The sequence below is a fragment of the Argopecten irradians genome, chromosome 5, assembly GCF_041381155.1.
Source record: "Argopecten irradians isolate NY chromosome 5, Ai_NY, whole genome shotgun sequence".
Classification (NCBI taxonomy): Eukaryota; Metazoa; Mollusca; class Bivalvia; order Pectinida; family Pectinidae; genus Argopecten; species Argopecten irradians.
In genome coordinates this window covers 46,217,752-46,361,930 of record NC_091138.1, presented here as the reverse complement: position 1 = coordinate 46,361,930, position 144,179 = coordinate 46,217,752, and the positions used below count along the sequence as shown (strand labels likewise).

The following is a 144,179-nucleotide window of genomic DNA, read 5'->3' as shown; positions in this document are numbered from 1 at the left end:
ATTTACAAACAGATAGAATGGTCAGTTAGATAAAAGTATTTCCTCTCGACATGTATTGTTAATCATTTACATGTTTACTGTTATCGCACATTTATTCCTAGAACGAATATACGAACCCGGCCTACCATACCTTTCGGTCTAAAGACGACATCAATTTCTGTCTAAAAGTCTTTTGAGCTACAATATTGCAGCTAGTTTATTCCATGTAAACACATCAGGGGTACTGACGTAACGTAAACACATCGACTGATCTCAAATAAACATTCGTAACATATAAAAGAATTCCACAGAAGTGGATGTGTCGCCTGCAAAGCAGTTTAAAACATCACAAAAAATAGTTATTTACAGTTGGAAATATTGTAAATATCTAAGTGAAGTTATCAAGTCCCGTAATTCTTACAAATATTGACTGTTTTGACCAGTATCCAACCCATCTGTGATCTCATGGATGTAAAGCAATATACATAATTTGGTTGAAATCGGATGATAAATACAAGTTATTGAGTAGAAACCAAGAAATTATTTGTTTTGATGACTTTAAGATTTCGTTACTCTTGCAAATATTGACGGATTATGACTAGCATCAAACCCATCGTAAATATCAAGCAATATACAGCATTTGGTTTAAATCGGATAATAAATATTAAAGTTATCGCACGGAAACCAAGAACTTATCTGTTTTGACCATTTTAAAATCCTGTAACTCTCGCAAATATTGACGGATTCTGACAAGTATCGACGCCATACGATATCTCATTGATATAAAGAAAAGTTTGGTTGAAATCGGATAATAAATACTAAAGTTATAGAACGAAAACCATGGGTTTATCTGTTTTGACGATTTCAAAGTCCCGTAACTTTTACAAATATTGACGGATTTTTACCAGTATCAAACCCATCCGATATCTAATTGATACAAAGCAATTTGCAAAGTTTGGTTGAAATCGAACAATAAATACTAAAGTTATCGAGCGAAAACCAAAGATTTATCTGTTTTGACAATTTCAAAGTCCCGTAACTCTTACAAATGTTGACGGATTTTGACCACTTTCAAAGTCATCTAAGATCTCATTGATATAAGCAGAATACCAGGTATGGTTGAAATCCGACAATAAATACTAACGCTATCGCACGGAAACCGTTTTCCGAACGCCACCGACGCTGACATAGTGATACCTATGTGCGTTGCAGGAGGCGACACAAAAAGGATGTTTGAAATGAAACATTACAACAAGCTCAATAGGCCTATTTATCTATTATGGCCTGGTTGAGAGGGCACTATTGCCTCATAGTATTGTCGAGGGATGAAATAGTGCCCGAGACGAAGGCGAGGGCACTATCCCATCATGAGACAATACTATGAGGCAATAGTGCCCTCTCAACCAGGCCATAATGAGTTTAGTACATCACCCTGACATGAGACCGTTTTCCATGTCATCGCAAACTTTGAGAAGCACGTCAAGCGATAGACCTACCTCGCAACGCTATCTTCATTTCCACACCACGTTGTTACATTAAAAGTACAATATATAAATTGTGGCAAAGATATGGGATTCTATAAAAACGGGATTCAGCTTCATGAAAATTAAAAGTAGATCAATATAGAACATTAGTGAACAGTCTTCTGTAGAAAAGCAAGATTTGCTTCCATCCCCGCACACAACAGCCTGTCCGCCATCTTGTCGTCTTGGTCGAAGCGCAACGTTATAATATCGTTATGTAATGATGACGTCACAATACATTCACATTCAATTTCGCGCCACTTCAATAGTGCCCGCTTGTCCGGGCACTATTGCAAATAGTATCCATGTGTGTAGCCAATCAGAATCCAGTATTCTGTCACGTGATGTACTAAGTATATATATAGCATGTGTTGCCAAAAATATTGTTCATTGTTTCACTGACCATTACATAAAGCAGGGTTATGGTATAGCACTTTCCAAGAGATGATAAATGCTACAGCTTCTGTTATTCACGCTCTAATCGGGTTGTAGGAGTTATCTCCACTTTGCCATATTTTGTGGTTGTAGTTATTGATCTTCGTATGTTGTTGTCTTCTGCGTTAAATCACACGAGCTATAAGATGGTTTATAGTAGAGACTACTTATTCTGGTAAACACAAAAACCAAATCCCACAAAGGATGTTATATAAAGGCTGAAACTTATCAATTCGCTTCTATAAACACATAAAACCTGGCTGAAATTCCTACCACATAACTCAGTTACTCAGCATGTGTCAACACAGCAATTCGTTTCCTTCTATAGAGCATACATATCGTACCTTTTACATTTTTGTTACGAAAATAAACGATATTTTTCCACCGAGAACATCGAAAAGTCTGAATATTTTCAAAATAAACATAATTATTTGATATTTCATAAAAAAGACATGTCTTGTACATACCTTACGCGATATTTCCGTCGAAACATTGATAAGTCCAGTATTGAGACATGCGCCAGGTCTGACCAATTAGCTAACCTTAATGTACCACAAACATAGCTGTGTTTACAAGTTAGAGTAAAGCAAGCAAAAGCATTCAACGAAGACAAGCGGATTAAGCCAGATCTCATGTTCTATAATTAACATTGATTTTCCTTTAGACGAAATATCGATTTCTTTTCGAAAATTTCCATTAGAATGAAGTTCCATTGCAATGATATTTATACTAGTTGATGCCGCGACATAATGAGTTTGCGGTAGAAGCAAATGATGATGGCATAACTGAAAACGTCTACAAAGAAACTTCAGACATACTGTTTGTATCTTGAAATTGATTTTGTCATTGAAATACAACTGCTCATTGGTTAATAATTCAGCGACCGATAATGAAAGAGAAAACGCCAGCCATCTATTGATACGTTCGTTTTTATAGTGGTAAATGTTGCTATTGCATGTCTGGTAAACACAGTTAGAGTGATGATGTGTTTATGTAGTTGCTCAAGACATTTTGTACGACGATACAATGGTCCCTGTCTACAGCTTGGCAAGTACTTATAAGACATGTGACCGCTTCACTTTACAAAATCAGTGTAGTGAAGACCGATTGAACGCAATCAATTTAAAAAGTAGAAGGGGCTGACCGCAGTCCTTTACAAAAGGTGTAGTAGCACACTCGTTTACAAATAAAATATTGGGAATTGCACGCAATCCTTTACAAAAAAACGCAGTTTCGTTAATAGTAAGGGTTGCACTGACCGCTCCTTTTTAAAGTGTAGTAGGACTGACCGCTCCTTTTACAAATCAGTTTGCAGGAGGACTGACGCAGCTCCTTTACAAATCAGTGTGATGTAGGACAAGGGGAATGCACGCATTCGTTTAAAATCAGGGGTTGCACGCAGTCGTATATTGATGGACTGACCGCTCCTTTACAAATGTGTAAGGATGCACGCTCCTTAAAATGTAAATCAAATTGTAGTAAGGACTGACCGCTCCTTTACAAATCACATGTAATAGGACTTTACAAATCAGTGTAGTAGGACTGACCGCTCTTTACAAAATCAGTGTAGTAGGGGATGACCGCTCCAAATCAGTAATGTAGGACTGACCGCTCCTACAACGTCAGTGTAGGGGACTGACGCAGTCGTTTACAAATATTAGTAGGGTTACTGACCGCTCCTTTACAAATCAGTGTAGTAGGACTGACCGCTCCGCTCGTTTACAAATAAGTGTTTAAAATTAGACTTTGACTGACCGCTCCTTTACAAATCATTAGTCTAGGACTGACCGCTCCTTTACAAATAGTGTATTTTCCGACTGACCGCTCCTTTACAAAAAGTGTTATATACTGACGCTCCTTTTACACGCCGATCCTTTACAATCAGTGTGTGTTGACCGCTCCTTTCAAATCAGTTTTCTACTGAACTTTACCGCTCCTTTACAAATCAGTTTAGTAGGACTGACCGCACCTTTACATAATCAGCTCCGCTTTACAAATTGCTCCTTTACAGTGTAAAGGATGACATTTTACAAATCAGAATTTGACTGACGCTCCTTTTTAAATCAGTGTAAAGGAGTAGGACTGACACTGCTCCTTTACAAATCAAGTGTAGTAGGACTGACCGCTCCTTTTACAAATCAGTTAAGGGTTGACCGCTCCTTTACAAATCAAATATTAGGACTGACCAATAGCTCCTTTACAAATCAGTGTAGTAGGACTGACCGCTCCTTTACAAATCAGTGTAGTAGGACTGACCGCTCCTTTACAAATCAGTGTAGTAGGACTGACCGCTCCTTTACAAATCAGTGTAGTAGGACTGACCGCTCCTTTACAAATCAGTGTAGTAGGACTGACCGCTCTCAATATGATAAGGACGAACTCCTCCTTTACAAATCAGTGTAGTAGGACTGACCGCTCCTTTACAAATCAGTATAGTAATGACTGACCGCTCCTTTACAAATCAGTGTAGTAGGACTGACCGCTCCTTTACAAATACAGGACTGACAGTGTAACAAATCAGTGTAGTAGGACTGACCGCTCCTTTACAAATCAGTGTAGTAGGACTGACCGCTCCTTTACAAATCAGTGTAGTAGGACTGACCGCTCCTTTACAAATCAGTGTAGTAGGACTGACCGCTCCTTTACAAATCAGTGTAGTAGGACTGACCGCTCCTTTACAAATCAGTGTACCGCTCCTTTACAAATCAGTGTAGTAGGACTGACCGCTCCTTTACAAATCAGTGTAGTAGGACTGACCGCTCCTTTACAAATCAGTATAGTAGGACTGACCGCTCCTTTACAAATCAGTGTAGTAGGACTGACCGCTCCTTTACAAATCAGTGTAGTAGGACTGACCGCTCCTTTACAAATCAGTGTATAGGACTGACCGCTCCTTTACAAATCAGTGTAGTAGGACTGACCGCTCCTTTACAAATCATCAGTGTATAGGACTGACTGACGCTCCTTTACAAATCAGTGTAGTAGGACTGACCGCTCCTTTACAAATCAGTGTAGTAGGACTGACCGCTCCTTTACAAATCAGTGTAGTAGGACTGACCGCTCCTTTACAAATCAGTGTTTTAGGACTGTCGCACCTCTTACTAATCAGTGTAGTAGGTCTGACACGGCCTCCTTGACAAATCAGTATAGTAAGACTGACCGCTCCTTTTACAAATCATATAGTAGGGGGGGGGGGGGGGGACTTTGACCGCTCCTTTACAATTCAGTGTAGTAGGACTGACCGCTCCAGGACAAATCAGTGTAGTAGGACTGACCGCTCCTTACAATTCAGTGTATTGGGACTGACCACTCCTTTACAAATCTGTGTGAATAGGACTTGACCACCGCCCCGCTCCTCCTTTACAAATCAGTTTTTTTTAGTAGGATGACTTCGACTGCTCCCCGGCCTCCTTTACAAAAATCACAGTATTTAGTAGTAGGGAACTGACCGGCCTTCTTTACAAAACACGGTTTGTAGTTTATAATTTATTTTTTTTTTTTTAAAACTGACCGCTCTTGTCTTTACAAATCAGGTATATTAAGGACTGACTGCCGCCTCCTTTACCAAAATCACTGTTTTATTAGGACTGACCACTCCTTTACAAATCAAGTTTGTAGAGTTAGGACTGACCGCCCCTTCTTTACCCATCAGGTTTATTAGGGACTGACCCGCTCCTTTTATCTAATTAGTTGTAATAAGATCGACCGCTTCTTGCCTTTCTTTACAAATAAGTTGTAGTTGGACTGCCCTGACCGCGCCCCGCTCTCAGTCTCTCCTAGGACAAATCAGTCCTTTGTAAACAGATTTGTAGTAGGATCCTGACCCGCTTACTTTACAAATCAGTGTATGTAGTTAGGATCTGTACCGCTCACCTCAAAATCAGTGTAGTAGGACCTGGTGGACCCGCCCGTCTCCCCCCTCCCGCAGCACTCACCGCTCCTTTACAAATCAGTTGTATAGTAGGACTGAGGACTGTAGGACTGACCGCACCTGTTACAAAATTCAGTGTAGTAAAGGACTGCCCGCTCCTTTACAAATCAATCAGTGTATAGTAGGACTATGACCGATCCTTTACAAATCAGTGTACTGTGTGTAGTAGGACTGACGCTCCTTTACAAATCAGTGTAGTAGGACTGACCGCTCCTTTACAAATCAGTGTAGTAGGACTGACCGCTCCTTTACAAATCAGTGTAGTAGGACTGACCGCTCCTTTACAAATCAGTGTAGTAGGACTGACCGCTCCTTTACAAATCAGTGTAGTAGGACTGACCGCTCCTTTACAAATCAGTATAGTAGGACTGACCGCTCCTTTACAAATCAGTGTAGTAGGACTGACCGCTCCTTTACAAATCAGTGTAGTAGGACTGACCGCTCCTTTACAAATCAGTGTATAGGACTGACCGCTCCTTTACAAATCAGTGTAGTAGGACTGACCGCTCCTTTACAAATCAGTATAGTAGGACTGACCGCTCCTTTACAAATCAGTATAGTAGGACTGACCGCTCCTTTACAAATCAGTGTAGTAGGACTGACCGCTTCTTACAAATCAGTAGTAGTAGGACTGACCGCTCCTTTACAAATCAGTGTAGTAGGACTGACCGCTCCTTTTACAAATCAGTGTAGTAGGACTGACCGCTCCTTTACAAATCAGTGTAGTAGGACTGACCGCTCCTTTACAAATCAGTGTAGTAGGACTGACCGCTCCTTTACAAATCAGTGTAGTAGGACTGACCGCTCCTTTACAAATCAGTGTAGTAGGACTGACCGCTCCTTTACAAATCAGTGTAGTAGGACTGACCGCTCCTTTACAAATCAGTGTAGTAGGACTGACCGCTCCTTTACAAATCAGTGTTAGTAGGACTGACCGCTCCTTTACAAATCAGTGTAGTAGGACTGACCGCTCCTTTACAAATCAGTGTAGTAGGACTGACCGCTCCTTTACAAATCAGTATAGTAGGACTGACCGCTCCTTTACAAATCAGTGTAGTAGGACTGACCGCTCCTTTACAAATCAGTGTAGTAGGACTGACCGCTCCTTTACAAATCAGTGTAGTAGGACTGACCGCTCCTTTACAAATCAGTGTAGTAGGACTGACCGCTCCTTTACAAATCAGTGTAGTAGGACTGACCGCTCCTTTACAAATCAGTGTAGTAGGACTGACCGCTCCTTTACAAATCAGTGTAGTAGGACTGACCGCTCCTTTACAAAACAGTGTATAGGACTGACCGCTCCTTTACAAATCAGTGTAGTAGGACTGACTTAGCTCCTTTACAAATCAGTGTAGTAGGACTGACCGCTCCTTTACAAATCAGTTTAGTAGGACTGACCGCTCCTTTACAAATCAGTATAGTAGGACTGACCGCTCCTTTACAAATCAGTGTAGTAGGACTGACCGCTCCTTTACAAATCAGTGTATTAGGACTGACCGCTCCTTTACAAATCAGTGTATTAGGACTGACCGCTCCTTTACAAATCAGTGTAGTAGGACTGACCGCTCCTTTACAAATCAGTGTAGTAGGACTGACCGCTCCTTTACAAATCAGTGTAGTAGGACTGACCGCTCCTTTACAAATCAGTGTAGTAGGACTGACCGCTCCTTTACAAATCAGTGTAGTAGGACTGACCGCTCCTTTACAAATCAGTGTAGTAGGACTGACCGCTCCTTTACAAATCAGTATTAGTAGGACTGACCGCTCCTTTACAAATCAGTGTAGTAGGACTGACCGCTCCTTTACAAATCAGTATAGTAGGACTGACCGCTCCTTTACAAATCAGTGTAGTAGGACTGACCGCTCCTTTACAAGTCAGTGCGTAGTAGGACTGACCGCTCCTTTACAAGGCAGTGTAGTAAGGACTGACCGCTCCTTTACAAATCAGTGTATTAGGACTGACCGCTCCTTTACAAATTAGTATAGTAGGACTGACCGCTCCTTTACAACAAATCAGTGTATTAGGACTGACCGCTCCTTTACAAATCAGTATAGTAGGTAAGACTGACCGCTCCTTTACAAATCAGTGTAGTTAGGACTGACCGCTCCTTTACAAATCAGTATAGTAGACTGACCGCTCCTTTACAAGGTCAGTATAGTAGGACTGACCGCTCCTTTACAAATCAGTGTAGTAGGGACTGACCGCTCCTTTACAAATCAGAATATAGGACTTTTTACAAATCAGTATAGTAAAGACTGACCGCTCCTTATAGACAATCAGGTAGTAGGACTGACCGCTCCTTTACAAATCAGTGTAGTAGGACTGACCGCTCCTTTACAAATCAGTGTAATTAGTAGTACTGACCCGCACCTGCTCCTTTACAAAAATCAGTGTAGTAGGACTGACCGCTCCTTTACAAATCAGTTACACAAATCGTATAGTAAGACTGACCGCTCCCTTTATCAGTATAGTAGGGACTGACCGCTCCTTTACAAATCAGTGTAGTAGGACTGACCGCTCCTTTACAAATCAGTATAGTAGTAGGACTGACCGCTCCTTTACTTTAGTGATGTTCTAAATATAGCCTGATTTTGAATTTTCAACGCCAGGCACTCCAAGGCGTTGGACTTAACACAGCTTTGCCATGGCTAGGCAGTGCCATTTACATAACATTTATATCAAAGTGATCTATGGAAAAGTGAAAGCAGGGAATCCATTTTTGCTATGTTTCGGAGGTGAAAACAGATTGTCGAAATTTCGCGACATTGGAAGTATTTCAATTTATATCGTTGAAATACTAAACGATATCCGATTGTTAAGCAGGTACAATAAGGGCGCTGTACCCACACTCGAGCCAATGTCACATAAGTTGTTTTTTGTTGTTGTTTTTTTTTTTTTTTTTTTGTTAATCACCAAGGAGTTGATGAAATTGTTTTTGTTATACAGGACTAAGCACATAATATCACACTGCTGTAAGGGCGATTTCAATAGTTCTACACAAAAGCTGCTTTACTTTACTGACAAGGGCCAGGGTTCGGCATACAAAACGTTCGACCACAATGTGTAATGGCGGAGAGCGAGCGAGTTTAAACATTTCACATACATTTCACTACAGTGGGCTTTTCTAGCATATCGCATAAAAACCAACTAATCTGACGTCCATTAGAACTAGTTTGTTTCTGAGCATATATGTATGAAAAAAAATGTATGAGAAAATTTTAATGTACATGTACTCTTAAACTAAATTATTCCTTTAAAAAATTAATTGCGTCCTAATTCTATGTCCTATATGGAATGGAGTACTGATTGTGCATGCACCAAAAGCAAAATAAATTATTATTTTATATTATTTTGTGTTAATTAGACATATACATGATTGTTAAAATTATAAGTATCGTTTATTCTCTGTCGGTGGTGGAGCATCTTTAAATGTAAAAGTAAATTGAGAAAAGTTACCATTTCAACATTAATGATTAATATTTTAATTAACACGAACCTAATTAATATTTACAGCAAAAAAGTAGCTCGATACAGCTAAAAATACTAGCGCAGTGATGAAATTTAAGTAAAAAATGGTAAAACTTTGGCTCTGTATGTACTAAAAGCGAAAAAGGCACATTTTCATAATGACCACCAAATGGGTCATTTCTTAAAATCCCCGTATAAAAGATCTACTAGGAATAGAAATTGTTTTTGACAAACTTTTCAACTAGCTATAGATATGGATGAATTATATTTGAAAATCTCACAACTTCTTTGATCTTTATGTCGAAACGAGACTTCAACGGGACTGAAAACCTCAGAGGTGTGCATCCTTAACTCAAATTATGTCTAATCGCGACTTAATTCACGTTCTTCTTGGTGGTTTTCCCAATTATGATTTAACTTAATTATGGAGTAGAGGAATTTAGAATAAAATCCATAGTTATTATATCTAAAATTCTTCAATAATGTGGTATTTAGTGTATTGGCCACTTAGAGTTGCCATTCAAGTTTAAATATATGTTATATGAACTTTCATTGTATATTTAAACTTGATTGGGAACTATACGAGGCCATTACAATAAATATATACATGTATATATTTAATGCCGTATTTATGCGTTTGCTAGGATATACGTACCCGGCCTACTATACCTTTCTGCCGGGTACGAATTGGTCCCTGTGTGTCGTAGTGGAGCACTGCCTCCGAAAATCACTCAGGCACAGTTTTCTATACTTTTTTGTATGTTTCCAATTATTTTATGCGTATACATGCATTTACATATTATTTTTGTCCAAAACAAACATAACTACCATCCTTAATATCTACAAGACGTCAAATTCACAATTTGTGGACTTGCCGTATAAATTCCCTTCAGAAAGACCTTTATGTGGTTCAGTTTTATTGCCTAGTAGGTAAGCGATATCAAACAAGTACGATAAAAATACAAACAAACGTTTTATAATGATTTGCATGATCATTACTTTGCTCCATTCGCAATAATAGGCACAAATTGTAGCTCTAAAGACGACACTATATTCTGTAAAAAAAAGTCTTTTGAGCTACAATATTGCAGCTAGTGAAGTGTATAAAATACTGTTAGTGTACACTCTATGAACTATGATGATAATGTAGAATGAGGAGCGTAACTTGTCAGTTTTGAGTGATAGAATATTTCACCTTATGGTTCTTTTTAGGGTAGACTGAAGTTGGTTATGTTAAACGGAACTCGTTCCATTTTACTTAAATGGAACTCGTTCCATTTTACTTAAAGTGAACAGTCGGGCAAGGATGGTTAAAGTCGGTAAAAATGGTGTGAATGTATCCAGTATAATATCTTATGAAATAGAAAAATAAAATCTCTCGTCAGAATCTGTCTGCGCACGAAGAAATTAATTTAAAGTATAGGAATCCTAAAATGTCCTCCCGGCTGACTATGTTCCGTGGTTACCACGCAGCCTCGCTTTCAATGCTTTCAACTTTTCTTTCTTTTAATGGTCAGAACTGGGAAACATAAGCAGAACTTGACCGTCGTATTAATATATGAGAACTTTTGGAAGGCCAATGAACGCATTTAGACTGGTATTCTTTGCCCGACTATCACTTTAAACGGAACTCGGAAATGGGACTTGATCGAAAACTAAATTAAAGTGGATTTACCACTATAGTAACCCATGGAAAAAAGGACAACAGCCATTTGTCACCTATTCAAAACTCACGGAATGAATTTCTTCAATCTAATTAAAATTAGACTTGTAATTCCGCTCCCAATAAGATACTCTACGTTACGCAACGTAGAGTATCGTAGTGGAAGCGGAATTACAAGTCTAATTTTAATTAGATTGGAATTTCTTTAATCTAAAAAAATTCTTAAACGGAACTTCCGAGTTCCGTTTTATTTAAAAAGAACTCGGAAATGGGAGTTGATAGAAAACTTAATTAACGTGGATTAATCACTAGTAACCCATGAAAAAAAGGCACAAGTGGTACATCTAATGAAATCCCACCTATGGCAGATCCACGTGATGGTAGTATTGTGTAAAACGATTTTGAAAAAGCCGAGCTTCTGAACAATTATTTTTCTTCTATGATGGTGGTAATGCTAGAGTTCCTTCCCTTGATTCTAGAACAAATTCTTCCCTGGATAGTATTGAACTAAACTTTAGAGAAATAAAAGATGTTTTGGAAGTATTGAAATTAGGAAAGGCACCAGGAATATGTGGTATTAGTCATCACATGCTACGTTACACTGCAAATACTACATATATGTAAACCTCTTCAAATATTATCTAATATGTCTCTGAATCCATGTACTTACCGGTACCCCACCCTGTGGAAACAAGCCATAGTTATGCCGTTATTTAAAAAAGCCGTAGGTAAAGTATTTGAACGAGTAATTGTTAAACATATTCACAACTATTTTCTTGAAAACTCGCTTCTCTATTCAAGGCAATCTGGGTTTATGTCTAGTCATTCTACTGTACATCAAGTAATTGAAATTTATCATAATATCTGTTTAAATTTGGAAGAGAAAAAGCATACATGTATAGTCTTTTGTGACATGTCCAAGGCTTTTGACAGAATTTGGCATCAGGGTCTATTCGATAAGCTAAAATCATATGGTATTGTAGGAAATTTTCATAAAAGGATAATTAATTTTCTTAAGGACCATCAACAGAATTTTTTTATTGGAGAATCGTTTTCTAATAGTCAATCTGAAAATTTGATAAGTATAGCCAGACTTTTTTTGCAGATGACACATCTTTGATTTATGGTTCCAATTCATGCAACATGTACTGAATCATGACCTTCAATTTATAAATGAATGGTCAAAGAAATGATTAGTCACATTTTATTCAAACAAAACTGACGTTCTGTTTATTTCAAATATTTCAAAAAATAACGATATTGAGTTATTGTTTGATAACAGTGTTCTAACTTTTTCTGATAATCATAGACATTTAGGGGTAACTTTAAGCGCCAATGCTAAATGGGGTGATCATGTTGAAAATATTTGTAACAGTGCGTCTAAAAGAATAAATGCTTTAAGACAATTAAAATTTCTATTGAATAGGAAAACCCTTAGTAAAATTTATACCAGTTTCATTTTACCTATGTTTGAGTATGCTTGTGAACTCTGGAGTGGCTTAGCTAATACTCATATTGACAGCCGCAAGGGTGGTTATTGGTTGCCGTATATGCCAGTAGACAATCGTTGTATTTTGAAACCGGGTTGGATATGTTAAAAGTCAGAAGAGAACGAAGAAATCTTCCTTTATTTTATAAAAAGCACAATAAAATGACGCCACCATATCTTAATGCATTGCTACTAAGCTTAGTAGGTGATAGAAACCCATACCCTCTAAGAAATAATAATAACTATACAATACACAATTATAGTCTTGCTAGTACTAGGTCCTCGTTTATACCGGCAACCACAGTAAATTGGAACAATCTTTCTGAACCAATAAGGCAACAAACTACAGTTAGCAAATTTAAAGCTGCTATCACTCCTGAACGCCATATGCCGCCATGTTTTTTTCAACTACGGACCACGTCATCTGAATATTCTACTAAATAAACTTAGACACAATTGTAGCCATCTTAATTGTGATTTGTATCGTGTTAATCTTGTTGATTCTCCTTCCCTTCTTGTGCCTGTGGCTACCACAGTGAAAACGCTTATCATTATTTTTTCTAATGTCCGCTATATAGAAATATAAGAAATGAAATGCTAACCAAGTTGATTCCATATAACCCTTTATCCCTAAATCTAATTTTGTCTGGAAATGTGGTTTGCCAATTATTGCAAATAAACATATTTTTGAAATTGTTCAGACATTTATCCGTGCCAGTGACCGTTTCTAAATTCACTTCTGCGTGAACAGGTTAACTGAACCTCGTCGAAATATCTCCCTTATCTTTACTACTCCCTCTTGTTATGTATGTCCTGATTATTTTAGTTTTCTGGTTCAAAAGATTGAATTTTAGTTAAATTGAATTTAATTTTCTTGTGTGGCACATAGATATGATACCTAGAATGAACTGGAGTGAACAGTGGATGGATCTACGGAATGTGTTTTATGGACAATTGATCTGACGATGGAAAATGACTGTGTAGTTAGTACGTGCCATGCAATAGCTACAGTGGTTATATAATCAGTGTGTACTGTAACTTTATACTTCTACAAATTAGTTTGGTTATGTCTTAATCTTTTCTTTCTGTTTTCCTACTTCTTACTTTCGCTATATCTTTTGTTTTCTACCTCTCTCTATATATTTTTTGATTACAATATAATATTTCATGTGTATGTCGCTTTCACCAATTTTGTTATATGATAGTTGTGGAGAGGACTTTTATAAGTTGTCATAATTTGTGTCCAATCCGTTTTTTATAAGCAAAAAAATATGTTTAAATCAATGAAAAAAGACAACAGGCAGCATTTGTCATCTGTTCAAAACTTTTGATTTGGATTTCTTTAATCTAAAAAAAAAAGATCCTTAAACGGAACTCGGAACTGGAGTTCCGTTTTATTTATCGAAAACTTATTAAAGAAAAAAGACAACAGGTAACATTTCTCATATGTCTAAAGCACACTGACTGATTTTGTCTAAAATGATAGAAAATGTTTTACTAAACCGGAATTCGGAAATTGGAGTCCATTGAAAACGTATTTAAACTGACTATATCACAAATTATCTATGTCGTTTGAAATGTATGGGTAGTTTGTGTTACTTCTATTGCTCTTCATATTTGAAAGAAAGAAAGAAAGAAAGAAAGAAAGAAAGAAAGAAAGAAAGAAAGAAAGAAAGAAAGAAAGAAAGAAAGAAGTAATACTAAATCAAACAAAAACATGCACATATCACCATAGCAATGCGTGCTTTCTATAGAGAGACTTTAACTATTGAGCTTGGCGAGTGTTGCATGTAGACGTAGTAAAATATAATATGGAGTTGTTTGGAAAGCTTTTCTGCGATAAACCTAAAACCTAAAAGCAGAAACATATTTGTACAAACGTTTCCATTATTTCGTCGTGTTAACCTTTTTCCAGTCGATAACATTCAGTATGTACATTACAATATACTTCGTTGTGTTTTTGCTAAAAGCTCCATGTATAAAAATGTATCCAAGTATATGTATACAAATGTACAATGTATGTTGTATGTAGCACTGGGTCAAAATTCAGTGGTACATTGTTTAACAGAGATTTAGATAGTATTACCACGTACAGTGTATACACATTGTAACTTACACAATGTAGAATCTACAAATTATGTAGATCTATGTCTCTGTTTTTACATGTAATTTGCAATTATTATTTTCTGGTAGTTTGCTTGTATTACATGTACATGTAGTTACTAGTGTTTTTTCACATGTATAAACAGAAACATATATACATATGTATACATGTTTCTGGCATAAATAAGCGAAATAATTTGATAAATATTTATCGAAATATCATACCAAGGATTTATAAGTCCTTGGTCATATTGATATTTTTGTAAAAGTTATTTTTTACAGTTAAATGTCTATGGCATCAAGGACGTATATCTCACTTATAAATCCTTGATGGCATGCATATATATATATGTGCCTTATTTTTGTTACTGTATATATATTGTACATATCTACTGTGGTGGGTTATGTTAGAGTTATCCCTCTTTACCGGAACGTTAACACTCTCGCTGATTGAATCCCCCGCCTGTACATGTATTCAAGGTGTACTTGTACACAACTTTGTCGCTATTGGCTGTCAGAACCTTTCCGTAACAGGTTTGCCCAGTTTTCATTTCAGAGAATTATAACCTTTGCTTGATTTATCGTTATATCATGAAAAGACTTATAATTTTTACACATAGCTAGTATCCTACTGCTGTAGTGGAAAAGATGGGCCCTTTCACCTTCTGACTTCCTTCTCCGCTACTGCAAGGTCCCTGCACAGGGCCTCGTTCCTATTATAATCCTAATGATTTTACATACATTACACAGGACCTCGTTCCTAATGATATAGATAAGGTTTTAAGATAGGTCACGTCATTTTTACGTTTATACGTATAAATTTACAGTTTTGCTGTAGTCCCACTATGTAACCTTAATACCAAACGCAGTTAGCAGTCATTCAGACTATAAATTCAGTCGCTTATTATGACGTCATTACCATTGTGACGTCACAATTGCCTTGCCAGCGATCACGGAAAACGGCTGTCAAAATGGCCTTTCCATCCTTGACTATAACGAATGATAAATACATTATAAATGCAAAATACCGTGGTATTTCAAAATAAAATTGTAACCAAATGTAGATATAAGCATTGGCATTCATGCCAACTGGGCACAGGTAATTCAACATGATGCGCTATTGTGCTTCATGGAATTTTCCTCTGTCCAGTTGGCATTCATAATGGCTATGAATGCCAATTGAAAAAGGTTCAATGCTTAAATACATTACAAATGTGTAATGTACGTACAAACAATGTATGTAAATAGACATGACCTACCTTTTATGTCATCATTAGGAACGAGGCCATGTGGTCCATCTATAAAGACTTAGGAAACCAATCAAGTACGACCCACCATTGATTATCATTATGTTTTACCAAAAATTAAAAAAAAAAAAAAAAAAAAAACACAATAAGATGATATCTTTTCCACTATAGCAGCTATAATACACTGTGACACTGTGGCTCTGACCCCCGCGGGGCAGGAGCTCGAGGGGCAGGACACAATAGGGGACTACGGTAAGTCCTTTAAATCCCTACTAGTCATATAGTCTGCACGGATTTTAAGCAAATTTGGCCAGAAACATTGTCTGGGAATAGGGAACAGAGTTTGTAAATTTATAAATTTTGGGTCTGACCCCCTGGAGCAGAAAAAGTTGGGGCCCAATAGGGAAATTAGAGGTAAATCTTTAAATTCCTTCGATAAAGAAATAATTAAAGTGTATTTAGAACATTTCTTGCCATCACAAACCCTACAGGCCTCTTGTTTCAGTATTAACTCTTTGATATTAACAGGCCCTATGGGCCTCTTGTTTCAGTATTAACTATTTGATATTAATATTAGTTATTGCTCATTGCAATAGTATTGCTTTTTGACCCTTGGAACAGTATTGCTTTTTGACCCTTGAAACACCATAATTTGTGTGAATATTTAATTAAGTTTAATGAAACTTTGTATGTTGATTAACATAGATGTATCAATAAGAACTGGGACGAGTTTGAAAATTAGACATTTTCGACATTGAATTGTAGACTCATTGCCTTTAGACACTGTAAACGGTTGAACACAATATTTTATTTGAGTAAATTCACTGATCTTATGAAAAGAGTTATGGCCCTTTGTTTTGATAGTATTATTTGGCTTTAGAAAATTTTGTAGTTACATGAAAATCTTTTTACATATTTGTTTCATTATCAGATGACCTTTTGATATGATGGGCTGCTTGATTTTGTTTTTAAATAAAAAATGTGTTTTTCCTGTTTCTTAAAGGCACAATATCCGTATCTTTCTTATTTTTTTCGTGATTGAGAAGAATGTAGAAAAAATCCTGTTGTAATTCATGCAGAGACAGGACTAAATTGAAGTCAAGATGAGCAATTATGATTCGGAATATTTTGAAAAAATATCAAATAAATATAAAACATCGCTAGGTAGGTCCCACTTAGTCAAACAAACCGAAGTTAGCCGATATTGAAACAAACCGAAGTTAGCCGATATAGTAACGTCGTTGCCGAGGTGTCATGTGACTACTGTAATTACGTAACGTCTGTCTGAACTCTTCCGAAAACGGGTCATGAACTTTATGACTTCCGTTCGGCAATAATCATACCTTCTATGGCGACCAATTTAAAATGAAAGCATGTTTGTTTACATATATTGACTTTCAACAACTGCTGTACCAATGTTATTTAAAAAAGTTTTAAAACAGAAATATTCTTTAATATATCTGAATTTCAACTTAATCTACAAATACTAACAATATCTGAGTCAAATTTAACTTGAACTTTTAGGTCATTTGACCCAAAGGATCACGATGACCCATTGTCATCATGCACCGTCCATCGTCAAGCGCTGTCCGCCGTGCGTAAACTTTTCATTCAAACGACTTCTTCTCAATAACGGAAAGGCCTAGGGTACTGATATTTTGGTCAGTAGCATGCTGGGATGAAGGGCTATGAAGTTTGTTCAAATGAATGACCTTGACCTTCATTCAAGGTCACAGGGATCAAATAGGCTAAAATATTTACCGTAAATGACTTCTTCTCAAGAACCAGAAGGCCAAGGGTACTGATATTGGTTCTGTAGCATGCTGGAATGAAGGGCTACCAAGTTTGTTCAAATGAATTACGTTGATCTTCATTCAAGGTCACAGGGGTCAAATAGTCAAAAATCTTTCAACAACTTCTTCTCAAGAACCAGAAGACCCAGGGTACTGATATTGAGCCTGTAGCATGCTGGGATGAAGGGCTACCAAGTTTGTTCAAATGAATGACCTTTAACTTCATTCAAGGTCACAGGGGTCAAATAGGCTAAAATCTTTCAACGACTTCTTTTCAAGAACCAGAAGGCCCAGGTTACTGATATTAGGCCTGTAGCATGCTGGGATGAAGGGTTACCAAGTTTGTTCGAATGAACGACCTTTACCTTCATTCAAGGTCACAGGGGTCAAGAAGGCTTAAATCTTCAAACAACTTCTTTTCAAGAACCAGAAGGCCCAGGGTACTGATATTAGGACTGTAGCATGCTGGGATAAAGGGCTACCAAGTTTATTCAAATGAATGACCTTGAACTTAATTCAAGGTCACTGGAGTCTAATAGGCTAAAATCATTTAAACAACTTCTTGTGAATAACTAAGAGGCCTAGAGACTTGAGATTGGGCCACTGACATGTTTGTAATGAAGGGCTATGAAGTTTGTTCAAATGAATAGCCTTGACCTTAATTCAAGGTCACAGGTGTCAAATAGGTTAAAATCATTTAAACAACTTCTTGAGAATAACTCAGAGGCCTAGAGACCTGATATTAGGCCCCTGACATGTTTGGATGAAGGACTATAAAGTTTGTTCAAATGAATGACCTTGATTTTCATTCAAGGTCATAGGGGTCAAATAGGCTAAAATCTTTAAACAACTTCTTCTCAAGAACCAGATGGCCCAGGCCACTGATATCAAGCCTGTAGCATGCTGGAAAGAAGGGCAACCACGTTTGTTCAAATGAATGACCTTGACCTTCATCCAAGGTCACAGGGGTCAAATAGGCTAAAATCTGGAAATAACTTTTTGTGAATAACTAAGAGAACTAAGAGACCTGATATTGGGCCTGTGACATGCTGGGATGAAGGGCTACCATATTTGTTTTTTAAAAAAATGACCTTGATCTTCATTCAAGATCACAGGGGTCAAAATGGCTAAAATCTTTAAATGACTATGTTGTATTGTGCCAATAGTCAGATGACCGTTAAGGCCCATGGGGCCTCTTGTTGTTGATAGTTACGTATAGTGTGGCTTTAAATATTGGTTCTCTTTAGATTGAAAGCTAATCTGAAAATCTCTACGATACTAGCATTACATCAGGATTATATGAATTCAGCTTTACTTAGTTGTGCTTTAAATTCATGAAAAACATTTTAGCAATTTGGGATTTAAGTGTTGATAATTTGCGTGAAAGTCTTGTTTGTTTATCAGAGCTGTGTTATCTGTTCCAGAACTTTCTTGGATATGTCAACAAACTGCACATTTGTACCATCGACTCCAAAGGACGAAGAACCCATATGTAAACTCGGCATTATCGCTGATGTCCAATATGCAGACCTTGAGGACCGCTACAATTTCACGAAAACACGCCTAAGATTTTATCGCAAGGCGTTGGTTCTGTTAAAGAGGGCAGTCAAAGCCTGGACCGATGAAAAGGTCGAATGTGTCCTTCAACTTGGTGACATTATCGATGGATTCAACAAAGCAGAGAATGCTTCCTCCAGCGCCCTAGCAACTGTCAATGAGGTATTTAAACTGTTTCCGGGCCCGATATATCACACGTGGGGGAATCATGAACTTTATAACTTCACACAAGAAGAACTCAAGAAATCTGTTTTGTTCAGTGGCAACCTACTCAAAGCCTCGTGTCCAAAAGGAAAATCATATTACTCCATTCATATACACCGGAAGTTGAAAGTTTTTGTGTTAAATTGTTACGAAATAAGCATGCTTGGATTACCAGAAGATTCGACACAGTATACACAAGCAGAAACATTACTAAAAGTGAGAAATCCAAACAAAGATCTCAACTCCCCAGAAGGACTGACAGGAACAGAACGACGATTTGTCAAGTTCAATGGAAGCCCGTCTACTTCACAACTACAGTGGTTAGAAGAGAATCTGCAGGAGGCCAGCTATAGCAAAACAAATGTCATCATTATGGGTATAAAGTTAATGGCAATTTTACACAACCTGACGATGAATTAGAATTCCCGTGTCTCTTTAGTTCACAATTTTACACAACCGGACGATGAATTAGAATTCCCGTGTATCTTTAGTTCACAATTTTACACAACCGGACGATGAATTAGAATTCCCGTGTATCTTTAGTTCACAATTTTACACAACCGGACGATGAATTAGCATTTCCATGTATCTTTAGTTCACAATTTTACACAACCTGACGATGAATTAGAATTCCCGTGTCTCTTTAGTTCACAATTTTACACAACCTGACGATGAATTAGAATTCCCGTGTCTCTTTAGTTCACAATTTTACACAACCTGACGATGAATTAGAATTCCCGTGTCTCTTTAGTTCACAATTTTACACAACCTGACGATGAATTAGAATTCCCGTGTATCTTTAGTTCACAATTTTACACAACCTGACGATGAATTAGAATTCCCGTGTCTCTTTAGTTCACAATTTTACACAACCTGACGATGAATTAGAATTCTCGTGTATGTTTAGTTCACAATTTTACACAACCTGACGATGAATTAGAGTTCCCGTGTATGTTTAGTTCACAATTTTACACAACCTGACGATGAATTAGAATTCTCGTGTATGTTTAGTTCATAATTTTACACAACCTGACGATGAATTAGAATTCCCGCATATATCTTTAGTTCACAATTTTACACAATCAGTATCATCTTTGTGTTAAATGTCTAGGTCATGTAATACTGTAAGTTTTGAAAATGAAAACAGTGGAATTTTTATTTAAAGTAGCATCCTCCATACTCTAGGTGTTCCGATCACATTACGATCTCTACACCCGTGGACTATCTCATAGTAAAATTGGTGGCAACAGAATAGAACAGGTAATTTAGTCCTTTGATGCACATCAAAGGAGCCATATAGTCTTCAAGGGAAATCTTTGCAGGAAATCTTTGCAGGCCTGTGATTGGTTCAGCTGTTTTTCACTGAGCTGCCACCAATTTTACTATGACATAGTCCAGGGGTGTAGAGATTGTAAGTGATCGGAACCCCTGGAGTATGGAGGATGGTGTTGCAGTAAATAATCACATTCAAAGATAATTACATTTTTTTCTAGGTCATTTAGCTGTACATGAGGATAGTGCTGATCCATTGTGTCTGTGCTATGGTTATGAAGACATCGTGCAGATACTGTCGACTTATAGTGAATGCGTACTGTGTTACCTGGCTGGCCATGATCACGAGGGAGGAAGTTGTGTTGACAGTTCAGGTATATTACACGTGACATTTCCGGGAACCGTGGAGAGCTCGGAGCCGGACGCTTATGCTACTGCCTATCTCTATAGAGACAGATTTGTTATACATGGTAAAGGCAGTTATCCTTCCTTCCAAACTAAACTCAGATACTCAATCGAGGATTCTTAAAACTTATATTTCGTTGAAGTTTAATAATATGAAAGACAATCAGAATTGTGCTTCCTTTCTAAAAATACAATGTACAGATGTATAGGATAAACAGGTATCACATACTCTTCTGCAGGTGTTTATGTCACCTGAGATGAAGTCCCAAGTGACCTATATTCTGTAATCGCATTTTGTTCATCTTCATCCTTTGTGCCTCGTGTGTCCGTAAACAATTTACATTTTCGACTTCTTCTCCAAAACTGCTGCAGCAAATTCAAGTGAAACTTTGCACAAACAGTTTAAGTCATAATGTTAATTAAGGTTTTGAGATTTTATGGCCCCACACCCCATGGCGCTTGTGGGAGGAACCAAAAGGAAAAAGTATTAACAAAAATTTCAAAAATCATTTCTCAACTTGCAAATGTGTTAAAATCAGAAGCTCTTTATAGTTAAGGCCCTTTGCAAAAATTGTGAATTTCGTGGTCCTGTGCTTTTAGATTTTCCCTTGAAGATGGGGGGCAAATTTACTATAGTTTATGAAAAACATATTTTTGATCATTATTTGCTTAACATTGAGTCAACCTTGGTTAGAATTATTAGCCTAAGATTATATTTTAACATTATGTCCACATTGATCCTGGCTGACCCTGTGGAGCCAGAGGGGTGGGGCCAAATATGGGTCAAAATGGCAGATATTTCAAAAACCTTCTGAATTCACATTCAGGCCAATGGTTCTCTTAAGTTTAACATTATAAATAATATAGTTCTTAGTCTTAGTACAAGGCAACATAATCTCTGAAGTTATAAATGGTAACATAGTCTCTATTAATTTTTTGTCTAAATTAAATAGGGTAACACATTCTCTATTGATACTTTGTCTAAGTTATACAGGGTAACACATTCTCTATTGATACTTTGTCTTAGTTATACATTGATACTTTGTCTAAGTTATACAGGGTAACACATTCTCTATTGATACTTTGTCTAAGTTATACAGGGTAACACATTCCTCTATTGATACTTTGTCTAGTTATACAGGGTAACAATTCTCTATGATACTTTGTCTAAGTTATACAGGGTAACACATTCTCTATTGATACTTTGTCTAAGTTATACAGGGTAACATTCTCTATTGATACTTTGTCTAAGTTATACAGGGTAACACATTCTCTATTGATACTTTGTCTAAGTTATACAGGGTAACACATTCTCTATTGATACTTTGTCTAAGTTATACAGGGTAACACATTCTCTATTGATACTTTGTCTAAGTTATACAGGGTAACACATTCTCTATTGATACTTTGTCCAAGTTATACAGGGTAACACATTCTCTATTGATACTTTGTCCAAGTTATACACAGCGACATTTTCTCTATTGATACTTTGTCTAAGTTATACAGGGTAACATATTCTCTATTGATACTTTGTCTAAGTTATACAGGGTAACACATTCTCTATTGATACTTTGTCTAAGTTATACAGGGTAACACATTCTCTATTGATACTTTGTCTAAGTTATACAGGGTAACACATTCTCTATTGATACTTTGTCTAAGTTATACAGGGTAACACATTCTCTATTGATACTTTGTCTAAGTTATACAGGGTAACACATTCTCTATTGATACTTTGTCTAAGTTATACAGGGTAACACATTCTCTATTGATACTTTGTCTAAGTTATACAGGGTAACACATTCTCTATTGATACTTTGTCTAAGTTATACAGGGTAACACATTCTCTATTGATACTTTGTCTAAGTTATACAGGGTAACACATTCTCTATTGATACTTTGTCTAAGTTATACAGGGTAACACATTCTCTATTGATTCTTTGTCTAAGTTATACAGGGTAACATATTCTCTATTGATACTTTGTCTAAGTTATACACAGCGTAACATATTTCTCTATTGATACTTTGTCTAAGTTATACAGGGTAACACATTCTCTATTGATACTTTGTCTAAGTTATACAGGGTAACATATTCTCTATTGATACTTTGTCTTAGTTATACAGGGTAACACATTCTCTATTGATACTTTGTCTAAGTTATACAGGGTAACACATTCTCTATTGATACTTTGTCTAAGTTATACAGGGTAACATATTCTCTATTGATACTTTGTCTAAGTTATACAGGGTAACACATTCTCTATTGATACTTTGTCTAAGTTATACAGGGTAACACATTCTCTATTGATACTTTGTCTAAGTTATACAGGGTAACACATTCTCTATTGATACTTTGTCTAAGTTATACAGGGTAACACATTCTCTATTGATACTTTGTCTAAGTTATACAGGGTAAACACATTCTCTATTGATACTTTGTCTAAGTTATACAGGGTAACACATTCTCTATTGATACTTTGTCTAAGTTATACAGGGTAACACATTCTCTATTGATACTTTGTCTAAGTTTTACAGGGTAACACATTCTCTATTGATACTTTGTCTAAGTTAACCATGACTAACATCACTAACAGTATGTTAACACAGGTTAACTCTATTGATACTTTGTCTAAGTTATATACAGGGTAACACATTCTCTATTGATACTTTGTCTAAGTTATACAGGGTAACATCATTCTCTATTGATACTTTGACTAAGTTATACAGTAACACATGTCTATATCGGTGGTAACCATGACTACATCACCAACAGTATCTTATACTGGTGGTAACCATGGCTACACCACCAACAGTATGTTATACCGGTGGTAACCATGACTACATCACTAACAGTATGATTATACCAGTGGTAACCATGACTACACCACCAACAGTATGTTATACCGGTGGTAACCATGACTACACCACCAACAGTATGTTATACGTGGTAACCATGACTACACCACCAACAGTATGATTATACCAGGTGGTAACCATGACTACACCACCAACAGTATGTTATACCGGTGGTAACCATGACTACATCACCAACAGTATCTTATACTGGTGGTAACCATGGCTACACCACCAACAGTATGTTATACCGGTGGTAACCATGACTACATCACTAACAGTATGTTATACCAGTGGTAACCATGACTACATCAACCAACAGTATGATATACCAACATGTGGTGTAAAACCATGACTACATGACCACATACCATATCAGTATGTTATACCGGTGGTAACCATGACTACACCACCAACAGTATGTTATACCGGTGGTAACCATGACTACACCACCAACAGTATGTTATACCGGTGGTAACCATGACTACATCACCAACAGTATGTTATACCAGTGGTAACCATGACTACATCACCAACAGTATGTTATACTGTTGGTAACTATGACTACATCACCAACAGTATGTTAACCGGTGGTAACTATGACTACATCACCAACAGTGTGATTATACTGTTGGTAACCATGACTATATCACCAACAGTATGTGATATACTGTTGGTAACCATGACTACATCACCAACAGTGTGATATACTGTTGGTAACTATGACTATATCACCAACAGTATGATATACTGTTGGTAACCATGACTACATCACCAACAGTGTGATACTACTGTTGGTAACTATGACTACATCACCAACAGTAGTTATACTGACTGTTGGTAACTATGACTACATCACCAACAGTGTGATATACTGTTGGTAAACTATGACTACATCACCAACAGTGTGATATACTGTTGGTAACTATGACTATATCACCAACAGTGTGATATACTGTTGGTAACTATGACTACATCACCAACAGTGTGATATACTGTTGGTAACTATGACTACATCACCAACAGTGTGTTTATACTGATGTTGGTAACTATGACTATATCACCAACAGTGTGATATACTGTTGGTAACTATGACTACATCACCAACAGTGTGATATACTGTTTGGTAACTATGACTATATCACCAACAGTGTGATATACTGTTGGTAACTATGACTACATCACCAACAGTGTGATATACTGTTGGTAACTATGACTACATCACCAACAGTATGTTATACTGGTAATATGCTGCCGTGTTCCAAACAATATTTTACCTCTGATTTTATTACTACTTTTTCTTAAATATTTTCATTGATATACCGGTAAAATTTGATTTTGTAATGATCATGTGATATTTTACTGTTTTAGATCTGTTTCATGTTTTATTTCTTGTTTCTTTGATGTGTATTTTTGCAGACCCGTATCCCTAAAATATTATTAAATTTTTGTAAGCTAATCAAGTCTTACATCGTTACTCAAAAAATTGTTATTATATGTATTACCTGATTTATATTTTGATTTTTAAGGTGTTTCGTAGTAAATGTTATGATGTCGGTGTTTTTAAAAAAATATCCCTTTGCTGCATATCTCGATCATTTTAGTGTAAATGACATTACTACATTTCTTTGTCAATAAATTAGAATGATGACGTCCACAACATTTCTTTGTCAATAAATTAGAATGATGATGTCCACAACGTTTCTTACTGCGTGTACTGGATGGACTTGGGTCCGATTTCCTCAATATTCCTAAATTTTAAGGAAATTCTTCGTTCAAAATTCCTTATTCCGTCTTTGCATATTACATAGTTAGCTCCCTTTCGGGTAGGTATTCATTGTTACGTCATTATTTTGTGAGCGCAACTCCGAAAAAGTATGACGTTACACACTTAAAAACATGACGTAACAATCGTTACCTACCCGCAAGGGCAGATTACTCTATAATATGCAAATACAGAATAGGAAAGCATAACAGAAGTTAAGGAGAAAACGTCAGTTAGGTAAAATTCCGTAAAATTCAGAAATGTTGATGAAACTGAGATCTGTCCACATATTGTGATATAAATACGTGTCTTTCAGATGTTTTGTAAAATATTTCATTTAAATTATAATATAAATAAACGTTGTTTTAAGTTGACTTTGTTGTCATGTTTTAGCTTACTTTAAGAGAGACTTAGTACAATAGGGTGCCTTACATATGCTATGATTATTAAATGTAGATCTACAGCTGTACAATGTATGATTGGAATGGTTATAATAAGTTCAATTTAAATACAATATTAATTTACAATGTTAATATTTAATTAACCATATATATAATCAAAAATCAGGGATGGAATTTGTTTACAAAGATCTGTAAAAAAAAAACAAAAAAAAAACGAAAATGAATATGTGTAATTTTATTAAAGGGACAACTCAGTCTAAGAGTAACATAACAAGTTCTAATAGAATTTAGATACCATGTAGTTGGTTTTACTGTGATATGCTAGGAAAGCCCACTGTAGTTAAATGTATCGCTTACTGTCCGCCATTACACATAGTGGTCGGATGCCTTGTATGCCAAACCCTGACCCTTGCCAATGTAGTAAAGAAATTTTTGTCTATAACTACTCAAATCACTCTTACAGTAGTGTATTTACTTTATAAGATGCATGTTCTTGTCTAACGATAATTTCATCAACTCCTCAGTGGTAATGCATTGCATTTGTTTAACGTCGTGTGTGACTTTGGCTCGGGGATGGGTACAGCGTACATGTCCTTGTACCTACTTAGTCCTATTGATCAACAGAGTGATGTTTCATAAGGAATGTATACCGAATAGGAACAATAAGAACAATATATTAATGTCATATTTTGCTTCATGATAATGTAACAGAATTAACCTCACTGAATTGTCCCTTTAAATACACTCCTACATTTGAAAATAGTTAGATACAGTAGGATTATATGTAAAGCTATACACCAATACAAGTTTGTTTGTTTGTTTGTTTGTTATTTTGTTATTATTTTAACGTTTAACAGCCAGGGTCATGTAAGGACGACTCCCATGTATGCAGTGTGTAGCGTATGTGTGGTGCGAGGTACGTGTTTTGGGAGACTGCGGTATATTCCTGTTGTGTCTTCTTGTATAGTGGAACTGTTGCCCTTTTTATAGTGCTATATCACTGGAGCATGCCGCCGAAGACACCAAGCAACACACCCCACCCGGTCACATTATACTGACAACGGGCGAACCAGTCGTCCCACACCCTGTATGCTGAGCGCTAAGCAGGAGCAGAAACAGCACTTTTATAGACTTTGGTGTGTCTCGGCCAGAGGACAGAACCCAGAGCTTTCCTCACAGGGGCCAACGCTCAACTCAAGACCAAAAGTGAAGCGGTGCCAAGGGAGGCATTAGGAAAGATAAAGTCAGTTAGGAAGAAGAGAAAAGATAATGTCCTAAATTTAGTCGCCTTTTACGATCATGCGATAGGGGCAGCAGGTACAATTCTAAAGCCCCATTTGCAGGGCCGACCAATAAAAGGAAATGCACTGTCGGCTTTGAATTCTGGTTTTGGACAAACCAGGCAAAAGAACTTATTTCCACGCTTTCAAAAATCATATCAAAACATAAATTTGAAGAAAAAAATGGCCATACCAGACCATGGTATACTTGAAATGTTTAAACTTTATATGTATGCACAAAATACAGAGTAGTAGTTATCTAAGGAAAACTTTGCCTGTAACTCGATGTCCCTCTGCCGTCAGTAAAAAATAATGAAGGAGATTTGCTTGTTCGTCTTGCGTGAAATGCTGTTCGTCTTGCGTTAAATGCTGTTCGTCTTGCGTTAAATGCTGTTCGTCTTGCGTTAAATGCTGTTCGTCTTGCGTTAAAACGACAAACGTTCATGATAACGTTAAAAGGAAAACAGTGGAAGCGCAAAACTATCGTCAGAACAACATGTAAAGCATCACTTGTCCGCTAAATTTGCATATATCATTAGGCCTTTTTTGCCTAATATATAGTCTATATATTAGACAATTTTTTAAAGCCTAATTATATAGGCAGGTTTAACGGACTACAGCATCACTGGTTCCTTCACTCTAAAAGTTATTAATTACATTGTACTGTCATAGTCAGATAATATATATCAACTGTAACGCATATATGTATCACAAAGAAATTTTGTGATAAAAAGCGAAGTGCTAAAATTGACTTTGAACAGTTCAAAACACGTTTACTCATAAGACTCTTTGTTAAATATATTTCTAAGACATCACAATAGCTAGTATTCTTATTGTTAATATTATCAATGTATATAATTAGAGTCCAGAAGTCCAGCTTTACTGTACATGTCAACATTGATCAATTCTTTGTCGTATTGGTAGAACAACTCAGCTAACCTGTCCATTATGTTACGTAAAAGGATTTTCATATAAGTCCACCGGTCATCTTCTAATTGCCTCAGTCTAATTTAACACCTATAGATAAGCGACATCTGTCAATTACAATTCTATTATTTCATTGTTTGTATATGTATTTAACCATGCTATGTTTTATTTCATGTCAGTTAGGTCCCATACTTTGTACGGAACACATCGGGTACATTCTGGACATTCCAGAATAGCCCTCCGTCAAGTCCAACGTATCGTTATTAAATTCATAAAGTTAAAATTCAACATTCTCTTACGTCATCTTTACATCGTGATAAAACGCACGGAAGTTCCCTATGTTATATGTACTGGGAAATTACAAGATCGCGTAAGTAAACACGTTATACCAAGGCCAGGTTCGGTCGTTTCACTTCAAAAACTATTCGAATTCAATTTTATAAACTGATCAAAAAGGATGTTTTATATTCAAATGATAATCTAGAACTCAATTACTGTCTGAAATTCATTTTCCATTATGGGTGCCGCATTAGCAGTTTTTACTGCTTTTCTATAGTTACTGACTGATTTTGTCGTTTTACCGACAAGTAAACAGGATCGTCAATATGAAGCAAAACAAACGAGATCGTCAATAATGAAGTAAATACATTAAATCATTGTTACTATTCGCTATACTCTGCAGATAATCAACACACATAAGAATGAATGACAATAAATTTACTATACTCCGTACACACAATAAAATTTTAGCAACTGTTACTACAATAAGAATTTTAGCTATACTCTGCACACCACAATAAGAATGTTAGCTATGCTCCGTAACACCACAATAAGAATTTTACCTAAACACCGTTCACCACAATAAGAATTTTAGCTATACTCCGTACACCACAATAAGAATTTTAGCTATACTCCGTACACCCGTAACACAAATAAGAATTTTAGCTATACTCCGTACACCACAATTAAGAATTTTAGCTATACTCCGTACACCACAATAAGAATTTTAGCTATACTCCGTACACCACAATAAGAATTTTAGCTATACTCCGTACACCACAATAAGAATTTTAGCTATACTCCGTACACCACAATAAGAATTTTAGCTATACTCCGTACACCACAATAAGAATTTTAGCTATACTCCGTACACCACAATAAGAATTTTAGCTATACTCCGTACACCACAATAAGAATTTTAGCTATACTCCGTACACCACAATAAGAATTTTAGCTATACTCCGTACACCACAATAAGAATTTTAGCTATACTCCGTACACCACAATAAGAATTTTAGCTATACTCCGTACACCACAATAAGAATTTTAGCTATACTCCGTACACCACAATAAGAATTTTAGCTATACTCCGTACACCACAATAAGAATTTTAGCTATACTCCGTACACCACAATAAGAATTTTAGCTATACTCCCGTACACCACAATAAGAATTTTAGCTATACTCCGTACACCACAATAAGAATTTTAGCTATACTCCGTACACCACAATAAGAATTTTAGCTATACTCCGTACACCACAATAAGAATTTTAGCTATACTCCGTACACCACAATAAGAATTTTAGCTATACTCCGTACACCACAATAAGAATTTTAGCTATACTCCGTACACCACAATAAGAATTTTAGCTATACTCCGTACACCACAATAAGAATTTTAGCTATACTCGTACACCACAATAAGAATTTTAGCTATACTCCGTACACCACAATAAGAATTTTAGCTATACTCCGTACACCACGATAGCTATAAGAATTTTAGCTATACTCCGTACCACAATCGTACACCACAATAAGAATTTTAGCTATACTCCGTACACCACAATAAGAATTTTAGCTATACCTCGTACACCACAATAAAGAATTTTAGCTATACTCCGTACACCACAATAAGAATTTTAGCTATACTCCGTACACACAATAAGAATTTTTAGCTATACTCCGTACACCACAATAAGAATTTTAGCTATACTCCGTACACCACAATAAGAATTTTAGCTATACTCCGTACACCACAATAAGAATTTTAGCTATACTCCGTACACCACAATAAGAATTTTAGCTATACTCCGTACACCACAATAAGAATTTTAGCTATACTCCGTACACCACAATAAGAATTTTAGCTATACTCCGTACACCACAATAAGAATTTTAGCTATACTCCGTACACCACAATAAGAATTTTAGCTATACTCTGCACACCACAATAAGAATTTTAGCTATACTCCACCACAATAAACATTTTAGCTAAGACACCACAATTTTAGCTATACTCCGTACACCACAATAAGAATTTTAGCTATACTCCGTACACCACAATAAGAATTTTAGCTATACTCCGTACACCACAATAAGAATTTTAGCTATACTCCGTACACCACAATAAGAATTTTAGCTATACTCCGTACACCACAATAAGAATTTTAGCTATACTCGTACACCACAATAAGAATTTTAGCTATACTCCGTACACCACAATAAGAATTTTAGCTATACTCCGTACACCACAATAAGAATTTTAGCTATACTCCGTACACCACAATAAGAATTTTAGCTATACTCCGTACACCACAATAAGAATTTTAGCTATACTCCGTACACCACAATAAGAATTTTAGCTATACTCCGTACACCACAATAAGAATTTTAGCTATACTCTGTTCACATCGCGAGCTACACGCCGTACATTTAGAAATCATTGAAGAGACCCGTGTTACCAACCTTTTGCATTAATGAATATATATATGTATATCGCTTTATGTAAGAAAGGTGATTTGGATTAAAGCGATAAAATCATTTCAAATTAAACAAAAATATGCGAGTTATCTAGCTTTTTAGCAGGTACACACAGGAAATTTAATCGAGACTCATTAAAATTTCATGTTTTACATTCAAATATTTTCTAAAACGACGAGCCCAGGTTAGAGTCTACATAATTGTGCCGTATAATTAAAAACATCCCCTGTCATGCTGTATTTTTGAGCGGTCGCTACGAGTATAACTATTTATAGACGGTGTGTAATAATACTGTGCACGGTGCGATCACAAATTCAATTACATCATACGAGTTGTCTCCCTTTAATTGCAATGGCTTGTGAAATAGTTTTCAGTGACGTGGGTTGGGTGACGTGGCCATTGGAATTTATTGGTTTTCCAGGTATATATTAAACCTTGACTTATAAACACGACTTTCCAGTTTCGGTTTTCTGTATTTATATCGTCCATAAGGCTATCGATAGGTCAGGGATTTAAATCTGGTGAGTGAATACTGTTATCATAGCATTCCCGCTATATGTTTTAATTCTGATAATTACAACTTGGCTGTCTAAATCATCTCTATAACTGTTCTTTTTGGTGTAAAAATGAGCGGGTCGGTGTTGTTTGTATATATAATATAGTTAAATATGGTCTCTGTCACTGATCAGCTGACGGATCAGAGTCATAGATTTCCACGCCGGAGACCCGGGTTCGATTCCTTGTCGGGCACTCGACAGAAATCGTGTTTTCCGTTCTTATACATTGATACATGTATTTGGACAGTAAGACTGGTAAGAGAAGGTAACGTTTTCCACGTATGAAGACATATGTTGTTATATAAACGATTCGTTTATGATTTATAACATTACTAAAATATTAATCTAAAAAAAAATCAATGGTTTATGATTTAAAACATATTTTTACCGAGATGAAATCTAATACGATATTTATTTTTCAGAAATCATGAATCCTAAAAGTGACCCATTTTGTAGTTTCGGCATCATAGCCGATGTCCAGTACGCTGATGTAGACGAGAGGTACAATTTCCATAAGACTCGACTCCGAAATTACAGGAAATCCCTGGTTTTACTGGAGCGTGCAGTCTCCAACTGGACATCAGAAGGAGTGGACTCTGTTTTACAGCTTGGAGACCTCATAGATGGACTCAACACGAAACACAACGCTTCCGAAAGTGCATTAGCTGCAGTTGTTGATGTTTTGAATATATTTCCAGGCCCGGTTTACCACACGTGGGGAAATCATGAACTATATAACTTCAAACAGGAACTACTCAGGACATCCGAACTCTTCAGTGGTAATTTGCCTCAATGCGCATGTCCGGAAGGGGAAACCTATTATTCATTTAACATTCACCGGAAGTTGAAAGTTGCAGTGTTGAATTGTTATGAAATAAGTATGTTGGGACTAACGAACGACTCTTCTGAGTACAAAATAGCGGAAGGCATACTTTCAGAAAATAATCCTAACCAGAGTTGGAATAACCCGGATGGTCTCCATGGAACAAATCGTCGGTTCGTCAAACTTAATGGAATGGTGTCAGATTCTCAGCTGAAGTGGCTTAAAGAAGTGTTGCAGCAAGCTGTGAATAGACTGGAAAACGTCATCGTAATGGGTAAGGTCTTTTCTCCATTATAACGACATAAATAGCTCTAATTTTCGCATATACAGTGTACATTAACGGCAGGAAACATAACACATGTCCTTATGAAAATTAACATTTACTTTATTTTAATCAAATTGTTCAGAAGGCGGTGATAAGTGTAGTACATTTAATTATATATAAGATATATTAGCGGTAAGCCAATAACTTACTTAATAAGCGACTCTACACAATTAAAAGCCTTGCTTTACTTTCCCATTTTAAAAATTAAAAGGAGTTTTGAAAAGGTAGTGGGCGTTTACCGCTTATAAATAAGAATTACATGTACATTATTTTAGCTGAAATGGGACATTGTCTCATAACAAACTACATGGCACTACTATCGCGCGATTTCTGACGTTTTGTTTTGTTATCTTGTAGGTCATGTCCCTGTTTGTGAGCACAGTACAGGAAACATGTTTTTATGCCTTAACCACTCAGAAATCATGGAAGTCCTCACTACATACAGCTCTTGTGTAATGTGCTATTTTGCTGGTCACTTTCACGAAGGCGGAAGTTGTGTTGACAGCTCAGGTATATTACACGTGACATTTCCGGGAACCGTGGAGAGCTCGGAGCCGGACGCTTATGCTACTGCCTATCTCTATAGAGACAGATTCGTTATACATGGAAAGGGCAGTTATCCTTCCTTCCAAACTAAACTCAGATACTCAATCGAGGATTCTTAAAGATGTAGGAAGTAACTATACCTCTACAAGATTTTGTGTAGCGATCGCGATATTGGACAGGGTCGACCATCGGTGACCAGGTAGCGGTAGAGCATTCGGCTAGTATTCGGAGGTTCCAGGTTCGACTCCCTGTTTGACCGCTTCATTTCCCCCTCTCTTGTAACACATGTATAGACAATGATAATTAGATCGATCCTTGCAGATGGAAAGTAATATGAAATAAAAAAACTCCGCATGCTTTAGTGCTTTAAGCATATTTTTTACCTGAAGCAGTTAATAGTTGAGTCGGTTTTATTAAAGGGGCAATTCAGTATAAGAGTATATTAAAATGCACATATATCGGAGGCAAACCAGTTGAAATGAAAGTGAGATCAGTTGCTTTTACTGTGAAACGCCAGAATACTCCACTGTGATAAAATAATATGATGCACAATGTGGTCGGACGTCTTGTATGCCGAACTCTAACCCTTCCTTGTGGAGTAAAGCAACTTTAAACTAGAACTACTCATATCGCTCTTACAGTTTTGTGTTTACCTACCGTATTGTATAAATGATTATATCTAAAAACAAATTCATCAATTCTTCGGTTGTTATGTATTACATATGTTGAAATTAAGTGTTATTGGGGTATGAGCACAGCGTTACATAAGGTATTGAGCTATATATTATGTTTGGAATTTCAACTGTTTCGATTAAAATACTTCACAATGTAAAAAGGCGGGCGGGATACTCGCTACAGCAAGAGACTGACAAATGAGAGCAGACATCCAGCAGAGTATGGGTTTCTCAGCAGAGATGGCTTCAACACCACTCCGCCCCGATGTTGTGTTATGGTCCCGCAGCTCTAAGCAGGTAGTCTTGGTGGAACTAACAGTACCATGGGAAGACAGGACGGAGGAGGCCAACGAACGGAAGCAGCAGAAATACCAGCAGCTGGCGGAAGAATGCCAACATCGAGAATGGAAGAGACATGGTGCCTACCGATAGAGGTCGGATGCAGGGGTTTCCAAGGCCAATCATTTTGGAGATCCCTATGCCTATTAGGGGTAACCGGAGCAGACAGGAGGAACCTGATAGAAGCCGTTAGCAGGCAGGCAAAGGTTGCTTCCAGTTGTATCTGGAGGAAGAGGGAGGAGAAGTGGATTAGTCACCAGCAACAGTGCCAGCCACAGGGTGACGACTGGCAGAAAGACAGACATCGCTGCCCTTGGCGATGAACAGGCAGAAATAAGACAACTACCCGCAATAACATCAAGCGGATGCGATAGCCGAGCTGTCCCTGGTTGGGCTTAATCAAACCAGCCGGCGCTCCTCTGGAGGACGTCGTGGAAAGCGCCGAAACGCCTAAGGAAGGAGGATCCACCTGATAAGGGGACTGGCCAGCATTGGAGTCATCCGATGTATTTGAGGTATATGAAAAGAAATGTAGAAAAATACATTGGTGCCATATTTGCTTCATTATTATGTAACAGAATAACAGGTGCGCGTTTGACCCATCTCCTGTAGTTGCGTGCGCATCTACTGACTTCCGCTATTGACAGTTCGCCAAGTGTGACCCTAGCGATATACCACACTTCTTCCGGTTTCAAGTGTGACCCCCACAATATACAGACTCCATCCGTTTTCAAGTGTGACCCATACAATATAAAGACTCCATCCGTTTCCAAGTGTGACCCACACAATATACAGACTCCATACGTTTGCATGTATATTTGTGACCTCCACAATACAGACTCCTCCCCTTTTTAAGTGTGAACCTAGAAATGTGTAGAATCCACTCGTTTTCATGTGTGACCCCCGCAATATACAGACTGAAATGACGTCAAAATATGATATCCCACGTTACTCATTTCAGCGGGAGGATTGCAAAGAGTTACGTTCAATAGAGATACTAGTCTCGCATTTCCCAGACTCTCTCCTCTAAATGAGAGTCTGGTCTGGTTCGTATAATTTCCGTTTTGTGATTTCAAATCGAGGCTTACCAAAAAATTGGTAAAGCTTTTTCATTTGCCGATAGATACACACCCACAAATGTGACGAATACAAATTTTGAAAAAAAACGTTCTTAGCCATTCTTAAACAACGAAAAACTGATTTTCAGATAAAAAAAATACAAATCACTTTTCTTCAGGATAGTGTTCTGCCGCCGTCAATGTTTGTTTACCCTATCAGCGCGCCCTCTACCGGTTGCAAAATTCAAACACGAACCGGACTAGATTCTCGTTTAGCTGCGAGTGTCTGGGGAATGTGAGACTATGGAGATACCAGTCCCGCACAAACTTTATCGCGAATCTGTAATCTGTAGTCGTAGATTCCTCCAATTTTTGGAGAACCGTAGATGAATCAACGTAGAGGGTTGATGGGATTCACTGCAGGCTTCTTCCGGTTTCAAGTGTGACCCCCACAATATACAGACTCCATCCGTTTTCAAGTGTGACCCACACAATATACAGACTCCATCCGTTTTCAAGTGTGACCCACACAATATACAGACTCCATACGTTTGCATGTACATTTGTGACCTCCACAATACAGACTCCTCCCTTTTTTAAGTGTGAACCTAGAAATGAGTAGAATCCACTCGTTTTCATGTGTGACCCCCGCAATATACAGACTGAAATGACGTCAAAATATGATATCCCACGTTACTCATTTCAGCGGGAGGATTGCAAAGAGTTACGTTCAATAGAGATACTAGTCTCGCATTTCCCAGACTCTCTCCGCTAAATGAGAGTCTGGTCTGGTTCGTATAATTTCCGTTTTGTGATTTCAAATCGAGGCTTACCAAAAAATTGATAAAGCTTTTCATTTGCCGATAGATACACACCCACAAATGTGACGAATACAAATTTTGAAAAAAAACGTTCTTAGCCATTCTTAAACAACGAAAAACTGATTTTCAGATAAAAAAAATACAAATCACTTTTCTTCAGGATAGTGTTCTGCCGCCGTCAATGTTTGTTTACCCTATCAGCGCGCCCTCTACCGGTTGCAAAATTCAAACACGAACCGGACTAGATTCTCGTTTAGCTGCGAGTGTCTGGGGAATGTGAGACTATGGAGATACCAGTCCCGCACAAACTTTATCGCGAATCTGTAATCTGTAGTCGTAGATTCCTCCAATTTTTGGAGAACCGTAGATGAATCAACGTAGAGGGTTGATGGGATTCACTGCAGGATTCTTCCAGAAAGGTTGATGAGCACGTATACACAATTATCTGGTATGGATGATGGGCTAAAATTGACTTTTGGTATAAAACTTCGTAATAACCTACATTTGGCTGGATATGACCACAATGTAAGACTGTTTTCTCTATTATCACGTGCATCAGGACAGGAGATACATACGTCGTCCGTTAAATCGAAGAATACTGTACACTACATATATATATATACATGTAACAACACCAAACAGTTCTTGACTTTACACCGGAAAATCCAGGAGTGAAGGGTCATCGTCTAAACACTGGACGACACGGTTTCTGATTAGGCAGCTCTACGCATAACACAGTCTTTTTCCTATAGCTTCAATCATAGGATACGCATGTCCAGTACTGTACAGTCTAAGATGAGTTGTGTCATGACGTCGTTGGATCCCAGCATACACGAAAGTACCGTCTTGTCGGCTATAGATCTGCCCAGTGTTGTGACTAATAGAATCTTACATGGATCTGTAAAGTGGACAGGGATATCTAAACCCGAGTGAAAGATTTTGGCCGGTCAACCCGAGGCTTGCCGAGGGTTGACGGTCAATATCTTTCACGAGGGTTGATATATCCCTGTCCACTTCACAGACCCATGTTTGATTCTTTTTCTCCCAAACTCAGTAGAAAAAATGACGTCGTTATGCGTCAAAATTGATGACGTCATCTACAATGCGCGCCGCAGTTACGCCCCATGTATTGATGACGTCACGTTATTGTCTAGTGCGTGTGGGCTGTCTTACACCCCCCTGTGTAAGATAGAGATATCTTTTCCCTAGCAACCGCAGGATATCCCTGTGAAGTATGGGAGAAATAAATATCCAGGAACCTCTCATGAATATGCATCGAGGCGGCAAATTTGAAAAGGAAGTGAGGACGGTCCTCGACGTCGGTATTACACAGTGGACAGGTTCCCGCGACTTCATGTTGGTTATATTTGGCACGGTCTGCCTGGAGCGTGTATTATCCTGTCAGTAGCTTAGCCTTCACCATCGCTTTGTTGACACAGACTGAATTATGGCCGGCACTCTCCCATATTAAGTGAGTCCTGAGCTTGTATATCAACGATACATTGGCCTTCAGGTAACACAAAGATGGTCTCTGATTAGCTTCTTCCATCAGACTATCAATCCAAAATCGAGACACAACATCCTTCACAGACCCCTTCCATGATTTTTTGTGGGGGGGGGGGACTTTCCAGGACGTTTCACACAGTATCAGGCTTGTAACTAAGAAGAATGCTGTAAGCCCAGGTGAACCAACCGTGAAAGCTACTGTCCCTGATTGCTACTTGCCTTTCTCCTATCCAACAGATTGTGACGATGGATCTTCCATTGCTGCTCGTAGAGTGTTCAGTACTCTCTGGTGTAGCAGTGCCTCGAGAGGCAACTGGCCTGATAGAAGATATACTCCTGTATCGGCCGTTCTGTCGGGAAGATGTTGTAGACGTTTCAGCGTTCTCTTGTGATACTGGGAGATGTGATTGATATCCTTACTCCTCAGGCGCGCTACATCCAGGCCGTAGAGTAGTCTGGGGGTCGCATTCCAGCATGTGCATCGAAACCGTTCGGTTAAGCCCGCTAAGACGTAGAATCCCTAGCCCATCAATGCATATGTTGTGCGACTTGCTGACTGTATTCTTTCGTTGGCCACTTTGTCCAACCGAACTTCGAGTAGTTGTCACGAGTAATTACCAAGTGTGTCACCGATGATGAGGAAAGAATCTTTTTACTGTTTATGGAGCAGTCCAAATCTAGTGATTTTGCATTGATGGCCAGTACAATGGATTTCGCCTCGTTGATCTGATAACGTTTCTTATTAGCGTAAAATTCTTGTACGTTTAGCATCTCTGAGGGATTCCTAGATGCGAGACAAACGTCGTCCGCTGTCGTTGGACTGCCGCAGTATATCGTGCCAAGATTGACACCGATGTTATGCTCTTCTAACGCTAGTACGAGTTGATTTATGAAAGCTTTTTAGGCAGTAGGTGACCATATGCCTCCCTGTCAGACACGTTGGAGTTCATGGATAGAACGAGACAATATTCCACTCCAGAAAACCTGTGCTGTCAAGCTATCTTCTCATAAACATCGATCCATGACTGGCCCGTCAATCCAGTCTGATGAAACTTCCTAGAAAGCGAATCTTGCCAGACGACATCGAAGACTTCGCGCGCATCCAGAAAGGCGAGAAACAATGGTTCACCGGTATCCTTGGCCTCTGCCATTAGTTCGGTAACAATATGGGCTCCCGAGGTTGCTGATATACCTTTCGTGAAACCAGTCTTTAGCTTTGATTGCACCGACAGAACGTGTTCTTGATGCTTCAAATGGGCCTTTTCTGTGACCTTTTCAATGATGCTGGAAATTGTTATCCTTCAATAGACATTAGGGTTGTTTTGGGGTTTTCCATTCTTATTGCATAATGGGTTTACTTTCCCGGTCTTGAAACCGTTTGGAATACAAGCATGGATAAAAATGACATTCAGTAGGTGCGTCAGCAGCCAGATTATAGAATCTCCATCATGTTTGTTGGTTCAGCCGTGACACCTGACTGATCCGCAGCCTTGTTAACTTCCTGTTCGGGTATCTCCTCGTATGCCGAGTCTTGGATAATGTCCAATCGGATTTTACCACCTTAGTTTTGCCAACACGTTTTTCCCTTTGACACAGTCGGATGCCGTCATTTCCAAGATCTCACAAAGTTCAATGACAAAGTATCTAGTAGATACGGTGTTGGTTCTGCTGGCATCTCGAGAAGCCTTATCCTTTCGGAGATAAAGTGTTGCTACTTCCCAATATCTAGTTTCTTACATCTGATTTTCTGTTAGTAAGGTCCTTGGGGTGGTTGTACCGTCGGGGCATACTGAACTTTTATAGATGAGGTTACTGGACTATGCGTTGATAAGTTTAAGGCTTCCCTCTCCAATGTGTCAGGTCGCACAAGATGTTCACATTACTAGACATTATGTAGTCAATTTGTGACGAACAATGTCCGTGATGATGATGGAATGTATTCTTCGTAGGCATATGCGGTGGAATCTCAGTCCGCAATCCTTCATGGACGAGCGGAGACGCCTGTCCCTAAGCACCGGCTTGTCTCTGGTGAGTGAGGCATTCATTTCTCCCATACTTTACAGGGATATCCCGTGGTTGTTATGGAATAGATAACTCTGTCTTTTACCGGGGTAGGGAAAAGACAGCTCACTGCGCTAGACAGTGACGTCATCAATGCATGCGGGCGACAGCGACGTTCATGTTGACTGAATTTTCACCATTTCTCGTTAAAGTATGGGAGTAAAAGAATCTTACATGAGCCAGTCAGGTGGACAGGGATGTTTTCAACCTTTCGTGAAATTTTTGTCCATCAATCTCAGCAAGCCTCTGGTTGATTTGCCGATATCCTTTAACTCGGTATGAGATATCCCTGTTCACTTGACAGGATCTCATTGTAAGTTTTTTTACGTTGTCAAGCGTCAGAATTTTCAAAACATGTTCATTTACTGGCTGGGTTGCTTGTTTTGTTGCAAGAGACTCGTGGACACATTGACGGGCCGAGGGCCTGGCTGTTGGTGCGTTTTATGGCGATTCATTTACGTTGTCGCTCTTAGATGGAGTGTGGTTTTGTGGAAATGGCGGAGTAGCCTGGGGTACGTGAACTAAACACATTAGGTTAATATTTATTACTGTACATTTTCAGTTCATAGCGCATATATCTTTTAAACACGCTTCTCTAGATTATTTTGATTGTTCATTATAACTTTGCCCATCCGACGATTTTCACATGTGAATCACGACGTAAATGTGATAATGAGTCTCAAAGGAATGAATCTCTACATTTTATGATTGAACATGCATTTGATACGTACTTGTATTCAATTCTAATATACATTTGTATTTGTTTAGTTTTTTTTATATCTTTTTAACATTTGTTTGTAATTATTTGAATGCAAAATTATACTAAACCCGCGAGAAATACCTACAATTGTACTTATTTTTTTCAAAACATCGTCTGATTTTAGTTTGTGTCCACATGTTGATTTTGTTTGTTTGATTTAATTAACGTCCTATTAACAGCAATGGTCATGTAAGGACGGCCTCCGATGTATGCGGTGTGTTGCATATATATTGCGCGAGGTGCGTGTTTTGGGAGACTGTGGTATACTATATCACTTAAACATGCCACCGAAGATACCAGGCGAACACATCCCACCCGGTCACATTATACTGACAACGGGTGAACCAGTCGTCCCATTCCCGTCATGCTGAGCGCTAAGCAGGAACAGAAACTACCACTTTTATAAACTTTGGTGTGTCTCGGCCAGGGGACAGAACCCAGAGTCTACCTAACAGGAGCGAGCGCTCAACCAAAGGCAAAAAGTGATGTGGTATCAAGAGAGAAGTGATGAAGAATAAAGTAATTTAGGAAGAAAGAACAGATAAGATTCAAAATTTAGTCGCCTTTTACGATCATGCAATAGAGGCAGCACGCACAATTCTAACGACCTACCTGCAGGGCATCCATATGTTGAATACGTGTATAGATAGACTTATGGGAAATAGTTATACTCGGGGGAAAATACGGAAGTCATTTAAATGTAAAAAAAATACCTATACAAAAGTATATTATAGTTAATCGGCACAGTATTTTTAGTATATTATTTATCTAATTATGATATCATATTTTTTAGATAAAGATTTGTCAAATATCTGGCTTATGAAGGTGAAAATCGTGGTAACTACAGCAAAATGCTTGAAAAATTGAAAAAAAAATATCATGAACTTTGGCCCATAATTGCAGCCGGTGTACGAGTTCACTTCAACATTTTTTCCACCGCCTTGCAGTATTCAAATCCTTAATTTCAGCTTTTTCAAAATGAAAGCAATTAAAATTTATTGTTGAAGCGGCTTTAAGGTAATACTGGTTTATGAATACTATTCCAAGATCATTCTTGTTTTAATTTTAAATACATGATTTTTAATTTGTCAGCGTGTCATATTGTAAGCTTTGACTATTCAAAAATAACACTATGGTGATATGATTGACATGCATAATTGATTACTAAACATCAATATATACTACAACGCTTGTGCTATTTATAGACATACCCAGATCATGTTACGCCGTGTATACGCTGTGTAGTAGAGTCACCTTCCGTTCTACAACGTGAACCTTTATTTATATAGCGTCCAGTGATACAGTAGATGGTGAAACCTAAATCCTGATAAATAATCAACAATAAAAAACAGCGATTCTGTCGACAAGTTCAAAGAGTCAAGTTCTTCAGAGAAAATGTGAACAGCGCGGCGACAATGTACGTATGATCTACAATGTAGATTGTTTGTGGATAAGCACGACTCAGCGACAGGTAGGGACAAGTTCAGCGTGTTGGACTAGTTCTATTTATAGACTCTTAGAACAGACTTTCCCCTCTGTGAGCTACATTACATAACAGTGAAATATTATCATCTGGCTGTATCGTTTGATTAAAAAAAGTGTGCAAGTACAACGTATCATAAGTACTTATGTATATGTATACAATTATCCATCGTCGATACTCAAGGGGTTCCGATCACTTACGATCTCTACACCCACAGACGATCTCATAGTAAACCTGAAGCCAACTTCAAAGCTACATAGTAAACCACAGTTCTACGACTCTTTTGATCTTTATGAAAGGACCGAATTACCTGTTCTGTTCCGTTGCCTCCAGTTTTACTATGCAATAGTCAAGGGGTATAGAGATCGTAAGTGATCGGAACCTCTGGAGTATCGAGGATGACATTTATCTGAAGCGTTTGTTTTTCTTTTACCAAAATGAGCCCAATCGGCTTTCGTACTACGACAGTAATGTCAGAAAAATGCCAGTCTATTCTGTGAAAAAACGGTAATATTTCCTAGTATTTATGTACCGTCATCATATTGAATCGGGTTAAATGCAGTTACCCTAATCCGGTTCCCCCTGTGAGTTGTCCGCCACATTTGTCCTCATGCTTAGCGCCAATGGGGACAACCTACGTCATCGGAAGTGATATAGTACACACAAAATATAAAAACGCTCGCTTCAAGATAAAAATTTGCTGAAATCAAGACATAAAAGCAATACATCTTCTAAACATCTCATGCTTCAAAGACATTATATTGTTAGAGACTCTATGAAGTTATTAACAATATCTTCAAATTAACTCAGACGATGCAAACACATCGCTACATCTTTTCGACAGCTGTCCCCTTCCTCTAAATCGGAGATATCTAATAGTAGGACCAACAGGCGGATTGTTATATTACATTATTATATGTATATCAATTATTTACAGTTATTCCAATTTAGGCAATATTACGTTATATAAGACTGGCAAAATCTGGCTTGGAAATGACGTTTCCGTCTACCGAGCTTATACGTAATAATGCGATGTCGCGTATTGATTGTGACGTCATGATTACTGATGACGTCACAATATTGTAGTACGATATTTATGATATGACCGTTAATGGCTGAACGCCCGGTAACTTATGGGTCTAATTATAACGTATATGTTATAGTTACTACGGCTTTATTGTAATGTGCCGCCTTTCTACCGAACACTACTGGTGTTATTTTCTGATGTGTTGATCCCATTATTAAAAAAAAACATAAAAATATACACACATCACTGTCGTATTTTGCATTCACAGATATCGTCAGGAGAATGGATTGTAACGGAAACACAGAATCGATCCCGGGAAAGGAAGTGGTATGCAAAATAGGGATAATTGCAGACGTTCAATATGCTGATATTGATGATAAGTATAACTTCCGGAAAACAAGACTGAGATTTTACCGAAAGGCCTTGACCTTATTACAGCGGGCCGTCACAGACTGGAGCGCTGAAAAGGTCGATTGCGTCCTTCAACTTGGTGACGTCATAGATGGCTTTAACAAAGATGAAAACACTTCAAAAAGTGCACTCGCTACTATTTTTGAGGTACTTAGAGGGTTTCCGGGTCCGGTATACCACACATGGGGAAACCATGAACTTTACAACTTCACACAAGAGGAACTTAAGCGCTCCGCATTATTCAGTGGCATCATGCCCGAATGCGAATGTCCAAAGGGGAAATCTTATTATTCATTTCACCTCCACCGGAAGTTAAAAGTTGTCGTGCTCAACTGTTATGAAATAAGCATGCTCGGGTTACCGGAAGACTCGGCCGAGTACAAACAAGCCGAGGCGATGATAAAGGGAAATAACTCTAACGAAAATTTGAACAGTCCAGATGGCCTTCGCGGAACATGTCGTCGGTTTGTCAAGTTAAATGGCGCATTATCGGCATCACAACTGAAGTGGCTGACGGAACACCTTCGGGAGGCCGAATCAGCTAAAGAGAATGTCATTATAGTGGGTAAGTGATGCGTGACACACTTCTTCATATCAGGAAAAATCGCATCTGATGTTTATCAAATTTGTTTGTCGGGCGATTGTTGGCCAAAGAATTCGGTACTTTGTAAGTAGTGGCTATTCTACATAATTATGTACACTAACTTATCTTGTGTTTTCATGTCTAGAAAAAGTAAATAATTGACATGTAAACACTAGAAATTGTCATTGGAAAATTTGACAGGCTTTTCACCAAACAAGAAATTTCGGTCAAGGTCATTCATATCAACAAACTTGGTAGTTCGTTATCACAACGTGCTACAGTTCCAATTTCAGGGCTCTAGGCCTTTCAGAACTTGGCAAGAAGTAGTTTAAAGATTTTGTAATTTTCCCCTGTGACCTTGAATGTAGGTCAAGGTCATGCATATTAACAAACTTGGTAGTCATTTATGTCGGCATGCTACAGGCATAATATTAGGTATCTAAGCCTTCTATAACTTCACAAGAATTCATTTGAAGATTTTAGGATTTTTGGCCCATGTGACCTCGAATGAAGTACATTTTGGAACTGATCGGGTCAGAAGATGACAGACAGACAGCCATTTTATATTTTGACGATTGAAGTTTGTTATCGGAATTTCTTAATTAATGTACTTAAGGGATCTCAACTTCCATATGTAAGTTAACCTTTATGCCTATTTGTGTATATTTCATTTTGGAAACGATCAGACAGGCAACCATCTTGGATTTTGATATTAAGTTTTTTTCCCCGCTAAGTTGTAGTTTCCCAGTGTTTACCAAAAGGGAAAGAAGGGGAAAGTAGGGTTAAAGATCGCTCCTTTCTTAGCTTACACAGATCATTCAATGATGGGCGCCAAGATCCTTCTGAGATCTCTTGTTCAACGGTACACTTAGATTCACGTACAAAAGATATGATTTATATTGTTAAGATAAAGCAAGTGATGATTCTTTATTTCAATAACCTATGAAATGTTATCCACTGAGAAGTCACTTTGATTGACATTTGATATTTCAGGCCATTGTCCTATATATAAGCAGAGTGCAAACAGCATGGACCTTTTATTAAACTGCACCGACGCAATGACTGTCGTAACCGAATTCGGGGAGTGCGTCGTTTGTTACTTGGCCGGACATGATCACGAGGGCGGAAGTAGTGTTGATTCTTCCGGTATACTTCATGTGACGTTTCCGGGAACTGTAGAAAGTATGGAAACCGATTCGTATGCAACAGCACACCTTTACAACGATAAACTTATCATTCTTGGCAAGGGAAGTTATTCTACTTATAAAACTGCTTTACGATATCCGCTTGATTGAGTTCATCATGCACCTTAGTTTATATATTTCTACAAAAGGCTTATTGTGATTACATTGAGAGCAGATGAAGAAACTCATCCTACAAACTCTATTTTGGATAAAAAATATTGTATGTCGTATTGAGATGTTTTGATAATCTATAAATAAACATGTTGAAATCGATTACAGTGATCTCTAATTAAATTATATATGAAATTATTTTTTTTCTAATCTATGAAATGGACAAGACATATACGTGCAGTGTATCTACAAACTAAACAAGACACAACACACATGTACCAATGCATGGTATATACAATATGGTGAAGACATATCACAAAATAATAATATGTACATGTTTGTACATTTGTATACATGTATATGGGGATTGAGTGGATGGGGGTTTCCTGTCCTATAAATTAGCTTTGCTTAGCTACATGTATAAAGCTATATACATGTAGATAGAGCATTGCACACATGCATAATATTTAACCCTATGAAACATTGAAATGTATATATACGCGCTTTATTTTCCTGTTTTAGTAAAGGTACAGGTAACATGCATAATTTGTTCCATAAACGTGCAAGTCCCTGACTCTTACAAACTTTTGATTTGTCAACAATTATTCTGTTGATGGTATTGATACTTTTGTGTCGAAGTATTAGAAAAAGTACTAGGTACATTCATAAATTAGTTGCCATGGAAACTAGCAAATTACTGCAGTGTGCACACGTATGAAGAGTACTGCATAATTGATTATGTCCATATGTAAACCTATTCATCTGAACATCATGATTTCGAATAGGTAAGAAATGATATAGAATATTATACATGTAATGTTGAAAATTATTGACTTTCAAAAAAAATCATCTAAAATAATAAGACCCGTGCATAAATATAAAATATTAAATGTTTTTAACAGTTAATGAGACAAACACAACTTTGTACAACATAATAAAATATATTTTTCCATGTTTCATTCGACTGGAGACCCACATAAATGTTTCTACATGTATAAGCAGAAAAAATGCATTTTTGTGTAGGCTCGCTTTCGGTTGCCATGGTAACATTTTAGTCCAAAACATAAATGATTTGTCATCAAATTGACCATGTTCTCTTCAAAAATAAATATGCATTTTGAAAGGTAACCAAAATTATGATATAAAACATTTTTGCTACAGCGAAAGCAAGACAGATTATAACGCTAAATCAAAAAATTTTCAAAAATCATTGGTTTCGAATATTTCTTCGTAACCATGGTAACAACCAAAACTAAATTGAAAATGTGCCATCCAATGGAACTTCCATCTTTTATTTAATAATATACTTGATTATTAAGTTGTTAAATGAACATTTAAATCACTTCCAACGGCTTAAGAACTTTAAATGTAAGAAACTTTAACATTTTTATGAAAGTCCCAAATTCCTGTTACTATGGTAACGTCATTAACGCAAAAAAAACATATTTTTTCATACAAAAACTGTAAAGGGTGTGATCTGCAGTTTCTAAATATACATGGGTTGATTACCAAAATTGTTGATGCATGTTATATACATGGTATATATATTATTGTACAATCAATAGAATATCCAGAATTTGCTTTTTTGTGTATTATTGTATTCTGTCTCCGTATCTTGTTTTTTTATGTTAGTTGTTAACTTCCGGTTTCCGAGAGAATAAAGAAAAGTTGAAGACAAGAAGGTGTTTGGATTTCTCTTCATAATATCCCTTTACATCCTCTCACATCGCCAAGCCAGTACATGCAAAAGGGTGAAAAATCACTTTGAAACAAAACATTGGGTTTTCATAAGTTCCACAAAAAATTCTTGGGAGTTAAGGGTGTACTCCTCTGAGAAGTCAAAATTTTCTTGTATTAATTTATTTTCAAGTAGGCCTTCATTAAAAAATACACCAGTTATGATTAATAGGAGTCATATTTTTTTCTGAAAATAACAACATATGCTACCCCTACCCCTTAATTTTGAACTCCAAAATGCACCATTTTCAGCCATTTTTGTCAAATTTAACCCTTTATAGAAAAAGTTCTGGTATTAAACTTTTGTTAATAGTTTGCATATCAATAGGGAAATGGTTGTTCTTTCTAAATCAGGCAGAAAAATGGGGGGTCCGTGTGCTTACTTTTTTGCCCCATTTAAATATTTGTTATTTTTCAATATTTTTGACTAAAAAATAAAAGTGCTCAAATCACCATTAAATGTAGAAATAAAGTGACAAAAGTGTACCATTTCACACATTAATTTTCAATATTTTACCTAACATGAACCCAGTGAAGATTTACAGCAAAAATTAACTTGATACAGCTGAAAATGCTGATGCAGTGATGATTTAAGTAAAAACTATTTTGGTAAAAAATGGGAAAACGGTGGCTCTACTCAAAGCCAAAAAAGACACAATTTCAAAATGGCCGCCAAATGGGCCATTTCTTAAAATCGCTGTGTAAAAAAATCTACTCAAAATAGAAATGTAAATTTTTTTGACAAAATTTGCTACAGACCACATGCTACAGATATTGATAAATCGTATTTGAAAATCTCATAACGTTTTTGATCTATGTCGAAACGAGACTTCAACGGGACTGAAACCACAGAAGAATACATCCTTAAGGGGTTAAAGGAACGTCGCAAAGCGTCAAAATTGATGACGTCGCATGTAAAGATGACGTCACGTCATTGTCTAGTGTGTGTGAGCTGACTTTTCCGTACCCCGGTAAAAGACAGTTATCTTTTAACTAGAAACCGCGGGATAACCCTGTCAAGGATGGAAGAAAACCCTGTCAAGTACACAGGGATCTGAGAATTAGTTACAGATTATATAATCATGGACCCACCAGAGTGCCCTAAGACCATTTTTAGACGTTTTAGAGCTCTAGGTAATAAAAGCGATAAAAATCATGCTATACATGGTTCTATATACGAGAAGGGTGGAAAGCTAACAACATCTTTTTGTGTACACGCTGCACCTGATTAAATGAGACAAACAAAACAAACACGCGAACAAACAAATGAACAGACAGATGGAGAATGTGCAGGCAGACACGCACAGTTTGAACAAGATGACAAACGAACATGCTGAAAAAGGTGAAATTGAGATTATCGATGAAATTTTGTTTCTTATGCAGCAATGGTTAAAGAGACATAACTTTGACCGGGTCTGGCACAAAGGTCTTTTTGTAAAATTACAATCATATGGTATTTCAGGTGTCTTGTTATGGTCGGAAAATTATCTTAGAAATTGACAACAAAAAGTATTTACTAATGATTCATTTTCTGAAATCGATAGGATTATTGCTGGAGTCCCCCAAGGTTCAATACTTGGTCCTCTTCTTTTGTTATCTTTATAAACGATATTGCTGATGAGCTTGAATCTTACGGACGATACAGCTCTATTGAAATCTTCATTTTCACGCAGATGGCTTGAAAATGTACTTATTATCGAATAAGAAAAGATAAATAGGTGGGCAAAAAGATGGCTTGTACTTTTTCCCAACAAATCGTCCCTCACCCTCACCGACCAATTTATCTTAGCTACAGAAATTGTTTTTTTCACACCAGATTGACGCACAAATGTAGTACTCTAAATGACGATCTTTTCCGTTCAAATATAGTCGAAAATTCTCGTTGTACAAACTGTGGAAACCATTTTGAAAATGTTTACATTATTTCTTAGAATGTCCGAATTATTTAGCTGCCCGTACAAAGTTAATCAGTGAAATTAATGAGCAAAATCTGGAAATACACTTCAATTTGCTGGGTTTCTTTTGGCGATAAAAATTTGCCTTTGGAGGTAATTTTTTTTTAAATTATACACTTATATATTAGGTCCACTGGAAGATTATGAACATACATATAAACTTTAAACATACAACAGCTTTTACTACAGAATAATTATAGCATTTAACAGAAATATATATTAGAGAGATTGGCAACTCCGCAATTTTTACGATCGACAGATGTACATTTTGTACCTCTGTATGTGCTTAGAGGTTTTTAGTTAACCTCTTAAAGATGCTCCACCGCCGACAGACTCTAAATGATACTCATCATTTGAACAACAACTGGTTTTTAATCGTGTATACATATGTCTAATTAATACAAAAAATATATAATTCAATTTTGCTTGTTACGAGCATTTTCATTGGCTTAAAAGTTTACTTTATTAGCCCATAAAGGAAAAAATGGCGTCGCCGTTTATAACGTTGCTTCTGATTGGCTGAGATGACGGCGTGATAATTTCATAGACAAAAGAGTCCCAAAATGAATTTTAAATGTTGAAGAGATTATCTTTAGTAAATTGAATTATAAGGATTAATTTGAATAGATTTGTTTTGTTATGGAGATATAACATAAAAATCTGAGTGTACTCTCATCATAAACCGCTTCGCGGTTTATTTAGAGTACACTCAGATTTTTGTGTTATATCTCCATAACATAAAAAATATATTCAAGTTAATCCTTATATAAAATAATTTATTTTGCTTTTGGTGCATGCGCAGTCAGAACTTCATTCTATATAGAACATAAGTGCCACGGAATTTTTTCGGGATGCAATTAATTATTTCTAATATTTTTATCTTGAAGTAAGATTAGAAGATCAAACTTTTCAGTGGTGGTAATGCTGTAAAGGAAAAAATGGCGTCGCCGTTTGTAACGTTGCTTCTGATTGGTTGAGATGACGGCGTAATGATTTCATAGACAAAAGAGTCCCAAAATTCTAATTATTAATTGTGTACGTACTGTGTAGTTTCTAATGCAGACTCTAAAGTCTATGAAATGTATCATTATCTAGAGAAAAACAACAAAAATTATTCTTAGAATTAATTCTCATAATTGCCATATATGCAAAATAATAGGCGAACGGTGATGTATCACTCTTTAACCTACGTTATAAGGGAGATAAGCCTTAACATATTTTGTCACTCAGGTCAGTGTCAAACTTTTGGACGTGTCTATTATGTTAGGGGGGGCGCCGGTAATGGGAGTGTTGTTTAATAATTATCTTTCGGCATCGCTGGTGTTAAAAGTGACCAGTTCGTACTCAACACAAATTCTGATATCACTGTCTTTTCCATATCAATGAATCGTTGAATACAAAGTACATTATGTACTAACTTAGGTATTTTCGACTAACCTGCTCTACCTACTATACAGCACAGAATAGACACGCCCGCTAAAGTTTTGCCACTGGGCTTGTCACACTCACACCGTAAACTAGCCTAGAGCAGTTTATTCGAGAACAGGTAAAATGGTGGTGTTACGGCTGGCACCGATATTGCTTCTAACTGTCTTACTATGGGACATAGAGGCTAAACACATGAAGAATTTCGATAAGAACAATCTGGGACGTATGAAATTAGTAGATTTCAAAGTTTTGCGTCGTGAAGCGAAAGAAAGGGCACATGGTACTAAAAAGTTTATGGTAAGTTGACCTCGATCGCTGTGTTTACCTGTACAGTACCTGTGTAATGTATATTTACAGGTGTTGGATGAGCTGTCTCGTAGTAAATGCTGTCAAATGTTTCATCATTTATGTTACCATTTTTAACTTACCTGTAACTTTTTGTAAAATCACAGTAAAATGAAGTTTGACTGCTATTTACCTGTTGACGTAGAAATCTATGTTATAAAAGGGACAATTCATGAACACTCAGGCTAATATTTTTACATAGCCAAGAAGCAAAATATGGCATAAATGTATTGTTCTACATTTCTAATGAAACATATTACATAAAATATTGACAAATTCCACGTCATTGTTTAGTATTTCAATTGATACCGTTGTAATTATAAATCGTTGATCAATACGATTAAGCAGGTACAACATGTATATGTACCCATATCCGAGCTAAGTCACGCATGTTAAACAAATGAACTACATAAACATTGTGGAGGTGATAAAATGAATTTTATGCAAGACAATTAACCTAATAAGGTAAACACACTACTGTCAGAGCGATTTGAGCAGTTCTAGACAAAAGTAACATTATACTCAACGAGCAAGGGACAGGTTTCGGCATACAAGATATGTTCGACCACAATGTGTTATGGCCGACAGCGAGCGAATATGAACATTTCACATGCATTTCACCACCATGGGCTTTTCTGGCATATCACAGTAAAACCGACTATCTAATTTCCATTAAAACTGGGCTTTTTCTCGATATATGTACAAATTTTAATGTTCTCTTAGACTGAATTGTCCCTTTAAGCTCCCTTATAAAATTATCGGGTGTTTTTTTTTTAGAATTTTTAGGTCTTCTCAATAACTGAAAGGCCAAGAATACTGATATTTGGCCTGTAGCATGCTGTGATGTAATTAATGTTGGATCTCGATATTGAGAAAGTTCTGATGGGCAATACCGAACACGACGTAATGATAAAAAATGTCTTGTCGTGCTATACCTCCAACATTGTTGGAGTAGCTGTGATGAAGTTTGTTTAGATAAATGACCTTGACCTTCTTTTAAGGTCATAGGGTGAAAATCACTAAAATCTTTTAAACAACTTCTTGTGAACAACTAAGATATCTAGAGACATGATGTTGGCCCTGTGACATGCTGGGATGAAGGTGACTAAGTTTGTTAAAAAATAATGAATAACCTTGACCATCATTCAAGGTCACAGGGGTTCAATAGGCAAAAAGTGTTTAAACAACTTCTTGTGAATAACTAAGATGCCTAGAGACCTGATATTGGCCTGTGACATGCTGGGACGAAGAGTTACCAAGATTGTTCAAAAGAATGACCTTGAACTTCATTCAAGGTCACAGGGATCAAATAGGCTTCTTTAAACGACTTGCTGTGTATTCTATATGATGTATTGTCTAATTAACACTCAGAAGACCATTAAGGCCCATTTGGCCTCTTGTATAATTTCCTGTCCCTATTCAAGAAACCGTGCAAAAACAGAACACTGATACGCTCAAGTAGGAGTGTAGCGTACACTACATCAGACTATCGATATATTGCGATTGTATGCCTTTCTACGCATTCAATTGATGGCAATTTCAAATTTCAGAAAGTTGATAACAATCGCCGATAGTTACTGCCAAACTATCGACTGTTTCAAAGTCAGTTAACAGACTACCAGTCACGATAAAATGTCACTTTTAATTTTCCATGGATGCTATTCAATCAAAAAGAAAACACCAACAACGTTCTTTTATAATGGATAGCACTCATGTTGCATTGTAGTTCCTTATGGTGTGGAGATTCAAAGTTCTAGTTCTACAAATGGTGGGACTGACCCCCGGGGATCTGAGGGGCGGGGCAAAAAGTGGTCAATTTGTAATTGCTCTTTCCATTTCGACTTTTTCTCTGAAACCAACAGCATTGCATAAAACTAATATTTTATGTATTGGTAGCATCCTTATGGGATAGGGATACAATTTTACAAATGGTGGGCCTGATAGGTGGGACCAAATAAACAATTAAATGATTACTGGGTATTATTTGACGCTTCTGTTTAATATTTAATGTTTTCATTTTTACAGCACAGGAAACACAGCGCGCGTGCTGTTTTGATCGACCAGGAGGATGTATTACAGAAGAAACACATGGAATTTTCACACGTCAAAAGTAAGGCTAATCAAGGGATCTTAAATTAGATGTATATAGATTATTTATGTTATAAGGTCACTTGACCATATAGGTCATGGTGACCTATTGCGATAGCCTTTTGTCTGTCGTCGTCCGTCGTGCGTTAACTTTTTGTTGTGAACACGATAACTTGAGTAAATGTGAACCGAGATTGATGAAACTTTGTATGTAGCATAATATTAACAAGATCTCGGACGAGTTTTAGTTTCAGGGTTGCTGGGTCAAGTTCAAGGTCACTGCTACTATTTTTAGAAAATCCCTATCAGCACTCTAGCAGCTTCATTCCTTGAGTGATTTTGATCACACTTCACACATAGACAAAGGATCATAATATCTCGGACAAGTTTGAGTGTGAAGATTGCCAGACTAAGGTCAAGGTCACTGTTACTATTTTTAGATAATTTCTTTGTCAACACTCTAGCAGCTTCATTCCATGAGTGATTTTGATCAAACTGCACACAAATACAAAGGACTGAAAAAGTTTGAGTTTCAAGGTTGCAGGGTCAAGGTCAAGGTCACCATTACTATTTTTTTGAAATCCTTTTCAGTGATCTAGTGGCTTCATTCCTTGAGTGATTTTGATCAAACTTCACACAAATTTAAAGGACCATAATATTTTTGTCAAGATACAGTTTCAGGATTGCCAGGTCAAGGTCAAGGTCACTGTTGCTATTTTTAGGTCACCTGACCATACGTCATAGTGACCTACTGCAATAGCCTATTGTCCATCGTGCTTTAACTTTACTTTGTGAACATGATGACTTGAGTAAATGTTAACCGAGGTTGATGAAACTTTGTATGTAGCCTTATATCAACAAGATTTCGTACGAGTTCAAAAATGGGAATTATTCGACAGTAACATACAAGTTATTGCCCTTTGTTCTAATTTTATCATTGTGCTTGTGAACAAGATAACTTTGGTAAATGTGAACTGATTTTGATGAAACTCTGTATGTAGCCTTATATCAACAAGATCTAGGATGAGTTTGAAAAAGGGAATTTTTCGACGGTAACTATATTATAGAGTTCATGTCCTTTGTAATAATGCTATTATTGGACCTTGTGTTCTAAAGATATTGTGGTGCTTTATCAGAATTGTGAATTTTATAACCCTTGGCCTCTTTGTTTGCCCCTGGGGAGGAGGCTAAGTTTGCTATAGTTTATATTGAATACTTCTTGGGTATATTTTGTTTATTTTCTACTGGAAATTGTTCAAACTTTTGATTCACATTATAACCACATGAGGACATTTTGCTATTATGTCATTTTGACCCTGTCTCATCCCCAAAGGCTAAGGGGTGGAGCCCAGTAGGGTCCAAATGGCTTACATTTCAGGGCTTTTTTTCAACATGATTTGGGGCCGAAAATCGGCCCCATTCCCATGGCAAAACCACTAAATTTTTCCCAATTCAATCCTTAAATTTCCCAAAATCAAAATTTCTTGAAAACTATCCAAAAGTATTGCATGAACTTAGTTGGTTAAAACTTAAGTATTTGTGAAATGGCTTCAGAAAAGTACATAAACTACATTGGAAATAAAAAAAAAACCTTCTTTGTTATGCTCTATTTTGTATTTTATAATTTTCCCCAAATCCTGGTTTTGTCGCACATTTTCCCAAATTCAAAGCCACAGGCCCCATTCCCAAAGCAGTGAGAAAAAGCCCTGCATTTTTAGGTCACCTGACTATAGGATGATAAAATTAGAAAGAAAAATAACAACCATATGCATATGTCATTTATGATAAATTGTTCCAGTAAGCAAATTCATCCAATACCTGATCATTGCATACAGAGTTTCATCAACATCAGTTCATATTTACTTCAGCTTCTGTGTTGAATACAGGAGGGAAAAAATTAACACACCATGTGTTAAAGTCCCTCATAGCTATTATGTTGGCCCTTACATGACAAATTACTATTGAATGTCAGGTGACCGTTAAGGCCCATGGGCCTCTTGTTATGTAATATTAGATTGACCTGTAACAGATGTAATAAATCTGACCTATATTATATCTAACAGTTGATGTAAATTTGAACTGTATTATATATCTAACCTGTGACCTATATTATTATTATATATATATGTAACATGTGTTTTATTACATATATTTTATAAATAAATGGGTTTTTTTCAAAAATAAAGCAATTGGAAAAACAATCTAACATGTGATAAATGTGACCTATATTATATCTAACATTTGATAAATTTGACCTATATCATATCTAGCATGTGATAAATTTGACCTATATCATATCTAGCATGTGATAAATTTGACCTATATTATATCTAGCATGTGATAAATGTGACCTATATCATATCTAGCATGTGATAAATGTGACCTATATCATATCTAACATATTTTGAACTTTATTATATCTAACATGCAATAAATCTGACTTATATCTAACATGTTATAAATGTGGCCTATATTATATCTAATATTTGATAGATTTGACCTATATTATATGTAACATGTGAAAAATTTGACATCTATTATATCTAACATGTGATAAATGTGACCTATATAATGATTAACAGGGTCAGAGTGCACCACTGAATGTGACTACCACGAGGTTTGTGTCCGTCACAAGGCAACTGGAAACACCAAATGCATCCACAAGAAATTCCTTAAAGCCAGGTAAGTGTTAATAACACAAATTGTTATATGACTGTGAATTTGGTCGTTTTCTGATTGGTCTAGACCTCTTGCAATTGGACAGGTCTTGAAAAAAATTCAATGTCAATTTGAGACATTCAAGGTCACACAGGTCAAATTGACTAAAATCTTTAAACATCTTCTTGTGAATAACTAAGAGGCCTGGTATTGGAATTGTAGCATGTTGGAATGAAGGACTACCATGTACCGTATTTTCCCTATTAAGAGCGCCTCCTCTAATAAGGGCGCCCCCACGTTTTTTGCTGAAAAAAAAAAAACTAATTTCATACAATTTTTGTGGCAGATTGTGATGATTTGTCATTGTAGACACTAATAAAATACTGTTTCACATCAATCTGATGCTTAACAGATATCCGATCAGCTATAAATTTATTGCACTGGGCAACTTAGGACATCTTTGCCAAGTGTTTACACATAGAAACAGCGAGAACGCCATGTTCAAAACAAAACGTGTCACTTGAATGCCCCACACACATGTATGGATGAAGACTAACTGGCAACAACATTTTGGCGATGTCTATACAGGTTTTATGAATACTTACTGTATATCTATGATAAAGGTTCCTAAATAACAGGAATGTTATCATTTCTAATCATTTTATTGTGTGCTCTTGTCAGTATTTCCCATCTGCCACAAAACGAAAGTAGCGATCAAAAGCACCGTCCGCTATTTTGTGTACGCATGGTAAATAAACAGACTAGCATGAAATGCCAAAATTCCGTGAAACAGACATATTTAACCAATGTTTAATACTTCTGGTGCATACATTTCTTCATAATTATGTAATTTCAATACTTACTTGACTTCAAAACGTAATTTGGTTATAGTAAGTTTCAGCAAAATACGAAACTAAAAGCAAGATGACTATAGTCTGTTTCTGAAAAAAAAAATCTAAAAATGGTCTCAAATAACGGCGCCCCCCTAAGCCATTCACCTGCGCCTGGCGCCCTCATTAGGGAAAATACAGTATATTGAAATTAATGACCTTGACCTTCATTCAAGGTCAATTCATCAAATATATCAGAAACTTCTCTTCTTCTATTAAAAATTTCTTTGTATGCCTTAATTGTTTGCCACTGCTATATTCTTATAGGTGTTTTATTGTGACAATAGTCAGATGACCATTAATGCCCATGGACATCTTGTTATTTGAATCATCGAGTGGCTTTTACCTATGATTCTTTTACAAGTGGACCATGTGGATATACATTAAAAACATTGACTCATAAAACTTGTACTCATACATGGGTTTGTTAGTAGCGTTATATACAGTGAAGAAATCCGGGACCTAGCCAAAAAGTTTGATATGGCGAGAAAGGATAACATGTATATGGTTTGGGCCTTTATTGGCCCAAAAATTCATGAAATTTTTAACTTAATGTTATGAAATTAAGCTGTTGTATCTGAAATTTTTAGTACATCCTTAATTTATTTAAGATGGTGGTTTTCTATCATTACCGCTCTTGTTGCCATGGTAAACATTTGAAATATTAAGCAAATGTGGAAAATTGGTCATTTTTCGCCTATATTTTGGTAGTTTTTCTCTGTGCAACAATTAATGGAGTCCAATCTTGAACAAACATAACATTTACTGATCAGAATATGAAGGCACCGAAGATACATCTTCAGGAGAAATATAGATTTGTTCTTTGATTACTAGATGAAAAACATAGCAAAAATAGGCACAAGAACAACAACAATTCCACCCCGGTGATCGGGTGGTGTAGTGGTTAATCCGCTCGCCTTTCACCTAGCCGGCCGGGGTTCGATCCCTGGCATGGACGTGAAAAGGTTAGGGGTCACCTGCCCGATCACGTGGGTTTTCTCCGGGCACTCCAGTTTCCTCCCACATATATTTAAGACCCTTCACGCGCTTGCATCCGGGCCATCAAGAGTGATTTACATAAGTTGTATAACTTATTTCTAAATCGATTTAAAATAAATAAAGTTTATACTTATACAACAAAGTTTTCACATTAGCTTAATTTATGCATATTTTGGATGGTTATCATGGCAACTAATAACTGCAGTGATAATCAGTCATTTACAGATTTGAACATTTGACAGATTTGGGTTCCTAAAGGGCCCAAAAACCATACATAGTCCTTTGATCCATCGGAGTTTGAATCACAGAGTTTAAATAACTGCATTTATCAATCAAACGTGAAAATGAAAAAGAAATTAAATTGCCATAAAGAAGTTTGGGATTTAAAGACTCTATCACTTTTGTGGGTAACTTAAACTTATATACAAACAGGACTAGGTTAACAAATATCACATTTACATTTCAGTAGGTAATATATACTGTAGTGTGTTCAGCAGCGCGTATATCTAGTTATCTTAGGTACCGTCTTGTTATCTTAGGTACCGTATTCTACTCTACGAGTGCCCAACTCACTTAAAATTAAAGGATATTGAAGGTAGAGCTGTCAATGATATAATTTTTGTATTTTAATATATCGAAAAGAAATTATCACCATTAAGATCCACCATCCCACATAACTGTACTGTAGACTTGTTGTTGTAGACGTGTTGTTTAAATCCGGAACGGTCCTTTTGTGTATTACCAGGATTTGTTACCAGTTAATAAACAAAAACTTTTTCTGAGTAAAATTTTTGTATTTCATATAATGTGTGGTAATTGTGAATTATTCATAGAGTTTTAATGATCAGGCACCTTACAAAATATATCGTACTGTTTGTAATTGGCAGGTCATCAACTACATTTTGGTCATTGTATCTATTTTGAAAAATATGAATCATTATTGTATAGGAAAAACAGAATGGTCAATATATATCAATATTGTTTATAACGAAGACAGCTCTAATTGAGGGACCCCTGTACTGCTTAATGGAATTCAATTTTGACATAAAAACCGTTCATATACAAAGTATTATATAAGCTATGATCCAAAAGGAGTTAATTATATATAATGTATTTAAGTTTTTATTTTGCATCTAATTAATAGATTTGAATATTTGTAAGTTTAACTTGTTATAGGGACGGGGTCATTGGTATTTGGTATATATATCTTTCCAGGATGGTCCTCTATGTATATTACACCTTTATATTTAGATAAGCTCTATGAATATTGACCCTTGTCATGAATCTGCCTGAGGCTAAGCGAAGTCTACGTAGAATATGCATGGCTATGACTAGACAGTGTAGAATTTATCGCTCACCGCGCTTGGTGACAAATCAGTTATGGTGGGAGAATAGGTTCATCATTATATTGAATGTTGTGGGCCTTTAGTGTGTATATATGTACCAGGTACATGTATACACCACCTTATTTTATTGTGCATGGCATTTATATCCACACAAACATCTAAAATGACCTGATATATGTGTAGCAGATGTGGGTGCCCTATGTGGGGTGCCCTATAATGGTGTGTCTGTCTGTGTGTGTGTGTCTGTGTGTGTGTCTGTCTGTCTGTCTGTCTGTCTGTCCTTGTTTAAAGTCATCTGAAAAGAAGGACATTCAGTTGGGGCAACCAATGGGGAAATATAGAGGTTAAATGTTTTATGTTTATTAGTCATCAAACAAAATTTAAAAGGAAACATTCTTGGGGAAAGGGGAGATATGTTTGTATAAACCTAGAATCCTGTGTCAGGAGGGGTGGGGCATGAATGACCTCTGACCCCTTGTGTCAAGAGGGGTGTGGCACGACCTCTGACCCCTGTGTCAGGAGGGGGGAGGGGCAGGAACGACCTCTGACCCCCTGTGTTAGGAGGGGCAGGGCATGACCTCTGACCCCCTGTGTCAGGAGGGGGGGGACCTCGAGCGGGGGGGGGGGAACGACCTCTGACCCCCTGTGTCTGGATGGGCGGGGCATGGCATCTGACCCCTGTGGAAGGAGGGGTGGGGTATGAAAGAAAATTAAATGTAATTCCTTAAAATCCTTGAGGTAATTAGCCAGATGAGTGTGCAGGCCATGTGTTGTCACGCAAGTTTAACCAATTTCTTTGTATATTTCAGTCATCGTTTATCCAAGTTTAACATGCATCACAAAAGGGGAAAGAAACAGCACCATCGTCTGATGAAAGAGTTTCATGGTCATTCTAAGAAGTTTAATCCTCTCGAGACTAGTGTTAACGAGTTGAATGAGCGGCCTATCAATGTCAGACACAAACAAATCATGGCCAGTCAAAAAGTAAGTATTCAAGCTTTGTATTAGCTTGCCTCTCAAATCATATGACATCTAATGATAAATATGAAAGCTAGGTCTAAAGGGATCTTACTAAAATTTCATTTGTAGGTTCTTCTTTGTCATTAATTTATATATAGCATGTAAAGGTCAAACAATAGGACTGATAAGCAGCCATCTTGGATGTTGTTACTTTCTCAGAAAGTATTGAGGTCTAGCTTCTTCAAATTATGATTGTATAGAGAAAAGAAGAGAAAAGCATTGTCAGTTATAGATAACTCTTTGGTAGGCGTGTTCAAGACAGGGATTATAGAAGCTTGTATACTTCAATTATTACATATATTACCGTGCAATAAAATTTTGTTATTTCTGGATGTCAAAAATGTATTTCAAACCTCAAAAAGTGTAAAATGGTAAAAAATTATACACAATATATATGTATATCCCAAGAGAAATTTCACAGATGATCCGGGCGAGATTTGACAATCTGATCCAGATTTGTCCCCGGCTGGTCACAGAAGAGTACTTTGAATTTTTTTTTTTATTATTGAAACTAAAATTTAGTAAAAAAAATCGTCAATTTGGATATTTCCATATCAATGATTCTTCTCTGAAACTAAGCATGGGATAGCAGTCATATTGCATTTTTAGTATCCTTATTTTTATATTTATGGGGTGGGGAATATTGTTCAAAAGATGGGTGCGGTATATCGTTTATGCTCTGTTGGCAGTGAAATATCTTTAATGTCATACTGACATCATTCTAGTTTAAATGTCTTTAAGCCAGGTTTTATGTGGCATAATTAACAATAAGTTCCTAACTTTTAGCCTAGAAGAAAAATAATATTGTCCAAAATTGTTCTATTTATACTGGTACGAAGAAATAGGCGGTGGTCAGCGGTAGGGTTAATATGTCTTAATTTAGCAAATTCATTTTGTGTTTTGGTGATTTCGCTGCTTCACTCAGTAAGTATATGTTATATGTTGTCCTATATAATGCAGCAATTAAACATTAAAAGATAATTTACTGATTACATATATTTTTTCAGAAGAATAGAAATGACCTGATATCAAGACACAGACTCATTGAAAACATGGACGCCGTTGATGTGAGTAAATGTTGCCTCAAGTTAAGGATAATTCTAGGAGTTTAGTTTTGACAGAACAAAACAAAGTCACATGAAGATGTTTGTAGGAGTACAGTGTTTACAGAACAAAGCATATCGTTACCTGAAGTTGAGGATATCTGTTGGAATTTTGTTAGAACAATATATTACTTGTTAGAACTGCAGACCTATCATTATTTAGAATTCAGTGCAGATATTGTCCATGTTAGAACTGTCTATCATTATGTAGAATTCAGTATACAGATATTGTCTATGTTAGAACTGTCTATCATTATTTATAATTCAGTATACAGATATTGTCCATGTAAGAACTGTCTATCATTATTTAGAATACAGTACAGATATTGTCCATGCTGGTCCGATAAGAATGAAATAGATGGCTTTCCTATCAAATTTATACTTTGAATTTCAATGCTGATTTGATTGTTACAGGAACTGATGCACATGGGTGAAGGGAGGAAGTCTGAAATGGAAAGAAAATATCCTGGTGAGGAATGGATTTTGATTTGGCTTTGTGATTTTGAGTAAATTTGTTACATTAAATATAATGTTACTAGCATGGTTCATTATAAATATACTAATGGTGCTTATCACATAACAAAAATGTCGTCTCTAAATGTGGAAATGTATGCGAGTGTACGCTAATTACGTGAACGACTTTTTGATGCGAAAATAAATGGAGAGTGTAATTGTTCTACTGTGTGCCACGTGATATATAGCATCGATTATTTGGGGGTCTATGTTAAATTTTACATATTTATTCAAAATTTCATAAAAACTTACTTATGAAAGATCCATACTTTTAATTTCCTTCTGGTTATAAATGTATGATTATTGATCATATCATATTAATTTGAAGTCAGAAACACTTAATTTTATGTGCCTTATTCTGATAGGAGTCCCCTGGCTGACCTCCAGGGGCCAAAGGAGTGGGGCCGAAAAGGGTCAAAATGGCTAAAATTTCAAAAACATTCTGAATTCACAGATGTAATGGAATCAAATAGTCTTCAATCACTGACAGATTTTAAGAGCCTTTTACATGTCCTTGTTTCATTCTGTATCTGAACTCGGGTGACCATTAAGGCCCATGGACCTTGTGTTTATTTTGCAGAATGCTCCAGAAAAGTTGAAGATTTGAGACGACGATTGAATGAATGGTTTGTGGTGTTGCATGAACAGAAGAAAGAACACAGGAACAAGAAATACATGAAAAAACACCCATTAATGAAAAAACCCAAGCATTACGGAGATTTCAGAGCTTGTAAGTAAATCATAAATGAAAGCATACTTTTTTTGACTTAAGGCTGCACCGAATATTGTTCGAATGCACCGTTTGCTTGGACCTCCTCAGGTCAATAAGTGCATTCGGAACTGCACATGAAAACATTTCCGTGACAAAGATTATGAAGAATAACCATCTATATGTTATATAACCGCCTAATTATATGATACATTTAACTTTATAATCAGCATAGTTAAGTCAATAAACGGCGAGTTTGTCGAGATTGTACTTAGTTTGGTTTGCCGAAAGTTTGATACCAGGTGAAAATCAAAGTTTACGCTGTAGATGTAGCCTTGACTAATGTTGTCAGATCTTTGACTTTGTCCAACCTAATATAACATCAAGCTTACATCTCTTGCGAAGCAAATTACATAACCAATATAAGTCACACTACAGTCTATGGATGGATACAATATACGTGTATGCATTCTCGTACTGAATAAAATGAGATTTCACAACAATTAAGCGATTAAATTCCTCAAATCATAATGTTAACATTTTCTGTTCAGCTCCGTTGAACTGTGAATATTTCAAGCTTGTAATCTACATGTTATAAGGAAGATACATAATTAAGTCACAATATTCCAATTTGCCGAGTCTTCCAATAGGCATTCATAACCCTTATGAATGCCAACTGAACAGAGGCAAATTTTGCTAGCGCTTCGTGAATTTGCCTCTTTTCAGATGGCATGTATATAGGCTATGAATGCAAACTATATAGGCTATGAATGCCAATTAAAAGACGTACAATGCTTCATGCTTAGATCTAAAATATGTATATATTGATTTGCAGTTGGACAGTGTAAATGCTCATCCTCGGTGATGTGGGAGCGACGTAGCCTTGACAAAAACGAGGACCGATTCCTGGACAGGTCTGAGCTAGCCATTATAGAGGACATCCATCAGGAGCAGTGTATTACTCCTCTCCTGGAGTCGTGTGACACAGACAAAGACAAGCTGCTGTCGAAAAAAGAATGGTGCTGCTGCTTCACAGATACTGGTAGGTATACAGGATTAATCAGCTCACCAAAAATTGACAAAGAGAGCTTATCCGATGCCATGGCGTCCGTCTGCCCGTCAACCATCAACTTCTTCTTCATAATAGCTGCTTAGAATTTAACATAATTTAACTGGTAGCATTCTTGAGGAGTTTTTACTGAAAATAGTTCAAATTGAATGGCTGTATTTTCAATGATTTTGTAATTTAAATTCCAGATAACCGACAGATTGCCTGTGGGTTAAACTTTGATGTATTCCTAAAAGTACACATTATTATGTAGTATATACTATATACTCTATATACTGATAACGACATGTGAGCCTATAAGTGATTTCATTTCCAGGAGTATAGGTTGTAAAACTACCATCAGTATAAAGTGGACTCACGATATCCGGAGGCCGATAGTCCCGAAAACTCACAATCCGGACGGAAATGTCAGGGATCGGATTTCCGTAATGTTATTTATATATACACTAACTAGTCTGAAAATTCGGATTCCGAATCCGGAACTCAATTTTGGGAACATCATGTAATTTTCATTAATAAATTTCCGCAATAATCCGTACAACTTTCTGTCGCCATGTGCTGAGAAAATACAAGGCCAGCAACAGTCATGTTTAAAAATACACACTACCACTTGAACATGTGTTTTTTGTCATAACAACGGCTGCCAGAAAGCAAAGACTTGTGGAAATGTTCAATAAAAACACAAAATAACAATTGTATTAGTTCATAAAGTGTTCACAACTATTTGTTATCATAGTTTTTTTATGCCAAGAACATAGATACTGATCCTTGGTTAGGCATTTTGAAACATATGGTAATTTGCCGTACGACAGATCAAGAGTGGGATACGTAACTATATGCATACATAGTACACAATTAACAATGGCTTTGGTTTCGTATTTAAAAAAAAGAAATATGTTTATTCAATATTCTTAATGTAATAATATGAAAAAATCACCTATAAAACATAACAAACGCAGTATTATTTAAAAGCCTATCATCGATTACAAGGTCAAGGGGGGTAACTCATACATGACAATTTATTTAACTAATAAAACGGAATTATATGGATGGTTTAGGCTGCGAACGAAGGTGTCTTGATTATCGAGGGTCCACTGTAGTAGTTGTTTGATGATAGTTTAAAATGCAGAATATTAGCTTGTGTGAAAATACTTTGGTATAGTAAGAGGGTATCTCAGGTAATCACCTGCTATTTTGTGTCTATTTAAAATAATTTAAAACGGTGTAGCCCGCATGTTGTTTAAATTCAGTAATAATTTCCACAGATAGCCTCCTTTACACATCAAACAAAAATAAATGATTTCACAATACTTTTGACTTTTCCTTCTCCTCCTGACGTATGTCCTAACAGGACGTTAAACCAGCCCCAAATTAAAGTGAATAGTCGGGCAATGAAAACCAGTCCAAATGTGTTCGTTCACCTTCCAAAAGTCCTTATATATCAAAACGACAGCCAAGTTCTGATTACGTTTTTAAGTTTTGACCATTGAAATTATGGAAAAGCTCTGTAAATTTAGCACAGTTCTAAAAATAAATTCTGAAAGCGAGGCTGCTTGGGAATGTCAACACAGACATAGCCAGCCGGAAGGAGGTTTAGGTATTCCTATAATATAAATTATTTTCTTCGCATGTAGGGCAATTTTGATGGGAAGTTTTATTTTTCTATTTCATAAGAAATAATACTGGATATATCAACAACATTTTTACTGACTTTAGTCTTCCTTTGCCCAACTATTCACTTTAATTTCTCTGTTCAAATACCTAAGAGAACCTAAAGAAAAAACACCAACCAACCACCAATACCTCAAACATACAACCTGTATGTGGAGAAAATGTGCTAGATTGTGATGTTCATCCACACAAACTCCTGTCAAACACTTTGACGAAGGCCGCACCTTCACTTAAAACCTTATTTTATTGGAAACTGAATTCCTATAATTATTAATATTATAGACCATTGAAATCACCTTTCTTCCATGGTATCTGTTTTTCTTGCTACCACTGTTGCTACGAAGGTACTGCAGGAATCTTTCTCAAATTTCATATGCAGGTTCCCTTAGGGCCTTCATTGCACATATAGCATTTTGGGTCCAATTGGTCAACAAGATGGCTGCAAGGTAGCCGCAAAGAAGAACAAATATTTAATTTACTGAAATTAGAAAACTCTTAAGATTAATGCTATTACAGTGTAGTAAATAAACTCTGTATTTACTTTCAGAGGCTCCTTGTTTCAAACATTTAGAAAGCTTCAAAGAGGGAACAGACAGTCAAGGTAAGAGCCTAGTATTAAACTTATCTGTCGATATAATAATCAAGGTGAGTAACTGGATTGGCCTGATAAAACGATCCAATTTCTGGATTAACAGATTTGTGAAATAGCCGTTGAAGTTATGCAGCTGGCATTAGTCTAAATTGAAAGACAGATAATTATTCTCCGCTTTCCCCGAAAGGGAGGATATTAATTTGGGTTTGTCTGTCTGTCCGGCCATCTGTCTGTCTGTAACACTTCGTTACCTTGCAATTACTGTTTAGGGCTCCACCAAGTTCGATCGCGATTGTCGATGGCCCTTATTTAACAGAGTTATGGCCCTTTGAATTACAAACAACATCATTTTGTGCCATTTCCGTGCAATAAGTGTAACAAATGTAAACCGATTTTCTTCAAATTTAGTAACAAGGTTAAATGTTTTAAGGACTCAGCAAAGTTTGATCGCCACTTGCAACAGACCTTATTTAGCAGAGTTATGGCCCTTTGATTTATTTTTTTATGTTTTGACCAAAGTTAAACCTAACCTCAATAGTGTTTACCTACAATATGTCCTGAAAGCGAGGGATGGAAATTCAACGAATTTGCTTGTTTATCTTTAATTTGGTAATATAATTCACCGTAGGACATAATGTAGAAGTGTTGTTATACAAAGCCCAGACTTTACATTGATGTTGATAATTATTTTATTTTGTTTGACTAACTGAAGGTTTACTGTAATAATCCTAATTGGATATACAGTAGTCTTGGAATGAAGCCCATTTAACTGTTGTTAATGGTATTAGTATTTCTGTCCAAAGGCTACAGGCCTGCCTGTACAGCTGAGGGATTCTATGAGAAGACCCAATGTGACAAAACTGGAACGTTCTGCTGGTGCTCAGACCTTGATGGAAACCAAATTGCCAATACAAAGACTTCGGGCGCCCCCCACTGTGGTAAGTTCTGAGACCAGGGATTTGCTTATCAACTATTATGGTAATATGGTTAGTTGCTTGGGTGTATAATATCATGTCCCAGAGAAAACCATTAACTTTTGTACTTGTCTTATGATTCTCTAACTACCCAGAGATGGAAGACAAGAATGTCAGCTGCTTGAATAAGATATTAAAAATACAAATGGTAGTGTAATTTGTCTGATATCTATCTATTTAGGCTTAATTGTTATGCAAAATACATAAATATTTAATCGAAGTTAAATATGTTTATTTGAAATAGAATGTGATGCAAAAAATGAGTGTAAACATTGAAAAATGTTTTCATTGCATTTTGTTTGTCTTCTTTTACAGAGAGATTTGATACCACTGGCAGACAGATCCAAGTTTGAAAAATAGAAATTGCTTTGTTTGTAGCTCCACCGATTAATAGAACAAAATAAAATAGAAAAGTATTTTAAGAATGTTTTTGATACAACTGTACTGTAATTTTTGGATGTTTTTAAAGAATTAAGTATTTTAAGTTATATGTGCCATAACTCGGTGAAAATTTTGACATGTTAATTTTTTCTTCATCAATCTATTATCAAGAACCATATAGGTTTGATAAATTAAGCTGTGAAAATTATTCAGATGGCTTCAGATACCTTATAAATTTTATTAACAACACAAAAATTGTGTACTGTAAAATTGTTGTTTCAATGCCTTTCGCATGTTTAGATAGAAAAAATTCTGCAGAAATCACTTTAAAATTATTAATAACACTGTAAAAATGTGAATTGAAATTGTAGACCACAATTTGGCTTCATGGTCTGAGCGTAGGTACTCCTGTCATGAATAATTGAAAGTACTGTAATTCTCAAAATGTCGGTAACTTTTGGTGGTGAATAACCTATTAAAAGTTTATCTTGATTCGTGAGTGTGAAAAATATGGCACACATAACTTAAATGGAGAAATATAGTTTGATTTCTGGAGTGATCATTCTTGTCCGAATTCTGGTGTACACCTGAAGAGATTACTAGTCTTCCATTGATGTTTGTATTGTGCAGTGATTTGATTTATTCTATTGAGTTTTTTTTTGGTCATGAGAAAGTCTGTCAACATACAAAGGGAGGCAATTACAGCAATTTTTATATCTACATGTGATTATACCATAACCTAATTAAAACATTATTTTGTATAATTTTTGCCAATAAAAACATATTTATTTTTGCAAAGTTACATTCCAAAATTGTCAATTCTGTGATGTTATTTTAACACTGTCAGTAAATTCTTATTCATAGTTAACAAATACTTTGTATTAGGTTATATAACAGATGTATTTATGTGAGTATTATTCATGGTTAGACTTTGAAGATAATGGTTTTCAAATGCATTTTTTCATGCTCTTCTTTTGATTCTTTTGGAAGAATCCTACATTGTATGTATGCATAATTAACATTGGAATCTCTATCAAATAGACAAAATATAAATTTCAAAAAGAAAAATTCTTCAGTATAATTTATCAGCTGTATGGATATTGATTATATTTTTTTACTTGTAGATCAAGCTTATCTTTTAATAAAATCATGCAGTGGAATGAATTCTCTTCTTTTTTGTTGGGCCTTGGCTGACAGACATTTTGTAAGATTTTGACAAATTATTGAAGATTGTAATCACTATTTCTCAGAAAGTATTGAAGGGATCATAATTTCACATGCACCCGGTAGGCTCTCCATGGACCCTAGTTGTGCATATTGCATTTTTGGACCAATCTACTTGACAAGATGGCTGACAAAACAGACAGCCATCTTGAATTTTGATATTTGAAATTTTTTACAACTATATCTCAGGCACCAAAGGGATCTGTATCAAATGTCTTAAATAGGTTCCCATAGGACTTTAGTTGTGCATATTGCATTTACGACTGATCCGGTCAGGTAGCCATCTTGGATATTGATGGTTGGAGTGAGTTGGAGCCACATACCATGGGGCCTTGCTGTTCAATTTAGAACTAATCGGACAACCAACAGCTGACAGGCCTCCATCTTGGATTTTGTTTCAGCTATTTCTCAAAAAGCGTGCTGAAGGAATCTCACTGAAATGTCATATTTTGGTTCTTCATTGTCCCTTATAGATCGTTAATCACATTTTTTAATGAACATAAATCAACATGACTCAAAAAGGCAGCCATCTTGGATTTTGTTACTTTCTCAGATTTTTTTTTTTTTTTTTTTTTTTTTTTTTGTTATTTCTTATTGGTCTCAAGTTCTGCATATCATTTGGAAGAAGAAATCCAAACACAGCAGGATTTGTTGTTTCCTGAGTTCAACTCGTTTGGCACCTGTCTGGACCTTTTAGGAATGGTAGGATAGAGATGAATGTGGACAAGCCAGCAGAATGTATAGAGGATATTCCTTCTCGCTTGATAAATACCAGTTATATTTCATAGAGTAAGGTGGAAAGTTGGATGTTTTACAAGTACACATTGTAAGAGGCAATTATCATAAACAAAGGGGTCATAAGATATCAGTTTTACAGATACTGTATAAGTTTTGTTAAGTGGGGTTTGATGGACATCTCAGGAAGTACATCAATATGCCTAGCCTAAAATTGATAAAAATAATTATTTTGAGCCTAAATTTCAAACGGGTTTAACTCGAGCAAAGGATTCATTGACGTTTTATGAATAGAATGTTTTATTGGGATCAGTGAATATCTGTGAGTAAAAGTACATCTGACTCCTGACCTATAACATGACCCCTTAACTATCCTATGTAATCCTCCAGTAAGTACATCTGACCTCTAACCTATAACATGACCCCTTAACTATCATATGTAATCCTCAAGTAAGTACATCTGACCTCTGACCTATAACATGACCCCATAACTATCATATGTAATCCTCCAGTAAGTACATCTGACCTCTGACCTATAACATGACTCCTTAACTATCCTATGTAATCCTCCAGTAATTACATCTGACCCCTGACCTATAACATGACCCCATAACTATCATATGTAAATCTCCAATAAGTACATCTGACCCCTGACCTATAACATGACCCCTTAACTATCCTATGTAATCATCCAGTAAGTACATCTGACCCCTGACCTATAACATGACCCCTTAACTATCCTATGTAATCCTCCAGTAAGTACATCTGACCTCTAACCTATAACATGACCCCTTAACTCTCCTATGTAATCCTCCAGTAAGTACATCTGACCCCTGACCTATAACATGACCCCTTAACTATCCTATGTAATCCTCCAGTAAGTACATCTGACCACTAACCTATAACATGACCCCTTAACTATCCTATGTAATCCTTCAGTAAGTACATCTGATCCCTGATCTATAACATGACCCCTTAACTATCCTATGTAATCCTCCAGTAAGTACATCTAACCCCTGATCTATAACATGACCCCATAACTATCCTATGTAAATCTCCAATAAGTACATCTGACCTCTGACCTGTAACATGTCCAATAAGTACATCTGACCTCTGACCTATAACATGACCCCATAACTATTCTATGTAATCCTCCAGTAAGTACATCTGACCCCTGACCTATAACATTACCCCTTAACTATCCTATGTAATCCTCCAATAAGTACATCTGACCTCTAACGTATAACATGACCCCTTAACTATCCTATGTAATCCTCCAGTAAGTACATCTGACCCCTGACCTATAACATTACCCCTTAACTATCCTATGTAATCCTCCAATAAGTACATCTGACCTCTAACGTATAACATGACCCCTTAACTATCCTGTGTAATCCTCCAGTAAGTACATCTGACCTCTAACCTATAACATGACCCCTTAACTATCCTATGTAATCCTCCAGTAAGTACATCTGGCCTCTAACCTATAACATGACCCCTTAACTCTCCTATGTAATCCTCCAGTAAGTACATCTGACCCCTGACCTATAACATGACCCCTTAACTATCCTATGTAATCCTCCAGTAAGTACATCTGACCCCTGACCTATAACATGACTCATTAAGAAATAGCTACATGTAGGACATCATCAATGTTACACTCCTCTAACATGGCCTACATCACGTGCAATGAAGGTATCAAAATGACATATATACTGTAAAACATGGTATTAAAGTCCTACATACATTGTACATACTCTTTTCGTAGACATATCCAAATAAATTTTATTAAAATGTGTCTTTTTGCATTACAAACACACAAATTAATCAAGAGGCATCAGCAAAGACCTCTAATACTATTTACAAAGATCAAGGATCCCTAATTATCAATTGATAAATATCATTAATACATACATGTTGTTTCTATTACATCATATCTCATATTCTTATTGATTATAAGACAATGCTCTCATAAATCGGGTTATACATTTATGTTTGTTTGTAAAATATGTACATTACATGAAAGAATAATGTAAATAATTACAATTATAAACTGAGCAAAATCATTCATATGCAATAATATCTATTTTTTTTCCTTTACAAAGTTTCTTTATATTGCAAATCATTAAACACGCATCGTGATTTATAGGAAAGGCACAGGAGATCCCGCGTACTGCTGGAAAGGCACGGGAGAACCCGCGTAATGCTGGAAAGGCACGGGAGATCCCGCGCAATGCCAGGGAGGCACGTGATTGTGGAGAGGGGTGTGGAAGAACCCCCGCAATGCTGGAAAGGTACGAGTGATCCCACACAATGCCAGAGAGGCACGTGAAACTGGAGACGGTTAAGGGAGATCCCGCGCAATGCCAGAGAGGCACGTGAGAGTGGAGAGGGGTACGGGAGATCCCGCGCAATGCTGGAAAGATACGTGAGATCCCGCGCAATGCTGGAAAGGTACAAGAGATCCCGCACAATGCCAGAGAGGCAGTGAGAGTGGGGAGGGGTGTGGGAGATCCCGCGCAATGCCGGAAAGCTACGGGGGAACTGAGATGAGTGGGCGGCAAAAAGACGTCTGTGTTGTAAGCATTAGACCTTGGTGTCATCCCGGCATTTGTGTTGTAGGCATTAGACCTTGGTGTCATCCCAGTATTTGTGTTGTAAGCATTAGACCTTGGTGTCCTCCTGGTCTACTGTTATTATGCTGCCAAAAAAGAGATACAATTACATTAATTTTACACTGTACATGACATATAGCAACATATGATGTCAGTAAAAGTGATACAGTATATTCTTCTGTGGCCTTCGCAACACACTGCCAAATGAACTGCAAAGTCACTGAAGCTACAATGTAGGTTGAATTTGTCGTTGTCATATACTGTATATTCATCCTCATCTAACGCTAATTCAAAGCACTTTAAAGTTAATTATGATAACGATATTTTAGAAAGTTTCAAGAAATTTTGCAAATATATTGAATAAACGGGTCAGTAATATAGTGAAGGCTAATTACAACCAAAATTACTCGGAACGTAAGCAATTCCCTCTTCAAACTTACCCCTGATCCCTATTTTCTTTCTGTACCGCTCTCCTAGTACATGCGCCCGGCATGTCCAGCTTGCTGCATCCCCTCAAAGCCTCGCTGTGGTCCACCTCTGCCATGCATCCCTTCGTAGCCGCCGTATTGAATACCATCGGGTCCATACATTCCTTCGTATCCGGGTGGCATCTCATATCCGGGCGGAATCTCGTATCCGGGTGGAATCTCATATCCGGGTGGAATCTCATATCCTGGTGGAATCTCGTATCCGGGCGGAATCTCATATCCAGGCGCCATGTCGTAAGGTGTTCGTCCTCCTTGGTACATTTCTGGAATTGGCATTTTCTCAAATCCCGGAGGAGTTGGGTAGAACTTGGCCCAGTCAGGCAGTCCATGATGAGGATATTCCGGGAATCTTAATCTTATTTGGCGAAAGTAGGGCAAGTCCGCCAACTTGTGTCCTCTTGACATATTTGGCCACACCGCGTAAATTTTATTCTTTTTCCCTTTATCCTTCTTGTCTTTTTTCTTCGATTTTTTGCCTACTTTTTCGGCAGTTTTCTTTTCTTCGCATCGACTTTCCGGTAACTGTTCCATGCCGTCTTGCTGTTTGCCAGACTGCGTTTGGTGCTTCTCTTGTTGTGACTTTATGAACTGCTTGTAGAACTCCTCCTCATCGATACTGTGTTCTGTAGAGGCTTCCGAGTTATCGTAATCTGGCACTACACTGTTTTCCGCAGCACGTGAATGCAGTTCGTTGCTAATGTCCTTTTCATTCTTTTGTCTATTCTTCTTATCCGTTTTGCTTCCAGTTGAACTTTTAATTTTTGTGACTTTCTCAAGCGACTCGGAGTCTGAAGTATTAACACTTCCAATAGGCGCCAAAGATTTTCGGCGATGAAGAGTGGCGTCTGATTCTGTTGAGATCTTGCTCAGACTCTTTGCTTGCTGTAGGTGTGGGTTGGTATTCTGATGGTCCCGAACCAAACCACTTGCCTGTTCAATATCGTCATGTCTCCTTGTTGTGCTAAACTCGCTTCCTACTATTCCCGGGATCTTGGCGGCTTTTGTGAATGGATCCTTTTTAAGAAGTCCCGTATCCAATGTAGATGTCGGTTCATCATGATCATGTCTCCTAGTTGTGCTAAACTCACTTCCTACTATTCCCGGGATCTTGGCGGCTTTTGTGAATGGATCCTTTTTAAGAAGACCCGTATCCAATGTAGATGTCGGTTCATCATGATCATGTCTCCTAGTTGTGCTAAACTCACTTCCTACTATTCCCGGGATCTTGGCGGCTTTTGTGAATGGATCCTTTTTAAGAAGTTCCGCATCCAGTCCCGCATCCAAGGTAGACCTCGGTTCATCATGATCATGTCTCCTAGTTGCGCTAAACTCACTTCCTACTATTCCCGGGATCTTGGCGGCTTTTGTGAATGGATCAGTTGTTGGTAGTTTTGGTTGATCTTGGTCATGCCTCTTCGTCTTACTGAGACCATTTCCAGATATTCCTGGGATTTTTGCTGCTTTAGAAAATGGATCTCTTCTCGGGATTTCAAAATCTACGGCACTTTTTTGTAGCCTGTGGTCTTGTCTCTTGGTCTTAGAGAGACTACCCCCAGGTATTCCTGGCATATTCTTAGTCTTGTTAAACTCTGCACTTTTGAGTGGTGCCAATGCTGTTCTGCGTGTCAGGGAACCTTCTGTTGACAATGGGTTCAGTCCTCCTGTTTTAACTCTATCCAATGAACGTCCAAGGTGAGGTATTCCTCCTCCGTTTGTATCCCCCCTATGTGACGAGAGGGAGAGTAACGACATATTTGGTGTAAAATTATAGATAAATCATTTGCACGCTGCTAATAGCTTGGTTGCGAAGGATAAATCACGTGTAGGTGATTGTGTATCACGTGTAGGTGATTGTGACGTCACAGTGATTATGATATCATCAGTGTAGTTTGTCGGTCCGGCCCGAAGTATCCCGAACAAAACCATTGACGACATATTTTTAAGATGCTCCACCGCCGACAGAGCATAAGCGATACTCGTCATTTGAACAATAATTGGTGTTTAATCCTGACTTTATATACATATGTCTAATTAACACAAACAATAATATAAGCTAGTTTATTGTTTTCTTTTGGTGCATGCGCAACAGTACTTCATTTCAAATATAGCACATAGTACCACTGATTTTTTTTTTCGGGGCGCAATTGATTATTTTTCAAATATTTTTGCATTGAAGTAAAATTAGAAGCTCAAACTTTTAAATGGTAGCAATGGTGTAAAGTAAGTAACTTTTGTAACTGAAAAAATACTGATTTTTCTGCCCTGTTTTTGGCAGAGAAAAATACCATTTGTCAGCGGTGGAGTATAGATTTTATTAATTCAATTTATTTGGTCGAGATCGTAAAAATCCTTTCCAGATTTTAATTTCTATTTACCACTATAAACGTTTTGATTGTCCTTTACGTCTATCATCTATCAATTTACCATCTTCCATTGTGCGTAGGACCAAAGAAGCGATACCGATGTGTGTAAGTAAAATACCAAATATTACTTGGGGCCGCGGTAATTGGTGGTTACGATTCCCATGACCGGGGCAGTTGACAGGTACTGGCCGCTGGGCTGATTTTTTTCCTGATATCTCTGCTTTCCAGCTTCACTTATAAACCTTGCACGACATTAAAAACTGACAATGCAGGTTAAAAAACATGCATCTGTGATAAAAAGAAATACTACAGAATCCCTAGAACGGAACTAACGATAGCATACAGACTCATCACGGCAGAGAGTTTTAGCTGTACTTATAGCGCAACCATCTTAGCCAACGTCAGCAATGATAGAATCGCTGAATCGCTGAAATGACATCTTTGGTAAGCTTCTGGGCTTGTTTGATGTACGTTGGTATAGTACTAATGCGCGTACTATTTGTTTAAAACTTCCGGTTGCGTTAAAAGGTGTCTATATTTGACACTTGGTAATCGTTCGTTAGTTCCTGTAATATTGATTTTGTACATATACGGTACATCATGGTGACCCTATTGGGTGTTAAAAATAACCTCTCCATTTAAAATGTTAGTGGTTGTTTAACAGTTCATACTACCACTACACAGTTCAGTTGACTAACTCACTAGTAGAACGTTGGGCGAAATTTGGTTGGGTGGTTGACCCACAATTTGTTCAGTCTGGATTTGAAGCAATTAAGCGTTGGTGATGTAACCACTTCCTCTGAGAGCGAGTTCCATGTCTTAATTACTCGATTACTGAAGAAATTTCCGGTTGAGTTTAGCCTAAATCGTTTTTTGAAGAGTTTTTTCGAGTGTCCTCTAGTTGCTATACCCGTTAGTTCTCTGAACATAGTTGTTTGATCCAGAATGTCTATTTTGTTTAAAATCTTGTAGACTTGAATCACGTCTGCCCTGTTTCTTCTATATTCTAAACTTGGTAGCCCGAGTTTCTTGATACGCTCTGAATACGATAAGTTTGGAATTGATGGTATCCTTTTAGTTGCCCTTCGTTGTACGTTTTCCAGTGTAATTTTATCACGTGTCAACATTGGTGACCAGATTGTGGTTGCGTACTCCAAATGGGGACGAATTAAAGTTTTGTATAGAGTAATAAACATGGTCGGACTCATATAGGTGAAGGTGCGGAACACTATTCCCAACATCCTACTCGCTTTTAAGGCTGCTGCATTACATTGTGCTGTGAATTTGAGTTGGTTGTCTATAGTGACTCCAAGATCAATATCGTTAACGTAAATTAGGAATAGGATTGGTCCCAGCACACTCCCTTGTGGTACGCCACTGGTGACGGGTAGTTCTGTTGATAGTTGACCATTGACTGTGACACTCTGAACGTTGTTGGCCAGGAATGCAGTTATCCAACTTAGAATTTTCCCTCCAATACTGTAGCTTCTCAATTTGTGGATAAGAAATCTGTGTGAACCACATACATACTACCATGTTGAGTATGATTTTTATCGGTTTTTTTTTTTTTTATCTAGACCTCAAAAACCTCTAAAATGAGCTTAGTGCACTCTGGTGGGTCCATGATTATATAATCTATAACTCAGATCTCTGCGGTCTAAAGCTATTATTCCGTTATAACTTTTACATCAACTTTATATAATAATCTGCAAGCGCCTGTGGTATAAAGCTTTTTCCGTTATACTTTTTTTTACACCTCTGGGCCGTTTTCGTTTATTCTGAACAACCGGTTCGACCGTTTGTTAAAGTCATTGATTCGAGTATAAATCCTGACGGACCTGCATTTTTTTATACAGGCCTGTGAGGAATTGTCAAAGCTCGTCTGAAAACAAACTAATTTCACTAGGTCCGTCTTTAACCATCTAGACATGTAGGTCCAACCAGTCAAACCGCAAACGACCTAGTTTACCTGTCATAATCACGTGATACGGAAAGAAAATTTATCACGTGATTCAAAACATGGCGGACGAAACCGACGATAAACAACACAGCGGCTCAGAAGAAGCGGAGGAAAGTGAAGAAGATGGAATCACGTTTGTCGAGGGCCGGGTAGATATATCGGGAACTTTTCCATATTGCACTTTAAAGACGAGACAGTGTTAATGTTTTAAGTAGCCTCGGGCACCAAGCTAAGGCTTGTCAACTTTCTGTTTGTCTTATCACAGGAGCTGTAAAAAAAATCCATCCTTACGTTAGCTAAGCTAGATTATAATTTCATTTCAAAATAATTTATTAAATCAAGATTGAATTTTGGATCGGACAGCTGGCAAGTCCTATATATGCCCTCTCCACGTGATTACATGCATGTATTATATATACAATTTATATATTTTATGTCAAATCTTTAAAAGCATATTTGCACTGGACTGGATCTATAGAATAACATTCAATCATTTTTAGAATTCACACAAATCGTACATATAACTGAAAATACTTTTACATTTACATTTATAATAGAAGAAATTACCTATTACCTATATATAAGTTGTCCCTTGTACGTGAACCTCAATTTAATAACATAAGACGAATCGTTGTAGCATGGTATGTTTACCCTGTGGTAACGTCTGATTTAATTTAATTAAATTGTTCAGAAGGTGATGATAAATGAAGCACTAAAGAAAGAGATACAAAAGCTTGAGACACAGGAAAACATCAATTTTAATGAATTTATATTTAATGTTAAGAAAAATGATTTAAGAGATAAAATTACATAAGGTATTTAATGGTTCAAGAATAAAATGGGCAGAAGAGGGGAGAAAAACCTAGTTGATTTTTTGAGTTTGGAAAATATAAACAATACCCATACCTGTCAACTTTCAGGAATTGCAATGCGGGAGAAATCAGGGCTTTTTCTAGATGTTACTTATTCCTTTACACTTCCACTATCTTCACGTCCTTCAATTATATAGGACTTCAATTTTACTGATTGTAAGATAGATAAGACAACATACGATGCAATATGGGGGTTTCGAGATCCCAAAACGACGTGAGTAAAGTAACTATTTACAGTCAATTAGTCCCACCTTCCGGTGGTTATGACGTCGTTATTTAACGTGAGATTCGTGACGTCATAATCACCGGAAGGTAGGACTAATCGACGGTAAATTGTACTTTACACACGTCGTTTTGGGATCTCGAAACCCCGTATTACTGTATTTTTTTTTTACCTGTTTCAGCTGGCGTTTATAGGACATGATGCAACAGAAATCCCACAAAGGCTAATTGATGAGTATGCTAACATCACCCGCAGACTAGATCTGAGTTTCAACTGTCTACAGTAAGATTCTCTAGCAAATTGATTAACACACGTTTATCATTGTATTGATAGATTTAAGATCATTGAGAAAAAAACCTGTTGTTATGCATTCTTTTGATTCAATTTGATTGGTGATTGGGTTTATTCTGAACAACCGGTTCGACCGTTTGTTAAAGTCATTGATTCGAGTATAAATCCTGACGGACCTGCATTTTTTTATACAGGCCTGTGAGGAATTGTCAAAGCTCGTCTGAAAACAAACTAATTTCACTAGGTCCGTCTTTAACCATCTAGACATGTAGGTCCAACCAGTCAAACCGCAAACGACCTAGTTTACCTGTCATAATCACGTGATACGGAAAGAAAATTTATCACGTGATTCAAAACATGGCGGACGAAACCGACGATAAACAACACAGCGGCTCAGAAGAAGCGGAGGAAAGTGAAGAAGATGGAATCACGTTTGTCGAGGGCCGGGTAGATATATCGGGAACTTTTCCATATTGCACTTTAAAGACGAGACAGTGTTAATGTTTTAAGTAGCCTCGGGCACCAAGCTAAGGCTTGTCAACTTTCTGTTTGTCTTATCACAGGAGCTGTAAAAAAAATCCATCCTTACGTTAGCTAAGCTAGATTATAATTTCATTTCAAAATAATTTATTAAATCAAGATTGAATTTTGGATCGGACAGCTGGCAAGTCCTATATATGCCCTCTCCACGTGATTACATGCATGTATTATATATACAATTTATATATTTTATGTCAAATCTTTAAAAGCATATTTGCACTGGACTGGATCTATAGAATAACATTCAATCATTTTTAGAATTCACACAAATCGTACATATAACTGAAAATACTTTTACATTTACATTTATAATAGAAGAAATTACCTATTACCTATATATAAGTTGTCCCTTGTACGTGAACCTCAATTTAATAACATAAGACGAATCGTTGTAGCATGGTATGTTTACCCTGTGGTAACGTCTGATTTAATTTAATTAAATTGTTCAGAAGGTGATGATAAATGAAGCACTAAAGAAAGAGATACAAAAGCTTGAGACACAGGAAAACATCAATTTTAATGAATTTATATTTAATGTTAAGAAAAATGATTTAAAGAGATAAAATTACATAAGGTATTTAATGGTTCAAGAATAAAATGGGCAGAAGAGGGGAGAAAACCTAGTTGATTTTTTGAGTTTGGAAAATATAAACAATACCCATACCTGTCAACTTTCAGGAATTGCAATGCGGGAGAAATCAGGGCTTTTTCTAGATGTTACTTATTCCTTTACACTTCCACTATCTTCACGTCCTTCAATTATATAGGACTTCAATTTTACTGATTGTAAGATAGATAAGACAACATACGATGCAATATGGGGGTTTCGAGATCCCAAAACGACGTGAGTAAAGTACTATTTACAGTCAATTAGTCCCACCTTCCGGTGGTTATGACGTCGTTATTTAACGTGAGATTCGTGACGTCATAATCACCGGAAGGTAGGACTAATCGACGGTAAATTGTACTTTACACACGTCGTTTTGGGATCTCGAAACCCCGTATTACTGTATTTTTTTTTTACCTGTTTCAGCTGGCGTTTATAGGACATGATGCAACAGAAATCCCACAAAGGCTAATTGATGAGTATGCTAACATCACCCGCAGACTAGATCTGAGTTTCAACTGTCTACAGTAAGATTCTCTAGCAAATTGATTAACACACGTTTATCATTGTATTGATAGATTTAAGATCATTGAGAAAAAACCTGTTGTTATGCATTCTTTTGATTCAATTTGATTGGTGATTTTAGTTTATGTATACGATCAAGTAAACTCACTGTACATATGTTTAAAGTGTATTTCATAAAATGATATTCGGCTATTAATTAGGCCATAGTGTATCAATGTCTTATGGTAATTCATATTTGAAATTGAATTGGATATCTTATCTCAATGACATTTTGTTTTTATCTAGATCGTTGGATGGACTAGAACATTTTGTGAATTTGGAGGAACTGATACTGGACAATAATTATTTTGATGACCATTTAACGTTTCCTAAGCTGAACAATTTACACACACTTACAGTGAATAAGAATAAAGTATCCTTTGTAGAGAATACACACCTGCATCAAAACTAGGGGTATACTCCAATCTTTGTAGAGAATACACACCTGCATCAAAACTAGGGGTATACTCCAATCCTACTGGTGATATGCTCCAAACTCACTGGGGGTATACTCCAAACTCACTGGTGGTATACTCCAAACCCACTGGAAGTATACTCAAAACATTTTCTTACGGGGTCAGTTCTCTGGACAGAACCTTTTCTTATGGACGACAGTTCTCTGGACAGAACCTTTTCTTATGGACGTCACTTCTCTGGACAGAACCTTTTCTTATGGGCTTAGTTCTTTGGACAGAACCTTTTCTTATGGACATCAGTTCTCTGGACAGAACCTTTTCTTATGGGGGGGGGGAGGGGGTAAAAAGCTAGTTCTGGTGAGTTTTTAATTGATGAGGCTGATTTAATTTTTATTTCCTTAAGATTTCCCTCAGATTAGTACTTTAAGCAACTTACTACAAAATCTGGTCGCCAACCTTCCAGCTCTGAGGTATCTTAGTATGTTGGGAAACATAGCATGTCCTAACCAGTTATCAGACCATGAAAAAGATGAGGAGGACTACAGAAGATACAGGTATGTCTAATACACTTCTCACCTGTATACAAGTACATCTAATACACTTCTCATATGTATACAGGTACATCTTATACACTTCTCACCTGTATACAGGTTCATCTAATACACTTCTCACCTGTAAACAAGTACGTTTAATACGCTTCTCACCTGTAAACAAGTACGTCTAATACACTTCTCACCTGTATACAGGTACGCTTAATACACTTCTAACCTGTATACAGGTACGTCTAATACTCTTCTCACCTGTATTCAAGTACAACTTACACACTTCTCACCTGTAAACAAGTACGTCTAATACACTTCTCACCTGTATACAGGTATGTCTAATACATTTCTCACCTGTATACAAGTACGTCTAATACACTTCTCACCTGTATACAAGTACGTCTAATGCACTTCTCACCTGTATAAAGGTAAGTCTTCTACACTTCGCACCTGTCTACAGGTATGTCTTATACATTTCTCACCTGTATACAAGTATGTCTAACATACTTCTCACCTGTATACAGGTACATCTAATACACTTCTCACCTGTATACAGGTACGTCTAATACACTTCTCACCTGTATACAGGTACATCTTATACACCTCTCACCTGTATACAGATACATCTAATATACTTCTCACCTGTATAGAGGTACGTCTTATATACTTCTCACCTGTACTTCATTACCTGGTGTAACAGGACTGGACATTTATACAGGTACATCTATTATACACTTCTCATATCTACTCAAGAGTTTACGATCACTGTCCTTATATCCACCTCAATATTCCAGGGTTTACTATCACTGTCGTTATATCCACCTCAATATTCCAGGGTTTACTATCACTGTCGTTATATCCACCATGATATTCCAGGGTTTACTATCACTGTCGTTATATCTACCACAAAATTCCAGGGTTTACTATCACTGTCGTTATATCCACCATGATATTCCAGGGTTTACTATAACTGTTGTTATATCCACCTCAATATTAAAGGGTTTACTATCACTGTCGTTATATCCACCATGATATTCCAGGGTTTACTATCACTCTCGTTATATCCACCTTGATATTCTAGGGTTTACTATCACTGTCGTTATATCCACCTCAATATTCCAGGGTTTACTATCACTGTCGTTATATCCACCATGATATTCCAGGGTTTACTATCACTGTCGTTATAGCCACCTCAATATTCCAGATGTTACTATCTATGTTTGGGGGAGGGGGGAGTCATGTTTAATTTGTTGAATTGTTTTAATTTTACATCTTTTGACGGTTTTCAAAATTTATTACAGATTTTATGTCCTGTTTCATTTAAACAATTTGAAATTCTTGGACTCTTCTCCTGTTAAATCAGAGGAGTTGGCTGAAGCGAAGCGTGTAGGTCCGTTTATGGAGATTATTAAGGGAACTTCTGAGACCCTGAGAGAAGGTGGGAAGGAGGAGGAGGATGCTGTTGGATACACCCCTCTTCCTGAATCTCACAGGAAAGTGGACGATCACAAAGGTCTGTTTCAGGAGACAAGATATATTTGTCATCTTATCCAAAGTGTCAGGATAACCTTTAGTCATCATGCTTCATCCGTCATTGTGCGCCGTGCATAAACTATTCATTCAAACAACTTCTTCTCAATAACCAGGGTACTCATATTGAGGCTGCAGCATGCTGGTATGAAGGGCTACCAAATTTGTATAAATGAATGACCTTGACATTCTTTCAAGGTCACAGGTGTCAAAAACGTTTAAAATCTTCTTACGACTTCTTACCCATTACTTAGAGCTCTAGAGACCTGATTTTGGAATGTAGCATGTTGGGATAATGAGCTACCAACTTTGTTCAAATGAATGACCCTGACCTTCATTCAAGGTCACAAAACTCAAAAATGCTAAATTATTTAGAAACAATTCTTGTTAATTACTAAGAGCCCTAGAGACCTGATATTAGGCCTGTAGCATGCTCACATAAAGGGCTACCAAATTTGTTCATATGAGTGACCTTGACTGCCATGAAATGACACAGGGGTAATATAGGCTAAAATCTTCAAACAACTTCTTGTAAATATTTTGCCAGTGACATGCTGGGATGAAGGACTACCAAGTTCAAATGAATGACCTTGACCTTCATTCAAAGTAACAAGAGTAAAATAGGCTAAAATCTTTAAACAATTTCTTGTGAATAAGTATGAGGCTAAGAGACCTGACAATGGAGCTGTAGCATGCTTGCATGAAGGGCTACCTTGTTTATTAAAATAAATGACCTTGACCTTCATTCAAGGTCAAATTCATCAAAATGTCAGACTCTTTTTCATTTTAAGGTTATCTGACCTAAAGAGTCAGGATGACCAATTGTCATCATGCACCATCTGTCGTCATGTGCCGTCCACATCTTAAAAATCTTTAAACGACTACTCAAAAATAACTAGGAGGCCAAAATAACAGGATCAAAAGGCTAAAATCTTTAAACAACTTCTTCTAAAGAACCAGAAGGCCCAGGGTACTGATATAGGGCCTGTAGCATGCTGGGATGAAGGGCTACCAAGTTTGTTCAAATGATTGACCTTGATCCTCATTCAAGGTCACAGGGTTCAAAATGGCTAAATCTTCAAATGACTTCTTGTGAATAACTAAGAGGCCTAGAGACCTGTTATTAGGCCTGTGACATGCTGGGATAAAGGGCTACCAAGTTTGTTCAAATGAATAACCTTGATCTTCATTCAAGGTCACAGGGGTCAAATAGGCTAAAATCTTTGTATGACTATGCTGTATTGTTCTAAAAGTCAGATGGGCCTCTTGTTTTGAATAACTTAGAGGCGGAGGGTACTGACATTTGGTCTGTAGCATGCTTGAATGAAGAGTTACCATGTTTGTTCAATAAATGACATTGACCTTCATTCAAGGTCACAGGAATCAAATATGCTACAATCTATACAACTTACTATGTATTTCAGTTCTTCTACATTGTATTAATAGTCAAATGACCATTAAAGCCCATTGGACCTCTAGTTATACATAATTTTACAGTTACTTTATTCAAAATTGTATAATTCATTATCCTACATGGTATTGAATTTTTGTGTAATAATCAAACTTCCTCTTATAGTCAAGTCAACTAGTTTGGTTAATTCAGAGTGAAATCATGATCATTTTTAATGTTATCTTTTTATACTGGAGTTTAGAATAATTTTACAAACAGTCTTCCTTCAAATATGGTGAAGATGCAGTTTCACTTGCACTAGCCTAAGGAAACAACTGACATTTTGTACATACCATTCGCATATCCAATGTTCACACTTTTAGTTTCTCTCTTTTGTTGCAGGTTCATATGGAAAGAGTAAATATGTTTACTACGGGAGACATTCAGAAGGGAATCGCTTCATTCGTAATAATGACTTATAGTTCACGTCAGCTGTACAACATACCAAGCCCGGTTTGCCAATGTCGGTCCTCTCTAAGGAGGAATGCTGGCACTGCTGTATAAATAGTTTTATTTTTTTTATGATACAAATTATTCTATAATTTTGTGAGGAGGATTCAGAACGTGAATACAGATGTGAGATATACAATGTGGTTTCAGACGGATTACCTGCCCCTGTTTGGATGTTGGTTGTTACTCCTAATCCACTAAATGGACAATTTAGTGCGCATTGAAAGCTCCTTATGTGACAAACTATAGATTTAACGATAGAAAATCTTATTTTAAAGATGCTCCACCACTGACAAATGGTATTTTTTCACTATCAAAAACAGGAGCAGACGATTAAGTATTTTTCTTAAGTTACAAAAGTTACTTACTTTACACCATTACCACCACTGGAAAGTTTGAGCTTTTAATTTGACTTCAAGTTAAAAATATGAAAAATAATTAATTGCATCCCGAAAAAATTCCATGGCACTATATCCTATATGAAATGAAGTACTGATTGCGCATGCACCAAAGGCGAAATCAATTATTTTATATTATTTTTTGTGTTAATTAGACATATGTATGCACAATTAAACACTAATTATTGTTCAACTGAGGAATATCATTTATGCTCTGTCGGCGGTGGAGCATCTTAAATGCCTGTTTTCATAATTGTCTTTTGTATTTTCTATATTTTTGTTCATTTTTAGCTCACCTGCCCGAAGGGTAAGTGAGCTTATGCCATGGTTCAGCGTCCGTCGTCAGCTGTAGAGCGTCAATGTTTTCCTTTAGACAACTTCTTCTCCAAAAGTAGGGGACCTAGAGTTCTGAAATTTGAGTTATAGCATGCCAGGATGAAGAGCTACAAAGTTTGTTCAAATGAATGACCTTGGCCTTCATTCAAGGTCTCAAGAATCAAATAGGTAAAATCTTTGAACAATGTCTTGTGAATAATAAATAGGCCTAGAGACCTGATATTGGGCCTGTAGCATACTAGAATGAAGGGCTACCAAGTTTGTTCAAATGAATAACCTTTACCTACATGTAAGGTCAAAGTTGTCAAATATTTCTGAAACTTACAGCTTCAACTAAGGAGTTCCTTTTTTTTCTCTATCATCTAAACAAAGGATTGAATGAAATGAGCTATTGGTAGGGGATCATAAACCATCTGTTGTGTATTAATGAATTTTTAGCTCAAATCGCTTTTCGTTTGTGGTCCGTCTGTTCTTCCATTAACAATTCTTGTTATTGCTATTCCTCAGAAAGTACTGATCAGTAAAGATCTTTGTAGGTTCTCCTAGGACCTTAGTTGTTGTGCATTTTGTAATTTGGGACCAATCGGTTAACAAGGTGACTGACAGGCAGTCATCTTTGATTTTGATAGTTGAAGTTTGTTATCGTTATTCCTCAGAAAGTACTGGAGGCATCTGTCTAAAATCTCATGTGTAGATTCCCCTAGGGTCCTAGCTGTGCATATTGCATTTTGGGACTGAATAGGCAACAAAATGACAACAGGCCGCCATTTTGGATTATTAAAAAGCAGAGAAAAGATCCCTCTTTCCATTGTCAGGCATAGATCATTCTTTGGTGGATGCCAAGATCCTTAATTCTGGGATCTCTTGTTCTGAAGAGAGAGGGATGAATTTGATAGTGAACCTATCTTTTTAGAAAATAAGAAACGTAGATTTAGGGTGAGCAATTTGCATCAAACTAGGTTACATTGACCTACTGTTCTGTACACAGTTGAAGGGAAATGAAAATTCACATGTAGGGTTGCAATACAAGCCATTATTCAATTTTGCAAAATTATGTTGCTGTGAGGGGCCAAATTTTCAAAAAACAAAATAAATGTATGGGACACCTACTTTTCATATACAAGGAATATAGCTCTATATGGTCTTCAAAACAAAACAACCGAGTTTAAATGTTTGTTTTTAAGAGACAAAAATTGCATACATTTTTTTAATACTAAAATTTGATAATGAAATTGGCTTCTGGGATGCAACATTCTTTATTCTGAATTCCATTATTCATTCATAGTGACTAATTTTTTGTAATGCTTTAATGTACTTAAGCATTGAACATCTTTCAGTTGGCATTCATAGCCGATATGAATGCCAACTGGATAGAGGCAAATTCCATGAAGCATGTGCTTGATGTTAAATTCGCTTGTCCAGTTAGCACCCATTTCGGCTATGAATGCCAAATGAATGACTTTAAATGCTTATATTTACATTTGATTACAATTTCATGATGAAATCCCAAGATATTTTGAATCTATATATAAATGAATGAAGAATTCATTATCGTCAAAGATGAAACAGCCATTTTACAGTCATCTTCCTTGATCACTTGCACTTAACAATTATGACATCACAATGATAATAACATCATATGAAGCAGATGGCAGTTCATAGACTGATAAATGCCAACTGCATTTGGTAAGGTTACATAGTGGGGCTGCAGTGAAAATGTAAATATAGAGCAATATATGACAAATTACCTTAGGTGATTAGGGCGAAAGGATTATTAATTTGTCTGTGTGAATTTGGTAATTATGTTTTCATATACAATTGTTCTGCTGATTGAACATGTAAAATTTGAGAATAATATTCTTTCAGAATTTGAATTGTAATTTAATATGTGCATTAAAATTACATCTTGCTATAAAAATCATTGTGTTATTGTTTTTATTTCCATGTATTACTAGTAATTAAACAAATTAGCAAATTATCACTGAAAACATAAATTAGATTGTTTGCTAATTTGCTCATGATCGGGAGATCACAGCATTTATCAATTATTAGGTCATCTGATTAAACAATGTGGGTAGGGAGTATAATGTCTGTATCTTATGAATGATTGAAAAGGAGGTTACACACAATGTATTGAGTGTTAAGAATTCATCGAATTGATGATAACGACCCTGGAATGATTTTGAAAATGATAAAATACAAGCATCAGAGGTTTTAAGTAATTTTATTGCTGTTACCTAGGACGCTTTTGTACTAGACAGTCATGAAGGGTCTAGTTGTTCAAAATCACATAAGCATTATCACTTGATTAGTTAATTTTTTATCTTTACTACAAAATATGTGATTATAAAATTTCTTAATTTGGCAAGTAGACAGAAAATGGAACCCTTAATAATTTTCTAAAATTGTATGAAATATATTTTACAAGAATTCGTTTTATCTTGATTTGTTAAACTGTGGTTATCCTATTAACCTTGTTTTGAACAAGTGGGCCCAGGGCTATATAGCCAGAATGGCCATGTACAAAATAGAGCAATCACTTTCAGGTCTATATAGCCAGAATGGCCATGTACAAAATAGAACAATCACTTTCAGGTCTATATAGCCAGAATGGCCATGTACAAAATAGAGCAATCACTTTCAGGTCTATATAGCCAGAATGGCCATGTACAAAATACAGCAATCACTTTCAGGTCTATATAGCCAGAATGGCCGTGTACAAAATACAGCAATCACTTTCAGGTCTATATAGTCAGAATGGCCGTGTACAAAATACAGTAATCACTTTCAGGTCTATATAGCCAGAATGGCCGTGTACAAAATACAGTAATCACTTTCAGGTCTATATAGCCAGAATGGCCATGTACAAAATAGAGCCATCACTAACTAGGTAATACTACACAATAAAGCTCACACCACCAGCATGCAGACTCATCACTAGTTATAGCTACATCAAATGTAAAAAATATGTAATACTACCAACATGATTATTGTCTTTAAACAACTGCTTTCTTTAACAAAAAAGAATTTTAAATACAAGTTTTTTTTGTGTAAAATCTGTCATTGCTTAAAGTTTAATAACAATTTTTGTAAATATCAGTACTATGTTTTTAACACTTCGAGGGGTTTTGAGATCCAAAAACATCGTGAGTAAAGTACAATTTGCTGTGTATTACATCCACACTCTGGTGATTATGGCTTCACACAAAATCATGTCAAAATATGATGTCACAATCGCCAGTATGAGATGGCCATTAAATCCTATTAAATTTTCTATGACTGATCCCCAGGGTAAATTGTACTTCCCCACATCGTTATGGGATCTCCCCCATATTAAAATGTCATTCATTTCAATAAGGAAAGAAAATTTCAATAATTTCTTTCATCTTAAGAATGCAAAAAAGTCATAATATAATTTGAATTCGAATGAAAAAATTCAAAGAATTCAATGCTTAAAAGGATGAATTTTCAATGTTTAAAATATATAAACCGTAATCATTTCTTATGTCTTGTTAAAAAATGAGTTATTAGAATCAACAAGAAGACTTTAACAGTACAACACAACATCTAATGAGGTTAAAATTTGAATACGTATGACGAACACAATTCTGATACATCTCTACAGCTGCCTTTCCATTGTTATCGTATAGCTCCCTCTATACAATCTTATTTAATGGGCTTTGATCTACATTGTAAGCATGCAATTATGAACTGATTTACTAGATTGAAAAACCACTGGTCAAGGACGTATATGAGAAGGATAAGTCACACTGGGTTTTGGGGAAGTCCAAGGCAGGCGCTTTTGTGTTTGTGCACTAACCGTGACGTTGGGCGACGACTGATTTTCCTTTGATATCCGCCGGCGCAGCCTTTGATGTAGCTTGCAGGTGCGAGGGTTACCGTCTTACTTTCTGAAGCGGGGCCGTCATTTCATGAGCTGTCGATTTTTTTAACGAAAATTTAAGACATATTCTCTAAATATTCCGTCTTTAAAGCAAGTAATAAACGTCGTGAAATTAAATAAACTTTACAATGGTGTTTCGTTTGACTCGATAAGACAAGTATTTGTTGAGAAAAACGGTTTTTATTCCCGGTTCATAGGCGTCTCGCATGGTGTTTAGTAATGTAAAGAGACAGTCACGAATCCTTCTCACTTATAAATCCTTGCACTGGTTAATTCCAATTCAATGAAACTTTCACCTAACTTGGTGTAGATGTATAATATTATTGAAAGAATTGAAGTAAGATTAATATACAATGCTGAAGCCATGGTAATGATAAAACGTGTGTGATAAACAAACATTGATACTGTAGATACTTTAATCTAATTATAAACAGAGAGTAAATACCCTAATCACCTTCTATATTACTTGTTATTGTGTGCTTTACACACCACTAGTGCCAGGCTCTTCACTTTCTAAGAACAAGGGAGCCAAAATAGATAAATATTTTCCTTTTCAATAACACATTCTTCAATGAAATTAGAAACTCTTTTTTTTTTTTGTATATGAATTTTTGTTGAACCTTTACTTTGTATTCCATATACTATTTGTAGTAAAATGAGTCAAATATTTCAGATGTTTATGCCTGTGAAATGTTGACTGCTTACGTCATCATGGCAACGTCATCATGGCATCACAATTCATTAGTATTTAGCACTACTTGGCAACTTGCGCCGATGTGCATAAACCAATCGCGTCACTCAATAATTCTGTGCGTAAATCAATTGCGTCATTCATTACTTCTGTGCGTAAACCATTCTGTGTTCTGTCAAATAATTTACTATTGATTGATCAAAAATGTGTGAATTAAATTCTTTGTAAAATTATATTTCAGAACTAAAATGATTTCATTCATTTCATTTGCTATCATATAGATAATAATTTTACATTGGTAATGAAGGAATTTTCTCGTATTTAAATACATGATAGAAGGTGTAACAAAACATTTGTAGACTAAATTTTCTGTCAACATATGAGATGTTGAACTCTCGGACCAAACTATTACCTAAGGCCTACATGTAAACCTCAAACTTAGGTAATGTATGTAAAATGTAAAAAAAATATCTAAAGATACTTCTGCCCAAATGAATTTCTATGAATTTATTAAGCCCACCAAAAAGAAATAAGACCTATACAAACTTACTCAAAAGAAACATGTAATCTTACAATAAATTTATATCAATTCTTACATTCATACCAGGGACAAAAAATACATATCTATTGAAAAGTGCTAGTTTTTTTAATAATTGTTTAAAATTTGTTTAAATAATGAATATCAAACAACATTTCAACAATGAATAATAAGAACTTTTTGAGAACAGCAAAACTCACATCTGACACCAATAAACATGCTGAATTATGCAAGTACATTTGGGTCTGTAAAAATTCTCAAAATCAGTCAGCGCTTTCCAATTTAAGATACTATAACAGCTTAGTACATTTCTCTATCAAGACAGAAAATAATGTCAGTTTATAAATCAAGTACAAATTGGCCCCTTGGGCATCTTGAACTTCCAAAATGTTCTCATGCTCCGGACCCGGCCCCACAAACATTAAGGAAGAATTGCGTTATAAATGGGTTCACATTCATTAAACATTCGCTATATTCGTGAAGCATACTTGCACAAGTCAGCCAACATTCACAAACATCCGCAATTATTCACGGTCATGATTTTCTGTTGCAGGGATTTTTGAAATGCACAAAATTTTGGCTGCAAATGACAACAGTATAAGATTCTCAGTATATGTACTATATATCCTCAGTTATCTACAGATGCCCACAAACAACGCGATATTGCCATTTGAAAGCAGACTTGGAGAGTATAGATGTAAAACAATTATAGAAACTTTATATCACACACTAAAATGAGTTGTAACATCGAGATTGACCAAGAATAAACCTATTGTAATGTGTCTGTTTCGTTTGATTTTCAAACAATTAGCAAATGCAATACAAACAGTACACATCAACCAAAAGTTTAATATGAATGTTGCTGAAATCTGCATATTTGCCAGTCAATATCTATCAAGCTATGGTTAGGGTTGTGTGGTTTTGACTCTCTATTAACGGTCATTTAATGCTGTACTAGGCCTTAATGGTCATCTGGCAGTGCAAATTTGGCACCATTTGAATAGGAAAAGATAAAATTATGTTTAAAAGATGATGACTTTGGTATCCATCTTTTTATATTTTGAAAGACAGTGCAATGTGTTTTTGGAGATCTGAAATAATCCAGAGGCCTAGAGGGACTGTATCACTCACCTGGATTTTTGTTTTTAGTAATTATCACCTTTGAATCCCCAACCTTTTAGGATGCTACTATTGCAATATGAATGCTATCCCATGCTTAGTTTCAAAGAAGAGGTCTTTTATATGGAAGCCAAATTGACACATTTAGCTGGGCCCCTTAGGCCCCTGGGGGGTCAGCTCTACCATTTATACAATTTTGAATCCCCGCCCCATAAGGATGCTGTCATTGCAATACGAGTTCAATCCCATGCTTAATTTTAGAAAAGAAGTCGTTTATATGGAAATACAGAGGATTACGCTTATTTGAATAAGGCATTTTCCAGAAGAAAATATTCGAATAACCGGAGAATTCGAATAGGCGGAGATGGCGTTTTGCACCTCCGTTTGACCCTCTACATCAAAATATGCATGTGAACAGGCAACATTGTTTCCTTCACTTGATCAATACGTAAATTATTTACACTTAAAACGAACAAGTAATCATTTTCGAAATTATAAATCAATTTTAATTGTTTAATAACAAAACAATGTTCTAATTTGAGATTATTGTTTAGATATGTTAGATCGACACGTGAATCTGTTTGGGAAAAATCCAGACGATCGATACCAAATGCAATGACTAAACACGACTGTGTCTGAAAAGATTTCCTTTTCAATTCTTAATTTTAGAAAAGAAGTCGTTTATATGGAAATACAAAATGTAGCTATATTGACCACTTTTGGCCCCACCCCTCAGGCCCTGGGGGTCAGACCCAAAATCTATACAACTCTGTTCCCCTTCTATCAAGAATGTTTCAGGCAAAATTTGGTTATAATCCATGCATCACTCTATGACTAGTAGCGATTTAACGGATTTACCTCTATTTTCCCAATTGGCCCGCCCTTCCTGCAGCTGAGGGGGTCAGAACCAAAAAATTCTGTTTTCCTTCCCCCAAAGATGTTTCTGGACAAATTTGGTTACAATCCATGCAGAATTCTATGACTAGTAGCAAATTAAAGGAAATAATGACCGGACCACGGACGCTACCCCATGACATAAGCTCACCGGCCTTTCTGGCAGGTGAGCTTATTGATAACGATTTTAGGTAAGTTTCAGATAAATTCCACTGGCGAAACTTTAGAGGAAATTTAAAATGTTAAAAGCATACAGACGGCGCATTACAGACAAAACATAATGACCGTATAGGTCATCTTGACCCTTTGGGTCAGATGTCCTCTTAACAGTAAAATTTGATACTGGTTGTAACATAGGGGGATGAAGAAATCTAAAATCTGCCAACAGATGTAACAATGCTATCAATGTCTCTATTAACATGGTTTTATACATTTGTATGATGAAGTCTGAAAATGACAACATGAATTTATTGATGATATTAACGCCTTCTCTTCTTTGAGAGAACAGTAACTGGAATACCACCACGACCAGATTTGGTTTTACGGACGATATAAGTTTCCTGGAATTTATCCTCCTCATCGTCCATCCATTTTCCTGTTGCTGCTGCTTCCTCCGCTTCCGCCTCGGCATCACCAGCTAAGATGGCAGGTGATGGGTAAAAGGACTCCACCAGCTGGAAGGATCCTGACGCTCCAATACCGGACAGTTGTCTGCAATGACACAGATTGTTTAGGAGATACAACACGAACAAGCTGGACAAGGAAGAATGGTTCACACTTTCCTAAATGTAGACAAATAAAATTTCACATGGGTTTGTCAAGTGGACAAGGATATCTTTAAACCTGAATGAAAGATTTTGACATGTTGGCCAAATTATTTCACAAGGGTTGATATGACAGATCCATGTTCAATTCTTTTTCTTCCATGCTTAGCATAAAAAAATATATGAAATTTTCATTGTTTTCAGCTGTTTCATCATGCTAGCTATTATCACAGGAACGTCGTTATGCATCAAAATTGATGACCTCATCAAAAATGCCGCATTAAGCCACATGTATTCTTGACATCACATAATTGTCTGCCCCGTGTGAGCTGTCTTACACCCGCCTGTGTAAGATAGAGATATCTTTTCCCTAGCAACTACGGGATAACCCTGTGAGGTATCGGAGAAAGAGTTATCTTTTCCCTAACAACTACAGGATAACCCTGTGAGGTATGGGAGAAAGAGTTATCTTTTCCCTAACAACTACAGGATAACCCTGTGAAGTAGGGAGAAGTGTTATCTTTTCCCTAGCAACCATGGGATAACCCAGTGAAGTATGGGAGAAAAATTTCTTCAAACAAGATCTAGCAGGTTTGTCAAGTCAGGAGGAAAATGATCTGGCACCAGAGAGCCCAAATTGACACTCTCCATATCTAAACCTAGTTAAATGCTTAAAGAGACTTTGTTGACCTCACCTAATCTTGTTGTTTGAACATGCTCTCTTCAATGCTCCCTTGAACAAATGGGGTTTGCTGTCGATGCCAAAGTCAGAATGGTACTCCATGATGTAGCGCTTAATAAGACCAGCTGAGGCTTGCTTTGGTTCATGACAAGCTACAATCGCCTGACATATCTTGTCCTCCATAGATTCAGCTGAAAGTAGACCAATCTAAACTAATCACAAACGCTACATCTTTCTTTGCATTTACTCTGTAACCAACAAATGTTTCCAATACATAAATGACAATGAGGACCATGGAGAGATTTTTCAAATTCAAAATTTCAGATTTCAACACAGTTGTTTGACGAATTTTCATTTTTCATAACGAGGGATATAATTGAGAGTGAGGTGAGATTTACCGTTACTTGGGTTGAAGTCCTCAGCCAACAGTCTGAACTTTCCGTTACTAATCGATCCCGACACTTGTTCCCAGACACCCCTCTCTATGCCCTTCTCTAATGCTTTCTTTAATCTGAAATACAAACAACAGATCCAGTTCATACAGAATTTCACAAAGACAGGATAATTAGTTTTGGCCTCATGCACCCACCAACCTCTTGATGTCAACAATAATTATTATATATGAACATAAAGTATCACAAGAAATCTATCTGTGATGTCATAATAGTGTTTTTACACATGTGTCTTACGTTATTTATGACACGGCCATATGACATGGCTGGACGGACCAGTAATGTGATAAATGGTAATAATACATCTTTTATTAGTTAATTTTCTATTTCCTTCTAATAAATACAAAGACCATACGTTATAATACAATTATGTATTTAAAAGGCATTGCATTTCCTTATAGGTATTTAATATCAGGGAACAGCCTATCATATACATCCTGTAAATTTCAAGCAAATTGGACAACTATAAATTCCAGGTAAAAGTGCTGTTTTATAAATACCTATAAATTCCAGGTAAAAGTTTATGTTTTATAATAAACACAGAAGACAGAAGACGAAGAGCGATGCAAGCCAGTGAAGCTGCATTGAACAACTATTTGAGTTATAGTCAGGAAACAAAAGGAAACAGTAATTTGGTATTTTTCAATCAAGTTCCCATGGTTACAGAAAAAATTCCAAAACTGGAAGGTCTGCAATAGCAAAAGGCACACCTAGGGCACTTGTCTGATGTATACAGAAAATTTCAAGGAGCTGCGTTGAACTGTTTTTGAGTTATAGCCCCCAAAAAAATCTCGGACACACGCATGCATGAAGCCCAATTTAATATTCCCCGCGCAACTATGGCCTTAGGGAAACCTACATATGAAATTTGAGAAAGATCCCTTGAGTAGTTTCTGAGCGTGTTAACAGACGGAAGATGGACCATTGAGGAAAAGTGATTTGAATAGCACACCATCTGATGATGGTGGGCTAAAAATTCAGCTAAAGTTCACCTTTTGGCTGTGGCAGCCATGTTAGATCCTGATCTAAAAATACTAACCCTGCATCAACGTCGGTCTTTGGATAATGATCAGCTATGTACTTCTTAATCTTTCCAACAGAGGCATCCTTAGGGTCACTCATATATGTAATGGCCAAGGCAAAGGTGTCAGACACAGACTGCGGATCACTGTGAATAGACGCAGTTCCTTGCCACGGGGTCTCTGGAAAAATGAGAAAACATTACAGGTATGCATCAAACATAAACTTAAGGTACAAGAAGCTCTATGGGCGCCCACCAAAGATTCTATGTCTGACAATGGAAAGAGGCAAAGCAAGAGAGTCAATTTTGGCCCTCTAGTGGCAAAGGAATAGTGTCAATTTGGGCCCTCTAGTGGCAAAGGAATAGTGTCAATTTGGGCCCTCTAGTGGCAAAGGAATAGTGTCAATTTGGGCCCTCTAGTGGCAAAGGAATAGTGTCAATTTGGGCCCTCTAGTGGCAAAGGAATAGTGTCAATTTGGGCCCTCTAGCGGCAAAGGAATAGTGTCAATTTGGGCCCTCTAGTGGCAAAGGAAGAGAGTCAATTTGGGGCTTCTGGTGGCAAAGGAAGAGTGTCAATTAGGGCCCTCTAGTGGCAAAGGAAGAGTGTCAATTAGGGCCTTCTGGTGGCAAATGAAGAGTGTCAATTAGGGCCTTCTGGTGGCAAATGAAGAGTGTCAATTAGGGCCTTCTGGTGGCAAATGAAGAGAGTCAATTAGGGCCTTCTGGTGGCAAATGAAGAGAGTCAATTAGGGCCTTCTGGTGGCAAAGCAAGAGTGTCAATTAGGGCCTTCTGGTGGCAAATGAAGAGTGTCAATTAGGGCCTTCTGGTGGCAAAGGAAGAGTGTCAATTAGGGCCTTCTGGTGGCGAAGGAAGAGTGTCAATTTGGGCCCTCTAGTGGCAAAGGAGGAGTGTCAATTTGGGCCCTCTAGTGGCAAAGGAGGAGTGTCAATTAGGGCCCTCTAGTGGCAAAGGAGGAGTGTCAATTAGGGCCTTCTGGTGGCAAAGGAAGAGTGTCAATTTGGGTCCTCTAGTGGCAAAGGAGGAGTGTCAATTTGGGCCCTCTAGTGGCAAAAAAGGAGTGTCAATTAGGGCCCTCTAGTGGCAAATTAAAGGAGGAGTGCCAATTTGGGCCCTGTGGTGGCAAAAGAGGAGTGCCAATTTGGGCCCTCCTGTGGCAGCAAAGACTGATAAGTATTATTTACAGATACCTGGGGGCTAGGACATCGTGATATGATATACGATTAAGGTCAGGTTGGAGTCCCTTATGAGCTATGTGGACATTAAACAGGAGGGTCAATTTTCTGGTTCAGTTTTGCTGGAACCAAATAATATTTGTGAATGATTTTTCATGAATTATTATGCATTGGTATGTCAAAAATAAAACAAATTGGAAAATATACCTTACTGTCAAAAAATAAGTCACAGTGACCTATTTTTTTAAATGCCAATTATGCACAACAAGATGCCCATGGGCCTTAATATTCATCCGATCATTTGCACAATACAACAGAGTCAAATTACAGTAATGGCAACAAATCTTTGGATCAATACAAATGAATCAAATACATACAGGCTGAAAATGCTCCGTTGGTTTGAGCCCCAAAATATAGTGCTGTACATAAATTACCAATAAAAGAAGTAAAATAAAACCACCACTAAAATCGGTATCTTTACAGTAGTTTGTGTGACATAATACACAATACTGCTATTTAAATGAGGTCTTTACAAGTTTAATTTATCATATTCTAGTGAGAACATACTTGCAGGACGTTTCTTTTTATTATTTTTCTTGGATTTCTTTGCCTTTTTCTTCTTTGGTTCATTTTCATCCTTGCCCTCTTCATCCTTGCCCTCTTCATCTTTGCCCTCTTCACCTTTGCCCTCTTCATTCTTGCCCTCTTCATTTTTGTCCTCTCCATCCTTGCCCTCTTCATCCTCTTTCGCCTGGTCAGACTTCCTCTTCCTTTTCTTGCCTTTCTTAGACTTCTTCTCTTTAGGTGCTTCTTCCTCCTCTATTTTCTCTTCTTCTGCCTAAAAGTTAACCATAACTTCATTGTTATTCACAATCATTAGAAATAGGAGTCAACATATACATTTATATAAAATAGGGAGTGAAAGTCTAAAACTTATAACAACTGAACAAATAGGAGTGAAAGTCTAAAACTTATAACAACTGAACAAATAGAAGTGAAAGTCTGATACTTATAACTGAACAAATAGGAGTGAAAGTCTGATACTTATAACAACTGAACAAATAGGAGTGAATGTCTAATACTTATAACTGAACAAATAGGAGTGAAAGTCTGATACTTATAACTGAACAAATAGGAGTGAAAGTCTGATACTTATAACTGAACAAATAGGAGTGAAAGTCTGACACTTATAACTGAACAAATAGGAGTGAAAGTCTGATACTTATAACTGAACAAATAGGAGTGAAAGTCTGATACTTATAACTGAACAAATAGGAGTGAAAGTCTGATACTTATAGCAACAGAACAAATAGAAGTGAAAGTCTGATACAAATAACTGAACAAATAGGAGTGAAAGTCTGAAACAAATAACTGAACAAATAGGAGTGAAAGTCTGATACAACAGAACAAATAGAAGTGAAAGTCTGATACAAATAACTGAACAAATAGGAGTGAAAGTCTGAACAAATAACTGAACAAAAATAGGAGTGAAAGTCTGATACAAATAACTGAACAAATAGGAGTGAAAGTCTGATACGTATAACTGAACAAATAGGAGTGAAAGTCTGATACTTATAACTGAACAAATAGGAGTGAAAGTCTGATACTTATAACTGAACAAATAGGAGTGAAAGTCTGATACAAATAACTGAACAAATAGGAGTGAAAGTCTGATACTTATAACTGAACAAATAGAAGTGAAAGTCTGATACAAATAACTGAACAAATAGGAGTGAAAGTCTGATACTTATAACTGAACAAATAGAAGTGAAAGTCTGATACTTATAACTGAACAAATAGGAGTGAAAGTCTGATACTTATAACTGAACAAATAGGAGTGAAAGTCTAAAACTTATAACAACTGAACAAATAGAAGTGAAAGTCTGATACTTATAACTGAACAAATAGGAGTGAAAGTCTGATACAAATAACTGAACAAATAGGAGTGAAAGACTGAACAAATAGAAGTGAAAGTCTGATACAAATAACTGAACAAATAGGAGTGAAAGTCTGATACAAATAACTGAACAAATAGGAGTGAAAGTCTGATACAAATAACTGAACAAATAGGAGTGAAAGTCTGATACAACTGAACAAATAGGAGTGAAAGTCTGATACTTATAACTGAACAAATAGGAGTGAAAGTCTGATACTTATAACTGAACAAATAGGAGTGAAAGTCTGATACTTATAACTGAACAAATAGGAGTGAAAGTCTGATACTTATAACTGAACAAATAGGAGTGAAAGTCTGATACTTATAACTGAACAAATAGGAGTGAAAGTCTGATACTTATAACTGAACAAATAGGAGTGAAAGTCTGATACTTATAACTGAACAAATAGGAGTGAAAGTCTGATACAAATAACTGAACAAATTGGAGTGAAAGTCTGACACTTATAACTGAACAAATAGGAGTGAAAGTCTGACACAAATAACTGAACAAATAGGAGTGAAAGTCTGACACAAATAACTGAACAAATAGGAGTGAAAGTCTGATACTTATAACTGAACAAATAGGAGTGAAAGTCTGATACAAATAACTGAACAAATCAGAGTGAAAGTCTGACACTTATAATAACTGAACAAATAGGAGTGAAAGTCTGACACAAATAACTGAACAAATAGGAGTGAAAGTCTGATACAAATAACTGAACAAATAGGAGTGAAAGTCTGATACTTATAACTGAACAAATAGGAGTGAAAGTCTGATACAACTGAACAAATAGGAGTGAAAGTCTGACACTTATAACTGAACAAATAGGAGTGAAAGTCTGATACAAATAACTGAACAAATAGGAGTGAAAGTCTGACACTTATAACAACTGAACAAATAGGAGTGAAAGTCTGATACAAATAACTGAACAAATAGGAGTGAAAGTCTGATACTTATAACTGAACAAATAGGAGTGAAAGTCTGATACTTATAACTGAACAAATAGGAGTGAAAGTCTGATACTTATAACTGAACAAATAGGAGTGAAAGTCTGATACAAATAACTGAACAAATAGGAGTGAAAGTCTGATACTTATAACTGAACAAATAGGAGTGAATGTCTAAACTTATAACTGAACAAATAGGAGTGAAAGTCTGATACAAATACCTGAACAAATAGGAGTGAAAGTCTGATACAAATAACTGAACAAATAGGAGCGAAAGTCTGATACAAACAACTGAACAAATAGGAGTGAAAGTCTGATACTAATAACTGAACAAAGTGGAGTATAAGTCTGATACAAATAACTGAACAAATAGAAGTGAAAGTCTGATACAAATAACTGAACAAATAGGAGTGAAAGTCTGATACAAATAACTGAACAAATAGGAGTGAAAATCTGATACTTATAACTGAACAAATAGGAGTGAAAGTCTGATACAAATAACTGAACAAATAGGAGTGAAAGTCTGATACAAATAACTGAACAAATAGGAGTGAAAGTCTGATACAAATAACTGAACAAATAGGAGTGAAAGTCTGATACAAATAACTGAACAAATAGGAGTGAAAGTCTGATACAAATAACTGAACAAATAGGAGTGAAAGTCTGATACTTATAACTGAACAAATAGAAGTGAAAGTCTGACACAAATAACTGAACAAATAGGAGTGAAAGTCTGATACAAATAACTGAACAAATAGGAGTGAAAGTCTGATACAAATAACTGAACAAATAGGAGTGAAAGTCTGATACAAATAACTGAACAAATAGAAGTGAAAGTCTGATACAAATAACTGAACAAATAGGAGTGAAAGTCTGATACAAATAACTGAACAAATAGGAGTGAAAGTCTGATACAAATAACTGAACAAATAGGAGTGAAAGTCTGATACAAATAACTGAACAAATAGGAGTGAAAGTCTGATACAAATAACTGAACAAATAGGAGTGAAAGTCTGATACAAATAACTGAACAAATAGGAGTGAAAGTCTGATACAAATAACTGAACAAATAGGAGTGAAAGTCTGATACTTATAACTGAACAAATAGGAGTGAAAGTCTGATACAAATAACTGAACAAATAGGAGTGAAAGTCTGATACAAATAACTGAACAAATAGGAGTGAAAGTCTGATACAAATAACTGAACAAATAGGAGTGAAAGTCTGATACAAATAACTGAACAAATAGGAGTGAAAGTCTGATACAAATAACTGAACAAATAGGAGTGAAAGTCTGATACAAATAACTGAACAAATAGGAGTGAAAGTCTGATACAAATAACTGAACAAATAGGAGTGAAAGTCTGATACAAATAACTGAACAAATAGGAGTGAAAGTCTGATACAAATAACTGAACAAATAGGAGTGAAAGTCTGATACAAATAACTGAACAAATAGGAGTGAAAGTCTGATACAAATAACTGAACAAATAGGAGTGAAAGTCTGATACAAATAACTGAACAAATAGGAGTGAAAGTCTGATACAAATAACTGAACAAATAGGAGTGAAAGTCTGATACAAATAACTGAACAAATAGGAGTGAAAGTCTGATACAAATAACTGAACAAATAGGAGTGAAAGTCTGATACTTATAACTGAACAAATAGGAGTGAAAGTCTGATACAAATAACTGAACAAATAGGAGTGAAAGTCTGATACAAATAACTGAACAAATAGGAGTGAAAGTCTGATACAAATAACTGAACAAATAGGAGTGAAAGTCTGATACAAATAACTGAACAAATAGGAGTGAAAGTCTGATAAAAATAACTGAACAAATAGGAGTGAAAGTCTGATACAAATAACTGAACAAATAGGAGTGAAAGTCTGATACAAATAACTGAACAAATAGGAGTGAAAGTCTGATACAAATAACTGAACAAATAGGAGTGAAAGTCTGATACAAATAACTGAACAAATAGGAGTGAAAGTCTGATACTTATAACTGAACAAGTAGGAGTGAAAGTCTGATACAAATAACTGAACAAATAGGAGTAAACGTCCATGTTTACAGTATTCTGATTGTACAGACTCACCTGAATTGTGCCATCATTTTCTTTGTCACTTTTGTCCTTCTTCTTTTGCTTCTTTTCCTTTTCTTTTGTTTCTTTCTGTAAATCTTCCTCTGCAGAGCTGTCTCCTGGCAGTCTGTAGAATCCACACTTACCTGTACCTCTAACCTGGCCAAACAAAAGGTATACTTTAGTCACTAAAACATTCAAACTTATAAACAAACTTAGAACAAAACAAGTGACTCTAAAATTGGTGACGTCACAAGCTATGCATTGGTTGGCTTGAATTCAAACTGTGAAAGCGCAGATGAAGTGGTTAATCAGTTTTGAACTGAGAGGCCCCAGACAGGATACTTTTACACAGGAGGCCCCAGACAGGATACTTTTACACAGGAGGCCCCAGATAGGATACTTTTACACTCATACAGATGGGTTTTATTATACAACTAGATATATCTAGGAAGTGCAAGAGTAACAAGAGATCCCAGAGAGATCTTGGCGCCCACTAAAAATTAATCTATGATTGACAATTGAAAGAGGGATCTTTTCTCTGCTTTTCAAACTTTAACAATCAAAGATGGCCAAAATCAGTCCCAAAATGCAATATGCATAACTAGGGCCCAAGGGGAACCTACATATGAAATTTGAGAGAGATCCCTTGAGTACTTTCTGAGAAATAGTGGTAAAAAATTTCAACAATCAAAATTCATGATTGCTGCCTGGCGGCCATCCTGTTGACCGATCGGTCCCAAGATGCAATATGCGCAACTAGGTAATAGGGCTCTAGGGGAACCTACGTGTGAAATTTGAGAATGATCCCTTCAGTACTTTCTGAGAAATAGTGGTAACAAACTTAAGCTATCAAAATCAAAGATGGCAGGTTATCTCAGTCTTGGGCTCAGATTCTGTAATGTCCCGACCGCGGCTAACGCCTTAGTTGGAATTATTTTACAAAATCTTAGCCCCGACAAGAGATAACCTTATCTCGATCACATACAGACAATAGATTTTACAAATATCTGCCATAAAATCGCTCCTAGACCTTTAATAAGTGGCTTACTGTAGTGAATTCTGATTTAGTTGTATTTAATTTAGACTACATGGTTAAAATTACCAATTCTAAATGGCCATACATAAGGCCTCTGTTGAGAGCAGATAACAACTTTTGTGGTCTCATGTCAAGCTGGAGAGCTGGATACTTCACACTGATGTTCTTCTTCAATGTTTGAAATCGTAGGCCTTTATTCTTTGAAAGGATAAGGAAAGGTTCAATTGTAATATTGTCCACAACTAGAAAATTAATAATATTAATATACAATTATTGACCTATTTTCAGGTGGATACGGTGAGTTATCAACCCTAGTAAGTGATACATCCTGAGGCCGGAGGCCGAGGGTTGTATCATTTTCGAGGGTTGATAACTCACCGTATTCACCTGAAAATAGGTTGATAACTCTTTATCATATGACATTTACATGATATTAATCTTGTTCTTAAAAAAGACTTTACTACAATAAACAGGATGATATTTGGAAATGTTCCCATCATGTCTCTAGGCCTTTTGGTTATTTAAACTATAAATCTGTTCCTGTCATTGCTGTTTGGAATTGTTCTAAAGGTTTTATTTCAAAATTCTATAATGTATATCTCAAACTAATTGAAATTTGTATTGATATGACATTGTGGTATGTCACAGTAAACCTCGTTAGGCTGAAGTAGTTACAGTATTGTAAGGATACAGGGTTTTTGGCTTCATTGATGATTTCCTCTAAAATATCCTTCATCTTGAGGTTCAGAGATTCTGCTTGCACTTTTGGTTTTTTATCAGAATGTTTCCGCTCCTTTAATAGTCCTTTGAGTGCAGAATCTTCCTTGATGCCAAAATCTTTTCCAAATTTATCTTTAACCAACTGAAAAAAGATTTGAAAATCAGCACACAAAAAAAGATGCAACAGTGCACATTACAAATTAGAAACACTTTGTAAATGACAATAGACCACTATTAAATGCCCTTTTCAAAATGACTTTGATTTTTTAAATGGGAATGTAAAATAAGATTAATAATTTTGAAGAGTCAGTAAAGTTATTAGCTTCACGTTGTTACTACACATATCATCACCTTCTGAACAATTAAATTGAAATAAAACAAAAGTTAATTAAGTCGTCCTAATTACTGCATGTTAGTTGATTAACACTGCGCCAGACGGCAAAACAGCGTAATGAATCTTCACTGATAACATAGATTACGCAAAGAATTTTACATTTGTTTGGTGTTGTAACCTTATCTAAGGTATCTGATATAAATTTTCTTATGCTATTCTTCATTTTCAATTTTTATTTCAGAAAGGTAGTGGGCCTTTAAAATAGCAATTTAAAATATTTTGATAACAAATTAGTCAACCTCACAACCTTTTCTCTCATACTTCACAGAAAAACTGTAAAATGACACTCTGATACCCCTTGTTTTAAGACGACTTATCCTGTTAAATACTGTGACGTCCACCACTGTTTGACTAACCCTGTTAAATACTGTGACGTCCACCATCATTTGACTTACCTGCTAAATACTGTGACGTCCACCATCATTTGACTTACCCTGTTAAATACTGTGACATCCATCATGGTTTGACTAACCCTGTTAAATACTATGACGTCCACCATCGTAAGACTTACCTGTTAAATACTGTGACATCCATCATCATTTCTCTTACCTGTTAAATACTGTGACATCCACCATCGTTTGACTTACCCCCTTAAATACTGTGACATCCACCATCGTTTGACTTACCCCCTTAAAATACTGTGACGTCCATCATCATTTGACTTAACCTCTTAAATACTGTGACGTCCACCATCGTTTCACTTACCTGTTAAATACTGTGACGTCCAGCTATTGTTTGACTGACCCTGTTAAATACTGTGACGTCCACCATTGTTTGACTTACCCTGTTAAATACTGTGACGTCCGCTATATATTGTCTGACTTACCCTGTTAAATACTGTGACGTCCACCATCATCTGACTTACCCTGTTAAATACTGTGACGTCCACCATCGTTTGACTTACCCTGTTAAATACTGTGACGTCCACCATCGTTTGACTTACCCTCTTAAATACTGTGACGTCCACCATCGTTTCACTTACCTGACGTAAAAATACTGTGACATCCATCATCATTTTGACTTACCTGTTAAATACTGTGACGTCCACCATCGTTTGACTTACCCCCTTAAAATACTGTGACGTCCACATCATCATTTGACTTAACCTCTTAAATACTGTGACGTCCACCATCGTTTCACTTACCTGTTAAATACTGTGACGTCAGCTATTGTTTGACTGACCCTGTTAAATACTGTGACGTCCACCATTGTTTGACTTACCCTGTTAAATACTGTGACGTCCGCTATATATTGTCTGACTTACCCTGTTAAATACTGTGACGTCCACCATCATTTGACTTACCCTGTTAAATACTGTGACGCCCACCATTTGACTTACCCTGTTAAATACTGTGACGCCCACCATTTGACTTACCCTGTTAAATACTGTGACATCCACCATCGTTTGACTTACCCTGTTAAATACTGTGACATCCGCTATTGTTTGACTTACCCTGTTAAATACTGTGACATCCACCACTTTGCCATCCTCTATTACACACATCTCCGTATAGTAGTCGTACAGAGCCACCAGTGACACATTAATGCCCTCCTTCACTTCTATGTTGTCATCCAGCCTGAAATAACCACAAATCAAATACACTACCAATGTGTCTAGATGTCAGTTATAACTAACAAACAATCGACAGTGAAAGAGGAGTCACTAAAAATAACCTTTAACCCACCATGTCCCTGCTCTTAGCTCTGCTGGTGGTGTGGTCCGCTTGCGCTTCTCAAAAAGGACCTCTGCCTCGAGGAATTTGATCTTGGCTCTGATAGGCTTGGAAGGTGGTGGTGCCTCGACCGGTGGCACTGACGCGGCAGCAGCAGCTGCTTTAGCCTCTTTCTCTCTCTCTTTTTCTGCCAGATAGTCTTGAGTTGCCTTCTTCAGCTTAATGGCTGGCATTGTGGAAGGTGATTAGGCTGTAAGTAAATAGAATCCATATTGAAATTCGCTCACTAATATCAACCAATATATTTAACTAGGAATGTGACCTGTAATTAAAACAGAATTGTCCATGCATGCTTGGTTTACACCATGTTCCCAGCGACCATAGTACTTACTTGGGTGAAACAATTCGCTCACTAATATCAACCAATATACTTAACTAGGAATGTGACCTGTAATTAAAACAGAATTGTCCATGCATGCTTGGTTTACACCATGTTCCCAGCGACCATAGTACTTATTTGGCTGAAACATAGTGAGCCGTGGAATTTTGGCTAATTTTTTCTCTGTATTGAAGTTGAGGTAGTCTTTTACGGATTATGTGGTGGGCCTTGAGGAATTTTAGGGCTGCTCCTGGTGGATAAATGTACACTGCAGTTTGACCTACCACGCACAGCTACCACTATGTTCTTGCTAGGTCTAAACTGATGAGGTTCCCTATGTTTTGTGCCTTTTAATTTACAGTAAAACGTGGATAAGTCGAAGTCAGTGGGACCAGGCCGGCAAAATATTCAACTTATTGGACTCAACCATGTTTTACTATTCACAAAGACATTGACGTCTAAGTTGTACTGACTGTACCGACTGTTTCCAGGTTGGTGTTTTTACACACATATTGGTTTAAGATAGTCAATAAATATATTATTATAACAACAATACTTTTTTATCAAACAATAACGTTTGTTAGCACTGTTACGGTTGATCAGTCATGTTTGGTCAATCGGATCGAGACTTCACTTTTACCTGACACAGCGTGATGCCGGAATGTTCGATGCAAAAAAAGGAAATTATGGAATATTTTAGAAGGAAGAGACTGCAATATGTATTTGATTCAACCGCAGTTTTTGATTCAACTGTGTCTGATTCATCTGTGCTAAATTTACCAATATAAAGAAAGAAAAAAAAAATTGGGTCCTATTGAAATATTTGACTCATCCGATTCAACCATGTTCGACACAAATGAGTTTTATTGTAGCCCTTACACGTTTTTTCACAATCCGGCTAGGTTTACAATGGAGATGCCTGGAATGCAGTTTGAAAAATGGCGGAATCCGCCTTGGTTGGTGTCGAAGAACAGGGAAAAATACACATGATTCCTGTCAATTGCCCTGACCAGGAACTCCAATCTCCAGTGTGAAAAACTACGACTCTGACATTAACAAATTAACTGAGCCAAAGAAACATTGCTCCGTCAGTTGTGTGACAACAGCGACAGCGTATGTATTAGCACTAAACCACACTGACTCAATTCATAAATATATTTTTTCGATGATATTTATGCGTTATTCATTTGTAAAAGTATTGTAATAGCAAGATGAATGAACAATACGTAATAAAAGGAAAATCTTTCTCCAACCATTTTCTCAAGTTGTCTCCCTTTAAAACCCTGGCCGGGCCTTTAAAGCTCATAAGCAAAAATAAAACAAATTGATTAGGTGTACATGTAGAATATGCTCCAACATCAGAGACATATATCAGTGTTAATTATAATATATATGCAATGCACTTACATCTAATACACAGTTTAATCATTGGATTGCATGTTGCATGCCCAATTATTATCCTAACACAAGAGGATGAAAATAGAGGGGCACTCGCCATGTTTGGGGACACTTACAGAAATCAACAAAACATCGCCTGAAATTGTTAGGCCGTATTCAAATTCTTTCAAAGAGATAAATGTATAGATTAGACACAATGTGGCTCATTAATAATAATAAACGAGGGTAACGTTATATATTTAAAATCGATAAAAAAAATACATGACCCCTTCGGCGCCTCTGTAAGGCAGCGGTAATGACAGTGTGTCTGTTTACAAGCAAACATTAAACAATGCCATATGTCATAAGCCATATTTACAACTAACCTGCAAAGGCTGGGTACAAACTATGTGCAAATGTGCAATCCAAAAACAACCACCTTGAACAAATATTATGCAAATTACTGTTGGATGCAAGCAAATGTGATCACAAATGCACCAAGGCCGCTAACTTCTGCGTGCTCACAATTTGATGACGCCGTATAATGTACAAAACGTCACGATATCCCATTTTTTTCAAAGAGTTAACTCCCTTTACCAAAGTGTATATTCGTACACCAGATATTGCTACTACCGAAGTGTTAGATGAGCTAGGCCTAATCTTTACACTAACAAAGAATAAGAGAAACATATACAGAGACAGCATGCATCACAAATGGCTGAAATAAAATAGCACTAAATTGTTTAAAGGTAGGTTTCGCCCAAGGATTTATAAGGGAGAAGGATTCGTGACTGTCTCTTTACACTACTAAACACCACGCGAGACGCCTATGAACCGGGAGTAAAAACCGTTTTTCTCAACAAATACTTGTCTTATCAAGTCAAACGAAACACCAATGTAAAGTTTATTAATTTTCACAACGTTTATTACTTGCTTTAAGGACGTAAGATTTAGAAGATATGTCTTGAATTTTCGTTAAAAAACTCGACAGCGCTCATGAAATGACGGCCCCGCTTCAGAAAGTGAGACGGTAACCCTCTCACCCGCAAGCTACATCAAAGGCTGCGCCGGCGGATATCAAAGGAAAACGGTCGTCGCCCAACGTCACGGTCATTGCACAAACACAAAAGCTCCTACGTTGTACTCCCCAAAAACCCAGTGTGACTTATCCTTCTCATATACGTCCTTGGTTTCGCCCAATGAAATATAAAGACTACGAAATTGAAATTTATCCTATACATAGATATAATCTTCAGATCATTTTCAATGCATACAGCGAACAATATGGGTGGTCAGTTGCCTAGCTTGACCAGGAAAATACTCCTCTAAAAATAGAGCGAAGTCAAGCTTTACATAGAACATGACGTATTTTTTCCAAAACGAGGCCGCAGCAACAAACGGAAGCGTGCAACAAAATGTCAGATAGAAGTGACAGTCTTGCCACGGCATGTTTAGTTAAAAAACAACAACAACAAATCGAAGTGCGAGGGACTGTTTATACATATCATATAATCTAAAACACTTCATGTTACTTACATACGCTCGCTAACTTTGTTCACCAAATATACATGTAGTTAGTCTGCGGCTGTTTGTGCGCTGGCATATGTATTGAAATTTAACTCACCACGTGCAATGCCGTTACACGAGTCCCAACAGATCCCGACAAGTTCCGCTTGAGATGTGGCTTCTGTTTCTTCTAATTCCCTATAGATATCCTAGGGTGCTACCGAATCCATTATAATTTCCTCCGCTTTGTTGCCGATTCAGATATATTTTTTTCATCGCACACACTTTCGTTCAGCCATTTTGTTTACTTTTATTGCGTGACAATGCGCATGCGCCAAACTTCGACAACACAATCCATCGCAGCTTCATTTGCATATTATTTTGTCTGACGGACACCGTAATAAATCAAGGATTTCCTTCAATTTTGTATCCAAGACACATTAGTTCAATCTCAAACACATAAAGAAATTAAATTGAGATATTTTAATATGTTTTTTTCATCTTTTCTTCCGCTTATCGCATTTCACAAAACAATATTTATTTGGTTGGGCGAAACCTACCTTTAAAGGTCATGCAAAAACAAAGCTCATGCATGCAATAAATTTCAGATTAAAAGACAGTAGTCTTATGTACATATATGTATGCCAATATGACACAAGATAAAAATTGACATGATACATGTTAAGCATACTCTAAAACAACAATATACAACATTTAAGAAAATTATTAAGATAATACTTATAAGATTGGCATTGACATGCGAACTGTCTGCCGCGAGCACGTATCGAAAATGCATTGATTTCAATTGTGACACTAAGTACCATCACAGACTGGAATTCCCTACCAACTTCAGTGGCAAGCATAACAAACCTGATCCCTTCAGATCTGCCCTCGCCAATCATTACCATCCATAAAGGAACAAGTTTTTTTTTTTATCATATATATTTAAAAATCATGTAACCAACATTAAATTTCATGCCACCTCCCAGAGTCAAATGCACTCAAACCTTTGAATCTGACTCTTGATCTGGAAAAAGAAGAAGAAGAAGAATAGGAAGAAGAAGAAAGCATTGGTCTTTCTCTTCATGGTATGACTGCATGTATGGCGTTAGAACTGCACCTGGTGCTCCAATAACATGACTGTAAAAGGCGATTAAATCTGGAATCTTATGTGTTTACTTCTTCCTGAATGGTTTGTTACGGAAGTCTGCTAGTCAATAGTGCCATATGAATAAAAGATGATTAACTAATTACGACTCATTATCTCGTAAATACGACACGCTTTTCATATTTGTTTTATTGTATCTATTTATTAACGTCTCAAATCATATACATAAAAGTACAATGAATCATAATAAAACTGCAGCACACCATTTACTTTATGGTTTCTCGTTTTAGTGAAGTTTCAATATGGCCAGACAGGGTTGTAATTATAAAGAACATACCTCAAAAGTTTCGCTAGGAATTTCCTAATACTCTGGTCATAATTGATGGCACAGAAGTGAACATTTAACGACCCAGTTCATTAACAACACAGAGCCAGTTTTATTCCGGCAATTACAAGTCAAACAAAGGATTTTGAGTAATGATCCGAGGAGATCCATTACATGTGCCTTCATGTCGTTTTCTGGATCCATTTCAGGTAACAATTTCACTACTAAAAGTGGCATTTTAAACCTTTTGAAGGAGATGAAACTACCTGGAAAAATTCATGAAATATGATGGAGTCATTGTAGACAAGGGATTTAGAATATGGCCAGAAATAGAGAAAAAAAAACCTTCGTTTGAATATTTCACCATTTAAACCTGCAACTGAGCAAATGAAAACGGCTGACGTGTTTATGACAGAGAAGGTTACAATACGTACATGTGGAAAGAGCTACTGGCTCGTGTAAAGAAGTTAAAAATGTTAGCTGAAAAAGTAGTTCTCGCACCTCAGACAGAGAAATCTCACATGATACCCAGTGCTATGATTTTGTAACATCCCAACCTCGGCTAACGCATGTAACGCCTCGGTTGGGATTATGTAACAAACTCTTAGCCCTCGACTGAGATAGTCCGATCTCGATCACTTACAGGTAACAGATTTTATTAATCTCAATTTATTTGCAATCAACTATTCTTTGTCTTTTTTATGCATTTTTCTCATTCAGGACTGAGAAGATCAGTTTAAGAAGTAATAATTGCTGAATTGTTTACCATGGAAATGTCTGTACTTCAAGTAACACGAATATGTAAATGTTAGTTGATCTTATTTGACTAGTTCAATTCTCAGTCACATCATTGCCAAATTGGAATTCAACTTATGAAGACTTTAGGACTGAAGTACTTACAGCACTTTGATTTACTCTCCGGTAGGCTTCGCTCCGAAAATACATTATTACATTGTAGTAGTGTGAGTGCCGCCTAACGAAGAGCATTGGCATAAGGCAGGTAATCTAGTCCAGTAAAAATACACGCATAAGCTTTGAGAAAGTGTACAACTTTTTCTGAGACTATCACAATCAATTTTATTATGTACAACTTGTTTTAAAGATTTTTTTTTCAATTTTTGTTTCGAAAAGGTAGTGGCCCTTTAGTAAAGGTAGTAGACTAAAGGTATGGAATATAGTTTTCTAGACGGAAAGGTGTGCGAAATAGTTTTGAGCCTTGTCAAATGTATACGTATGCATTTGATACATGTAACCTGACGCGTTGCAAAACATTGGACGTTTGGGAAATCGTCCCTACAAGTAAAAAGCCGACATTACTTGAAAATTACATGTTATTTTATCAACCGATTAACGAACCTGTAAGCAGCTGGTTTGAGCAAGCATTAATTCAGTATCGGGCGTGTGACTGCTCGCGAGCATCATCGCTAAAATGTGTAAGTCGTTTGTCTGACAATAAATTGAACAGGCAGTGTCAAAATAAATCCAACTTCTGCCAATTTAAACTGTAGATACATAGTTGTTTATAAGGGTTTTCAAAGACCTATTGTTTTTGTTCTGTTTTTTTATTATTATTATTATTAGGGATTTTCACCATGTGGTGAAAAGACCTATTGCTTTTGTTCTGTTTTTTGTAATATTATTATTATTCTACACTTTTTTTGTGTCCAAAAGGTCTTCAAAATGGTAAGAGGTATGCCATGGCCTTATGTTATATTGTATGGCATGAGTTGAAGGGGTGAACATTTTTTAAGGAGGTCAAAAATCCAAGATGGCCGCCATGACGTCATACCCAAAAGGTTTAAAACAGCCATAACTAAAAAACCGTTTAAGATACATCAAATATTTTTGATGTTTTATGTAGATCGTATAAAAGAATAACTTTTATTCAATACAGCAATTAGGTCAAAGGTCAAACATAAAAAGTTCGCTATGGGGTCAATGTTCACGAATTTTTATTTTTATTTTTTATTTTGCGAAAATTCTTTTTACATATCGATGCAGAATGTCATTTTGATGATTTTGGTGTCTTTTATTTTTCGGTAGCAGTTCCGGTTATGCTGTATGCCATTTGTGAACAATCCTTTGATCTTTGCTAAATTCCGCCAAAAATGTTTAACATTATATATTGTCGAACTGAATGACTAATATAGTCTGCAATTTGCTATAGAAAGGGTACCCTCTTTTGTTCTCTAACGTTTGATATGATTTTCATCTTCATCAAAATCAAAAAAAAAAAAAAAATGGCCGCTATGACAATCTAATTAAAAAACTAGGTCTTGTAATTCCAACTCCACTACGATACTCTACGTTACGCTTGTATTGGAGCGTAACGTAGAGTATCGTCGTGGAGCGGAAATCACAAGTCTAATTTTAATTAGATTGGCCGCTATGACGTCATATCTTAAAATTTAAAAATGCTTATAACTCTCTAACAGTTCTTTTTGCAGATTTCATCTTAATAATATTTTTTGCAGATAATCTTAAGCGTAAACTTTTTCTCTCTACATGTTATAACAAAAAATGACAACTTCCGGTTTTCGGTAAGGGTCAAATGTTAAAGGTCCTGTTTTTAACAATAAACTTGAAAACTTTTCGCCTGGAGTTCTGTAAGGTCTAGGATCTTCATATTTCATATATAAGATGTCCAAGGGATGGGCTTTAAAATCAGATACTAGGAATGACCTTGACCCATATTCAAGTTCACAGGGGTCAAATACACATATCATAAATAAATTGTTTAAATGGTCTTAACTAACTTATCGTTGGTTTTACAGCTTTCATGCAATTATGTTATTTGAAGATAATCTACAGGGCAATGTTTTTCTAATAATAACTTGTTATAACAAGAGATCCCAGAGGGATCTTGGCGCCCACCATTGAGTGAACTTTATTGGATCTTTGTAAAACTGATCTTTTCTCTGCTTTTCCTTCTTTCCCTGCTTCCTCCACCTGTCGGCCATGTTGTTTTCCGATTGGTCCCAAAATGCAATATGCATGACTAGGGACCAAGGGAACCTACACATGAAATTTCAGAAAGATCCCTTTAGTACTTTCTGAGAAATAGCGATAAGAAACTTCAAATGACAAAATCCAAGATGGCCACCTGTCGGCCATGTTGTTTTCCGATCAGTCCCAAAATGCAATATGCAAAACTAGGGACCAAGGGGAACCTACACATGAAATTTGAGAAATATCTCTTCAGTACTTTCTGAGAAATAGCGATAACAAGGATTGTTTACTGACGGACGGACGGATGGACGACGGACAATTTCTAGTTGTAAAATGATTTATGCAGGTATGTTTCCATCCAAACAAACATAAGACTTACATCTTATGTTGTAGCTTCTGTGTATATACATGTTTCACAAGGACCTGGCACGAAAAAATTTAAACCAACAGTATACATATATATATTATAACATCTTAATATATATATATCTATATGTATACTGTTTAGTTTAAAAAAATCGTGCCAGGTCCCTGTGAATGTTTGTCTGTCCATTCAAATGATTTTCACAGCTTAATTCATCAAACCTGATGGTTTTCAATAGGTCATTTTTTTGACAATTATGGCATGATATCTAACATTTTCTTCTGCTTTAACTTTTTTTCATATTTAACATAGACTGGTTTAAGTGGTGCAGCCAGTGTTCAAATGTGTAATAATTCATGCAGGCGTCAATTATTTCTGAACGAAATAGTTTTTACATGATCAATGTACACGTCTGTTCTGTAGCTAAAAACCGGCAAGGTATACATTATAACATTGGAAATGGTGTAACATTAGATTAACTGTTGTGGGCGAATATAATCAGTATAATGCATAAGATCAAAATTAAATTCAGGGATAACTCGTAGAATTACAAATAACGTTTCGTATTTCTTCACGGCTATGTGTAATATGTATTTTAATGCGTTCACGTATCGATATAGATATTATGCTCATCATAAGCGACCGTGCTTAGTCACATGACTTCAAAGACTCGATCTGACCGTTGGTCGGAATATTCCCGCCTAATCCATTGTTCATGAGAAGTCCGGCGAACTGACAACACAATTTTGAGCTCCAGAATTGCAACACTTTATAAAGGCAAAAGGCAAGTCCGTTCTGAACATTTCATTTATACGATATATTTATATATATATATACAGTATTGTTTAGATTTAAAGACTTATTAACAAAGTCTTACATTCCCGTATGTGAAGTAATACTGGCATAAATCACAGGGACCTGGCAAGAATTTTATAACCAACGGCAACGGTACATATCTCTCCTCCAAAAAACCTAAAACCACATGTACGTTTTTTGTATTGTTTTTCTCTTTGTTTGATATAATATGTGAGCCACCTAACATTGGACATACTCATGAACATATCTCAGTTTCAACATGCAATTTCTACATGCGCACACATCACAATCATTTGAGTTATCGCACAAAATTACAATTACATGTATTTTTTTTATGAAAACCATGAACTTCTCAATATTTTAAGGTTTAAGACCTGTTTAAACTAGTGATGTTTTTGTATGCGTATACATTGTATATCACTGTATTCACTTCTTAGGTGTATTTGCATAACATACATATACATGTACTTAGTTACTAAACATCCTCGATATTCCAGGGGTTCCGATCACTTACGATCTCTACACGTGTAGAGATAGTAAGTGATCGGAACCCCTGGAGTATCGAGGATGGTTACTAAAAAGTGTCTATGCATCCGAACTAACCTTACTAGATATAATACTGTTGACTCTGTATAGGCTGATGTGTTGTTTGTAAATTTTGGCAAATTATGCAAAAAATGTAAATTTTCAGTTTTGCATGTCCACAGGGTTCAGTACATATTTCTGTCACCAAACAACCATGTCATTATGTTTACTAGTGTTTATAGCATGTAGTAGGAACGCTGGTTTGACCGGATTCGACTTTATAAAGGCATACACATATAAATTGTCCGGAAAATTTGACATTATTTAGGTTTTGTTCAACTACAGCTTAGACATGATATATTAAACAGGGTCTTAAACTTTAATTGTCCATTCAAGATCTCATTTTACACTCTTCTATTTCAGGTTATACACGGTTATTTCAGCAATACAAACTTTATTCTAGTCCTACATATTTTACTATTAATTTGTATGGATATACATGTAAACCCCGGTCAAGGCACAAACACTGATATATTGACTATATTCCCACATAAATATTCGCAGCTTAAGAAATAAAATAACTCACCTCCAAAACATTGCAGGTGAATTCCACGTAGTATGCATCACCGAATCTCATTTAGACAGCACTATTTCTGATGACGATATACAGACCGTGTACATTCCTATGGTGGAGGTGTTGTCGTCTATATATCTTATTATATTTATGCCAAACGTTGTCTTGACTTAGAATTTCCATCAGGTGAAGTCGTATGGGTAGAATATTCTTTAATAATTCCTCATACCTCCTTTGCACAGTTTACAGACCCAATGATAGTATAAATCCTTTTTGGGAACAATTTGAAAACTCCACTGAAACCGCACTTGATGAAAATCGGCATGTAATAATAGTTGAAGACTTGGACGTTTATTGACTCTCAGAAACCCGTCACATATACTTCGTGATAGTATAAAATGTACGTCCATATTCCTTTTCCAATGTCATACACTAACCTACACGTGTAGGTCGAACGCGCGCTTCGTCACTGGATCCCGTGCTGGTCAGCGATGCGTGCGAAATAGAGCTTTCCGGTGTTATCGATGTATCTAGATCACGATATATTTCTGACCATGATATCGATGCCACTATGGTTGAAATGTACTAATAATTGTTTACGTTCGATCTGGTGACCATGCTATAAAAATGCTAATTACCGATACTTTAATGATCTTATACAAAATATGCCAGGTCCCTGTGGTTGTTATTTAGAGGCGCTCAATCATGTAATGATATGTGTAAATTATTTTCTGAAAAAAATACTCAGAATATGCCCGTGTTTGTATTCCCACTAAAAATATTATTATAAGACCTAATGATAAGCCGTGTTTACATATGAATTACGACATGAAATAAGAGTGAGAAATAGGTTACATAAAAAAAACTTAAAAGTGCTATTCATTGCTAAATTTAGATAAATTTGAAAAAGCAAAGAAATCACGTCAATAATTTAAAACGCAGAACCAGGGAATTGTTTTTCGCTAATGTAAATGGACTATTAGACAATTTTGCCAAAAACAACCAAAATGATTTCTGAAACTTCTGCGTAATTGGGTTGTGATACCGTTTCTAATATTCCCATTAAGATATCATGTTAATAATACTATTATGGTAGACAATGAAAGAAAAGCGAATGTTTTAAACGATTACTTTGTATCTATATCAACCTTATGTGATACTGGTGTTCCCTCACCATATGTTAATACCAGAACACAAAGTCGTATGGGCGATGTTTTTTTTTACGCATACTGATATTGTCGATATTCTAAGTTCCTAGACATAGGCAAAGCTGAAGGTATTGATAAAATATTACTATAATAAATATATATATGTATACTGTTGGTTAAAACATTTCGTACCAGGTCCCTGTGGACATGGTAAATAGACTTATCTGATTAAATTACAAATCCTTATAACCACTCCGTTCAAAAGAGGATCTGACAACATCCCATAAGAGGTCATGTTCGCATGACCTTTATACCACCTGTACATCAAATCAAAAGCATTTTCTACACCTAGCTACATCAATTGAAAACGCCATTTCGTCCCAGTATAAATATACACTTAGCTTTGTTGTGCTCTTTGGGCGAGATGAATATGTACATTAAATAATTCTGACTGTTTTTTTAAACTGTTTCGTCCCAAGACATGATTCTGGCAGCAGCAATATTTTTCAAATGGTCACCAGAACGTGACCCCTAATGGGATGTTGTCAGATCCTCTTATCAAACGTACGTAGTGATAATAAGGATCTGTATTTTAATCAGATTGGGACTAGTCTGGAGTAGCTGGGGCTAAAAGGGCTAACTTTGGTCATATTTACTGCGTTAAAGGCCCTCTGGGCCTCTTGTACTTATTATATTTGGTGATTTAATATCCTGGTTGAGGATTATTTTCAGAAGTTACCAGAGATTATTTAATACATGTAGTTTGTGTAATACATAAAGGGAGACAATCTGTTCCCACTCTATAACATTAATCTAGGGGAGACAATCCATTCCTTTATAACATTACCTCCCTTTAATAGATAATGCTTTAATTTCTTTTTTCCTTTTCCCATTTATCATTTCATCTTTACAGTATATATAAACATATAATTACATATACTCCTATACATACACTTTTACTCACTTTCACACTCCCATTCAAATTTCTGATTTATATTGGTCAATCAATCTATATCCATCTTTCCATACTTTTGTTAGCTTTCTTTTTTCTTATAAATAATCATAATCTTTATTGTATGTTTTCAGAATATATTCCACACTCATTTGCTTTCATTCTCTTACTCATTCATCATGGTTTAAGATTAAAAACATAAGAAACATTTCGTTATGATTTTTAGTTATAATTCTTTAGTATATTGTCACTGTACCTTTTTGTTATATAATTTTTTGTGAATTTAGAATTAAGGGTTTTTTATGATGGCATCTTATTTATCTTTATACAAATATCTTGCTATCTATACAGGTGGTCCCAAGATGTATTTCCACCCCCCCCCCCTATTGGTCAGCCAATCAAAAACGTTTTGCAAACTGATCGTCGCCGAGCTGTGCAGGAGATCAAAGGGATCCAAACTATTTACCGTTACAAGTTTTGCTAAATAATAAGCGGTATCGCTGTAATTGAAATTGATTGATCATTTTACACTTGAACAGCAAGCTGAAAACAGCTAACCGGCTGTCTCTCAATCCATTTGATATTGATTATAACTTACTTATATTAATTAACTATATGTTTCAGTTTTCCTAGATCCATGTGACAACAGGAAAGGCAACATGGTAATCAACCTTGTATGACGACGGATGGTTCACCTGCCATGAATGGTTTACTGGAGTCCCGTGAAAAACAACATACCAAGACGCGGATGGTTCACCTCCATTTAGGTAAGTATATAATATCTCTCACTGTGACAACACCCGGTATCTGCCAGGTTAATGCATTTTCATCAATTTGTGCACAAATGTGCCATGCGACATTGCGATAATGTGCCATGCGACAGTGTGTTTGTCACATGGCTCATTGTTTCAATGTCGCATTGTCGTCCATGCGACAGTGCGACAAAGCCTAAATCAATCACCATAGAAATCAGAAATATCTAGTTTTCGACTTATCAAATGGAAGGGAATGTCGACCATATGGATTGGCGTTTCGAAATAAGCAATTGATAGATATATTGCCATTACAATAATTATGTATTTTCTTCTCTCGCAAATGGTAACCACGAAACGTAGCCCTTGTAGGAGACTATATGTTTCAGTTTTCCGAAAACCGAGTGACGACAGGAAGGGCAACATGATAAGCAACCTTGGATGACGACGAATTGTTCAACTCCATGAATGGTATACTGGAGACTCGAGTGACGACAGGAAAGGCAACATGGTAAGCATCCTTGGATGACGACGGATGGTTCACCTCCATGAATGGTATACTGAGAGTTTTGTAAAACTACCAAGTGCATTTAGGTAAGTATACTATCAATGTGACAACACCCGTGTATATCTGCCAGGTTAATGCATTTTCATCAATTTGTACGCAAATGTGCTATGTGCCATGCGACATTGTTTTAATGTCGCGTTGTCACCCATGCAAATTTTCGACTTATCAACTGCAAGGAAAAGTCAGCCATATTGAATGGCGTTTCGAAATAAGCACTTCAAATATAAATTGCCATTACATTTATGATATGTTTTCTTCTCTCGCAAATGGTAACCAGGAAAATTGGCCGTTGTTGGAGAATATATGTTTCAGTTTTCCGAGACCCGAGTGACGACAGGAAGGTCAACATGGTAAATATCCTTGGATGACGATGGATTGTTCAATTCCATGAATGGTATACTGGAGACCCGAGTGACGACAGGAAAGGCAACATGGTAAGCATCATTGGATGGCGACGGATGGTTCACCTGCATGAACGGTATACTGGAGTCGTGAAAAACTACCAAGTGCATTTAAGTAGGTATACTCTCACTGTGACAACACCTGTTATATCTGCCAGGTTAATGCATTTTCATCAATCTTTAAGCAAATGTGCCATGCGACAGTGCGATAATGTGCCATGCGACAGTGTGTTTGTCGCATGGCTCATTGTTTCAATGTCGCATTTGCGCCCATGCGACAGTGCGACAAAGCCTAAATCAATCACCATAGAAATAAGAAATATCTAACTTTCGACTTATCAAATAGAAGGGAAAGTCGGCCATGTTAATTGACGTGTTAAAATAAGCACTTTATATATATATTGCCATTACAATAATTATATATTTTCTTCTCACGCAAATGGTAACCAGGAAACGTGGGCGTTGTTGGAGACTATATGTTTCAGTTTTCTGAGACCCGAGTGACGACAGGAAAACACGGTAAGCATCCTTGGATGACGACGGATGGTTGCCTCCAGGAATGGTATACTGAGAGTCTTGAAAAACTACCAAGTGCATTTCGGTAAGTATACTCTCACTGTGACAACACCCGGTATATCTGCCAGATTAATGTATTTTCATCAATTTCTACGCAAATGCGCCATGCGATAATTTGCCATGCGACAGTGTGTTTGTCACATGGCTCATTGTTCCAATGTCGCATTGTCGCCCATGCGACAGTGCGACAAAGCCTTAATCAATCACCATAGAAATCAGAAATATCTAATTTTCGACTTATCAACTGCAAGGGAAAGTCAGCAATATTGAATGGCGTTTCGAAATAAGCACTTCAAATATATATTGCCATTACAGTAATGATAAATTTTCTCTCTCTCGCACATGGTAACCACGAAACGTGGCCGTTGTTGGAGAATGTATGTTTCAGTTTTCCGAAAACCGAGTGACGACAGGAAGGGCAATATGGTAAACATCCTTGGATGACGATGGATTGTTCAATTCCATGAATGGTATACTGGAGACCCGAGTGACGACAGGAAAGGCAACATGGTAAGCATCATTGGATGACCACGGATGGTTCACCTGCATGAACGGTTTACTGGAGTCGCGAAAAACTACCAAGTGCATTTAGGTAAGTATATTATCACTGTGATAACACCTGGTATATCTGCCAGGTTAATGTATTTTCATCAATTTCTACGCAGATGTGCCATGCGACAGATAATGTGCCGTGCGACATTGTGTTTGTCGCATGGCTCATTGTTTCAATGTCGCATTGTCGTCCATGCGACAGTGCGACAAAGCCTAAATCAATCACTATAGAAATCAGAAATATCTAACTTTCGACTTATCAAATAGAAGGGAAAGTCGGCCATGTTGATTGACGTGTTAAAATAAGCACTTCATATATATATTGCCATTACAATAATTATATATTTTTTTCTCACGCAAATGCTAACCACGAAACGTGGGCGTTGTTGGAGACTATATGTTTCAGTTTTCCGAGACCCGAGTCACGACAGGAAGGGCAACATGGTAAGCATCCTTGGATGACGACGGATGCTTCACCTCCATAAATGGTATACTGAGAGTCTTGAATAACTACCAAGTGCATGTAAGTAAGTATACTCTCACTGTGACAAAACCCGGTATATCTGACAGGTTAATGTATTTTCGTCAATTTGTACGCAAATGTGCCATGCGACAGTGCGATAATATGCCATGCGGTAGTGTGTTTGTCGCATGGCTCATTGTTCCAAAGTCGCATTGTCGCCCATGCGATATTGCGACAAAGCCTAAATCAATCACTAAAGAAATCAGAATTGTCTAATTTTCGACTTATCAACTGCAAGGAAAAGTCAGCCATATTGAATGGCGTTTCGAAATAAGCACTTCAAATATATATTGCCATTACAGTAATAATATATTTTCTTCTCTCGCAAATGGTAACCAGGAAAAGTGGCCGTTGTTGGAGAATATATGTTTCAGTTTTCCGAGACCCGAGTGACGACAGGAAGGTCAACATGGTAAATATCCTTGGATGACGATGGAATGTTCAATTCCATGAATGGTATACTGGAGACCCGAGTGACGACAGTAAAGGCAACATGGTAAGCATCATTGGATGGCGACGGATGGTTCATCTGCATACTCTCACTGTGACAACACCTGTTATATCTGCTAGGTTAATGCATTTTCATCAATCTTTAAGCAAATGTGCCATGCGACAGTGCGATAATGTGCCATGCGACAGTGTGTTTGTCGCATGGCTCATTGTTTCAATGTCGCATTTGCGCCCATGCGACAGTGCGACAAAGCCTAAATCAATCACCATAGAAATAAGAAATATCTAACTTTCGACTTATCAAATAGAAGGGAAAGTCGGCCATGTTAATTGACGTGTTAAAATAAGCACTTCATATATATATTGCCATTACAATAATTATGTATTTTCTTCTCACGCAAATGGTAACCAGGAAACGTGGGCGTTGTTGGAGACTATATGTTTCAGTTTTCTGAGACCCGAGTGACGACAGGAAAACACGGTAAGCATCCTTGGATGACGACGGATGGTTGCCTCCATGAATGGTATACTGAGAGTCTTGAAAAACTACCAAGTGCATTTCGGTAAGTATACTCTCACTGTGACAACACCCGGTATATCTGCCAGATTAATGTATTTTCATCAATTTCTACGCAAATGCGCCATGCGATAATTTGCCATGTGTCAGTGTGTTTGTCGCATGGCTCATTGTTCCAATGTCGCATTGTCGCCCATGCGAAAGTGCAACAAAGCCTTAATCAATCACCATAGAAATCAGAAATATCTAATTTTCGACTTATCAACTGCAAGGGAAAGTCAGCAATATTGAATGGCGTTTCTAAATAAGCACTTCAGATACATATTGCCATTACAGTAATGATAAATTTTCTCTCTCGCACATGGTAACCACGAAACGTGGCCGTTGTTGGAGAATATATGTTTCAGTTTTCCGAAAACCGAGTAACGACAGGAAGGGCAACATGATAAGCAACCTTGGATGACGACAGATGGTTCACCTGCATGAATGGTATACTGAGAGTCTTGTAAAACTACCAAGTGCATTTAGGTAAGTATACTCTCACTGTGACAACACCGGTATATCTGCCAAGTTAATGCATTTTCATCAATTTGTACGCAAATGTGCCATGCGACAGTGCGATAATATGCCATGCGACATTGTGTTTGTCGCATGGCTCATTGTTTCAATGTCGCATTGTCGCCATGCGATATTGCGACAAAGCCTAAATCAATCACTAAAGAAATCAGAAATGTCTAACTTTTCGACTTATCAACTAGCAAGGGAAAGTCAGCCATGTTGATTGGCGTGTTGAAATAAGCACTTCATTATATATATTGCCATTACAGTGATTATATATTTTCTTCTCACGCAAATGGTAACCACGAAACGTGGCCGTTGTTGGAGACTATATGTTTCAGTTTTCCGAGACCCGAGTCACGACAGGAAGGGCAACACGGTAAGCATCCTTGGATGACGACAGATGCTTCACCTCCATAAATGGTATACTGAGAATCTTGAATAACTACCAAGTGCATTTAAGTAAGTATACTCTCACTGTGACAACACCCGGTATATTTGCCAGGTTAATGTTTTGCGTCAATTTTTACGCGAATGTGCCATGCGACAGTGCGATAATGTGCCATGCGACATTGTGTTTGTCGCATGGTTCATTGTTTCAATGTCGCATTGTCGCCCATGCGACAGTGCAACAAAGCCTTAATCAATCACCAAAGAAATCAGAAATATCTAACTTTCGACTTATCAACTGCAAGGAAAGTCGGACATATTGAATGACGTTTAAAATAAGCACTTCAGATATATATTGCCATTACAGTAATTATATATTTTCTCTCATCGCAAATGGTAACCACGAAACGTGGCCGTTGTTGGAAAATATATGTTTCAGTTTTCCGAGACCCGAGCGACGACAGAAGGGCAACATAATAAGCAACCTTAGATGACGACAGATTGTTCAACACCATGAATGGTATACTAGAGACCCGAGTGAAAAGGGCAATATGGTAAGCACCATTGGATGACGACGGATGGTTCACCTCCATGAAATGGTATACTGAGAGTATTGTAAAAACTACCAAGTGCATTTAGGTAAGTATTTACTCTCACTGTGACAACACCCGGTATATCTGCCAGGTTAATGCATTTTTATAAATTTGTACGCAAATGTGCCATGCGACAGTGCGATAATGTGCGGTGCGACATTGTGTTTTGTCGCTGGCTCATTGTTTTCAATGTCGCATTGTCGTCCATGCCACAGTGCGACAAAGCCTAAATCAATCACTATAGAAATCAGAAATATCTAACTTTCGACTTATCAAATAGAAGGGAAAGTCGGCCATGTTGATTGACGTGTTAAAATAAGCACTTCATATATATATTGCCATTACAATAATTATATATTTTCTTCTCACGCAAATGGTAATCACGAAACGTGGCCGTTGTTGGAGACTATATGTTTCAGTTTTCCGAGACCCGAGTCACGACATGAAGAGCAACATGGTAAGCATCCTTGGAAGTGACGATCAATTTGATTACGCAAATGTGCCATGCGACAGTGCGATAATGTGCCATGCGACATTGTGTTTGTCGCATGGCTCATTGTTTCAATGTCGCATTGTCGCCCATGCGGCGACAGTGCGACAAAGCCTAAATCAATCACCATTAAGAATATCAGAAATATCTAAACTTTCGACTTATCAAATAGAAGGGAAAGTCGGCCAGGTTGATTGACGTGTTGAAATAAGCACTTCATATATATATTGCCATTACAATAATTATATATTTTTTTTCTCACGCAAATGGTAACCACGAAACGTGGCCGTTGTTGGAGACTATATGTTTCAGTTTTCCGAGACCCGAGTCACGACAGGAAAGGGCAACACGGATAAGCAATCCTTGGATGACGACAGTGATGCTTGCACCTCCACCGTAAAAAAAAAAATGGTATACTGAGAGTCTTGAATAAACTCTTACCAAGTGCATTTGGGTAAGTATACTCTCACTGTGACAACAACACCCGTAAATCTGCCAGGTTAATGTATTGTTTTATCATTTTGTACGCGAAATGTGCCATCGCGACAGTTGCGATAAATGTGCCCAATGCGACATTGTGTTTGTCGCATGGCTCATTGTTTTCAATGTCGCATTGTCGCCCATGCGACAGTGCGGACAAAGCCTAAATCAATCACCATAGAAATCAGAAATATCTAATTTTCGACTTATCAACTAGAAGGGAAAAGTACGGAAAACATGTTGATTGACGTGTTATCTAAATAGCACTTCATATATATATATTGCCATTACAATAAATTAATATATTTTTCTATCTCACGCAAATGGTAACCACGAAACGTGGCCGTTTGTTGAGACTATATAGTTTCAGTTTTCCGAGACCCGAGTGACGACAGGAAGAGCAACATGGTAAGCATCCTTGGACGACGACGGATGGTTCTCCTTCATGAATGGTAAAAAAGAGTCGTGAAAAAACTACCAACTGCATATATTTACAACTTGCTAGGGCTTTTTTCACTATACGCAACTACTAGCCGATTTTGTTTACACATAAACTGCATGGTAAACATTGAAACTTTGAACTTGCGTATGTGAGAAACTGGTTCTATGCAACGTAAAGGGGTCTACTTTTTTTAAAGAAACACATGGCTTTGTTTACATTTTGGCGCAACATTACGTGTATATGATTGTTTTTCATAGAAATTTTGGAAAAATCTAAACAATGCATATATGTTTTATATTTATATTTGATACCAACATTTTTTAAATTAACAATTGTAAAAAGAAACGGGAAAAAAATATCCCGACCGGGGCGACGTGCAGTGCTGTCAAATGTAAACGTTACCCGCTGTGTTTGTGTTCGTCCTACGATTGCGTCTTTGGGTGGCTGGACGGGCGTGAGACCCTCATGACAGAAGGTCAGTATATAAAGATAATCCTCTTGTCTTTGTTCTTTGAGAAATTTAATATCATGTGTATTTTAAAACATGCACCCCGCTGGTAATCCAGCGTTTGTTAACCAGTTACGTGTCACCACAAATACATTGATTGTAGGCCTACCCATCGAACACAAGTGAAAATGTTCGTCTGTAGATGGCGATGGAGCTAAGCGTAGATTATATAATCACTCATGGATTTCCAAGGATGTTAATATCGTCAAGTCAGACGACAATCTCAAACACGTTGAGCTACTTGAACATCGGTGTTTTGGACAACTTCGGTCAACTCTCTAGTGTGTAAGCGTGCGTCAGCTTCACCTGGCTGCACAAAAAACGGTCACCGAGTTCACACATGTGGGCCAGTACAAATTCTTTTTGGTTTATTACGCTATATTAACTTTTAGCAAAATTGAATTTATACTTAAAGTTCTGATCAGGGAAATAAAATTTTTCTCTGAAATTTCCTTTGTTTTGTCATGTTTGATTTTACAATGAAAATATTGAACTTTTATTGTCGTATCGCGATTAACTTACGTAATTGTAATTGAGAAATTTGACCGATTCTAAATAATGACGATTTTAATAGCAGAAAATAAAATTATCATTTTGTGCAATTATACGGGGCGCTTAACATTATATTCTTAGACAACTCGACATGCGGTTAACATGCGACAGGTAAAGTGTTTGTAAAGAAATGCATAGCGATTGTCGTACTGTTCGTACTTGTCAAATGACATATATTGTCGCACTATCGCATGGCATATTGGCGTACTGTCGCATGACCCATTGTCGTATTCATTGACGTTTCGAAATAAGCACGTGATATATACTGCTATCACGCTAATTATATACTTCTTTCTCTCGCAAATGGTAACAACGAGACATGGCCGTTGTTGGAGACTATGTTTCAGTTTTTCGAGCCCGGAGTGACGACAGGAAGGGCAACATGGTAAACATCCTTGAATGACGACGGATGGTTCGCCTCCATGAATGGTAAAAAAGAGCAGTCGAAAGAAAAACTACCAACTGCATATAGGTAATGTATATACTTTAACTTACGTTTTTGTAAAGAAACTATTCTAAATATGAATTTTTATCAATTTGATCGACTATACGGCATGCGACCAACTCGACAATGCGCCATGTGACAATGTGTTTGTCGCAAAGCGGCATTGTTCGGACTGTTGCATGGCATAATGTCGCACTGTCGCATGGCGCTTTTGTAGTATTGATTGATGTCTCGAAAATAAGCACATCATACATACTGCTATCACACCACTAATTATACACTGCTTTCTCTCGCAAATGGTACCACGAGAGGTGGCCGTACCATATGTTTTAGTTTTCCGAGACCCGAGTGACGACAGGAAAAGGCAACATGGTAAGCATCCTTGGATGACGAACGGGAATGTTTCACCTCCATGAATGTAAACTGAAATCGTCACGAACTACAAACTGCATTTAGGTTAGTTTAAAAAACGTGACAAACATATATCCAGAATATCTGCTCATACTTAATTGTAAAGACACTGTTATAAATATTGAATTTGTCTCACTTGTCGCATGACATATTGGCGCACTGTCGCATGACTCATTGTTCGTATTCATTGATGTTTCGAAATAAGCAAGTCATATGATACTGTTATTATACAATAATTATATACTTCTTTCTCTGCAAATGGTAACCACGTGGGGTGGCCATTTTTGAAGACTATATGTTTCAGTTTTTTCCGAGACCCGAGTGACGACCCAGAAAGGGGAACATAATAAGCTTCCTTAGATGTCGACTCATGGTTAACCTCCATGAATGGTAAACTGGAGTCATGAAAAAGAACACATACCACAATCTTCCACGCATTTAGGTAAGTAGACTATAACTTACGTAACTGTGAAGAAAATTATTTCTCAAAATGAATGTTATCATGTTGTGCAACTACAACGCCATGCGACAACTCGACAATGGCGCTATGGCGACAGTTTGTTTGTTGCATAACGCATTGTCGTATTTTTTCGCATAGCATATTGTCGCACTATCGCATGACCCCATTGTCGCACTGTCGCATGACACATTGTTCGTATTCATTGACGTTTCGAAATACGCATATCAAAACCCTATACTGCTATCACACTAAATTATATACTTCTTTCTCTCGCAAATGGTAACCACGTACGGTGGCGGGTTTTTAGAGTCTATATGTTTCAGTTTTTCTGAGACCCGAGTGATGACAGAGAGGGCCAACATGGTAAGCATCCTTACAATGCCGACTCATGGTTAACCTCCATGAATGGTAAACTGGAGTCATGAAAAACTACCAACTGCATTTTAGGTAGGTATACTTTGATTCTAAGTATTTGTTAAGAAACTATTCTATATAAATAACTTTTTATCAATTTTATCGACTTTAACGTCATGCGGTAAACTCGACAAATGCGCCATGTGACAATGTTTTTGTCGCATAGCGCATTGTCGGACTGTTGCATGGCATAATGTTGCACTGTCGCATGGCGCATTGTCGTATTGATTGATATCTCGAAATAAGCACATCATATATACTGCTATCACATTAATTATACACTTCTGTCTTTCACAAATGGTAACCACGTGAGGTGGCCATTTTTGAAGACTATATGTTTCAGTTTTCCGAGACCCGAGTGACGACAGAAAGGGGAACATAATAAGCTTCCTTAGATGTCGACTCATGGTTAACCTCCATGAATGGTAAACTGGAGTCATGAAAAACTATCAACTGCATTTAGGTAAGTATACTTCAACTAACATAAACTGTAAAGAAATTATTCTAAATAATGAATGGTTATCATTTTGTGCAACTACACGTAATGCGACAACTCGACAATGCTCTCATGCGACAGTTTGTTTGAGTTGCATTAGCGCATTGTCGTATTTTCGCATAGCATATCGTGTCGCACTATCGCAGGGGCATGACCCCTTGAGCGCACTGTCGCATGACACATTGTCGTATTCATTGACGTTTACACCATATTATAAGCATATCATTTAACCATATTCAAATTATACTTCTATCACACTAATTATATCTACTTTCTTTCTCTCGCAAATGGTAACCACGTACGGTGGCGGTTTTTAGAGTCTATTATGTTTCAGTTTTCTGAGACCCGAGTTGAACGACCAGAGATAGTGCAACATGGTAAGCATCCTTGGATGCCGACTCATGGTGGTAAACCTCCATGAATTTTATTAAAAAAAATCTGGAGTCATGAAAAAAAATTACCAACTGCATTTAGGTAGTTAGTATACTTTTTTGATTTAAAGGTATTTGTTAAGAAACTATTCTATATAATTGAATTTTTTTATCAATTTTATCGACTTTACGCACAATGCGGTTTCTCGACCTCGAATGCGCCATGTGACAATTGTTTTTTGTCGCATAGCGCAATGGTCGGACTGTTTGCATGGCATAATGTTGCACTGGGTCGCATGGCGCAATTGTCGCGTATTGATTGATGCCTCTCGAAATAAACAACATCATATATAGGTGCTATCACATTAATTATACACTTCTGTCTTTCACAAATGGTAACCCACGTGAGGTGGCCGTTCCCCGTTTTTGAAGACTATATGTTTCAGTTTTCCTAGGCCCGAGTGACACCGTGAATAGAGTAACATGGTAAGCATTAGGCTTGGAGACGACGGGATGGAAACATGGTTCACCTCCATGAATCGACTCGTCACAAACTGACAAACTGCATTTAGGTAAGTATAAAAAACGTGAACAACGTATATACAGAATACCTGCTCAGTTTAATTGTAAAGACACTGTTCTAAATAATGAATTTTAGTAATCAATTTGTGCGACTCTACGTTATGCGACAACTCGACAATGCGCCATGCGACAGTGTGTTGTTGGCATTGAACGTAATGTCGCATGTAGACATTTTGTTGCACTAAATCGCACATGGCATATGTCGCACTGTTCGCATGACCCATTGTCGTATTCATTGACGTTTCGAAAAAAAGCATATCAATATATACTGCTATCACACTAATTATATACTTCTTTCTCTTGCAAATGGTAATCCACGAGAGGTGTCCAGTTTTGGGGTGTACTTTGTTTCAGTTTTCAAGAGACTCGATGTTTAGTGAGTGACAGTTTTCCGTGAAGGGAAGGGCCAACATGGAAAGCATCCCATTGATGTGGACTCATGGTTTAAACTCATTTGATTGGTAAGCTGGTATCTTCAAAAAATCTACCAACTGCACTTTGGTAAGTATACTTTAGTTAATTCCAATGCTAAGTTAATTGTAATGAAACTGTTCTAAATAATCATTTTGTATCAATTTGATTACGACTCTTTAAGCCGTGCGGACAACTCTACCATGCGCCAAGTGACAATGTGTTTGTCGCATAGGGTATATATTGCACTATCGCATCCGGAATTATGGCAGCTGCTATGTAAAAGTTCTAAACAAAGATTTACCAATCCTTTAATATTTTCAAATTCCACTGGGGTAAGAATATCAACCAAATACACGTCCCTTTGGAAAAAAAAAAACCAAAAAATTTTTTTTTTTTTTTTTTCATTTTTCCCCTTTTTTTTTTCCCGGGGGGATGCAGGGCCAGACATAATTGTCAGCGAGAGTTCTAAATACATAAGGGTGGTGCTAAGGTTGCTGTGATAAATTCATTATTGTTTTATAGCTGTTGCCTATGGCTGGTGGTTGTTAGGATTACTGGTGGTATACCGTCTGCGTTCAAACCATGTAACTTGTCACCAGTCTTAATGTTTTGTTGTCTTAAGAGGTCGCGTTACAATCATAAAGCCACATATGTTCTCTCAAGCAAAAATTGACATTGGGCTTCTTCCGTTAGACAGGGACTTCTTCGACTAGGGTGTTGTATAAGATTTTGAACATCCTACCTATTAGCTTCTCCTTTTGAAGTAGGTACTTATCTCACGAGTAAATGTTTTGCTGCCATTTTTGCATCTTTATTTTCCGCTTAGATTGGCCATTAGGCTTGACTTGTGACTAAAGCTTTGGTCACAGGTGCCACAACGCTAATCCAGGCGGGCTCTGTGATGGCAGTTCAAATTTCTGATCGAAGAACGGACATTCTACGTAATAATTGCACAGTCAATTTTATTGTTTTTTGTCATCAACTGCGATGCACCACTCCAAAAGCGTCCACATGAACTAGGGTGTACCGATTTAGGGCGGGATTACTTTTCTAGACGGAAAGAAAGAAAATAAGTAATCCGTCCCCGTAATTATCGGCAACCTTTCCGACTTATAGTTCATGTGGACACTTTCAGGGTAGTGCTGTGCTGTTGGGAACAACTGCATTGAATTGACTGTGCAATTGCTGTAGAACGTCCGTTCTTCAAGTAGAAAATTGAATCGCCATCACAGAAAGCCCACCTGAATTATCATTGTCACAAACGATAATCCAGTCGGACTTTTTGATGGTTGTTTTCATTTGATTGAAGAACGGTTTTATGTCAATCGCACAGTAAATTTCATCGCTTTTGTCATCAAATGCGATGCACCACTCCAAAAGCGTCCCCATGAACTAGGGTGTACCGGTTTAGGGCGGGATTACTTTTCTTGACGGAAAGAAAGGAAATAAGTAATCTGTCCCCGTAATTATCGGCAACCTTTCCGACTTATAGTTCATGTGGACACTTTAAGGGTAGTGCTGTGCTGTCGGGGATAACTGCATTGAATTGACTGTGCGATTGCCGTAGAACATTCGTCATTCAATCAGAAAATGGAACTGCCGTCACAGAAAACCCGCCTAAATTATCATTGGGGCACCTGTGCCCAAAGTCCACAAGTCAAGGCTGGTACGTCGGCATGAGTCGGCTTCCAGTGCTAAATGAAGCGGACAATTCAGATGCAAAAATTGCAACACAACATTTATTCGATGAGAAGTATCTACGTCACAAGAAGAGCCATAATCAAGTAGGAATGTTCAAATCCTATATCAACACCCCTAGACTAAGAAGAAGCCACCTGTCTAACGGAAGAAGCATCAATGTCATCCTTGCTTCAGAGAACAATGTGGCCATTTGATTTAAAACGGCATCTCGGACACAGACATTAAGATGGTTACAAGTTACATGCTTTGATGCAGACTCTATATGACAAATTGTAAACAACAGTAGCATCAGCAGCAACTATAAAACAATGATGAATTTACCCAGCAACATCGACACCACCTCATTGTGTTTAAACACCTTTTTACAGCAAATTATCTGGACCTACATCTTGTGAGGAGACCTTCTCAAAGTTCTCAATTAACTGTTTGGCAAAGATATGGCCACCTCCACAAGGACGGTATGGTTATCGGATGGCGGAGAAGACAAGCATGTAGCCTGTAACAATGGAGAAGACATGAAGACTCGAGGGAAGAAAAAATAACAAACACGAAGCCTTTGATACCATAATGAGGTAAGCGAGATCTGCTACAACGATGAGGAATGGGTTAGGAACTATGGAAATTACGATAATGAAGGAATGTCAGAGAAACAAGGTACTGGTGAAAATGGAGGGAACATGAAACTTGTGGAAATGAACATGTTTGATGCAAAGTTTAAGTCCAATTATCAGATACATTCTTCAGTTACAAAATGATTCCTACACAAAAAGTCATAGATGATGTAACAGAAGTCATTGATTTTGGAATCATTGTAATGAATACCTTTCAGTTGGCAATTTTGATAGCCAAAACTATAACGACCATCAGGATAATGGAGTTAAAATGACAACCATTATAGCGACGATGTTTTTCCACCATATGAAAAGATTTCCCTTTCTTCCCGAATGTGCAGTTCCAACATTTGGACCTCTTTTAGTGAACTGCTTTGCTGTGGATTCGTCTCGTTGACTTTGACGATGTTTTCAGTTTGGCAACTCTCGTTGGCAATAAATACAATTGGTTAGCATATCAGAATGGCGACACCAAATTTGTGATAATCTAGGTCATGGAATATCGGACAATTTAACCCATCAGGAGTTTGTAAAGTATGGATAGCGACAACCAAATAGATTTTTTTTTACAATAGTGACAGCAACTTTAAATAGTGACAAAATCAGGATAGTGACAACCACCAGGATAGTGATTGGCTGGTTTTATTCACATTTTCCACTAGAATAGTGACAAACATCAGGATAGTGACAACCACCAGGATAGTGACGAACCATCAGGATAGTGAAAACCATCAGGATAAATGACAACAGGATCAGTGAAAGTGACAATTATCACGATAGGAAAGTGACAACTATCAGGTAGTGACGATTGGAAAGTGACAACTACCAACGATAGGATAGTGACACCTATCACGATAGGATAGTGACAACCATCAGAAAGGAGAGTAGTGAAACCATAAGGATAGCGACAACCAATATACCCGTGAGGAATGACGCGCAAGGTAGGAATTTAGGATCGTGACAACCAAAGATTAGTGGACACGGATGGCAGACCAACACCGTCCTTTTACCCCTCTCAATGAAAAGATTATTATGAAATGCATTTGAATTGTACTGCAGTAGGCCCCCTTTTTCCAATGTTCAAATTGCCCCCAAACGCATGTGGTTTCCATGCATCCAAGTGAATTATTGTTAACGCTATTTCTCCAAAAGTAGAAAAGGGATCTATCTCGGATTTTAATAGTTGAAGTTTGTTACTTCAATCTAGGATACGCTCTATAACAAGCAATAATGGAGTTAAATGATTTGACAATCCTATCATATGTTAAATTCCACCATACTGAAAGATTTCCCTTTCTTCCCAAATGGCAGTTCCAATGATTTTCACAATTTGGACCTTTTTAGTGAACTGCTTTGCTGTGGATTCGTCTCGTTTTCCACGATGTTTCATCAGTTTTGTTAACTCTCGTATTACAATTGGTTAGATCTTCCAGGATAGATACCATAGGTTAGATCTCAGGATCAACCATCAATAGTGATAACCACACCATCAGGAAATATGACAACCATTAGTGACAATTAACCATCAGGAGTGTGACAACCATCAGGATAGCGACAACCACCAGAAAAATGACAGCCAGCAGAATAGTGACAAACATAGTGACAACCACAACAAATAGTGATAAACCATCAGATAGTGATAAACATGGATAGTGATAAACAACCCAGGATATGATAACCATCAGGATATTTTGAAAAACATCAGGAAAGTGAAAACCCTTATTTATCATTTCCACAAAGTAGAAACCTTTACACCTATCACGATAGGAAAGTGACAACCCAACACGAAGGATAGTGACAACCTATCACACCAGGATAGTGACAACCATCATGAAAGGATATGGCAACCATCAGGATAGCGACAACCAGTGAGGATGACTTTGTGTGACAATGAGGACAACCACCCAAGGAGGAAAACCCCGTCATATCTGATGTATTTCAGCACATAAGGCCCCCATCCATCTTGCCCCCAAACGCATCCTGGTTTCCATGCCAAAAGTGAAAGTGACATGGATACAAGACATATCTGGAAGCGCTTGTATGACTATATTTTCTGTTTGATGCTGTGAAAACACCATTTGTAGGTACCTCGGTAAGCCCGAGCACATCAAAACAATAATAACAATCCTCGATGAAAATTAAATGAAATCCTAAATCATCAAACCAATAATATAAAAAACATATGCAAATGAAACAACGATTATCGATGTTTACAATTATGCGATCGGTGATGTTTTCTAATGTTTATTTCGTTTTCATTATTTATGAGCAAAGTGTGGATTTCACACAAATGCAAAGTGTGTATTTCCACACACTACGCTTTTCAATTTATTCCTACATTCAGTAAAATTCTATCTAATTTACTATTGATTTGAATCAAATTTGTTAAATAATTTAAAAAATGATTATAAAAAAAATAGATTTAAATGTGTGTTTGCAAAAGTCTTTTGTTGAAGTGAGTGATTTTTAAAAATAAAGTGATGAATTTACTACGCTCTCTTCCATCGAGATTTGGTAGCTCGAGTTGCCACCCTTCATAGTAGTGAAATTCAGCTACCTTTTAAATATTCATTTTGTCAAACCAATACATATAGAAAGTATTAAAAAGATGTCAATTTATTTAATTTTATCTTTTTTGTTTTTGAAAACATCATAACCGTAATACTGCTATCTGCATAGCACTTGTTGAGTGGTTAAACTCACAAAAATACTGACTTTGGATATCTGCATAAATTTACATAGCATTATTCTATTCAGAAAAATACTATGCTCATTTCATAAAAAAGTGTTATAAGTAAACCAAATTATGTACTTTTTATTTGGCAAAAGTACTCTTCATGATGTATAAGTTAAAAAAGAAATCAAAGTGATACACATGTAAGCAGCCATGTTGGTTTTCTAAAAAGGAAACAACTCATATAATCCGGAAATGGTAATACTTCTAATGTTTTTTTTTCGAAAATATTCTCAAATTAAGTAAACATTAAGATATGGATATATGCCACTGTTACAAAATAAGAGACATTGGTAATTTTAGTAATTAATATATGAATATAGAAATGATTAATTTGATTAAGAAACGGCCTTAGATTTTTACCCCATTTATTAGTGTTGAAATTGTTATTTCAGAAATAAGAAATTTAAAATAAATTTATTTCATTTATTTCAGGAAAATACGTTATTCAACTTATTGATCTTGAATCAACTTTAAATATCAAAAATGAATAAATATCTTTTGTTTAACTCTAACATTCAACATTGTACAAAATATACTACAGGTATACTAAATTCAATATAAATGATAAGCCAATTTCTTTATTCCTTTGTTTGAGTCCTTCATTCACAGCATCTATGAGTGGCTTGACTGGTTCTAAAATGTACTTGGTTTTAACCTTCGAGCTCTATTCTGTGTGTTACAGATTCACCCCCAAACCCTTGCAACAACTCGGCGCCAGTTAAGTTTTCGGAGTAGCAGACTTTCTGCCACTGTTAACAAAACATGCCAGTGAGGATAGGTCCGAGGGGACAGGAGACACCACCCAGGCTCCCGAAATGCAGACAACATACGACACGTCCACCTCAGACGGGATCAAGATGTGAGTACACTTCATTGATTGATTATATGGGCGTGCACCTTTCTTGTTTGCCTGTACAGACAGTACACAAATTATGTATTGTATGATCCCTGTTACAGGAGTCAGACGGACCTAATGTCCTGGAGCGGTGGAGGCCCTGGCAGATTACCTTGTGTCCCTGAGGGATCAGATGACAGCCCTGGCCAGACGACAGGTGATCACCATCGTTTCCCTGTGGGGCGGCCTTCATCCCTTTGACAGGAGTCCTACCACCTTCCCCTCTCGTCACCGAACTAGGGCAGTCGCCCGATTTGAGGCGTCGAAGAGAGGGTGGCCCTTGGAGTGGAGTCAACCAAACAATACTTCCTCGGTCAGAACGCAGGACCTGCACAGTGGCCCGACTCTAAACGTGGAGGCAATCATCATACGCCTATGCAGGGCTTTCTCGTCACCAGTGAAGAAGCAGGGAGCCTCTTGTACCAAGTGGACCATGGTGATGCAGGCATACAAGGCGATCCGCGACAAGTTCCTTGACAACCAGCAGGTCATGTCGCAGATTCAGCTTGTGTCACCAGTGGTAAGTAATATATGTATTCATATTGTGTATGTAAAATGCTACAAAGAATATAGAAAGGTGGAAAGGTAAAAAGTAATTGTTTTGGCTTATTGTGAAACTATTGCATACAATGAAAACAAATTGATGTTATGTTTTTCATTCCGGTATTTTACAGGTTCAACAGAAGATCGAAGAGACATGATCACAGTGTGCGTTGAAGCAAGGGTTACAGATCGAGATTTCGGAGGAGAGCTGAAAGCTCCTGTCCCACGTCGTTTGAACATGCAAACCTCACCGGTCAGGGTATCCCAAAGCCAGCAACACCAGTTTGATTCGTCATCCAACACCGCAGGTTTGTCAGCAACACGGAAAGTGTCGTCAGAAGTTCATATTGCCAACGAGCAGGCGATCGCCACACCAGTAACATTCGGTTGCCACGACCGTTTGTCTCTGCGCTTGGTTTTCTTGTTACAATGTCTCCTGTTAAATACTGTGACGTCCATCATCATTTTGACTTAACCTGTTAAATACTGTGACGTCCACCATCGTTTGGCTTACCTTCTTAAATACTGTGACGTCCACCATCGTTTCACTTACCTGTTAAATACTATGACGTCCACCATCGTAAGACTTACCTGTTAAATACTGTGACGTCCATCATCATTTGACTTAACCTGTTAAATACTGTGACGTCCACCATCGTTTGACTTACCTTCTTAAATACTGTGACGTCCACCATCGTTTCACCTTACCTGTTAAATACTGTGACGTCCACCATCGTTTGACCTACCCTCTTAAATACTGTGACGTCCACCATCGTTTGACTTACCTGTTAAATACTGTGACGTCCACCATCGTTTGACTTACCCTCTTAAATACTGTGACGTCCACCATCGTTTCACTTACCTGTTAAATACTGTGACGTCCGCTATTGTCTGACTTACCCTGTTAAATACTGTGACGTCCACCATCATTTGACTTACCCTGTTAAATACTGTGACACCCACCATTTGACTTACCCTGTTAAATACTGTGACGCCCACCATTTGACTTACCCTGTTAAATACTGTGACATCCACCATCGTTTGACTTACCTGTTAAATACTGTGACATCCGCTATTGTTTGACTTACCCTGTTAAATACTGTGACGTCCACCACTTTGCCATCCTCTATTACACACATCTCCGTATAGTAGTCGTACAGAGCCACCAGTGACACATTAATGCCCTCCTTCCCTTCTATGTTGTCATCCAGCCTGAAATAACCACAAATCAAATACACTACAAATGTGTCTAGATGTCAGTTATAACTAACAAACAATCGACAGTGAAAGAGGAGTCACTAAAAATAACCTTTAACCCACCATGTCCCTGCTCTTAGCTCTGCTGGTGGTGTGGTCCGCTTGCGCTTCTCAAAAAGGACCTCTGCCTCGAGGAATTTGATCTTGGCTCTGATAGGCTTGGAAGGTGGTGGTGCCTCGACCGGTGGCACTGACGCGGCAGCAGCAGCTGCTTTAGCCTCTTTCTCTCTCTCTTTTTCTGCCAGATAGTCTTGAGTTGCCTTCTTCAGCTTAATGGCTGGCATTGTGGAAGGTGATTAGGCTGTAAGTAAATAGAATCCATATTGAAATTCGCTCACTAATATCAACCAATATATTTAACTAGGAATGTGACCTGTAATTAAAACAGAATTGTCCATGCATGCTTGGTTTACACCATGTTCCCAGCGACCATAGTACTTACTTGGGTGAAACAATTCGCTCACTTATATCAACCAATATACTTAACTAGGAATGTGACCTGTAATTAAAACAGAATTGTCCATGCATGCTTGGTTTACACCATGTTCCCAGCGACCATAGTACTTATTTGGCTGAAACATAGTGAGCCGTGGAATTTTGGCTAATTTTTTCTCTGTATTGAAGTTGAGGTAGTCTTTTACGGATTATGTGGTTGGCCTTGAGGAATTTTAGGGCTGCTCCTGGTGGATAAATGTACACTGCAGTTTGACCTACCACGCACAGCTACCACTATGTTCTTGCTAGGTCTAAACTGATGAGGTTTCCCTATGTTTTGTGCCTTTTAATTTACAGTAAAACGTGGATAAGTCGAAGTCAGTGGGACCAGGCCGGCAAAATATTCAACTTATTGGACTCAACCATGTTTTACTATTCACAAAGACATTGATGTCTAAGTTGTACTGACTGTACCGACTGTTTCCAGGTTGGTGTTTTTACACACATATTGGTTTAAGATAGTCAATAAATATATTATTATAACAACAATATTTTTTTATCAAACAATAACGTTTGTTAGCACTGTTACGGTTGATCAGTCATGTTTGGTCAATCGGACCGAGACTTGACTTTTACCTGACACAGCGTGACGCCGGAATGTTCGACGCAAAAAAAAGGAAATTATGGAATATTTTAGAAGGAAGAGACTGCAATATGTATTTGATTCAACCGCAGTTTTTGATTCAACTGTGTCCGATTCATCTGTGCTAAATTTACCAATATAAAGAAAGAAAAAAAAAATTGGGTCCTATTGAAATATTTGACTCATCCGATTCAACCGTGTTCGACACAAATGAGTTTTAATGTAGCCCTTACACGTTTTTTTCACAATCCAGCTAGGTTTACAATGGAGATGCCTGGAATGCAGTTTGAAAAATGGCGGAATCCGCCTTGGTTGGTGTCGAAGAACAGGGAAAAATACACATGATTCCTGTCAATTGCCCTGACCAGGAACTCCAATCTCCAGTGTGAAAAACTATGACTCTGACGTTAACAAATTAACTGAGCCAAAGAAACATTGCTCCATCAGTTGTGTGACAACAGCGACAGCGTATGTATTAGCACTAAACCACACTGACTCAATTCATAAATATATTTTTTCGATGATATTTATGCGTTATTCATTTGTAAATGTATTGTAATAGCAAGATGAATGAACAATACGTAATAAAAGGAAAATCTTTCTCCAACCATTTTCTCAAGTTGTCTCTCCCTTTAGCCAAAACCCTGGCCGGGCCTTTAAAGCTCATAAGCAAAAATAAAACAAATTGATTAGGTGTACATGTAGAATATGCTCCAACATCAGAGACATATATCAGTGTTAATTATAATATATATGCAATGCACTTACATCTAATACACAGTTTAATCATTGGATTGCATGTTGCATGCCCAATTATTATCCAAGCACAAGAGGATGAAAATAGAGGGGCACTCGCCATGTTTGGGGACACTTACAGAAATCAACAAAACATCGCCTGAAATTGTTAGGCCGTATTCAAATTCTTTCAAAGAGATAAATGTATAGATTAGACACAATGTGGCTCATTAATAATAATAAACGAGGGTAACGTTATATATTTAAAATCGATAAAAAAAATACATGACCCCTTCGGCGCCTCTGTAAGGCAGCGGTAATGACAGTGTGTCTGTTTACAAGCAAACATTAAACAATGCCATATGTCATAAGCCATATTTACAACTAACCTGCAAAGGCTGGGTACAAACTATGTGCAAATGTGCAATCCAAAAACAACCACCTTGAACAAATATTATGCAAATTACTGTTGGATGCAAGCAAATGTGATCACAAATGCACCAAGGCCGCTAACTTCTGCGTGCTCACAATTTGATGACGCCGTATAATGTACAAAACGTCACGATATCCCATTTTTTTTCAAAGAGTTAACTCCCTTTACCAAAGTGTATATTCGTACACCAGATATTGCTACTACCGAAGTGTTAGATGAGCTAGGCCTAATCTTTACACTAACAAAGAATAAGAGAAACATATACAGAGACAGCATGCATCACAAATGGCTGAAATAAAATAGCACTAAATTGTTTAAAGGTCATGCAAAAACAAAGCTCATGCATGCAATAAATTTCAGATTAAAAGACAGCAGTCTTATGTACATATATGTATGCCAATATGACACAAGATAAAAATTGACATGATACATGTTAAGCATACTCTAAAACAACAATATACAACATTTAAGAAAATTATTAAGATAATACTTATAAGATTGGCATTGACATGCGAACTGTCTGCCGCGAGCACGTATCGAAAATGCATTGATTTCAATTGTGACACTGAGTACCATCACAGACTGGAATTCCCTACCAACTTCAGTGGCAAGCATAACAAACCTGATCCCTTCAGGTCTGCCCTCGCCAATCATTACCATCCATAAAGGAACAAGTTTTTTTTATCATATATATTTAAAAATCATGTAACCAACATTAAATTTCATGCCACCTCCCAGAGTCAAATGCACTCAAACCTTTGAATCTGACTCTTGATCTGGAAAAAAGAAGAAGAAGAAGAATAGGAAGAAGAAGAAAGCATTGGTCTTTCTCTTCATGGTATGACTGCATGTATGGCGTTAGAACTGCACCTGGTGCTCCAATAACATGACTGTAAAAGGCGATTAAATCTGGAATCTTATGTGTTTACTTCTTCCTGAATGGTTTGTTACGGAAGTCTGCTAGTCAATAGTGCCATATGAATAAAAGATGATTAACTAATTACGACTCATTATCTCGTAAATACGACACGCTTTTCATATTTGTTTTATTGTATCTATTTATTAACGTCTCAAATCATATACATAAAAGTACAATGTATCAGAATAAAACTGCAGCACCATTTACTTTATGGTTTCTCGTTTTAGTGAAGTTTCAATATGGCCAGACAGGGTTGTAATTATAAAGAACATACCTCAAAAGTTTCGCTAAAAATTTCCTAATACTCTGGTCATAATTGATGGCACAGAAGTGAACATTTAACGACCCAGTTCATTAATAACACAGAGTCAGTTTTATTCCGGCAATTACAAGTCAAACAAAGGATTTTGAGTAATGATCCGAGGAGATCCATTACATGTGCCTTCATGTCGTTTTCTGGATCCATTTCAGGTAACAATTTCACTACTAAAAGTGGCATTTAAACCTTTTGAAGGAGATGAAACTACCTGGAAGAATTCATGAAATATGATGGAGTCATTGCAGACAAGGGATTAAGAATATGGCCAGAAATAGAGAAAAAAAACTTCTTTTGAATATTTCACCATTTAAACCTGCAACTGAGCAATGAAAACGGCTGACGTGTTTATGACAGAGAAGGTTACAATACGTACATGTGGAAAGAGCTACTGGCTCGTGTAAAGAAGTTAAAAATGTTAGCCGAAAAAGTAGTTCTCGCACCTCAGACAGAGAAATCTCACATGATACCCAGTGCTATGATTTTGTAACATCACAACCTCGGCTAACGCATGTAACGCCTCGGTTGGGATTATGTAACAAACTCTTAGCCCTCGACTGAGATAGTCCGATCTCGATCACTTACAGGTAACAGATTTTATTAATCTCAATTTATTTGCAATCAACTATGATTTGTCTTTTTCTATGCCTTTTTCTCATTCAGGACTGAGAAGATCAGTTTAAGAAGTAATAATTGCTGAATTGTTTATCATGGAAATGTCTGTACTTCAAGTAACACGAATATGTAAATGTTAGTTGATCTTATTTAACTAGTTCAATTCTCAGTCACATCATTGCCAAATTGGAAAGCTCTTCAACTTATGAAGACTTTAGGACTGAAGTACTTACAGCACTTTGATTTACTCTCCGGTAGGCTTCGCTCCGAAAATACATTATTACATTGTAGTATTTGTGAGTGCCGCCTAACGAAGAGCATTGGTATTAAGGCAGGTAATCTAGTCCAGTAAAAATACATGCATAATCTTTGAGAAAGTGTACAACTTTTTCTTAGACTATCACAATCAATTTTATTATGTACAACATGTTTTAAAGATTTTTTTTTTTCAATTTTTGTTTCGAAAAGGTTGTGGCCCTTTAGTAAAGGTAGTAGACTAAAGGTATGGAATATAGTTTTCTAGACGGCAAGGTGTGCGAAATAGTTTTGAGCCTTGTCAAATGTATACGTATGCATTTGATACATGTAACCTGACGCGTTGCAAAACATTTTGTTTGGGAAATCGTCCATACAAGTTAAAGGCCGACATTAAAAATTACATGTTATTTTATCAACCGATTAACGAACCTGTAAGCAGCTGGTTTGAGCAAGCATTAATTCAGTATCGGGCGTGTGCCTGCTCGCGAGCATCATCGCTAAAATGTGTAAGTCGTTTGCCTGACAATAAATTGAACAGGCAGTGTCAAAATAAATCCAACTTCTGCCAATTTAAACTGTAGATACATAGTTGTTTATTAGGGCTTTTCACCGTTTGGTGAAAAACAGTATTTTTATTATTATTAGTATATATTATGTAATTTAATTATTAGGGCTTTTCACCATGTAGTGAAAAGACCTATTGTTTTTGTTCGGTTTATTATTATTATTATTATTATTATTCTACACTTTTTTGTGTCCAAAAGATCTTCAAAATGGTAAGAGGTATGCCAATGGCCTTATGTTATATTGTATGGCATGAGTTGAAGGGGTGACCGCAACATTTTCCTTCTTTCCCTGCTTCCTCCACCTGTCGGCCATGTTGTTTTCCGATTGGTCCCAAAATGCAATATGCATGACTAGGGACCAAGAGGAACCTACACATGAAATTTCAGAAAGATCCCTTCAGTACTTTCTGAGAAATAGCGATAAGAATCTTCAAATGACAAAATCCAAGATGGCCGCCTGTCGGCCATGTTGTTTTCCGATCGGTCCCAAAATGCAATATGCAAAACTAGGGACCAAGGGGAACCTACACATGAAATTTGAGAAAGATCTCTTCAGTACTTTCTGAGAAATAGCGATAACAAGGATTGTTTACTGACGGACGGACGGACGACGGACAATTTCTAGTTGTAAAATGATTTCTGCAGGTATGTTTCCATCCAAACAAACATAAGACTTACATCTTATGTTGTAGCTGTGTGTATATACATGTTTCACAAGGACCTGGCACAAAAAAAATTTAACCAACAGTATACGTATATCATAACATCTTAATATATATATATGTATACTGTTAGTTAAAAAAATCGTGCCAGGTCCCTGTGACATGTTTGTCTGTCCATTGGAATGATTTTCACAGCTTAATTCATCAAACCTGATGGTTTTCAATAGGTCATTTTTTTGACAGTTATGGCATGATATCTAACATTTTCTTCTGCTTTAACTTTTTTTCATATTTAACATAGACTGGTTCAAGTGGTTCAGCCAGTGTTCAAATGTGTGTTAATTCATGCAGGCGTCAATTATTTCTGAACGAGATAGTTTTACATGATCATGTACACGTCTGTTCTGTAGCTAAAACCGGCAAGGTATACATTATAACATTGGAAATGGTGTAACATTAGATTAACTGTTGTGGGCGAATATAATCAGTATAATGCATAAGATTAAAATTAAATTCAGGGATAACTCGTAGAATTACAAATAACGTTTCGTATTTCTTCACGGCTATGTGTAATATGTATTTTAATGCGTTCACGTATCGATATAGATATTATGCTCATCATAAGCGACCGGGCTTAGTCACATGACTTCAAAGACTCGATCTGACCGTTGGTCGGAATATTCCCGCCTAATCCATTGTTCATGAGAAGTCCGGCGAACTGACAACACAATTTTGAGCTCCAGAATTGCAACACTTTATAAAGGCAAAAGGCAAGTCCGTTCTGAACATTTCATTTATACGATATATTTATATATATATATACAGTATTGTTTAGATTTAAAGACTTATTAACAAAGTCTTACATTCCCGTATGTGAAGTAATACTGGCATAAATCACAGGGACCTGGCAAGAATTTTATAACCAACGGCAACGGTATATATCTCTCCTCTCAAAAAACCTAAAACCACATGTACGTTTTTTGTATTGTTTTTCTCTTTGTTTGATATAATATGTGAGCCACCTAACATTGGACATACTCATGAACATATCTCGGTTTCAACATGCAATTTCTACATGCGCACACATCACAATCATTTGAGTTATCGCACAAAATTACAATTACATTTGTACATGTATTTTTGTTTATGAAAACCATGAACTTCTCAATATTTTAAGGTTTGAGACCCTGTTTAAACTAGTGATGTTTTTGTATGCCTATACATTGTATATCACGGTATTCACTGCTAAGGTGTATTTGCATAACATACATATACATGTACTTAGTTTCTAAACATCCTCGATATTCCAGGGGTTCCGATCACTTATGATCTCTACACGTGTAGAGATAGTAAGTGATCGGAACCCCTGGAGTATCGAGGATGGTTACTAAAAAGTGTCTATGCATCCAAACTAACCTTACTAGATATAATACTGCTGACTCTGTATAGGCTGATGTGTTGTTTGTAAATTTTGGCAAATTATGCAAAAAATGTAAATTTTCAGTTTTGCATGTCCACAGGGTTCAGTACATATTTCTGTCACCAAACAACCATGTCATTATGTTTACTAGTGTTTATAGCATGTAGTAGGAACGCTGGTTTGACCGGATTAGACTTTATAAAGGCATACACGTATAAATTGTCCGGAAAATTTGACTTTATATAGGTTTTGTTCAACTACAGCTTGGACATGATATATTAAACAGGGTCTTAAACTTTAATTGTCCATTCAATATCTCATTTTACACTCTTCTATTTCAGGTTTTACACGGTTATTTCAGCAATACAAACTTTATTCTAGTCCTACATATTTTACTATTAATTTGTATGGATATACATGTAAACCCCGGTCAAGGCACAAACACTGATATATTGCCTATATTCCACATAAATATTCGCAGCTTAAGAAATAAAATAACTCACCTTCAAAACATTGCAGGTGAATTCCACGTAGTATGCATCACCGAATCTCATTTAGACAGCACTATTTCTGATGACGATATACAGACCGTATACATTCCTATGGTGGAGGCGTTGTCGTCTATATATCTATTATATTTACGCCAAACGTTGTCTTGACTTAGAATTTCCATCAGGTGAAGTCGTATGGGTAGAATATTCTTTAATAATTCCGCATACCTCCTTTGCACAGTTTACAGACCCAATGATAGTATAAATCCTTTTTGGGAACAATTTGAAAACTCCACTGAAACCGCACTTGATGAAAATCGGCATGTAATAATAGTTGAAGACTTGAACATTTATTGACTCTCAGAAACCCGTCACATATACTTAGTGATAGTATACATGTACGTCCATATTCCTTTTCCAATGTCTGAATGTCATACACTAACCTACACGTGTAGGTCGAACGCGCGCTTCGTCACTGGATCCCGTGCTGGTCAGCGATGCGTGCGAAATAGAGC

At 36.9% G+C, this 144,179-nt stretch overlaps 7 protein-coding genes across 10 annotated transcripts; 5 read left to right on the top strand and 2 right to left on the bottom strand.

Moving 5' to 3' along the window:
* Positions 1–15,010: 15,010 nt before the first annotated feature.
* On the top strand, positions 15,011–22,098 carry LOC138324041 (manganese-dependent ADP-ribose/CDP-alcohol diphosphatase-like). Its single transcript, XM_069269046.1, has 3 exons — positions 15,011–15,126; positions 19,057–19,769; positions 20,887–22,098. Exons 1-3 carry the CDS (start codon positions 15,062–15,064, stop codon positions 21,192–21,194), a joined length of 1,086 nt encoding a protein of 361 aa, XP_069125147.1. The 5' UTR covers positions 15,011–15,061; the 3' UTR covers positions 21,195–22,098.
* A 9,314-nt stretch (positions 22,099–31,412) lies between these two features.
* On the top strand, positions 31,413–34,002 carry LOC138324040 (manganese-dependent ADP-ribose/CDP-alcohol diphosphatase-like). The gene is made up of 3 exons (XM_069269045.1): positions 31,413–31,578; positions 32,037–32,711; positions 33,120–34,002. The coding sequence occupies exons 2-3, from the start codon at positions 32,042–32,044 to the stop codon at positions 33,425–33,427; spliced, it is 978 nt and encodes a 325-aa protein (XP_069125146.1). The 5' UTR covers positions 31,413–31,578; positions 32,037–32,041; the 3' UTR covers positions 33,428–34,002.
* A 7,731-nt stretch (positions 34,003–41,733) lies between these two features.
* LOC138324038 (manganese-dependent ADP-ribose/CDP-alcohol diphosphatase-like) lies at positions 41,734–47,070 on the top strand. 2 transcript variants are annotated; one of them, XM_069269043.1, is made up of 3 exons: positions 41,734–41,998; positions 43,306–44,013; positions 45,025–47,070. In XM_069269043.1, the coding sequence occupies exons 2-3, from the start codon at positions 43,320–43,322 to the stop codon at positions 45,324–45,326; spliced, it is 996 nt and encodes a 331-aa protein (XP_069125144.1). In that variant the 5' UTR covers positions 41,734–41,998; positions 43,306–43,319; the 3' UTR covers positions 45,327–47,070. The 2 variants fall into 2 exon arrangements, with proteins under 2 accessions (XP_069125144.1, XP_069125145.1); XM_069269044.1 differs by having other exon boundaries at positions 41,735–41,944.
* A 3,426-nt stretch (positions 47,071–50,496) lies between these two features.
* Positions 50,497–67,964, top strand: LOC138324037 (proteoglycan Cow-like). Its single transcript, XM_069269042.1, has 11 exons — positions 50,497–50,743; positions 52,817–52,901; positions 55,462–55,561; positions 59,582–59,756; positions 60,800–60,859; positions 61,310–61,364; positions 61,989–62,138; positions 62,953–63,159; positions 65,405–65,458; positions 66,253–66,387; positions 66,739–67,964. The coding sequence occupies exons 1-11, from the start codon at positions 50,570–50,572 to the stop codon at positions 66,774–66,776; spliced, it is 1,233 nt and encodes a 410-aa protein (XP_069125143.1). The 5' UTR covers positions 50,497–50,569; the 3' UTR covers positions 66,777–67,964.
* Positions 67,965–70,277: 2,313 nt separating this feature from the next.
* Positions 70,278–73,693, bottom strand: LOC138324608 (transcription initiation factor TFIID subunit 3-like). Of its 2 annotated transcripts, XR_011208651.1 has the most exons (3): positions 71,819–73,693; positions 71,434–71,464; positions 70,278–71,394 (listed from the first exon to the last, which is right to left on the bottom strand). XR_011208651.1 is itself a non-coding variant. In XM_069269660.1 (2 exons), exon 1 carries the CDS (start codon positions 73,616–73,618, stop codon positions 71,852–71,854), a length of 1,767 nt encoding a protein of 588 aa, XP_069125761.1. In that variant the 5' UTR covers positions 73,619–73,693; the 3' UTR covers positions 70,280–71,464; positions 71,819–71,851. The 2 variants fall into 2 exon arrangements, 1 of the variants encoding a protein (XP_069125761.1); XM_069269660.1 differs by having other exon boundaries at positions 70,280–71,464.
* A 4,172-nt stretch (positions 73,694–77,865) lies between these two features.
* Positions 77,866–86,326, top strand: LOC138324036 (leucine-rich melanocyte differentiation-associated protein-like). Its single transcript, XM_069269041.1, has 6 exons — positions 77,866–78,022; positions 79,149–79,249; positions 79,533–79,659; positions 80,117–80,256; positions 81,546–81,757; positions 83,567–86,326. The coding sequence occupies exons 1-6, from the start codon at positions 77,933–77,935 to the stop codon at positions 83,644–83,646; spliced, it is 750 nt and encodes a 249-aa protein (XP_069125142.1). The 5' UTR covers positions 77,866–77,932; the 3' UTR covers positions 83,647–86,326.
* Positions 86,327–86,616: 290 nt separating this feature from the next.
* Positions 86,617–138,520, bottom strand: LOC138324035 (heterochromatin protein 1-binding protein 3-like). 2 transcript variants are annotated; one of them, XM_069269040.1, is made up of 11 exons: positions 138,374–138,520; positions 136,235–136,472; positions 136,003–136,126; positions 102,364–102,534; positions 101,739–101,870; positions 100,649–100,792; positions 96,235–96,505; positions 94,492–94,654; positions 93,399–93,511; positions 93,014–93,191; positions 86,617–92,265 (listed from the first exon to the last, which is right to left on the bottom strand). In XM_069269040.1, exons 2-11 carry the CDS (start codon positions 136,453–136,455, stop codon positions 92,034–92,036), a joined length of 1,749 nt encoding a protein of 582 aa, XP_069125141.1. In that variant the 5' UTR covers positions 136,456–136,472; positions 138,374–138,520; the 3' UTR covers positions 86,617–92,033. The 2 variants fall into 2 exon arrangements, with proteins under 2 accessions (XP_069125141.1, XP_069125140.1); XM_069269039.1 differs by lacking the exons at positions 136,003–136,126; positions 136,235–136,472; positions 138,374–138,520 and adding exons at positions 104,240–104,363; positions 104,472–104,709; positions 106,602–106,748.
* Between the last annotated feature and the right edge of the window lie 5,659 nt (positions 138,521–144,179).

Coding starts and splice junctions, on each gene's coding strand:
- LOC138324041 (XM_069269046.1), top strand. CDS start 15,062: ATGTATTCAAGGTGTACTTGTACACAACTTTGTCGCTATTGGCTGTCA. Junction 15,127..19,056: donor TCAGAACCTTTCCGTAACAG/GTTTGCCCAGTT, acceptor TATCTGTTCCAG/AACTTTCTTGGATATGTCAA. Junction 19,770..20,886: donor AACAAATGTCATCATTATGG/GTATAAAGTTAA, acceptor ATTTTTTTCTAG/GTCATTTAGCTGTACATGAG.
- LOC138324040 (XM_069269045.1), top strand. CDS start 32,042: ATGAATCCTAAAAGTGACCCATTTTGTAGTTTCGGCATCATAGCCGAT. Junction 32,712..33,119: donor GGAAAACGTCATCGTAATGG/GTAAGGTCTTTT, acceptor GTTATCTTGTAG/GTCATGTCCCTGTTTGTGAG.
- LOC138324038 (XM_069269043.1), top strand. CDS start 43,320: ATGGATTGTAACGGAAACACAGAATCGATCCCGGGAAAGGAAGTGGTA. Junction 44,014..45,024: donor AGAGAATGTCATTATAGTGG/GTAAGTGATGCG, acceptor TTGATATTTCAG/GCCATTGTCCTATATATAAG.
- LOC138324037 (XM_069269042.1), top strand. CDS start 50,570: ATGGTGGTGTTACGGCTGGCACCGATATTGCTTCTAACTGTCTTACTA. Junction 60,860..61,309: donor AAAACATGGACGCCGTTGAT/GTGAGTAAATGT, acceptor TGATTGTTACAG/GAACTGATGCACATGGGTGA. Junction 61,365..61,988: donor AATGGAAAGAAAATATCCTG/GTGAGGAATGGA, acceptor TTTATTTTGCAG/AATGCTCCAGAAAAGTTGAA.
- LOC138324608 (XM_069269660.1), bottom strand. CDS start 73,618: ATGTCGTTACTCTCCCTCTCGTCACATAGGGGGGATACAAACGGAGGA.
- LOC138324036 (XM_069269041.1), top strand. CDS start 77,933: ATGGCGGACGAAACCGACGATAAACAACACAGCGGCTCAGAAGAAGCG. Junction 80,257..81,545: donor GAGGACTACAGAAGATACAG/GTATGTCTAATA, acceptor AATTTATTACAG/ATTTTATGTCCTGTTTCATT. Junction 81,758..83,566: donor GAAAGTGGACGATCACAAAG/GTCTGTTTCAGG, acceptor CTTTTGTTGCAG/GTTCATATGGAAAGAGTAAA.
- LOC138324035 (XM_069269040.1), bottom strand. CDS start 136,455: ATGCCAGCCATTAAGCTGAAGAAGGCAACTCAAGACTATCTGGCAGAA. Junction 93,512..94,491: donor AAGACCGACGTTGATGCAGG/GTTAGTATTTTT, acceptor TTTGTATTTCAG/ATTAAAGAAAGCATTAGAGA. Junction 93,192..93,398: donor GGACTTCAACCCAAGTAACG/GTAAATCTCACC, acceptor GTCTACTTTCAG/CTGAATCTATGGAGGACAAG.